This window comes from Chlamydotis macqueenii, chromosome 2 (genome assembly GCF_036417535.1).
Source record: "Chlamydotis macqueenii isolate bChlMac1 chromosome 2, bChlMac1.mat, whole genome shotgun sequence".
Taxonomy (NCBI): Eukaryota; Metazoa; Chordata; class Aves; order Otidiformes; family Otididae; genus Chlamydotis; species Chlamydotis macqueenii.
In genome coordinates, this window is record NC_141557.1 from 115335736 (window position 1) to 115479914 (window position 144179).

The 144179-nt window shown below is 39.7% G+C and overlaps 1 protein-coding gene across 1 annotated transcript; it reads right to left on the reverse strand.

Moving 5' to 3' along the window:
* Nucleotides 1-5800: 5800 nt before the first annotated feature.
* On the reverse strand, nt 5801-98171 carry CHST9 (carbohydrate sulfotransferase 9). Its single transcript, XM_086742274.1, has 6 exons — nt 97998-98171; nt 97190-97237; nt 91860-91919; nt 89589-89797; nt 23047-23084; nt 5801-7327 (listed from the first exon to the last, which is right to left on the reverse strand). Exons 4-6 carry the CDS (start codon nt 89686-89688, stop codon nt 6230-6232), a joined length of 1236 nt encoding a protein of 411 aa, XP_086598400.1. The 5' UTR covers nt 89689-89797; nt 91860-91919; nt 97190-97237; nt 97998-98171; the 3' UTR covers nt 5801-6229.
* Between the last annotated feature and the right edge of the window lie 46008 nt (nt 98172-144179).

Below are 144179 nucleotides of genomic sequence, written 5' to 3' on the forward strand. Positions count from 1 at the left end.
CCGGACTGAGCTGCTTACACTTGACAGCTGAAAGTGAATCGGCGATTGGTTGCACCCATTTGTGCTGACATACTTAAAGAGGGTGGGAAATTGTATGTGAGAAGACAAAGGAAAGGAAGCAACAATTATATATATTAAAAAAAAAAGTTATGATGGTAGCCTTGAGATTTTTCCCTTTCTTCTTTTAAGGACTCTTTTCCCTCTCTCAGGGTTGTTAGTCACATCACTTTCTGAAGGCAGATAGCAGAAAGCAGAATAGACTGTATCAATACAGTCTCCATGTTACCACTAACCTCCACAGAGCCACAGAAAAAGTGGCTGTGGCAGTAGGAGAGAAATCCTGAGGGTGTCTAGCAGCCAGGTAAACTAGAGACTGTCACAAGGGTTGGCAGGACCTCAGGAAGGGCGGAGGGAACGCGGCCCTGGGTACTGGGTTATGCAGCTCTGGTTTTGGGAGAAGGCAGGAGTTTGCAAACATAGACAAGATCCATTGCTTCTGCAGAACCCTCCAGTTGAGCATCACTTTTATTTAGAGCTACTGCACCAAAACAAAATAGCTTCTCTTTATTTGGGCTTAGAATAAAATGAGGCAAGATTCTCACTCTGTCTCTGTCTGCTCGCCTCTGGATAAAAGGAACCGGAGGGGCACTTTCTTCTGGTCAGACAACCTGGCACTGGTTTTATGCTGAGGCAGTGCCTGGGCAGGCTTGACAGATGCCCAGTGTTTTGAAACAGAGCTTGTATTCTTAAGGCTGCCAACTGCCGAGAACAGAGCTAAATGATGCATTTCTCGGCTGGAACAAAACTGGGAAGTCCCAAGCGTCCTCCAAGCCATTGGAAAGAAAACATTAAGAAAGGGCATAATCATCCTATAAGTTAAATTCCATTCTAAGGCATAATTTCTAAACATGGCTATTTATCCACAGAGTTAAATGATTTTAGCAGAAGCCATGTGGCAAAATTACCTTCCATTTACAGGACCACTTTACCAGCAGGGAAATTGAGACAGAGAGCACCTCAAATTTGTCCAACAAGCCCATGAAGTTAGAGAACTTAGAGGAGGATCCAGGTCTCTGAAGTCCAAGTCTGTTACTCCACCCACAAGCAGAGCTACCTCTAACATAGAAGAAATCAGTGGGATTCACTGCAGTTAGCTAAAGGGCCAAGAGTTCAACAGTTCTCCCTCAAAATAGGTATTTTTTATGAATGCCAAATTTAATCTAAGACATTTTCATTAAACTAAATAATATGACTGTTTCCCCCATCCACCCACATATATACATTTCAGAAGGCAAATCAGTCGCAGGCATGGGGTTATGGACAGATTCCCTTTGCTGAGTCAGTCGGTTACACTCCCTGGTACCCCGTTCCTGCCCTGCCCTCCGAACTGTAAATGATACAGGACAAGCGCATCTGTTTTTTTTTTAAGAAGTGTAATAATTCATGGTCTGACTTCAGACATTAGATTCCAAGGCCAGATTCATTTAGTTTTGAAAGCATCACAGCAGGTTACACAGCTGATAAACTGTGTAACATTACAGTTTAACCGATTAACATTACATACTTATGTAAAAATACTTATCTGCTTCATTGTTAGCCTGAAGGCACATACAACAAAGACTTTTATATATAATCTACATATACAGTACAAAGCTCTATTAAAATATTTTCCTCTCAGACTTTTGCAAAGTGTCCTATTGTAATTTTCATTTAAATTCAAACTACATTTAAAATTAAAGTGGTGATCTCCAATGACACACCACCAAGATAAAATAGCCCAAGGCAGGAGCAGCTCCAATAAATTTGGCCTTTTGGGGGAGTTACACCAGAGGACATTTCAAGAGGATGTGCTATGTTTGACTGCACTGTGCCTGCACACCTCTGACTTCCAGCAAGCAACAGTTTACCAGGAGTTTTAGAAGAGATGGGTGTAATGGCTGTGTCTGAGCTTTTCAAGTCAAATCCTACATGGAAAGAGGAAACTGCCTTATGTGGGCAAATATATCAGAATTTGAGAATGCGCACCAGTGCAGTTTATTTTTTATTTTATTTTGTTTAAAAACTATTTATTATTAAAATATTTAACTTTATTATTAAATAAACTATTTTAATTTTATTTAATACTGATTCATTTTAGAAGAAAGGCAAATATGGAATATTATTTTTCTCAAAAATCAAGTTTTTGTTTCAGGGAGAAAACATGACTGATGTTTGGAGGAGAGAAATGAGCCAAGGGAGCGCTCTCCTCCCATGCCCGCCCTCCCAGGGACTTGCTGTAATGCCTTTACAGCACATTTGACTTGCCCTGACAACCAACCTGCATTAGAGGAGTGCTTAGAAATCTTCAAATGAAGAAATGTTCGTAACTAAAAAGCATTTACTGTAATGAAGCCCCTCAAAAGAGGCTCTACATGCTGCAGCTGATCTTTAGTATAAGCGTAATCACACCAAATGTTGTGGAGTGTATTTTCATTCCTCTTCTGCAAACATTCAATATAATTTTCTGCGTAAAACAAACATCTGTGCACAGTTGTGGAGGTGGGATTTTACACTAATTACAGCAGATGACCTTCAGTTTTTGTTTTTGCCTAGCAGTCTTACAAAATATAAGTCAAGTTACAAGCCAACCTCACACTTTGACCTTTTAAAATTTACTTTTAAAAATAGAGGTTATCTTTTATGCTGCAAATTATGCCTCTATCTCTTATAATCCCATAAGTCAGATATAACAGTCCCACTTCAATTATGCTAAACTCTTATGTTAATTTTAAATCATGTAACTTAATTCCTGGCAAAGCAGGCTGGTGATTTTCAAAATGTGGTTAATGAGGCAAAGTACAATCTAGATTCTGCTACTGAGTACATCTGAATCCCTTAGGTCAACTGAAGATGACTATGGAGAGGCTCTTCTTTACAAAAGTCTGAGTTAGATTTTCAAAAAATGAAATTTTAAGTGCAGTTAGGGGCTATGAAATTTGAAGTTGAGCATACAAAGAAGTTTAATGACTTTCGCCAGAGCCATAGAACAACAGTGCGGCTAAATCAATTACGCTCCTGTGCACACACATGCTTAAAGGCCTTAAGTAGTGTCCTCCCCTTTTAAATCACAAATGCAAACTGTACCAGATTTTCAAGATGACAATCCAGGGACCTGATGTCTGTGTCCAAGGATGCATGCAAATCAATGTCATTTTCCCTCTCATTTGAAGAAGCCAAATATTTGCTAATAACTTCTTTCACCTCCCCCTTGAATTCAACAGTAGCTGTATCGAAGACCAGTTAGCAGATGAAATCTTATGAGACTGTACAGCTTTTTCAATACAATTACATCATCCCCCTGAAAAATCTCTTTCATTCCCTGATCAGATGGTGAAAGTTTGTCACTAAAGGAAGCTCAAGGTTAAGCTTAAGTTCTTCAGAAGCTTTGCAATTTACTACTATCTATTACTCTGAATTAAAGAATTCATTTGAAACTTATATATAAATTGACCCCCATTCTTTATCAGCAGGTTAAACTTTTTTTTTTCCTCATTTTTTTTTTTTTGGGGATATATTGGTACATAAGCCTCTTTTTGTCTGTGAATTAACAATTAATTAACACACACCCACAACAGGCAAGACAAAGAAAGTATATAAACATAAAAAGGTTGGTGGACATTTATTTTTTTATTTAACATTTTCAAGGGTCTCCCTACAAGGCAAAAGAGATTCATTCAGGATTTGAGGTGGGAATCAATACTTAGAAGAACAGAGGATCTAGAGAGCTCTCCTGCATCAGCGGAAAATATGCTTTTTACACCAAGGTCAAATCTGAGTGAAATCTCAGGCAGCTTTCACATGAGTTAGGAAGTTGGATGACACAAAACCAAAACTCCGGCTGAAGCTGCTCTTTAAATTCCTAGTGCATAGTGCTACTTGAGAAAAAAAGTCATGAAAGTGCACGGCCAAATTAAAAAAAAATTGTGCTGGCTAAGGACACATGGGAACTCAGTAACAGCCATTAACTGGTGTGGTGCACAACACCGCATGACAGTAGCTGGTTCACCTCTTCAGCACGATGCCTCAGAAGGAGGGATTTCTCCCAGGGAAGGTGGGAGTCAGACATCATCTTGAGTGTAAAGGAGGAGATTTAGGGACACATTGTTCACCTGAGGAAAGGCATGCATCAGGGCATTCACCAGTCGGATATCCCATCCCAGATACTTCTGGTGTTAGCACCTATGGGTCCATCTGTCTAGGCACAGCAACAGCTCGCACAAGTAGCAGTGTGCCTGTTTACCTGTCCAAGGCATCCCTGCATCTCCTTGTCAGTGCTGAACTCCCGCACCTGTCTACACCTCACGGTGATGATGGCTTGTGGGTTTTTTTCCTTCTCCTTCTCTTTGCCTCATGGCCCCAGGGAACAAGCTGGCTGTGGCTTTGGGTGCTGCTAGTCACATACAGCACCACCTCTGACTTGGGCTGCCTAGTATGCTTTTACCTTTCCCTCTTGGAGCAGCTCATCCTGCCACAAGGAGACAGATGTAGAGCCTGGCTCTACACACTGGCATCGCAGAGGCTGGAGGTGGCTTTCTTCCCCTTCTGAGGAGAAAACTGAGGGAGAAACAAGCAGCAAGGGTACATAGGAAATGGTCTCTCCTTTCAGAAAGGACCCCCAATTACCCCTGTGGAAGGACTGAAGCTGTACATTAGCCTGAGGTGAGGGAAAGGACAGCAATAATGCTAGTCATGAGCAGTGGTTGGGTACATAGAAAAAGGACATTTTACTTGCATCAGTTTCCCACCAGGCTGTTTCCTTATTCTACAACTTGCTGTATCAGGATGCTGAAGCAAGATGCCTCAAACCACTCCAGGAAGAAAAGAGTAGGTGTCATCTTTATTTTGGAAGGGCATAGGGATTTCTCCCTATCTATTTTGCAGAGTTTTTCTCCTCCTCCTGGGACACTCTGGCCACCCATCCTACAATGCCACGTGCAACTGCAGGTTGCAGGAACGACCGCATGCATTGGCCAGACAGCACTTGAGGGAGGAAAAAAGGTACCTTTTCCTTTTATAACCAGGACGGTGGGACTCTGGACACAACTGCCTTTAGGATGAATCACCAATACCCATCCCACCCCTGGGTTTTGCTGGCTGCTGAGAAGGCAAGAAGGACAGTAAAACACAGGTGACTTCAGGAAACTCTGGGGACAAAACCAGTCCATGAAGGACAGTAAAACACAGGTGACTTCAGGAAACTCTGGGGACAAAACCAGTCCATGGGTTTGGGAGGCAATGGGCATATACACCTTTTGTGCAACAAATTGCTGAGAACTGGACTAATGATTGGACATTGGCAGACCAAGAGCGGTTACAGCAGTTGCAATCAAGTTGCTTCTCAGTACAGACCTTATAATGTCCCATAGCTACCACTCAGAGGCTTTTCCCTACCACTAAAGATGAAGACTATCTATCTTGAATACTGGGACCACAGTGCACATTATGTGGTTGACTCCACTGTAAATTAAAACGTTAATTTTAACATATCTGGCAGTTCTCTGAAAGGCAGGTCATGTTTGTCAACTCTAGCATATAAATGAAAACGGGGTAGTGGACCATGACTTCAGATTGCAGGCTTACCCAGACTTACTCTGTTCAACAGTTGAGTTACTGTGTTATTCATAGTTTTATGCATTTGTATTCAAGCACGTCCTTCAATAAAAACCAATCAGGTCAAAAAACAGCTACAGTCTAATGGTAATCAAACAACCAAGCCTGGCAACTGAGAACGCTGCAAACATTTTAGAAAATTAGCCAATGCTTCTTTATTAATAAGTGACAGAAAGTAAAAAATACATTCAAAAATAGTTTCAAAACCGATTTCTAAAGCAGACACACCAAAAAAGAATCATGCTCCTCTGAATGCTTTTCTTTCTTAAATCATTAAAAGAAATTAGGTAAGCTAATGCAACAGTTGGCTGCACTACCGTTTCCACAGTACAATCCATAATGGTAAAAGCAGCTTTTTCCAGGCATTTTAGTGCAATTTATGCTGTTTACAGGTCTTTTTTTTCGTGCATTTTCCTATAATTTAATGTCAATTGACGTCACTCTAGCTTATAAAATCCTCACTAAGTCAAGACAACTCCACTTAGCAGTAACTTTGTTTCCTTTCAGGGCTAATATCAAAGTAGTTGTTTTGAATCCCAAAATGATAAATATCTAATAGCAGCCTGAAGCTATTCTGGTGCTATACAATTGGTGATGTATAATTGAACATTAAGTAATCCAAGTAATAGAAGTCGTAGGCCAGCTGTCTCTCCTCCTTAGACAATTCCTTTAAGTATTGCCTCACTACTTCTGCACTTGTTCTCTCATCAGAGGAATGTCTGTCTTTGAATTTAGGAAACTTCAGCTCAGCTGGAGCACCTACTAGCCGCAAAAAGTAATTGGCATCTTCTTCTAGAGTTTCAAACTTTCCTATAAAATCATAGTTGATGAGGCAGGGATAGCAGAGCTTACTGACTTGCTCCCAATGAATGTCCATTCCTACTGGGCGATGGGAATCTAGCAAATATTGGATAAACTCCTTGAACTTAACCCCTGATCCTGTTTTCAATGCCTCTTTATTTGCATTAAGTCTATACTTCTTGATTATTGCCTTCCCAAATACTGGATGGTAATAGCTGTTTGGATGTTCAAACTTATCTCTGAAGGCAGATACCAGTCTTTCCATAGGATCACGTACAAATATAGTCTTGGTGTACGTGTTCAAACGTGTGTATATCCCTTTTAGGTCATAACTGTCCAGTCGCCTTAGGTGCTTTCCATAGTGCACGTCGTCATGGGAAATGTTGTGTGCTGAAGCAGCGAGTCCATTGAGCACCATGAGGACCCTTTTCCAATTGGAGCAGCCGGCTTTCGGCACTTCGCAGTACAGGACCTTGTGCCTGTCCTCCACGTAAATTCTCGACACCAGGTGCACAAGGTGGGTCCGTAGCTTCTTTCTGCTGTTGTATTTCTTACAGAAGTCATGCAGGAAGGACCTGCGCTTTTCCTGGGTGCTATCCACATCCTTCCACTCGCTGCCCTTGACTAATGTCTTATTTAAAGGGTGCGGTCCAGGGGGTAAATACATCCCTCTGAACTGGCTGAGAGGTGACTCGCTTATCTTCTGCTGGCCAGACAGTTGGCTCACCAAGGACGCAGCCACCACACTGAAAGGGTCAGCCTTGCCCTGCCAGTTCCTGCTGCCTGAGACAGCCATCTCGTGCTTACTGAGGCCAGGAGGAGCACTCCCACTCCATGCTTCTCTCCTCGGCATCCCCGGAGGTAGGAGAGTGAAATCCTGCAAACATGGAAAGAAGCAGAGCTTAGAACACAGCAACAGCCCAGCCCAGCCCATTCACATTGCAACAGCAGCAAGAATGGCAGTGCATGCTTGCGGACACATGCGTGCGCAGGCAAGCCACATTTAGTACTACAAAGTCTCTTTCAAACCACTTGATCAATACAGCTAATTTAGCAACAAGCTGGGCTAATTACTGAAATGCATGCTTCTGAAGTTTACCGGTTAGCACAGAGTAGGTCTTCCTACAAAAATAAATAGCTTAAGCCACACCTTTTAAAAAAACAGAAGAGGTCGACGGTTCTTGTAGGGGTGGCCAGGTGCTTTTCTCTATCGAACACATTTCCCCCTATGACAGCACTGGTTGAGTTGCACTGCCGCTAACAGCTTGCTGGAGCACGCTGGCACAGTCGTGGCATCACGATGCTAGCACAGCTGCTGCATCTGCTTCCACCAAGGTGACCTGGAGCAGGCCTTGTCCCCCAGTGGCTGCAAGGCTGGCGCTGGTGGTAAGGGTCAAACCTAGGGCTCCTGAACAGCTGACATCCGCGCGTTTGGGCAGGGCTTAGTGCCAGCTGAAATTCCCCCTCCAAAAAGGTCCTACTCCTGTCCCCGCACAGACAGATCATGGAAGTGGGATGCATTGGACTGTATGCACGTACAGGTGTTTGCAACACAGACGCCTGCACTGGAGCTAGCTGCTTTCACAGCTGGTAAGACAAAATGGGTGCCTTTAGAGCCTACCCTATCTGACTTATTTAAAGATCAACATTAATGACATCAGCTAACTAAACATCAACTAGTGACTCTGCAAGGAATGTGAAAAGATGAGACTTTCCTCTCAAATATCTCTCCTAATATCCCCAGTCACTGTGCAATGCACAACCTGCAGAAATGGCAAAGCTTGAATCTGTGTTTTGCTGTCAAATTCTCCAGGGTCTCCAAGTGTCATACAAGTTGACTGAAGAGTTTCTTGCAGTTTGTGTATTTCTGCTCTCTCATTCCTGGATGTGGATTCTTGTGTGTCTACTAAGGCTTGTAAAATTTTTCTCCTTTCAGTAAGCAAGCCTGCTGCATTGGGATATCTATACAGTTGCCTATTTTCATTATACTTCTGGAGATGGGGGATGCTGGTCAACAGGTTTTTACACATTCTGTGGCAAATACCAGATAGTCAAATGGTCAGATGAACACACATGCCCAGGCTGCTTGATCTCATAAGTCTAACATTTTTTGAAATCTACATAAAAAGACTATTCTGCCATAAACTGATTAAACATTTACTGGAAAGTTGATTTGTGGACTGGCAGACCATAAGTGTGGATTTAGGGGGATGGGAAAGTTCATAGACCAACTCAAATAAGGCTGTTAAAAATTCAGAGGAATAATGTAAGAAATGGTAATGCATGGAACACAATTTGAATTCCAGTTTGAGAATAAGCCTACGGAAAAACAAGCAGTTCCAAGAAAAGCTAGCCTATCTTGCAGTGTAATAATTTCCAATGACAAAATAAAACTGAAGGATCAGGCTATTCTGTATTGCTGCAAACCACTGATGATCAGATTTTTGTTTTCACTGAACTGAGTAAAATGATTTTTGTATTGGTGAAAGCAAGTAAAAGAACAGAGCCCTGCAGGATTTGTACATTTGTGAGAGAGGGCATGTCAGTGTTTTTAGAGATGCAAAATGATACTTGAATTCTTTCAGTTTGGCATGATCAGTTTTTCTAATATCATTTGTTTGTTTTTTTTTTAACTCTGTTGTCTAATATTTCAGTCTTTAAAACAAACAAAAGACATGTGCCTAGAGATTTATCCCTTCTGCCCTAGGATGGAAAGGATTCAGGAGCATAGCTGGTGTGTAATAACAGAAGGTAGTTCTAGGAGTAAAACAAGGGATGACGACGAGCCTAATGGGAATTTCAGCATCACAGTGAATGGTGACTTACAAGTGCTACTGCAGAACCACAGACTTACTAATAAATTAAATGCTTTGACCTTAAAAGGAAAATCTGGACCTTAAAAAGGTGAAAATGAAAAATATGGAATACATAGAAATCAACCACACAATACCACACTCAACGGAAGTAGGAATAAAGTTATATTACAATGCTAAAGTAACCAAAGATTGTAAACTCATCAGTGCTGCCCTAAAGAATTTTATAATTTAGAAGACAGTCTCCAGTGATATGTGACTGTATTGGTGTTCCCCAATGCAGAGAAAATTCAAAAGAGGGTGGCAGTACCTCATGACTTCCTATGGCATATAATCTGAATTTAGCAGTCTATTTCAGAAGATACTTTAATGCAAAGACACTTAAACCATCTGAATTTCAAACTAAAGCCACTAAAATGAGCCCTACGCTTAGAGGAAAGTTCAGCCTTCTGAATTCAGCCTGCCATCCTGAACTAGTGGAAGATGCCTCAGTTCCACCAGGCCAGGAGGGAAAAGGACCGAGGGAAAGGTGTGTGGTCTTGATTTTATTCCATTTTGAACAGTTCACCTGGGATTTAGGACCAACCTCAGGGGATAACCCGAGGAGGTACAAGAAGAGGATTGCATTTCAGTCTCAGAAACTGTGAATGCAGCTGTAGGAACCACTAGTGAAGGATTTTTCATGGGATTAAAGAGAAGGATGGGCAGAACTATTCAGAGAAATCTCAGGTAATGCCCTAAAGGAACAATATATGCACAGTGGGAGTCACTTGAAAGGGGCTCTCTCCAAGCAAGATGAGGCAAAAGAAGAAAGAATCTATCAGGAAAAAAAAAAAAATGAAAGAGAAAAAAAAAAAAAAGACCTACGGGAAAAACAATAACACAGGAAGTTCTGAGGAAAAAAAAACTATCTAAATATGTAAAATACTATTAGCTGCTTCCCTTCTCCACATCCCCTTCTCATTGAGACACATATCCCGTAGTGAATACCACAGTATTGGCTAATGTTATTATAAGCTCCATGAGGGATAGTGTGCTCACAGTAAATGCTGGCTGTAACTTCCTATATATAAGAACGGGAATGGATTGTGATTCTTTTCAAGGGCATTACTACCTCCTTTTAACTGTAAAAACATGTAGAAATATACTTACACATGTATTTGCAAGTATTCTTAAGCCTGCCAAAAGTAGGGATTATCCTTAACTTTTCTTTTTGTGCTATAAAGACTATTTGACTATGATGCTACCTGAGCTAACATGTAAATATGCTCATAACTTTCTCATATCACAGCAGCTGTGTAGTGCAACGCTGGTGAGCCAAACAAATCCCTACAGGAGCTCCCAATGGAGAAACTATCCAAGCTGGCTACAAGTGATAGGAAATAATTGCTGATGAGGTGCTTCACCTTCTGTGCAGCGGAGATAAACCTCTTGATTCATCACTTGTGCTTAAAACAGCTACTCCAGAGACAGGCACCACTAACTCCTCACCTCCCACCGGAGTAATGAATTTTTGGCTTATCTAATTTATTTTGGGCAAATCACCACTGCTACATTCCTCACAAGCCAAAGCTGACATGCATTCCATGCAAACACTGCAAGTCTAGCGGAGGTACTTCTGTCAGAGATACCTTGTGGTTCATACACAATTCCATGATGGAAGAGGAAGAATGAAACAACTGTGCTTTGAACTTTCATAGTTCTTTCTGCCACTAAAGTTCTCAAAAGAACACAAAATAGAAGAGAGCTTATCTTTCCTCTGGATAAAGGTCTAGGAGTATTTTATATGGGGAGCCATCAGCACTGACAGGTAAAACCTTACTATAACAGACACCACGTTTTCCTATGAGATATATGTCCCTAAAACACATGTACTTGTACCTAGCATCTCTAAGATTACTAAATGAGTTGGGGTAAAAATGAGAAAAAAAAAAAAGAAATGAGCATAGGAAGTGTTCAGAGCTTCCTGCAGAGACTGAGAGGCAAACTTTATTGTTTGTAGTGGAAATACAATAAGGTTCAAGGGAGGTACTTGTGAACATGAAGCCAGACACAAATGAGAGCAACAGATCATAGTAAGAAAAACAAATACTGCAGGTAAATTTTAATTAACAGATACCAGACATTTTAAAGGCTGCTTTTCAAAACACAGCTTTGTGAATAAGTGACTATTGCCCCTTGAATCTGTTAGTAGAAAGCTTGGCATCTCACTGCAGGGTGACTCGGAGTCTGTGCAAGGGCACGGACCAAACGAGTGAGGCAGAAATGGACAGGGAAAAGGGAAAGAGATTTTTTTTTTTTTTTAATGTGGTGTAGCCAAGTGTCAGGGAGTGAGTTGGTGTGGAAAAATTTGAAAGAGCAGCACCAAACCAGAGCTGGTTCTGGAGAAGAAGAATCCATGCCCATAGGCAATGGGGAAAGTGGAGAGGCCCAATGGGGTAAGATAAACAATAACATTATCAGAATTGTAGCAGTAGTCCCATCCCCATTTAATGAGGGGACAGAAGGAACCCATTTGTCTTTGCCTGAGACCCTCACAGATACATGGCTGATGGCTTTGCACAGGGGTCCCCTCCTCTCCCTGCCCTCTACAGAAAGCACAGTCACCCATGTTAATGAGGCAAGACAGTCTGCACGAGCCACTTCCACAAGCTGATTCACATGGTCAGCAACTTAGATGAAGGAAACTAATCTCTAATTTTACTTGCCAATTCTTGTTCAAATCTGGAATTAATTCCCTCCTGTTTCTGCCCTTACAGTTCAAACATTTGGTTTCTCCAAAACATGCTCAGAATGGGAAGGATAAGAAAGATCAAGGCATGGTTAATAGAAAAAGCATCAATAAAGATGCTATTGTTATCAGAAACTAAGTAACATGTAAGTTTGCATGACGGATTAAAGATTCACCAAGACAACTGCTACCAAGTATTGAAAATAAAAGCAAGCACTCCATTCCCTTATTACTAATAAAGAAATCATTGTCAAGGTCAATCAATGGTAATGGTAAGTGGGCTTCTCCAGCTTTCTGACAAGATTTTCATGGGGCTGGTTCTTTGCAGTATAACTTACAGACCTGTAAATAAGCACAGAGCCATTGCTGTGCAGGCAGTTTGTGTTTGGACAGAGCCTGCACCCAGTTTGAGCAGAGTGCTTGTCTCTAGATGTGTAGCTAAGTTGTACTCTTAATAAAAGGCATGGTTCAGACCATGGATCACTTAACGCTTGGCTGTATTTAGCTCAACCTCCTTCCTATGCAGTCGCACTGCTTTTGGGTAGAAGTAAACCAGTATGTTCAAATATCATTTAATTCTGAGCTCAATCCTCCTCCTCTGTGTATACTCTGTTAATAAAACCTAAGTCAGCGGGTAGATATCTTCATCAGCACTCACTCTTATTTCTGAACACAACAATGTCATAGCAAAGCAGCTTAAACAACCTGAAATTCAAAATGGACTCAAACTAAACACACAATACTCATTTTATGAAGAATAATATCAGGAAGAGACTCTTGGGTTCCACTGACTGGTAGGTTTACTATATGTATTCAGCAAGTTTCAATCTGAAGATGACACTTGCAGGCAATCTCCATATATTACATATTGGTCTCTTACTTGAGTTTACTAAATAATGTTGATGTGCCTACTTTTCCGTAACTTAAAGCACAGAAGCAAGTCAAATAACCTAAACAGTTCCCTCTGTTGATAAAGGCAATTCTCAAAATCATTACTTCTAAGTACATAGTAATTCATATACACAGCCATTTTATGAAGAAGAAAATAAATAAGACTTCTTGCATGTTCCCAACTCAAGCCAGGTAGGCATTTTGGAGCACATTTTGTATTTTAAATAACATCTATTTTCCTCCCTAAAGACAAGGGCTGGTGCCTGAGGCTGGATGCCAACATCTTTTTATCCAGCAGTATTAGAGACCATGTCCTGGCACTTGCTGATCAAAACTCATCCTGCATAGGTGAGACCCAGTTCTCATTGCCCCGTCTGCATGAGTAGACGTACTTCCCAGAAGGGTGGTCTAACTGCTGGGCATTAACCCTGGGGGTTAACTAACCTTGCAAGCTGGGACTGAAACCCTGGCTCCTCTCTTCCAGGGAGCGTTGTAACCACCAGACATCGTATGAGCCTCTCTCTCTAGTTATATATCCCTCTCTAGGAGGGATATAACATTAGTCTTACAGGCAGCAGGATTTGTAAGCCTGAATCTCCTGGGTGCAGGAAGGAAATTAACCCGGACTTCCCTGTCTCGGGGAATCACTGACTTAGTTTTCAGAGATATCCCAACATCATATTAAGATGACTGCCTGGCATACCTCATGTGGTCCAATCTAGCGTGAGCTTTCCTGAAGAGATGGCCATTTCTGGGTTTCCACCACAGTTAGCTAAGTGCCTGGACTGGATCACTCCTGCCAACACTGGGGCACACCTGTACCCGCAGAGGAACAAGCCGATGAGGCTCAGCTGCCTCCACTGGGAGGTGACGAATGAGCAGATCTAGACTTGAGTTGAATTTAGGAACTTTGGTTTCCTTCCAAACCTGCCCTCTCCGAACTACAATGAAGATATAAATACTTAGTTTCTTAGACGTTTTTTCTGAGTAGCCATATGTGGAGCTTGGATGCCTGTTAGGATATTTGGACTAAAAACAGGGCAAAGAGCATATGGTACATGGGGAAACAATGTGATTCTAAGCCCAAAAGGTTTAAAGTTGGGTACAAAATCCTTTCCTCAATTACTTTAAAGGAATTACTTCAGCTGCAAATGTCCAGCTACAAACAAGCTGTTCAACAAGATGTTCTTACAAGTGGTGAGGTAAGTGGTGGCCTAGTTTTGGAGGAGTTTCGATCACGTTTCCCCATCCTATCTCTCCCTGGTCAGCACGTCCAGTTCCTGCCTGTACCAAAATGTCAGCAGTGGGCAACACAGCAGTTCACCACCCACATTCATGCTCACTGGCCAGCCCTCTGCCCTCTCCCAAAATGGATACGGAGTTAGGATACCACTGACTGCCTTTTCCCCAGCGGGGACAAAACTTCACCTCTGACCAGTCACCACCCTTGACATCTCTGAGCTCTTCTCTTATAACTGTGTCAACGTTGGCTAAAATTGTCCCCAGCTTCAAATGTTACTGCAGGAGGACTGAGAGGAACATGGCCTGAACAGGTCTCCCTAGGGCACTCAGGCCATTTACAACCAGTGAAATGTAAAACTGAAGACGATAAACAACTGTTTTCCTTCCCCACAAAACCTACCATTCCCTTTGACAGGAGAGGTCTGTAACGTGATGCTGTGCATACATGGCAGTATTTCGCACATTAGTGGCTGTGGTAAGATCCACAGGGATTTTTTGCTGGTAAACAGAATCCATTTCTATCTTGTCTGCAGGTAAACACACTTATCTTCCAGCATAAATGAGACATCTTGATCTTTTAGAAATAGTAGGAATAGTTGCAAATCAAACTAGTTTCAGTTGAAGACTATTAATGTATATTCAGGCATGAAGAATTCAATTTTTCCCAAATTGCTTTGGAAGAGACAGTAAGATCTCTAGAGGTCTCAAAGCATTTTCCCCTCAATCACAATTAGCATTTAATTCAAATTAGGTTACTTTATTGGTAAATAAAAAATAAATAGAAATGTATAACACACTCAAGATTGGCAAATTTCTCAAATGTGTGTTTGCCTACATTCATACACTTTTAAATAAATCCATGTGTTCGATTTTACAAAAAAAAAAAAACAACCTTGAAAATTGATTGCAATCATAAATTACCATGGGACAAAATAGGCTGTGAATTTACAAAACAGGCTGTGAATTTACAGTCCAATGTGCACTCCCTCCTCACACAGATGGAAAGGTAGCATACCTTATTTTCACTTAAGGGGCTAACCAATGTTTATCATAGGTAAAAGAAAATGCCCTGCTTTATTCTGTCGCAGATTTTTTTGTATAGCTATCCGGTTCGTATGCATTAATCTGCAAGCTGTGCCACAGATGATCAGTGTGCCACTCAAACACTAACTAGTTCAAATACCATCCTTCCTTGAAGCAGAGGAATAATGAGAAAGAATGGCACCGTGGTTAAGGGTAGGCGCACTGGCCAGAACCACAGTGTTTGGTTTTGTAACTTCAAGCAAGTCCCCTGACCTTCACACTTCATTTTTCCATGTCTGCAAAACAAGGAAAGATAATAATTGCCTACTCCATGTAAATATTGTGATTCCTAATTTCTGATTAACACTGGTAGAAAAACCTTGCCATTTTACAGAGTGAGAAGGGACACTTAGAAATCTAAGAATCAGGATTGCAACTCAACTTCCCAGCCCATACTGCCTTTCATTGCTCAAACCTCACACCATTTCTTTCAGTACTTCTGTTGAACATCCAGTCTTCTTAGTCTGCATACTCTAATGCTTTGCCCCTCCATCCCCTGCCCCTAGGATTCTTCATAAAATTGAATATATTTTTATCTTCACACACTGCATGTATGTTCCTGTCTATACAGCCTGAGAAAAGGTTTCCTCCAAAAGGATACTGAGAAAGTTCTCAAATAAAAGTGCCTGCTGTTTTTATTTGAATAATACTTCCTCCTGCATTTTTCTGAGATATATAATCTCAGTACTATATATTATTTAATCAGTGAAGGACTGTTATGTTATCTGAACCTGAAAGAGGCAGAGGATGGTATCAGAAGCAGCCCTAATCAGCTTCGAAGAAAGAAAACAATATGTGCAGGGCAAACTTGAACAATTTTTCCGGTCCAATTTTCCTACCTGATTAGATATCACATTATGAATAGAAAATGAATTTGAAAAAAAAGAGCAATGTCTGCTTACTGGCAAACAACATGTGCAGGTGGAACAGGAGGGATTTCATAATGAAGCAGACAGGGCTCCAAAGTGTATGCATGCATACCTCAAGTGTATGCATAGATGCAAACAAGTGAATGCCTACAGGACAGCATGATGGGGGAAGCTCTCATACCTTCTCTGGGAAACCAGCATGGCTGAGTGCCTCTTTGCAGTGCCAGCAGACTACTGAATGCTGGTCAGGGAACAAACAGGAGGAATTAGAGGACTATGTGCAGTCTCACTAGGATCAGAGAGATGTAGTGGGACAGCTTACAGGACTGGAGAGCTGCCATGGATGGATACAGGCTCTTCAGGAAGGGAAAGCTGGGACAGGAAGGTGGGGAGTCACCCTTTCAGCCAGAGAGCAGTGGGGACACATGGACACATCTTTGGACAGATGAGTTAGTGGAGGGCTTGTGGGTCCGGACCAGATGGCAGACCAATGTGACTAACACTGTGGTGGATGTCTGTGACAGAGCCTCTGATCAGGAAGAATTAGCAGATGAGGTCTTCTGCAGACAACTGGAAGAAGTCTCACGTTCGCTGACTCTGGTCTTCACAGAGGAATTTAACCACCCTGATATCTGCTGGAGGAGCAGCAGAGCAGGGCACAAGCAATCCAGGTTTGGGGAGTGCATTGATGATGAATTCCTAACAAAAGTGATCAAAGAGCCAACAGTGCGAGGTTAGCTGCTAGACCTTACGCTTACAAACATGGAAGGACTGGCTAGAGATGTGGAGGTCAGGGTGACAGCAGCTTCCATGAGAAGGTGGAGTTCAAGATCCTGAAAAGAGGGAAAAGGCAGGAAAAAAAAAGGATCACAACCCTGGGCTGCAGAAGAGTAGACTTTGGGTGTTCAGGGACCTGCTTAGAGGAAACTCATGGGATATGGTCCTGGCGAGGAGAGGAGTTCAGGACATCGGAGTGCAGTTCAAGGATTACCTCCTCCAAACTCAAGAATGGTTCATTCCTGTGAGCAGGAAATCAAGCAAAGGTAGCAGGGATCTGCATGTGTGAAAAAAGGAGCTTCAGAAAAAAATTAAACATAAAAAGGAAGCATATCAGAGGTGGGAGCTGGGACAGGTGACTTGGGGGAATATAGAGACATTGTCTGATGATGCAGGAATGGAGTTAGGAAAGCCAAAACCCACGTGTGAGGGATGTGAAAAGCAACAAAGAGGCTTCCACAGGTCTGTCTACAGCAAAAGGAAGACTAGGAAAAATGTGGGCCCACTGTGGAATAGGGCAGGGACATGGTGATAGATCACATGGAAAAGTCTGAGATACTTGACGCCTTCATTGACTTGATCTTTACTAATAAGACTGGCCACCAGCAAATCTATGTCCCTGAGACCTATGGGAAAGTCTGGAGCGAGGAAGACTTCCCCTGGTGGAGGAGGACCAGGTGAGTGAATATTTAAACAAACTGGACATAAACAAGTCCATAGCACCTGCTGGGATGCACCTAAAAGTGCTGAGGCAGCTGGAGGAGATCACTGTGAGCTTATTCTTGATTATCTCTGAAAGGTTGTGGTGATGGGGGAGGGCTCCTGAGGACTGGAAGAAAGCGATGTCACTCCTATCTTCAAGAAGGGATAGTAGGAGGATTGAGGAAACTACAGGCTAGTCAGCTTCACCTTGATTCCTGAGAGCATGACGGAGCAGGGATTATTCCTCCCCAGATGCACTTCACTTTGATGAACTTCATGAGGTTTCTGTTTGTTCATTTCTCCACCCTGCTGAGGTCCCTATGAATGGTGGCACACCCATCTGGTGTCTCAACCACTCCTCCCAGTCTTGTATCATCCTCTGACAACTTGCTGAAGGTACACTCTGTCCCATCACCCTGGTATGCAGTGAAGAAGTTAAATAGTATTTTATTCAGCAGTGATCCCTGGGGTACTCCACTGGTGACTGGTCTCCAGCTGGACTTCGTGCTGCATAGATTTATGAAGGGGAAATCATGCCTGACCAGTCTGATCACCTTTTCCAATGAGATGACTGGCTTGGTGGGTGAGGGGAAAGTACTGAATGTTGTTTATCTCAAATTTAGTAAAGCTTTTGGCACTGTCTCCTATAACGTCCTCATGAAGCATAGGCTAGGTAAGCGTTCAGTGAGGTGGACTGAATGCTGGCTAAACTGCTTGGGCTCAAATGGTTGTGTCCAAAATCCAGCTGGAGGCCAATCACTAGTACCCCAAGGTCATTACTGACCTGGATGATGGGACAGAGTCTGCCCTCTCCAAGTTTGCAGACAATACAAAACTGGGAGGAGTGGCTGTTACACCACAGGGTTATGCTGCCATTCAGGGGGACATGAACAGACATGAGAAATGGGTAAACTGCAACTTCATTAAATTTGAAAAGGGGAATGCAAAGTTCTGCACCTGGGGAAGAATAACGCCAGGTACCAGTACAGGCTAGGGGCTGGACAACTGGTAATCAGCTTCGTAGGAAAGGACCTGTGGGTCCTGGGAGAACAAGCTGACTGTGATCCAGCAATGTGCCCTCATGGCAAAGATGGCCAACAGCCTCCTGGGCTGCATTAGGCAGAGCATTTCCAGCAGATCAGGAGAGGTGATCCTTCACCTTTGCTCAGCCTTGGTGAGATGCTCCAGGAGTGCTGTGTCCAGTTCTGGGCTTCCCAGTACAAGAGACATGGACATACAGGAATGAGTCCAGTGTATAAATGGACATGGATATACTTGAGTGAGTCCAGTGAAAGGCCACAAAAATATTTAAGGGGTAGGAGCATCTGACATACAAGGAGTGGCCGAGAGCTGGTATTGTTCAGCCTGGAGAAGAGAAGTCTCAGGGGGATCTTATCATTGTATATAAATACCTGATGGAGGGAGGTGGAAGGAGTAAAGAAAATGGAGCTGGATTCCTCTCGGTGTCCAGTGACAGAAGAAGAGGCAGTGGGCACTGACTGAAATAGAAGGAATTCCATCTAAATATAAGAAGATATTTTTCTACTGTGTGAGGTTGTGGAGCATCAAGCACTTGCCCAGGTTGCCCAGAGGTTGTGGAGTCTCCATTCTTGGAGGTACTCAAAATCCATCTGGACATGATTCTAGGAAACCTGCTCTAGCTGACCCTATTTTGAGTAAGGGGGTTAGTAAGACTAGATGATTTCCAGGGGTGCTTTCCAACCTCAACCATTATGTGATTCTATGAAGCACACAGAAGTGAAATAATAGTTCAGTTTGTTTAGTGGTCTCTTAAAGATTTTCAAACTCCTAATTTTATGGGAACAAAGTAAGTAATACTGAGGAATATGACCCTAAACTGGGAAAACAAGAGCAAGGGACATATCTATTAGATAACCTCAAAGTAGCAGCACTTGGAAGCCAGCTGAACTTTTCCAAGCTAGGCCATCTGAGAGGATGAAAGGGAGAGTACTGAAGTAAACTACAGCAGTGCACAAGGAAAACCAAGAAGTTTGGACTGAACTGTGAAGTTTTTGCTCAATTTGACCTAGGTTTATTATACTATGTGAGTACTTGAAGCATCCTTCAGATCTGTGCAGAAGTCATTCCTCAACACGGTCTGTGCAATAAACTTCCATTGTCATTTAACAGAAGTTTGAGTTTTTTTTTTTCACCTCTTTACTTTGGCAGAAGATGTATACATACTGACAGTACATCAGAGTTCCAGTTATTCCTGGCCAAAGCCTAGCTCTAGCAAGTACGTTGCCTCATCACAGTCCTTTCTGTGTTACTGTTTCCTCAACCTCATGTGCAGAAAGGGAAATGTGCCCTCACAGAGATGTTAAAAGACTAAGAGATGGATATGCCACTGCAAGAGAGTCTGCCTTGAGGAAAGAGCTGCTCAGGGACAAAACAGTGGGACAGATATTCCACAAGTGGGAGTGGAATGCACTCGCACCAGCCTCCTGACCCAACCTGCAGCTTCACTGCAGAAGGGACAGGCTCAAGTCTGACTGTGCAAACAACTTCAGCTTCAAAATGCAAGTGTGCATATTCTCGATAGTCCTTCAGAGCTTCTGAGAGGCACAGGGCAAAAACACATGTAGGGGTATACATTAGGATCATAACATGGACAAATCTGCGTAGTAAGGATGAAACATAAAGGACTGCCCTCACACACATTTTGATTGACAGTCTGTAATGTGTTTTTTAGCCAAAACTGTTACACAGTTAAAAGCACAACGTTTGTTCTTGTTTCCTTGCATTTCCCTGAGCAGTAGTCAACATGCTATAGATAACCAGGCTGTACATTAGTGCCAGGATTTACCCTGAAGTTGCAAGGGTATTTAAAAACAGGTATTGAAAAGTAGAGTGCATATAATTTCTAGATGTCTCTGCTCAGAGTGGTAGATGACCGCTGTTAAATGCACATGCATACCTATATACATAAGTGACAAAACAGAAGCTCCAGGAAAAACAGCAAACACCTTATGATCAAAGGGAACAAGAGCCAGTGAAGATGCTAACTGTAGTCAAAAGTTTTTGGAAGCAGATACTACCTAGGTAGTATGTATCATCTATGTCATATTTCACCAAACTTTGCTTAAGCTTTAGAAAGAGCTAAGAACAACACAGAAACAACAGTGGTCTTCAACGCGTGAGAGGTCCCAGCTTCCCACAGAGAGTTTACCTAGCAGGAGATCTCCAGCACAGCAGTTTTGTCATTTGCCCATCCCCTCTCTGTTTCACACACCTCTCAACAAGACATTTCCTGCCATTTGCCCCTTTGCACTCCTGCTCCTGTCGAGTTGTAACATCATTCATCTTCTGCAGAGCCACTTCTCCCTCACCTAAACTTCTGGCAGCCAGTTTAACTCGGGGTTGTCGCACTGATTTAAAGGGGACTACAGGATCTTATGCCAGATAAGTATCTTATCCTGCATATAAAATTTCAAGTTCAGTACTGAAAATAAACAGAGTCCTTCTATGGGAGATATTCCATTAGGATCACTCCAGTTCAAATCTTTTTGTTGAAGTAATATTACAACAAATCAAATATGCAGTGCCATTGCAATTTTGCCCACAATTATAGACTTCAAAAATTGATTTCTAATTTGAAACGTTCTTCCATTTCTTGGAATTGCAAAGGAAGTTTGTATGGAATGGGACATCACCAGCCTCACTAGTAACCATATAAAAGTGAAAGTCTACCACTGGTCTCCAAATCAACTTTTTACAGCTGTATTCAGATACACCCTCCACATATCAAGGCAATGCAATTTTACTGCAAAATTATATGTTCTTAAGTTAATGACAGAGACAAAGCAGGTGAGCAATTTAAGGAGGTCAAGGTAGTGGCACACAAGAAAAGATCAAGACTGGATACACAAAGTAAGGCATTTAATTCACCTTTTGCAACTGTGACAAATGTCCTTTTTATCACAATATGCTCTTCCGCAAAAAAGGGCAATGTCATCTACAGAGTTGATTTTGTCCCATAGAAAATGTGCTCAATTAGGTCTCCAGTCAGCCATCCACAACCCTGTCAATGTAGCCTCAAGTTGTGTTTTCAAAATACAACTGCCCCCCCTTCTGGACAATAAGGACTCCCAAAAGTGGTTTTGCAAGACATTTCAGGCTATTTTTCAAATGCAGTTTAGTTTATAAAAGTTAATTAGACTTGTTTTAGCATATAAACTCTCAGTCAAAGCACAGAACTTCCATTAAGTTTCAACACATTTCTACACTTATTTAAAAAAAGCAAAGATTTTTCTTTGCTTATGTAATGCCATATATTCTGGGCTAAATATGTTTACCCATCAATTTCTCAAGATAATGGAAAGGTTGTAACAACTCTGGATATTATTTGGTGTCACAGGACCAGGCGTCCCATAAGTTTCCAGATGCACAAGGGCTTATTTGGTCAGGAGCGGTGCTGGCTCAGGCCATTGAAAATGACACAGTGACTCGTGCCATGCTCTGCCACAGCAGGGGAAACCCTGTCAGACCCAAACCAGGCTGCCTTAGGAGGTCAATCACCTGGTGGGTTAGTCCTCCATCTAGATGATCAATTCACAAATAACGGTGATGTAATGACGTCAATGCCTCAATTTATAGCTTGGAAGAATGACTACTTAAAGGAGGATAATTGCTGGAACACAAATATTTTAATGACTGCTTTTTAGGTGACTTTTCAAAATAAATCTCACAAACAATCCAGGTACCCATTTATATGCCATCTGGACAGCAGCACTCAGTAAGAGGACAAGCAGCCAAGAATGAGAAGCAGCACAATGCTTCCGTACAAGTCAGGTCCTTTCGATCCAGAGGAGTGTGTAGTTTAGGAAAGCAAACTCTGAGTTTCCTCCTCTCTTTCTGGTTAGGGGAATTTTTTTTTCAGTATAGTTCCTATATCCTTTTTCCTGATGCTGAAATGCTAAATTGCAATACATAAAGGTTTTTCTTCTAAATAATTACTCCTAACGGATATAGTAATAAAGACAAGACAGAAAACACTTCCACATGCAATGTCACAGTTTACTGAAGCCTCAAAGAAAATTTATGGCAGAAATGAAAACCTAAACAACACTGAAAGACACCACTTAGATGTGCTGTGCATGTTTCTGTTTTTTAAAAGGAATACTAGCAAACAGGAGAAATAGTTGTGGGGTTTTTTTTTTAAGTGTAATTCTGTGCTACAAAATTTGATACCAATGAACAAATTACCTCTAGGCTTTGTCCTCACCACCAACACATTGAGAAGTAGATTAATTAAATTGCTTAAATAGTAAATCTTAGGTTTAAATCAAAATGATAGCTGCTCTTGTGAATTCAGCACACCTGCAGAGCCAGGCAGTTGTCTGATATGTGGTCTCTAGCACACCCATCTAGTTAATATTATCCAGTCCTGTGAAGTTCTCCCCTTTAATTGTTACAATTCTTCTACACAAAAAATTAAGTAACAACAAGTATGAAAGTGTCAAAATACCTGATTAATTATCTGTTGTTGCAATTTTTCTCCAGATTCTGAAAGAGAAAGAAAATAATTAGTTTGTACATATTTTAATGAATATGATAATGTACATACAGAACAGAACCCAGTGACTTTAGCAAAAAAAACCCCTCTAACCTTGTAATTAAGAAACAGAATTTAACATGTACAAATGATTTGAAACTTCAGAATGGAAATCCACCTAACCTAAAAGAAACACAAGCCACTCTTATCAAGATGTGATAAAAAGAAGATTGAGATAGGTAGCCAATCTTGCTAACCTGGAATTCCACAAGAAATTACAACGTTTAAGGTGATGACAACAAATTTAAAATACACACTATGAAGCATCTTAATGTTGTGAGATGTATTGCTGCATGTATACATGCCTGAGAGACTGGCAGCATCCAGCTCAGGATTTGACCATTGGAGGAGAAAAGCTGCTTCTGCCATTTCCCTAAAATAAAATTATGTGCCTGTGTCAAGACTGAGGTTAGGCACCAGCTGGCTCAAGGGAGAAATTCTATCCTGGTAATATTCCCAAAGCGGCAAGTTGAATTACAGTCTTGCTTCCTTATTCTGGCCGCCTTCTGCAGCGTCCTTCAGCGCGCTCCTGAAGATAGGATCAAAGCTTAGGCAGAACACTGCTTTTCTGCAGCCGTCTCAGACCCTAGCAGCAATGACACCTCAAATCTACCCTTTCCTTTTAGGTCAAAAGGGACAGTAATTTTGCCTCATTTACTGTTCTTATGCACTAGTTATCGAAAGGGCAGCTGGTATCAATTACTCTCCCTTTGCTACTGGAGACTGTCCACATGTATTGGGGAAAGTCAGGAATTTCACACTTACCTATCCAGCTAGGCTCCATGTACCCAGAGGGTTTCTTTAAGTAATAACGATAGGACACTGTTTACAACCTGTCAGTATCACTATTAACTATCAGTGTAGTCTGCCTAGCATGGGTGGCTGCCACCTCCAGCACTAGAAATTATATTTAATTTCATTTTTTTTGTATTGATACATGTGGCACAAGATAGAATTTTTAAAATTACATGAAAGTATTTTAAGTGCTAAAATACAGTATAAAGACTCTGTTAACTAAAGTGAAATTATCTTACCTACTCATCCCTGAGAATATTCCACTTCTCAAGGAAAGCATTACAGATAATTCAGATAAAGATGATCACTTTAGGCTATATTATAAGATTGTCTCTTATGATAATTATTTCCTGCATGCTTGTGTTGTGTTTTCATTGGGAAATACAAAAATTTTGTCTAAAAAAAACCCCTCAACTATCATTTAGGGGAGGCTTCTCAAAATGTACTCCTTTGTTCACTGAGTTCATCTTTGGGAGAAATAGAATTTATTCTTGTAACTAATATTTTAACCAAATAGATTGTTGGTAATAGAAGATTAAAAGAGTATGTGTTTTTAGCATTCTCTAATGATATACAAGTTGCTAGGAAAGCAGAGTGTTTGAAATCTCTGGTTAGATCAACACTATTTTGCTCAAAGGTTTGTGGACTTTGAATACTGATGCTTTCCTGTTTCCCAGTACATTTGTTTTTAGGCTATTTTGATTCACTTTAAAGGAATTTTAATAACTTTCTGTTGACAGCATGGACAGCTGGTCTTGAGAATTAGTGAAAATTCACTTGCTGACTGAGGAAGGAAGTGACATCAATGAGTTTCTAAAGTCAGCCCAGGGGGAAAAGTGTGCTCTGCCAGAGTAGCCTTTCATGCCATTGTATTTCCAGTGACGCCTCGAGATGCAAATTACATTATCAATCAAACTTGTGGTTTCTACCTCAGACAAATAGAAAAAAATGAACAGAGAGACTGGGAAAGACCTTTGTGCCATTCCTGACACTGCTAAGGAACAGGTGAAGAAGAATTTATGGTAGCTCATTCACTTTAAGTTATTTCCTTAGGTGATTTAAATACTGTAGCATCAAGGAAAAGGCAGTTGCAGAAGTGTCTGTATGATATACCAGTAATGATGACATGGGTTAAACAGGATAGAGATTGACTAGGCTGTTAAGGATAGAGGAGCGATCAAATTCAAGGTCACCAGCAAATTGAATACTGTGTTCTCCATTTATTCGCTAGATGATCCTTGTCCTCACCAGAGAACACCTATGTGAATTTGGCATAGTCAGCAGTTGTGCTCAGCAGAGGCCAAGGTCTGTAATAACAGGGGTGCTGCAAATTAGGGTGGAAATACGTTGGCACCATTATATTGAGAAACCTACAAAGTCCTGTTGTGTACTGTACTTTGGTTTTAAAGAGAAAAGCTGCAAAAAGCAGTGAAAAAACATGAACACATGAACCAACACCTTCCTTCTTAGCCTGAACATAATAGTCTCTTATTTCCCTCTTTCTCACTGCTAATAAATCATCACTAAGTTAAAATGAGAAATTCTTTCAAAAGCAACTATTATCAAACAAAAATGTCCCTCTAGAATTCATCTTAAAAAAGAAATTGTTTTAAAAGGCACAAGAATGTTACACTGTGACAACACCTACAGTGCTGAAAGGGGGTTCAGGTTCCAGCTGATGGCTAACTGTAGGGAAGTAGAAGGCTTTGTCATTGAAAGTAACCAGCTTTTTAAAAAAAAAAAAAAAATCCCCAGAATTCTTTTACAGTGACTAGTCACTAATCTGTGTTTTCTTTTTGACACCCTCACTTTCGAGAACTATGTTTCCGTTTAGATGCCTTGTGATCACTTGTGGTGACCATCACATAATTCACTAGAGGGATTGAAGAAGCACCGCTAGAGAGAGCACTCCAAATTCAAAGGGCATGTGGCAATAGGACACTGATAAAAACTGTCAGAACATGTCAGCCAGTCCCACAGGCAACACCCATATTAGTCTCACAAAATGCAGGTAACTCTTGAGACTTGCCAGAAGTTTCATTACCAGTAGATCTACACATGCTAAATTCAAAATTTATGACAGCTTTTTCCAGAGCGCCACTGCAATGAGGTAGCAGCTTATGCAAGATGAATGGATGCATGAACACCAAACTAACTGGGAAATTTAACCTGTCATCTGGAAATTTATATGGAATCTGCCCAGCAGGTACCGGATATAGTCCAAGAGACACATCTTCTGCAAATTGAGACTGCATGTGAATGGCTTGTTCTTCTCCTATATTTCTCCTGAAACTTCATTTTTCTACCTGTCATCTGGCAAACTGTTCCTAAATGGGCTCAATAGTGCCATCTGACCACCCCTGAAAACAAGCAAATCAAAAGGCCTTAATCATAGACAACTACGTTTCACTCATACTTTGAGTCAAAGGATGTATTTACCAGTACAAACTATGATTCTTATTTGCTGAGGCTCTGCTCTCCTGCCACTCTAACTGAGGCTAAACTGGGGCAATGGGATTCCAATGATGATTTTGCATCAGGACAGGAGAAATAGACCTCTACTAATTCATTTTTAGTGATTTTCTTTTGTCTCTCCAGATGCAAAAAGTGTAAAACAATACCTTTATGTGATTTTGGATGGTTGAGATAAATGGCCTTCTTGGGTTGACCTCAAGCTATAGCACTTTGGGAAAAAATATTACAGCAAACATTCTTTAAAAGATTGTATTTTCATACACTAATTAGTATACTAATTCCTGTTTCCAGGGCAAGTTGGGTTTTTAATTTTTTTTTTGCTTGCTTGTTCTTACTATAAGGAAGATGACATAACTGAGAGGAAAAATGTATGTTTTCTAATGTAACCAACCACTGCAAGACACAAGAGCATGCCATAATTGATGCTGTCACGAGGAACTGCAACACTGACTTCTCAGCCTTACGCACACAACCTACACAGAGAACAACACGTAATTATGCACACTATGCCCTGCTTACCTCCATACAAAAGAATGTGATATTTGTGCAGGTTTACAGATTAATCTGCTGTAATTCCTTTTAATGTTAAACTACTTCCAGCTCAAATATAATTAAGATCACCAGGTACAAAAGATTCAGATTGGAAATATGAGTACACTCCAACAGAACAAATAACAGCTTGATGCTGTTTCTTACGTTCAAATAGTTGGATACATTAAGGATTTTGACAGCATGTTTGTTCCCTAAGTATGCAGAAAAAACAAAATAAAGGTTTCATTTCAAAAGGCAAAAGACTACTACCGCATTTAATTACAGTGTAAAATCCCTTAAATACACAGATCTGCAAATTTATGTGATGTGACTGTTACAAGTCCTAGCAACAAAGGTTTTTTTTTCTTCCAAAAATCAAATTCTAATTTATACTTCAAGCAACCGTCGTCAACATCAATAAAATGAAGGCTATGGAATAAAAAGTTTATTTCCTTAAGTCTTCAGATAATCCTAGTAATATACGTGGCACGGCAGCAAGGCAAGTGACGAACAGAAATTCTGGATCTGTCTCCCTGTTCCCAAGTGTCTGAGAGTTTCCAAGCAGACTGAGAAAAGTGGGGAGAGTCCCAGGGGGAAAAGAGGACCCTTAGTCTTGCTCTGAAACAGTGTAGTGTGAAACATCCATATTAACTTAACTGCAAGAGGGAACGACACTATCAGGAAATCAGTTTTGAGAAGGGAATTTGATATTCTAATATCAGTTTAATTTTGTTTTTCCAGTTTGTGACAGAAACACTAAAAGCTTTGGATTTTACTTTATTTTTGCAGACCTAAATAAACACCATATGCAACCTATTCAGTTATGATCCACCTCACTTTCGTTACTGATTTCCTAATCTACCAAAGCAGATTCTGAGAAGTGAAAGGAAACCAAAGCACTTGTTCAGGACAAACTTCTGCAGCAATTTCCCATGGCGCCAGAGCCCAAAGAAGAAACATTCAGGTTTGTTTTTCAGACGTATAGTGTGACACCAACAGATTATCTTCTGAGAAAGCCTGTAACTTGACACATAGATTAAAATATTTAGGACAGAACCATATATTTCCTATAAATTATCCACAGAATCTCCAAGATCTGTAAGTAACCCAGCTCTTGCATAGCATTTTCCTCCTTCTTCTAACAAGGAATTCAGAAAACTGAAACTCCTCATTTATAGCATTGCCTTCAAAATCTAGTTTAGCTTACTTTTGCACCTCTGTGATAATTATGCAACTGAATATGCTTACAGTGGCCTAAAATGTATTAATCACATCTTCACAGTATTGCATAATCCTTCTCAGTTGTCACAACGCCAACTCATAAGTTGCCCTGGCAGTAGGAAACACAAAAAGAAACCCAAGTTGATACTGATTGAAGCAAATGAAGGAAAGTTGGCCATCTCAAAACACTGAAACTCTCACAGCATTCCAAGGTCTCCCTAGCTAATTTTTTGTGATTACTTTTGATATGAAAACAGACCTTTAATTGTCAGTCTCTAATAAGGATGCAGAACTGTTCCCTGGGAGCTTCAAAGGACCCTGGGAAACTAAACATTTACGAAAGCTCAAGTAGCCAAATGTCTTGTGTTGATTAACATACACCATTCAGCTTCCACCTAACAAAGTCATAACAAGAAGAAATCCCAAAGGAAAAAAAAACAAAACCAAACAACTGGAAACTGGATTGGCAAAGAAACATTAGTCTTAATAGGACTGAGGGCCCTCATTCATTAGTTCTGTTGTGCGTAGGAAAGGCGGGGGGGGGGGGGCGTGTAAGCCAAATCCATTCCTGGACCAAATTGGGCAGTGCCTAACATTGTGTAACTGTACTTACGGCAAGGAGATGTTAGAATACAAGCTAATTAAAAATTTGAAATTTTACCTGCCCTTTGCCTCATCAGCATTGATACATATTTTCAAATGACACAGAATTGCCAGGATGCCCACTAACAGAACTAGTAGGCTGGCTTGTATGACAGCTTTCTTCTAGAAGATTGTGTTTTATATATCTGGGAAAAGGGAAAGCAAAAATTTGTCACCTTTTTCCATTAAGGATGGAGGATTTAAGATAATGGAAATATGCCAGACAGCATATTTGGTTTTAACATCAACACAATATTGATATCATGGTTTGGATGGCTTCCAGCTGAATGTCGTGTATATTTTCAGTGCCTATTTGGCATTCATCCTATATCCAACAACAAGAATAGTTTGTTTCTATTTTCTTTTACAGTTCACTATGCAACTGCTCTGAAATGCTTTTTCCTTTTACCCAACTACTTCATGACTTTTTCAGATTCCTGCTCTCTTAAGGAACTGAATGGAGCAAATTGTGCATTCCTACTCATCTGCAATTAGGCAGGCAAAAATCAGTTAATTACGGTCTAGTAGATACATTCCCTCAAACTCTAGCACAATGTGATCCAAATCCTACAGGCAGAAACTGCCTCAGTGTTCACACTACAAGAGCCATTGCTTTCTCATTTGAAGTCAATGGACCACCAGCCTCCACTTTCATGTTGCTAGTTACATATGATGCTTCATATTATGATCATCTAGAGGACAGGTCACGTAATCTGTTAAAATGCCTTTTTGACCACACTCCAATGTCGAGCTCAAGTGCTTATGCAGTTATTGTCCACAAAAGTTTCTGGGCTTTGACATAAAAGAATCTGTTCCCACCCATCAGTTGGTCCACTGCAGCTTCCTATATTAAGGTTCTTAGTACGTGTTAAAGGAGGGATGGTTGACTCTGATTTTCTTTTTTTTTTCGCTGAAGGAAAACTATCTGATGTCTACTCTAAGAACAGCACTGTAAGAGCTGTAATGATGGAAAAGACCATGGAGAGCACCTAGAGCTTGAATCTACATACTCAGACCCCCCAAAAAAAATAAAGCCATGGACATATCTCTTTAATACATGCTGTTACAGTCTTAGGCAGCTGAAGCTTTGCATTGCATTCACAGTAGGGCTGAAACATTGCAGTAGTTTGGCTCTGATTTTGGTTCCTGCTTGGTTTCTGTCCATATTAAGAACATATGGTTGCCCCCACCCAGATGAGGAATGTGACTGCAGCTGAAATTTGCAGTCAGATTAACCATATTGAGGCAAAGCCACATGGAGTCATGACCATCCAATCTTGCATCTCCTAAAGAACGTCAGCTGGTTTTTTTCACTTGCAGTGAAGGTGAGTTGATATCCAGCTCTGAAGCACATGATCCACATATAATCTTAATTCAAATACCCTGGAAATGGCATAAGGAGATGAAGGCACCAGTACCAATGGGAAGCAGCACACAAGCTCAGGGTGATGCCCACAGAAGCTTATTTTGACTCACCTGCTAGGACAACTGCACCACAACCAGCTGAGCTACAAAGCTTCTCTGGTGTGAATCGGAAGCAGTGGTGTGTACAAGATGAGCATGCAGCAAGCCCAACCGGGTGGAAAAATCCAGCTTCTTGGCATTAATTACAAAGTAGAGTCCCACAGCAAAATCTCCATGGGAAGCCTTAGTCTACAGTTTCTGTATTTCAGAAATAAAAATGAGATGAATTGTCTATACAACATAAGGCCAGGAAGTGGCCAGTGGTGATGAGAGCAAATAGTCTTTCACTTTACTACTCCTTCTGAGTGATGCCTACTTAAATAAACTGTACTTGTTTGAATCTGCCATGTTTCTTTGTTTAAGGCCTAAATGTGCCACTCTAAGGCATATACTTAGCACACTGGCCTCAAATAATGTCTCTGAAGTTATTCCATTTGGAAGTAAAATATTCCCCAATAAGAACATGACACAGAAAGATACTACTCACATTTACAAGGAAGGTTACATGCAGGAGAATCTGGAATTACAGTAAAGAACAGAGTGGAAAAGACAAGGTGATACAGAAGCCCTTTGAAGTAGGAACTTAACACCTGGAAAACTAAAAAAATTCTCAAAACAGGATAATTTTATAGTGAGAGAGGAGAAAAGCAAAGAGAAACAAACCCAGAACATAACCTTTCCTAATGCATGGCTCTGAATTAAGATTGGTCAGATAAAAACCAAAAACCTACAGCCATCAGTTGCTGCAGGGAGTACAAATTTATCTACATTTTGTATAACTAGAGTATGACCTTTTGTGATCAAGTCTTGTGCTTGAATTCAGTTGTAGTTATTGGAAGTCATTTGTAAAAGGTCATCCATGACTGAGAATATAATATGAATCCAAGATGCACAAGGGTTCAGGTTTCTGCTACTCAAAAGAAACTGGGGAGAGAGAAGGGGGGTGGGAAGCTCAACCACTGCTACAGATTAAGTTCCCAAATGGATTTGGATAGTTTGACAAGAGTATTTAATGTAAGTAGTCAATTTCTGATACGTGAATGTGAATTATTAGAGAATACAGTTTTAATATTTGTCATTGATGACTACATTACTGAAATGTTACCAAAGGAGGTTATATTACCAGATAAGGCTACTTAGTTGCTTATTGTAATTTGAGTCCTTTTTTTTTTTTTATGTCTAGAGTACCGTAAAACCTCTTCTTCCTCCTGTCTCTCCATTATAAGAAAAGATTATTGATGCTCAGCTTTTATTGTTATAAAGAAATAAGGTTTTCGGGTAAAGACAGTTTACAGCCCTATTAAACATCTATACCTGGCTTTCTGCATACACAACTTTAGTACTGTTTGGTTTTTTTTGTTGTTGTTGTTTTGCTGGTTTTTTTTGTTTGTTTGTTTTGGGGGGTTTTGTTTTGTTTTTTTTTCTTTTTCCCCAAAATAGTACTAAATGGGTGATATTTTAAGGATCTCCTTACAAGAAGAGCCTATAATGTTGTACAAGCAATCCTCAAGAAGAAACGTTCAATTGACATATAAAAACATTTTAGTAATTTTCTCTGAAAGTGTTCTTTGAATATCAGAAAATTCAAACTGTATCCTCAATACTGACAAAGTAGTTGACTAGGAAAAAAAAGGATACAATAATTTCTGGGTGGAAGTAAAATAAAATTCATATAAGGGATAACCAACAGTAGTTGTTTAATCAAGATCTTATGAGACTATGTCCCCAAAAACTCAAATCCAATTCTGGAGGCCAGTCTGTAAAGGATTCACCACCACTATATCAGAGCACATGTAAGCTTTTTCCAAAAAAAATCTTGTATGCTTAAAGTCTTTAAAGCCAAACCTGCGGCTCAAGCTTGTAATCTGCCCTCCCACTAACTTTGGCTAGCCGAGCAGCAACTGAGTGTATACTGCACATACTGTAGTTAATTGCAACCGCCTCCTCTCCCGCAGGTGAAACACCCTGATGCTCCAAGCCTCACAAAAAGCACCAGACTCTGCTTTGGCAGGAGCCTTTTGCTTTCTTTTGAAATGCCCATTGTGCCTCCCCCTGCGTCCCATCCCTCCTATGCCAACTTGGATATTGGCACTGCTGAAAAGTGGAAAGCGGTGGGGGTGATGAAGCAAGTTCAGCTGGAGGCATTGTTATGAGAACTGAACTCACATATGTCACTGAAAACATGGTTAAATATTTCCTTTTAATTAAACAGAGACTGAAAGTAGCAGCAGTAAGGTGGTAACCAGTACCCAGAAACTGCAAAGTACCCCAATGCCAAAAGCACAAATGATGCACTGTATCAATTTGATCACTTAGGCAGAGTCTAAGTAGATGTTCTTAGGTAAAGCGCACTATTTTCATGCACAGAGGGTAAATTGTTAAATGGGCTTTAAAACCACACCTGCAGGTTTTGTACATATAAGCATTTTCTGCCCGCAAAATATACTGCTGCTGCTTGCAAAGGACCATATGTACATACCAAAAGCTGGTACCTAGGTACAATTTGCATCCATAAAATGTGCAGGTGCAGTTTTATGAAGACCTGCGAGAAGAACGTGACCATATAGCACACACCTACTATTTACATAGCAGCCTTCAGACAACAACCCAAGTAATCTTCCCATAGGACGTGCCATGCCAGGCACAGCAAGGGAAGGTAGAATTTACAGCTGAAATTGTAGACACATTCATGACTGGCAGACTGATTTAAGAGACAAGTCTACCAAGTCCCAGTTTGCAAACCATGGGTGTGTACTAGTACTGGTAGCATGATAGATGGTAGATGGTACCCCAAACTGAGGGTAAGACTAATGTGTCTTCTGCAAAACGGAAAAAGGGATTCTGAGAGTGTCCTTAGCATCAAGTGATTCAAAATATTTTTAATGACTGAAAAAAATGACCTTGTTTATTCTTCCCCAGTGAACTGTATTCTTTTTCAGGCATTAAAAAATAATCCTGTGTGCCTGTGACAAATCAGCATGTTAATTACTGGCCAAGTTAGCTTCAGCAAGTACTAAGCGACATAGTCATAATATGGTGCCTTTATTCCCATGTAGATTATTAATTTCTATTGAAATGAGCACTCAGGATGAGATATTTCTCTTTTCTTCTGACAGGAGAACACAGTCAATATTGTATCTGATTATCAACAAAACTCATTACTGGCTTCTTGCTAACTGCAGGGGCAAGGTCTTCGCATATTTCCACAGATTAAGGGGAAAAGGCATATTACTATTTAGCTTATTATTACTATTTATTTATAATGGACACAATTCTTTATATGAAATCTAATTAAAGAATGTGAACAGAAACACAAAGGAAATGTTGAAAAATTCTCTTCAGATTGGAACGTATTTTGGACTAAAGCCACACCAATTGCTATTACTTAAATAATTAGTGAAGTGTAAAAAACACAATTTGACAGGACTGAATCTCCTGCCTTCTGAGGAATCTAAAAAAAAAATGTGATAATTAAGCACCCACCCTCCCCACAATTTTTGGGCTTCACTAACATATTGACCTATTCCTATAATTAAAGTGATTTGCGTACTTTGGATTGTTTACAATATAAAGGCTAGGTCAAATTATTGCAAGTATATGAGAAGCAAATCTTCAGAAAATTAATTTTACATCTTGATATTGCTGGAAGGCAGTGAAAGGAGTGGCCAGCATTTTTAAATGGATAGTTAATTAGATGTAAAGCCAGAGACTCTGGCATAGCAGAGCTGCAAACAGCTCAAAGGTTCAGATTTCTTCTGTTTGTACAAATGTATCAGTAATGTCCTTACGCTCAACAATACTTTTTGTCATCTTGGATTACAGGTAACTAGCTCCCAGGATCACATAAGAAAAAAAGAAAATAAAAAAAAAAAAGGAAACACTGCTGGTTGCTACTGTATAGCACCACACTTAAGTTAAACATAGTAACCCACCCACTGGAATAATGGAAGTTAAGCTTACAGATCACAGAAGAAAGTCACACAGACACACATACACACAAAAAGAGTCATAAAGAAATCTCTCAATTTTTAATTCTTGTTTCTGAGAACAGATCACTTCTATTAATTAAGCTACAGACACACAACTTTTTTAGGGTTTGGTTTCATGATTGGCTTAAGCTGCTCAATGCCTGGCGAAAATGGACAGCCCAGCTCCTCCTGCAGTGTAGTGACATGCTCTTCCCTCCTCCTCCCTTGTGTCCATTGAAGCTGCATCACATGGTCAAGACACATCACAGTCCTGATTCAGCTAAAAGTTCTCATCTTGCTTAACAGGCTGATTTTCAATCATATCAGCTCAGATCAGCCACATAGCTGTGCAGATGGAGACATATGTGTGGCTGGGAACAACAGTCGGGGCAAGAAGTTGTCCCCTTCTGGGGAAGATCACGTGGATCAGCATAAAGCTGCTGTAAATCCACATCCTCAAAGCCCTCATCCGCTCAGCTGCTACTGAACCACCAGCACCAGAATCCCAAGATTTGTCACAAATGACTGAATAGTTCAGATGAGCAACAATAACAAGTTTTTTGACATTTTTTATACTCGGCTACCTTGTCTATTTGGCTTTCTAAAAGATATTTGATAACGTCTCTCTCATGAGATTTCTTAAGGAAACTTAACAGGCTCAGAATTAGAGGGAACATCTTTGCATGGATTTATAAGAGAAAATGTTTAAAAGATAGGAAACAGAGTCCAGGAATATGAGAGAGAACAGTCAGTTCCCACGGTGGAAGAAAGTCACCAGTGGAGTCCTGCTCCCTCAGGTTGAGGGACTTTAACATGTTCTAAAAACCACCCGAGAAAGAGACCAAACAAGGAGATGACAATGTTTGCTCATGATATCAATTTATTTGTTTTAGAAATTATGGAGGCTAAAGAACTTTTTACAAGAGTAAGTTGGTAATAAAATGCCATGTGAAGTGCAATTTATGCAAAGTGGTGCAAGGGAACTTTTAGGGGAAAACTTTTAAATTAACTTTTAAACTAAAAAAAAAAACCTTTTAAAAAACTTTTAAACTCAAACACTTTTAAACTTAAAAGTGGTGGACTCTGAACTGAGTTCTCAGCTGATTACTACTCAGGAATGAGATCTCGGGGTGGTAAAACTTCCATGTAAACATCATCTGTGTGCTCAGAAGTTAGAGAAAGCAAATTGAAGACTAGAGGAAAAACAAAAAACCCCATTGTGTTATGCTATGTACACACACTTGTATCTTAAATATTACATGTAATTCCTATCAAGTGCAGAACTGGAGAAGAACAAAGGAGGGTGAGGTGGTGGACTGAACGTACAGACTGGCTTACAAGGAGCAACAGCTAAAAGACCTGGGAAAGAAATGATCCGGAGGAGATATGATAGAGATCTGTAAAATCGTAAGTGACATAGAAGGGGTGAATCAGAACTGACTGTTCTCTGCCTCTTCTAACACAAGGCCGGGGGCGTCAGATGAAGCAGGCAGATGGCAGGTTCAAAACAAACATGAGGAAGCAGCTCTCCATGCAACTGGGAAAGGAAACTTGGGAACTCTTCGCCAGGGGATGTTACGGCTGCTACAACTTTACATGAATTCAGGTCACAACTGAACAAGCTAAGAGACGGGAAATCCTTTGGGGGCTGATAAGCAAACAGAATCTACCTTTGGCACAGGAAGGAGCTGAAACACAAACTGCTGGAGTTTGGGAAAGTCACGTGAGGCGGTTTCACTTTCCTGCTAGGATACTGAGCAAGACGGAGATCTGGCCTCATCCAGTATTGCTGCTGCTGCTATGCACAACATAAGACACTAAAAAAAACCAGTCCCTGGTTTAAAATACTTCAGATTCTGGACACTCTCAATAGGTAGGCCCACCACAGCTTACTGACACAACCCACCGGCAGCAGGCAGGCAAAAAGAGAGGAAAGCTGTGTTCCTCATCTCGCACTGCTCTGAGCAGCAGGGGTACATCACACAAACAGTGAAATCATTCTCAGTTCCTGACCCCTCGGCATGCAAAGTGCTTAGTATGCTGTTTTCCACCATTCAGATCCTCTGTACATGTAAATGTTGTCTTCTGGTCATGCCAAAGACCCTTAAACCCCAGCAGGGCTGAGCAGTGAAGCAGCCTGTTTGTTCATAAGCTTCTCCAGGTGTCATAAATGAAATGGTTCCCCTTTGCCTTTTGTGCTTTCAGGGACCAGGCTAGAGGGAGGTCTCAGAGCAATGCTCTTTTTTGATCTTACAGTTTTGTTGTTAGAGCACACGTGGGAGACCTTAAACACAGAAGGGCATGTTTCCCTCCTTTGCCAAACGGTGATAGTGATGTCCAGCTCTGGGGGGATGCCCTACCTACCAGGCTGTCCTCACATAGGATGTTGTCGACCTCTCCTGTTGAGCTGATACACACACCTCCAACCACAGGAGATTGTCCAGCGCTTAGACACATTTCCAAGGAAGAGGAAGAAGAGATTTGCAGAACATTAGAAGTATTAAGCTCTGCGTGCAACGCTTTGGGACTGCAACGACTACAGTGACTTTCAAAGTTACCTAGAAAGTGTACTGAGAGCAAGGGACTGACCCGCAGTATCCCAAGCCACATGCTAACACCAGATCATTCTTCCACACCACAAGCTGGAAATGCCAAGTGTTTAGGAGGTATTACAGGAATTTTTTACCACCTGTCAATTTGCTGGTTTTCTGTTTTTGCTCCCTTGGAACTGCATAAAAATCACTAGAGCAAAACAAATAAGCCTTTTTGAGAACTGAGCTGTGTTAGATTTTTGTTCATAAAGCAGATATTAATTTAAAGAATACAAATAGCCCAACAGCCATCAAAATGAACTCTTAAGTGCAACTTCTAATTATACTGCATTGATTAAATAAAATTATATTTTAATTAAACTTTGTTCATATAGTAGTCCTCCCATGTTTTTTCTCCTTCTACAGGAGGAAATTAATCTCTTCTTCTAAAGATTAGTTTTCATGGCAAATAATGCCTATCACTTCATTTATTTTAAAAGTGAAAAACAAAATCTGCATAAAACACTTAATATCTCAGTTGTGTTAGGTAAAATCAGCTGTCAGCTTTAAAGTTCACCTACATGGAGAACCCCCAAGTCAATGCCTGCAGTACTTTCACCACTGATTATTAAGATCTATCAAGAGGCCCACTTTTAGCAGCTTAAGATGTTATAACTCCAACTGCTGAGTTGTGTTAACAGATTGTGGAAGCGCTCCTAGTCTATTTCAATCTAAAATCAGGTTATCTGCAATCACGGCTGAAGACCAGCCAAGTGATATGCCCAGTGCCCCTACAATAGAGAGGATATCTTGAATGTTAGCACCTGCTGCCCTCTACCTGCTTCACTTAAAATGCTTAAGAAGCAAAAAAACAGAGAAAACTTAACTTTTCAATTTTTAAAATTCTCAGTCTTATAATTAAGCTGGTCAAAACTACTCAAATATAACTGATTTCTAATCTATTTCTTTTGGATTACAAGAGTAAGAAGTGTTATTCCTCTCTAGATTGCAAGCTACATGAGGGAATGCCATTACGAAATGTGCAGATATTTATTTCTTGCATAATTTTATCCTGTCTTCATAAAACCTGATTTTAAATTTCCCTTAACAACTTCAGTGGGACTGTGAATTCAGATGCCCATCATATCTTTCCAGGAAATGTGGTGGAAGCAGCACTGCAGTGAAGTTCATCATGACAGACAGAGAAAAAAGAATTTAACCTTGTAATCTTTGTCCTGCAATATGATCTGTGCACTGAAACACTTACGCAGGCCATCTGAGTACCTGGCACATACTATAGAAGGGCAGACCCTGATGCCTGCACAGATAAGACCGCACCATAAAGGACAAACTTCCTAGAAGCAGTAACAGATAGCCAGCACCATGAATGGGCAATCAGAAAGTTTGTCTGAATCGCCTGGACCTGCTATCCAGCCTAAGCAATGCTACTATAATCCACAGTTACTATGTCTGACTTGCATTTTAAATTCTAGTTTCGTCCAAGATAATTGTTTAGTTATGGAGAATTGACAGGAAATCTCTTCTCTTGTTTTTTTTTTGTTAGAGTGTACACATATGCACTAACCTCTGGACTTTAATGCTGCTTCCCTCTGAGCTACAGAATAGAAAGTATTGCCACGTCCACGTGGAGGGATAGAAGCCATGCAGAAAGGCACTCAGAGAGCCAGACCTGACCTCAAGTCCACACATGCAAAGGCAAGGCTGTAGCTATGGGAATACATGTCCATTAATCATGAGCAACAGTTCTAAACCAGAAAAGATACAGGAAATCATGGCAATCTAACTGTTACAATTTCATTATCCCACTTGTGGGTCTTCCAAAACGCACCATAGTAGCATTCCCTCCATGTAAGGCAGAAGATACAGGGAAATATAAATGCTCTCTTAGATATTTAGCTACTTGAACCTATGTTTTTGAACCTGTCTACATTTCCACATTTTAATACACTTCCAACAAAGACTTCGTTCGAAGCAACTCAGTTTAAAAATACCCCAACCCATAAGCTTTCAGCATATGAGGTCATTGCCACTGCTGCTTCTTCTTCCTAAGTTCTGTCACCAGTGGTCTGGCAACTACCACCCCTTTCCACTCCCAGACTCGTTCAGGTTCACACCTGGAATATTCACCCCTGGCTCCATCTTCTCACTACAGCTGATTAATTTGACAACTAACCTGCCAGACTTCCCGTAGCAGCTAAAATAAAACCAAATAACACTGGACCGAAGCCTTCTATGGCATGCTTTGGTCAGAAGCTGAGGACAATGCTGACAAACAGACGCACTACAACCGCACGCTATGCTTGCTGAAAGTATGTGTAAACTAATACTTGCATTCTGCGTGCCTCAACATGAAGCTGGCCTGGCAGACACGGTCCCCGAGTGCCTTCTTTACTCCCTGTGATCGGCAGTAACAGCCAGAAAAAACCCCGCAGCAAACCCCACCCGCTTGGGACGCCCCTTGGTTCACTCTCCAGCCCACTGCAATTATTTATCCATCAGAAGGGTATGGAGAAAACAAGTCATGGGCCAAATTCTCACAACCATGGAGTCAGTAGGCAAAATGTATTATTTCTTGACACAAAGACAGCTTTACTGGTGTACCAGGGACTGCCAATATGCCCATGTGTGGCCAAGCTGTCAGTGAACCTTAAGCATCCCACCAGAAGATCACCAGGGTACAGTGTGGTCCGGCAAAACAAACCACCGGAGCATAATGAATCTAGATGATACGCAACAGAGTGTCAACTATTTTAAATGCTTTTATAAAAGTGCACTCCACTTGGTATCTTAGGTGCTTCATGACTGGTATGTGTAAATAAGCGCTTTGTTTTTGCATTTGTAAAATTACAACAGAAAGATTTTGATACTCAAGAAATGTACCTGTGTGTGTGATTATTTTTCCCCTGCTGCTAAATATGATCATTTATTCCACTTCGGGTTTTATTAATTAAATTAACACTCACTGAGCAGCCTTTTGGTATATTTTTAGCCTAAGTGGTTTTTGCACTAAATCCTGTACACTATAGCCTCTCCATAGCCTTCCTCCTTTATCCCCTGATGTTTCACTGCAGATCACTGCTCTGAAACTCTTTTGTGTTTGCAAATATTTATGGCTATACATGCATACTCTTGAATCAATAAAAAAAAAAAAACAAACAAAAACAAAAAACGAACAACCAACAGATATTTTAGAAAATATTTTACAGAAAGAAGCTTTTACAAAAAAAAACCAAACCCACACACGGCTAATTCCGTGTGACTAAGTGCCCTCTAGTGACAAAGCCCAGCTCCAAACAACTTTCACAGCTACTTCCAAGCCTTACAGAGTTTTGCTTCTCAGTATTTCAAACATCTTTTTTTTTTTGTTATTGTTGTTTAAAGAAAATGAAGCAAAACAGTCAACTAAACTCTGTCTCAAAAAAATAAAATACTAATTAAAAAACCCACAGTGTTAGACTAAAATCAGCCTTATTTATTTGAAACATGACTCCAGATGCTTCAGTCATTTCCTGCACAGACTGTATAAAAGTCAAGGTGAATATATTATTCAAGAGAGTTGCAGAGTCAACTTCCTGGTGGGTTGTTTAAATTACACAACATCCAATGAACTGATACACTTCTGTTACTTCTAAGAGCTATCTGCCACTGAGTGGTGATGCTGCAAAAGCAGAAGAGAGAAGTAACTCCGGGCCAGCCCTGCAACCCTTGCCTCTTGCTACAAATCCTTCACCCCACACCGAAGCCTCCCTCCCCCCAAGATCAGTCATTCCTCCCTCAGAACAGCCCACCCACATGCTGGAGCTAAGATGTCTAAAGGGCACGTGTGTAGTTTCATCTACTCAGTTAACTTCTCCAAAGATGTAAGTGCAAAACATGTACTTAGGGAAACTTGGATTACAAATGAGCTCTTAGAAAACAAACGAAAAAAAAATCTCAAAAAGCAAAAATCCTGGGGTTTTTTTTTTGTCCCCTAAACATTTTTAATTTGCAAAATTAGAGAAATTCCAGAAAAGACAGCATCATCTTTACTTTGCACTGCTGCTCACTAAGGTAAAAGCAAAAGATTCACAAACTATTTTTAATACAGAAGAAAATTCTGTGTGTGTATATATATATACATGCACATTCCCCCCACTCCCCTGCAGATCGGTGGATGCCACTTCAAAACTACTCATTGTTCTTCTGTAAATAGGAATTCTCCCATTTTTTTTAGATGCTGTCTTTGGCTTTTTAATGCGGAGAATCTCACACTGACAATTACACTTCAGTCTGTAAAACAGCTCTGAGTCACTTTTCAAAAGACCAACAATGACTAATTCAAGTAATATTGTTGTCTGCCGTGCTTTTCTTTTTTTTAAAGAGGATGTCACTTCAGTGAAAAGATTTGTTTTTGTCTCCACATTTAATGAGCATGAATTAAATTTTCCAGGTTTTCTAATGAAGCAATAACTTTACCACATTAATTTTGTTTACTGCACTCACTGTCTTTCTGCTGTTATCACCAGCAATGTTAGCTAGAAAAGAAGTTCACTTATGTGCTCACAAGTTACCATAAAACTGGAGTTTTAGTCAAAAGTACTCCTATATTCCTCTGGAACATTAAATTGAAGGCTTAAAATACAGATTTTCAGTAAGCAATTTCCTACAGAAGATAAAAAATAGTTCACAAAACAAAAAAGACTTGGCAAGAGAGACAAATTGTTCAACATAAAAATGCACCGAAGTTAAGGAAATTTTGCTTCTTTAAAAACAACAGACACCAATACTAAGAGGTTCTAAATTGCCATATGACCTTTCAAATTACTGTAAAAAAAAAAAAAAAGGTATAGTTTTATCACTGGTACCTGTTCTCAAGGTTTAGCAGAGTATGCTGCAGCATGGCTGTCTCTTTGTCCATATTCAACATTGGCTAATACTGGTTAGAATTGACATATAATACCAAGGACTGCAAATGCAGACTAACTATCTACCCAGGGAAGGAATAAACTGCGCTTTAGTATTTTCTAAATCATGACAGAAAAATCCAGTGCCTCCTTAAGGCTAATAAATGTAGACAAGAAACATGCTACTCTTACACTTTCATGAGACATAAAGCTCTGCAGTTCAGTGTCTGCAGAAATTTCTTCTGAACATATTAAAATGATCTTAGGGCTCTACAGAAACCCTGCTCATAAAACAAAAAAAAGCTAGGATAGTTAAAATTAATATATCATAAATAAAACATGCATTTCAGTGTATATTAAGTGACAAGTCTCAGAAACTTCACGGCCACGTACACGTTCATAAAGCAGCAAGAACACACGCAATTCATTAAAACCACTCAAGTGTGCTAGTTCTTCCTGGCATTATTCATAATTGAAACATTTCAATTTTAGTTAACAGAAGAAAAAACTAATTTAAAAGTAAAACAAGGAAATCAGTTCTGTATTTCTGGATTACAATCCCATAGTGCCTTCAACTAGCCACATTTAGCCTCAGGGGGTTTAATTAAATTTTTTTTTTTTTGTTAAAAAAAAGAGGCAATGTAGCCCACTCAAACAGAAACCTCTGCAGACACAGATCTCTTAAATATTTTTTCCCATATGCCATACAAAGCCAGGCAAAAAAAAAAAAAAAATTAAAAATGTCTCAACTTATATTTTAACTATATACCTTGAAAATGTCATTTGTTAAATGAGAATGCTCTTAAATAGGCATAAGGAATAGACTCTCCCATAGTCGGGCTTCAGATCAGGTCCTCACAGAGGAAAATCCACTCCTTGCAGCAAAAAGCAGAGTAAGAGCATCATATCCTGCAGGACATAGTACTGAGGTGACAGATGACAGGTTGAGAGTGACTGTTCCCACACTTGTTCACCTGCTTTAACCACAACAGCTCCCTGCCAAGCACCTCCACAGCCCCCTACATGGTCAGGACGTCTCATCTGGACAGCCTATACGAAAGGAGACAAAGCACCCAGAATTTAATTGATTTGTTTATTACAATGAAAATTAATGGCTGAGATTTAGATTTTACATCTCAGACTCGATATTCCCAAGCCCGAGGTACGCACATCACAAGCTCTGACCCAGGTCCATTGTTACTTGTTACCTGACATTTCATTTGATTTGATTTTGTTCCCAGCAATGAGCACGAACAAAGTGCGTTTCCCTATTCTTGGTCTGTTTTAGTGGCTCACTGAGACTCCAGACTGCTGTCCTCAGACACAGACGCACTCTCTGAAATGAAAAAATTCACACCAGGGTAGATAAGACTCCATGTGAACCACAGGCATACTCTGCGAGACTAGATATAACGCCCATAAGTCTCATCTCACTGTATTTGTTATACCACTGCCCTGGGCATGGGCACTTTGTAGGCAGAGCTGCCCACACCTTTCCTAAAGCCCTGCTATGTTTCAGTGCCATTCCCAGAAACACCACCAAAGTTCCTTCGCACTTTGCTCTCCAAAGAACAAACAAATATATACATACACACATATATATATTATATATATTTATACATTTTTTTGAAGTTATTCTCAAATCTTGTTAGAGTATTACCTAAGTGGAACCAGGAGAGCCTTGGAGGAAGGGACCACCAATTTTTGCTTTATTCATGTGTTCTTCCCTTGCAACCTGCTTTTGGTTACCTGCTGGAGACCAGGTAACTGTACTCAGCAGATTTTCTGTCTGGTCCCATGCGGCCCGATATCATTGGGCGAACAAGCAACCAAATTATGTCCTGCTTGTATAAAATCATGTGAAAGCTATTCCAGCGCAACACCAGATGCAGGAGAAGACCATTATTCTGGGCTGCTGCTGATGACTTCCCGAAATGTAGCTCTGCGTTATTTCTGTTACCTTTTATTAAGGAATTAAAAAAAAAGGAAGAAAAATCCCATCAAGTTTTTTGCAAAGATCTCAATTTCCCTAAAAGCCTGGTTTAGCTTCTTTACAATCTCTTCTCTGTTTATTAATATTGTCATGATTTGTAGAGTGAGGCAAAAGAGCTGTATGCACCTTTATATTTGCATGATAAAGAATTGATTTTAGCTGAAAGTGGGGTTGCAGTAACACTTGATCTCATCAGTCACATGGGGCCAGAAAACATTCCAGTTACCATGTTAAACAACTCCAGCTTTTCAGTTTCAGAAAATTAATAACAATTATTATCCCTTAATACAGCAATATGAGTTCACCAAAATGTTGACAAGCCTTTTTGATTTTTTTTTTTATTTGGGAGAATAAATTGTTCTGGAAAACAAAACAGCTAAAATACTTATCATGCCATTGTTTAAATAGCTCCCACCACAAATAAATTATGCTGACAAGTCTACACACGTCCAAGGGCCACGCCTGCATAAATCAAAAGTCAGTCTATTCACTTAATTGTCACATGATACAAGGAAAAAAACCTATTCTCTTTTGCTCTGCCTCTCCATAAAATCATCCTCAGGAATTCAAAACCGGGTGAGTATTTAAGTGCCATGAGTCCAACGCACCAGCAAGGGGAGCAGTAACACTTTGAGAACTTCTGTCTTCAGCGATAGTGAACACTAGATCAATGGAATCATGTATAGAATATTGATGTCGGGCTGTATAGACAGCAGAAGGGATGTTTATTCTACTGAAAGACTAAGAAAATAAAAATAAAATTTAAAAAATCAGAGTCTTGCAGCTCTATCTGTTTTTGAAAAGAAGGTGGAAGCACACATAAACAGTCTCAGATCAGCCCAGTGCACCACTCAGCATAAAACGCAAGGCAGCAAGATAAAACCCCCTCAAATCGAGACTGTTATTTCTAATATATTTTCTCCTTTTAAACAGCAATGACTACATAGTCCTACAGGAAGAAGAGACACTTTCTAGCTTCCAAAGAAAATAAACATGTGGCGCTGCTGGGGCTGGTAGGCAGGAGGGCAGAGGCCTTCTCAGCCTGAATTGCGACCTCTCCTAAGGAAAGTAGAAGGTGAAATTTCTTAGAGCAGGTTTTCACTTCTGTGTTTCTTAGTTAGGGGCAGGTAACTGGCACCTGCATAGAAGAGTACATTGTGTATACAACTGCTGGCAAACTGATCTTTCAAATGCTCACGCCCATGGCACTGACACAGGCCTGCCTGTGCGGTGGTACGAAAGGAAGAGCCGGACATCCCCGCAATGGGAGAAGAAGGAGCACCAACACTGCCTCTTCAATGCATCATGCTCACTCTTCCCTTTCAATCCTAGACTACTATAAGGTACAGAGACCTCTGAGCATTGGCATTGCCAACACAAGCACAGCCCAGCCACTGTGGAGCAGAGGAGCTCAGGTCCCAAGTAGGGAAATGCTGCACTGGAGAAATCAAGCTCAGAAGAAAAGTTGCTGCCTTTACCCAGTTTACCACTGCAGTCAAGGTTCCCATATTTCTCCAGCACTGAAAGATTTTTAGGAAGAAACAAGAACCTCTCCCCCTCCAGAATGCTGTAACTTTGCAAGCACTGCTACCAAAGTAGGTAACCAGGCCATTTAATCAACTTGTAAATACGCAAGTGTGAAGACATCCTAAGTACTAATCACAAAATTACTATGCATGACAAAACTCAGAATAGTGTTTTGCTGTAAATGTGCATAACTTAACTCAAAAAAGCAAGAGGAGTTATATTTGGATACAGAAGAAAGTGGTCAATTTGATGAGGGGGAAAATTGCTGTTATTTTTACTAGTTTGATAGATCTTCATGTAGTGTAAGCATTTTAGGATGTTGCTTCTCCAACGTGATCTCAGGGAGACAAGCCATCAACAAGGGGGTATCTAACAGAAGAACTGGTGTTCTAGAGCCACATTTTTAACAAAAGAAATCCACTTCTGTTACCTTAAAGTATACTTATAAACTGCTGTGTGTTTCAGCCATTAGAGGCAGACAGAGACCTGTATCTTGTAATCTCTGAGTATAGCTGTTACAATAAAGCAATATAAAGTTTCCCTTCCTTCTGATAAGAAGGAATAGAAATATTAAATTAAAAACCCCAAATGGGCTCAGCAATTTCCTACTGAATTCCTAAGATTTCTGAACAACAGTCTAGTAAATCTCCTGATTCTGAATTTGTAATGGATGTTGATGGAGTCAAATCCAGGCCTGGCTTAGACAGTTTCTTGGTTTTCTCTGAGGGAAATGATGTGAGACGCAGGGTGGCATCTGTCGATGACACACTGCAATTGAGTCAGGAGAGGCTACATGACCCACCCACAGCCTTCCAGCACAGGTTTTGAGCCACCCAGACAGAGTCTCTTCTGGCCGAGGAGCTGTTTACCTACGCAAGACTGTGAATGAATTGCTAATGCAAATAGTCCTGGTTTCTTCCAAACAGACTCTAGCACTTGACCTTTAACACATACCTTTCCAAGAAAATATTCTTATTAAATCACAATCAAAATTTCTTTAGATTTATTTTAAACATGACAAGTAAATTGCATTAGCATAAATACCTCTCCATCTTAAGAGGCAGATTCCTTGACGGGTAGCTTTCTATGCACATAGACTGCAAAAATATAGGAATGGCTTTAAGGACCAAGCTTGCCTAGATTGCAGCTGGGTTAGTAACTCCTATAAAAATAGTAAAATGGGTGTATATTTCCACTGAAAGTGTACACCTTTTCAGCTTTTGGAAACTAAAAATGTAATTCATTAATTTTTAAGATCTCTGGAAAAATTACCATTTTGGTTTGTTTGGAAAAGGTAGTAACAGGATATCTTTTCAAGAAACAAGTATGTGTAAATGCAAAGTTTTCTGAGCAGGCATGATACGCACCACTGCCCTGCCTAGGGGCTGCAGATGCCACCTGCAGTCTATATAGACTTCGCTCATAATCTAAAACAGATCTCATAATATTCATGTAACCACAAAAGGTTTTTGCTTTTTCCCTGAAAGGATGGTGGCTTTAGACATTGTGCTAAGTGATTTTACCTGCACATCAACAGCTCCATCATAGACAATCCAGTTTCTTTTGCAAATACCAATTTGGACCCCTCTTGCCATGGGCCTTGCTGCGTCCGCACAGCACAGGCAAGCCCAGGCAATCTCACACCCCCAGATGGAAATGCCAGGCATGACTCCAGATCCAAATCTGCTAAACATTCTTTCTGCCCATTTCTATCTTCCCAATTTGCAGCTTCTGTATGACAAACAGGCTCACAGTGACACACTTTTCCCTGTGTTATTCTTCTTCCATATGTAATTATGCTTTCAGGCTTATTTAATTAAAAAAAAAAAAACAAACAAAACCAAATACTCAAACTCATAAAAAAGACAGGACACTGGACAGAAATGCTCTGGGATGAAGCTATAATATGAAAATGAGCAGAACCATGGCTGGCTTTTCATCTTTTCCACCATCATAAGAAGACAGACCTCTCTCTGATCCTCCTAGCACTGGAGTTTGCATATTCATGCCTTATCTTCTTCCTTCCTCTTTAAGATAGCAGAAGATTATGTCTATAATCTCCTTCTCATCTGCTAGACAAAAATCCAGATACAATGTCTCCATTTATTAAAAAAAAAAAAAAAAATCAAGAATTTTCCAAATTATCAGTTACCTTGAGAGTGAAGAAACACTTTTCCTGTCTTGGGAAAGTATTTGGGGTTTCTTCAAAACTTTTCTGCTCCAAATCAGGAAGAAGATTCCAAGATTACAGTAATTTTATAACAACAACAAAAAAAGCACTTTTGACTAGCTGAAACTTCCAAATAATTTCAAAATATTTTGTCCTTTTCTTAGGCTGAAGACTCTGACAAATTCAGAGTAACTAAGAAAGGATTCTTTTATTCAGAAGATGTCAAAACAATAATGTCAACACAGCTCTCCAAAGAAATGAACTTAAATAGAAAATTCATTCGAAACTTTATTTCCCAAACACTGTTTCACAGTTGCACTGGATCAGCATTTCTTTCTGAAAGAGAATATTCTGTCGGAAAGATTCTTGACTTGCTCTAGGGCTTGGTGCTTACTTGTATTTTAGCAACAGGAGAATCAAGGTCTGAAAAGATGTTTTTCTACTATAAGTACTGTAACCCTCCTCCTTAGGGTCCAGCTGCCTGTGATCCCAGGCCCAAGGCTGGTATGGCACAGCTGTGCTACCTTGGCTCAGACTTCTGAGAAAGTGGCTAAGTTGTGAGGCAGAGATGTGAGAAAGCACGTGTGCTAGAGTCCTGCAAGATAAAAACAGCAGAACTGCAGACAGAAGTACGGTTATTGAGCTGGGAATGGATGCCGCAATGGGACTAAAGAGAAAAAACACTGACATGAAAAGGTATAAAGTACTTACGGAGGCACAAGAAAAAATACAGCACCTTACCTGCTTCTTTCTGTTCTCTAATTTCCTCAACTTCTTTCTGTTCTCTAATTTCCTCAACTAATGAGTATTTAAAGAGAAAATTCACAAAACAGAAAACTAAACTGACTGCAGTGAAAGCTCAATTACAATCTAAAGTACTAGTTAATCTGTATAATTTTAACTCATTTCCCATTACTAAAAGAGATACTCACTACATATAAACGTATAAGCCAGTATTTAGTATTACGCTCAAACAATCTTTTGATATTGTATTTAATTTTTTAGCCTCATGCTTCTATGTAGCAAGGGTCTAATCTTACCTGATTATTCTCATTTTACTGTATTATTTATCCTATATCCTTATTTTATAGGTTGGAATGAATTATGGTAAATCTGTACATCTAGTGGCTTCCTGATAAAACACATTTCCCAATATTATTTTTAAGCACTTGCAATACAGTGTGGGTAGGGGCACTATATGACAGATGCTATGGAATCACTGAACATTTGAAGATTACTGCGTTAATTTTATAAGAAGTGTTATACGTATCCACGTGGGCTTGTTAGTGATTGTATTACTGCCTAAGTGGCTAGAAGAGATGAGTTACTGCAGAAGCAAGTGATCAGTGGAGGCTGGGGATATTGATACCAGAAAAGGCAGGTTCTATACAATACCCAGAGTTGTCTACAACAAAAACAGGCATTATTTAGTATGTATGAATTAATTCTTCCACTGTAGAAGACAGGTGACCGGTTCTTCACTAAGCATACACATAGCTTATTTATAACATGTTTTCTCTTTTCTGAATAAACTCTTTTTTTTTTTTTTTTGCTTTAGGAAAGCCCATTGGTCACCACATAAGCCTGTCATTTCCAAACCTGGTTTAACATAAGAGAAGATGGAGGAGGACAGGCAAATGAGTCAATTACCACCACACAATCCAGGTCACGAGACATCTAGATTTACCTGTGAGAGCACAGTTTGTGGGGCTAAATTGGAGAGTCTGTTTCTGGCCAGGGCTCTGCAGCATGTTCTGCAAGGAAGGAGACACTTCAAGGATGTCCAGGGAATAAGGCACCTTCCAGATGACCAAAAGCAGATCAGGTGAAAGATGTACCCTGGAGCCACGACACTCATCAGGGCTGTGGCCCTACATTGGGCTTGGCTCTGCACTAACACAAAAAAAAATATATATGTATTTCATTTGGTCTCATAGTCTTAGTTCAAGAAATAGGATTGCTCTTCTCTTGGATGTTCTGACCTCTCATTTAATAGCCAAGACCAAAATGAATACAGCCAGTTCCTTTAACTTAACACTGAACTGAGAGGACTTTTTCCAAAGCACTTCCAAGAAAACAGGCAGTTCTCATTGACCACTAGCGATCGTACGCCACAACTCCAGCTGATCTCAAATAGCATCTCATTCACAAGCCTCTCTAGCCTTAAAGAAATAAAGAACTAGCCTATGCATTAATGTATACTTCAGTTTCTTCAGAAACTATAAATACTGGACTTCATTTGCTGAACAGCATCATAGACAACACACTGGAGTACCACATTTCTAAGAGACAGTAGCCATTTCCTGCTGAATTCAAAAGGATGCAATGGTTAGATGTAGAGAAGGACCACATCGGCTACACTCTGCTGTTGATATGACAATGGATGATAATTGGCTTAATATCCATGCAAAATAAGGCAAAACGTTCATGCTGATTTATTGGATTAGACACCAAGTTGCCTGCATTATAAAGTCATCGAACAACTGCTTCTAATGGTGCCAATGTAAATTATCACAAAACAAATCATTTGTTTCACAACTGAAATTGTAGAAGTCTATGGTGCTACCAGATACACTTCAAATACAAAACAGTTGTCACTGTCTGACAGTCTTTCAAAGTAATTATTTAGTCTCCTTGTGGCATTATAGTGATGCATAATCAATATGCAATTCACATTTTCTACTATTCTAATGGGATTTTCTTCCTTTTTCTAAATTCAACTTATACACAAAACTAAAGCTATATTTTCACATCTGTTTAACTTCATAATTGTATGTGTTAAGTTTGCTCCAACTCAACCTAAAAGATGTGGAGGAAAATAGTTTTGTTGTTCTTTTAGCTTACACTTAGATTTAAGAAGACAAGCAGCAGCAGTGTGAAACATATAATAGGACTTAATTACATCTCATATAGGCTTAATTACAAGAAGTGGCAGAAAGAACCTGCAATATTTCATCAGTAGAGAAAAGTTATCAATCATGTTTCCCGAACTTTTAGTACAGAAGTGCTATTCATTGCTTACTGCCTGCATACAGGATTCCTGTTTGGTATTCAAGCTGATACGCATATCACAACTGCCACAAGAAATGGATAGCAAAATTAGTTTGATGAATTTTGTAATAATAAACCCAGAATTTCCTTGAGATGCTTAGGGAATTGAAAGCCTGCATTTACAAGCTCAGATTTCTGCAGCAACTGGTTCATCCTTTTTTCTTCTTAAATTCAGGATAAAATATTGCTATTGTTATGTCCTTTGATACCCTTCTCTAATTCCTAATGCATAGACAAGATGTTCTGTATGTCGACTTAAGGAAGACAGTAATTTCAGAACTAGTTGAAATACACCATTTCATCCACAGAGAAAACTTTAAACAAGGTGGTTTCTGGGCATGGAAACTGAGAATAAATAAAAAAAAATATTTCCACAGTATCCCATACAACAATTTAAAGAAAATTTTTATTGCTAACTTCAATTTTCCATTATTTCACGACACATCAATTGCAGTTGTACACATTTATTTAGATGCAAGTGATAACCTTTCATTACAGCCCAGCAGGGACAGATTTAGGTGAAAAAAGCCAGTACTGTGTTGGTTATTGTATCATTAACAGACTCACACAGCTTTTTATCTAGACCACTTGTTAACACACCATTATGTGTTTACCTTATGTTATGCATTATGTGATTTATAAAGGTAATTATTAGCTATTGCCTAATAATATTTTGAAGATACAAACAAGTTCCATAAAAATGGAAATAACTATTTCAACACTCTGTGGCAATCTGTCAAAAAAAACATTTTTCCAGCAGTGCTGATTTTAACAAGAAAAGCACTTTTCACTGAAAATAACCTGACAAAAGAATTCAGAGTAGGCCTAATCCATTCCTGCCTGCTTTGATAGTATTTAGTAGACATTCTGCTGTATTATTGTTGTTAACATCTTTGAGCAACAACTCGCCCAAACTGGTTATTCAGCCTAAGCTATTTCCTGGTCATTCTTCGTAACACAGCTGAACGCTTTTGCTGTGCTGCAGAGCACGTGTATGAAATGATAACTACGTGCTGACATTTTCAGTTTCATTACATATCTTCAAGAAAGAAGGCACAAACACCAGGAGAAGATGACCAAATATCTGGCTCTGCTATAGGATGTCACACCCAGTGGTATCAGAGTCGATACGGAGGACAGGACCGTTTGGAGGTGCGAGTAGCACTTGCTGTATAAGGCACTGTTGGCCAGCTGTCTTAGGGGTTAGACCTATAGACAAAAATTGTAAAGATGGAAGTTATTCACACCATCTTCCTTCATTCAGCACATTTTTTTTTGCTTTTTTTTTCCAGTGCAGAATAGGTTGTCTCAAGAAGCAAAGCTTTAAGTAACTTTCTTTAGAAAGCTGTTCAATAACTTGCAACACATCCCTGACAGAAAACTAAACTGCCTTTAATTTAAGAATTCCTGGAACCCAGCTGAACACTGCTGCTACACCTCTGTCACCCAGTCATTTAATCCACTACTCACTACACCCGTCTATGGGTATCAGCATTAGTAGCAAGTTCAGTCCCTCCTCTTGAAAGAAAACAAAAAAGGAAAAAAAAAGAAAAAAAGTGTTCTTTAGCTTCCTGACTTCTAAAGCCTAAGCACTTCTAATAAATACTTGATTTTGTCTTCTGCCCAGGGCTAATCCCAGTAGGTGCCAATATTTACTCATCTGCCTCACTGGCATCTTGGGGGGGGGCGGGGGGGGGCAGAAATCAACAGCATGTTGAAAAGATGCTGTAATGAAGATATTAAAGAATAAAAACTCAGACTTAACCCTGACTACTGCAGAGCCTCATTAGTACAATTCACCCTGCCTCAGTTCATCACTGCTCATTATTTACAGTCCTTCAACTCATCTACAGTCTATGTGAACATGTATTAGTTATTCATGTATGCTTTGGTGAGATAGTATCAAAAGGTTTACTAAAATGCACATATTATATCAGTTGCCTTTCATCTGCTTATTTTGTAATCTTATCAGAAAGGTAAAAAAGCAATCTGGCTAGAATTTATCCTTTCTAAGCCTATTTGTCTTATTGCTTATGGTTCCATTACTAAAGCAGAGGAAAATAATCTTCTTTACTCTACCTCACAAAGCATTTATCATTTGCCTGCTTTTTATTGTTCTAATTTCCCTAGCTTTTTCAGTTATAGTCACAAAACACTCAAAAATGGACCCTGCCATGGGAAAAGAAGCATCTGCACAATGAGGATAATGTTAGTAGAAAGAAGCCCAGAAATAGAAGCCAAGTTTGACCTTAATAAACTGCATGTGCTAAAACTCAGTTTTGTAGCAAGGAGCACAAATCAACAAGCCAGAGCACTTCAGCACTCCCTTAGCTTTAACCACATGAAAAGTCCCTCTTGACTTCAGGGTCTACTCAAGTGTCACAAGCTCAGCACAAGCTTCACAGAAGGAAAAAGCAACTACAGTAAATCCCAAGCCTCATTTATTAGCTCTGAGGGCCTGCCTCCTGCAGATGGAGGAAGCCAGAATATAAAGCATGGAAGCTGTTGCTGCTGAGGAGCTCTGAGGTCCACACCTGACTCTGCACAAGCCAGTTCTGCTTGTGCCTTTTTCTGTTACGCCTCTTGATCAGCATTTATTTATAGTCCTCATTCTCTTCATTATTCGCGGTTGAGTTCTTGAGCTTTATTTTTGCCATTCCCTGGCAGGACCTGTTGTGTGACCTCCCTGTTACACTCTCCCCTTGCTACTAAGTTGACATGCACACAATCCCCCTCTGCACCTGCAATGGCAGAAATGGTTTGATGCTATCCTGTACACTGCAGACCAAGTAAAGGTTCCTCAGTTACCAAAAAAAAAAAAAGATCAAAAATAAAGGAATTGGAGGCCCCTGTTTAAAACAGACATGTCAATTTTGTCTACAGAACCTTACTCAACCAAAGGGGCTGATAGCTAAGAACTGCTTTATTTTTTTTTTTAATATCATTTTGCAAGTCCCATTAGATGTTGAGAATTACTGAGTACACGTATAACATTTTTCCTTATGTATATTTTCCTTGAGCCAAAATAAGTCTTCCCAGCAAAAAACCCAAGCCACCTTCAAAAAAAAAAAAAAAACCCTGCTAAAATCCCCAACCCCAGCCCAATAGTCCAGGATAACACCAACCCATCACTACCACACTATAGTAATACGATGCCGCTTCTCAAATGGCGAAGGAAAAAATAAATAAAATAAATCAATTATTATAAGCCGAAAGAGTAACAAATTGTCATAGACTACTTACAGAATCTCTGACCAAGAGTGGACTTTCAAAACAAGAGCAAATAATTGGAAGTGTTCAGCAAAAGAAATGTGTGAACGCTTTTGGAGAGGAAAGAGGAGAAAGGAGACTGAAGAGATGAAGTAAAAAAGAGATGTGACTCTTAACATTAAAACATTAAAAAAAATCATTATATTAAAAGAAATCATTTTCTAGAAGAAAATACACCCAAATGAAAAGGAATGCTGTGCAGGAATAGTTGAAATCAAGGAATACTAAAGAAAATGCTGATGAACAAACAGCAACAAAAGAACAGCAGTATTCAGCCTGAACTGGATGCAGAAGCAACTTGAACCACTGTATTTACTTTCTCTCTCTCTCTTCCCGCCCCCCTTTTTCTTTTATTAAATAAACCATTTCTGCTTACTCCAAGGAAAAAATAACTAAACATGTAACTTTTCAGATATCTGTGAAACTGAAAACTCTTCAGGGCCATCCAGGAACACTGTGGATGTGTTGAACAGGATTCAGCGAACAAAATGGATTTGCTCAGACTCCTGTGAATGTCATCGACCTCCACAAGAATGAAAATATTAAGATTAATGATTGCATCATAAGTATTACACCATCAGATAGACCCAGTGGACCCTTGAACAGATATTAAAGAGATGAGCAGCCCTCATTCTGTCTCCTGCTACTTCAGACACATGGAGTGTGGGGTCATGCTTACCAGTAACAAGCAATTTAGGAAGCAGATCTCCTGGCTGGTCCAATATCTTCTCACAGTTTAGGGATCCTGAGAGTATTTTGCAACATAGCAGTTGCCAATTGAAACACAGGGACGCCTGTTTCACTGATGGAAGTACAGAGCACTTCAGTGGTACTCAGAGAGAGATGCTAATGTGTTTTGGCAGCTGAGGTAGAGGGCAGGGAGGGGTAAAACACACACGCATACACTCTGAGAAGGCAAAATATCTCACTCGTAATTCCCTCTACATTTCTCAGTCAAACAAGCCTCCTCATCCTTTTCAGTTCTGTAAAAAAAAAGACCCAGAACTATGATTAACGCAAAAAGGCAGAAAGGATGCAGCTTCACACACTTACCACTTCGCCTCAAAAATTAGGTAAGATTTACAGCACTTTCAAAAAGAGATTCCTATGAAGTGTCGCAGTTGAGTAACAACAGGGGCAGAGACATTCCAGGTCACACATGACTTCTGAAAATTTAGACTAGATACTATCTAATAAGCATGTCATTACTCTTTCATTCGTAATTACTCAGGAGGCATAGAACTTAATCACAGTCTATTTCATTGATGATTATTGCAGCCACCTATTCAAATACATGCGCTGTGGAGAAGAACTGTATAGAAATATTTTCATATCTGGCTTTAGTCAATGTGGAGACATATATTTTTTTAAAAGCATTAGTTATTTTTAATTTCAGAACTGTTTTGCTTGCATAGGCATACTATATTTCAGAGTCACATTATAGAACAAAATCTTACGCATTTGCAAAATTGCAGTGCATAGCTGTTTTGTTACTTGTACTCCATCTTAAAATTGACCAGTTGGAAAATGAAGTTTGTCTGAAAACAATCACTTCTGATCTCATTTAAGTTTACAGAATGCCCTATGAAAGTCTCTTCTTTGAGCTGAAAATGTGATTTACCAGCAAAATAAATGCTGCTCTGAAACCACAGTCCATAAAGAAAGGAGGATTTCAGTTTCATTTTTTTCTTGTTTGGTGATTTTCAACCAAAAACCTACAAATATATCTAAGTGCAGATGACCCAAGCAAATACAGCTGACTCAAATTGGAAGGTCAGTAAAGCTGGGAAACAGCTGCACGAATATCTTGCACTGACCAGAAACTGTAATTCTCAGCAAATAAGTACCTGAGACACAAGTCAAACTAGTTCTGTGAACAGTCTTTGCTAAATGCTGTTTTAAAGACAAAAAAGCATCAAAAGTTGTTTGCATAACCAATTGGTTAGGATAGGTTACAAGCAGAGATCTAAAGAGATTTTATTGAATAATGCTAGAGAAATGAGGGCACAATCTTATCTCAGCTAATTTAGCAGCACAACTTACAGTAATGTTAGAAAGACAAGTCTCAGAACTCAAGAGTAAGGACGGTATGTGTTTCCTAATCAGGAATTCTTCTCTCTCTAATAATACTAGAGATATGTTAGAGACAATGCTAAAGACACCCCTCAAAAATGATGGATTTGATGTTTGTTTAAATGCAGAAAGCAAAACCAAGGACATGCCTATACGTCTTTGTCATCACTGTGCAGTCAGCCCACATTCTCACATACGCTGCACTGAATACCGGGCAACAAAATGAATGCCTGCCATGCAATAGGTAGCTGCAGGTGTCTGATAAAAGGACCAATGGTTTCCAGTTCCATATTCAAGAAGGCACAAAGAGTAATACTAGGCAGCACTTAGTAGTGTTTTGCCCCATCATTTAGTGCTCTCATGTAAATTGACAGTTGCCAGCTGCAAGCCTGATGGTGACAAACCAAAGGCAAACAGACCTACTCTTTCATGATGGTCCTGTCATGGCTCCTGGAGCCCACTCCAGCTGTGATAGCTGAGGAGCTGCAGAGCCACTGAGTGACATGTTCACAGGGGGGTAAGAGGAGATGTAGCAGGTAGTACAGGGGAGACTACTGCTGTCGGTCTCAGCCAAGTGCCAAATGGATTCAGGTGACTACTAAAAGGTGAAAGAGGGAACGTCTGTTAACCAAGGAAGGAGTACAAGATAAGGCCACAGCCTGTTCTGAGGGGGGGCAATGTTACAGAAGGCATTTCCCAGCAGAGAAAATTATCAGCTCTAACAGAAGCCAAATACTGGGGCCCAATATGTTGCAACAGGGCATTTCAGCTAACGAGAAGCAACTCTCTGAGGTAGGAGGCAGAGATCCCCTGCCACACCCCTAAAACACCGTAACACACGTATGCCAATGTCTTTGCACAATAAGTGGAGGTGGCAGCTATTACAGAAAAAAAAGTAACAACTTTCCTTTGAAAAGAATCAAGACTTAAATAGACCTATTTGCTAATTCGGAAGAGCAATCATACTTTGACAGTAGGCTACCAAATATGAACCAAAAAGGAAATTTCCTATTAAATGCAGGAAATCTTCCCTCTCCATTTCAGCAACAGAACCTGGAATCCCACCAGGCACTAAAGAATTAAACTGTAAAGGAAAAATAAGTGGAGACTGAAATGATTGCTAGTGGATGTTCACCCACAAAAAAATGCATCACGACAGTTACAAAGAGCACTATCGACAGTTCACCTTGCACAGCATTTCCCCTGCAACTTCTGCAGTACACTGAAAGGTTCACTTTGTCATTGAGCAGCAAGCACAAATATATACCCTCCGATAAACTGGAAAAAACAACTCTACTGATTTCACACAGAAGACAGGTGCACAATCAGTATAATTAAGTAATTTGAAAATAGAAAAAAAAAGCTGGTTCTGCAGGTTTTGAAGCACAGGACAGAAATCTGTGTTTCTGCATTGTCATAGGCTATTTCTTCTCTAAAGGCAAATGTTTATGATTTTATGCCAGTCCATGGGATTGTCTCAAGATAACTAGATCTTCTACATGCAGCACACAAATACATTACTTCATTTTATTCCTACACAAACAGCAATTTCCCATGATTACAAAATGAGCATACAACGAATCCCATATTCACCCTAGTCCCACAGTGCCTCTTCTTTATACAGAATGAATACAAAATGAGAAAGAATTAAGCTTGTGTGGCCAACTCATATTGTAACATCTTTTGAGTGCTTGATAAGTAAATATCTCCAATCTTTTATAAATACATAAAATTCAAAAATATATAGATAAAATTTAGATTCCTTTTATTTATATAAATATATCCATATACACACAAAAAGTTTTAAGGAAAAGCTAAATAATAGAGTGTCATTCAGGACAGAATGTCCATAGCAACTTCTTCTTTTCTTTGCTAGAAATTACAAACTTAATGCCATATCCAATGTTTTGTATATTTTTTTAAGTACAGTACTCAGTGCAAAAGTCCATTTCAGGCCTAAAACACTGGTATGGTACTATAAAGCCATTAACTGTATATTAAATTATATTACATTTCATTTATACTACATTTTATTTTAGCTGTGATGGCCCAGTAATTACTACTGGTTGTTTCTGATCTCTCACATATGAAAAAGCATGGCTGGCAAATTAGTGATGATAACCAATAATGAGAAGCAAGGGCATTTATACTTTCTCTTATTACACCATTTAATTGTTATTAAAAAATCCATTATGCTCTGTATTTTAGTCCATAAGGCAGATCCAATCCATTAAACATATCTTTTATTTTCTCTCCTTTTTTTAACAAAGATCACAAGATATTATCATATTACCATTTCTCTCTCACTGCACTGCCAGGCTCTGGCCAACCAATTCTGAATTTGCTTTCGCTTTCATACATTTATCTGCATATAGTTAGGTGAAAGGTATTATTAATCATATCCTGTTGCTAGGCTACCTGGAGATGTTCATTTAAGCTTAATGTTTCTCTTTGTTAAAAAGTGCCATGAGGAACACACGGATTTGAGACAAGAAAACTACCTTTCAGAAGCTGCTTTAAAAAAAAAAAAAAAAACAAAAAAACCCCCAAGATTCTCATAATAGAATAGGCATTAACACGAAAAATAATTTTAAAAAACCCAGCATAGTCTACAGTTTGCATAGTACAGCTTCATTTGGAACATGGATCTCTTTGGATAACTGAGATGCACAATAAGAATTAAAATTGAGGTTCAGTGTTCAGCCTGAACATAGCTGCTCGAAGAGCTTTAAAGACATCACTACATCTTTATTAGAAATAGTTCAGCAATGAGAGCATTATCTAATATTCAGTGAAATGAACAGAATCATATTGACTACATATAATTTGAAGAAAAAGACATACATGCCTAAGTAAATTAGCATACTGTTTATAAGTTTATTAGTATAAGCTTATGTGAAGACTTACACCTCTGCATATAAACTCACATTCATTCTATGCCTTTACTACATTGTAACACAAGAGACTCATTTTACAAAGGTGTTTTGTCAAGTAAAACAACTTGATGAAATCCCAGCAGGCATGCCCCAGTCCACATTCACCCACTGAGGGGCACCAGGTAAGTGCAGCCACTCATTCCTGCAGACACCCTACTCACGTATCTGCCACATCTAGGAAGGGTTACCAATGACTTGAAACAGGTTTAAGTTACATGTTACAAGTTCTGTGTAACAAAAGAGGTGAAGGAGCACGGGGATGGGATGTGACTTAAATGGCTCTTTTTTACCTAGTATCAGTCCTGCAGCTGAATTGGAAAACACAAAACAAAATCCTAGCACAGACAAGACCATACATACTCCAAGATAGCAGTTCTCCAGCTCTCTCAAGAGTTTAATACAACCTGCTCCCTCATTTAGAAATCTGCAAAAGTCCTTGTCTTTGTTACCGCTTGAATCACATTAGTGAACTGAAGCAAGACAGACCACATTGTTTCCTTTCCACTCTGCCCCAGCTTGTCTACATAGAAATAAAGGCAAATTAACTTAAACCGTGAAGCTGTTGTAGCTGAAATAGCCAAAATACACCACTTTTACTGAGCAGATTGGCTTAAAAAAAAAACAAAAACAACCAAAAAACAAAACTATTGAACGACTTTCCAAGAATTTTGGAACGTTGATACCCATTGTAATTCAAGTGAATGAGAATAAATCCCATCTCTGTAGGATCCCTTTCCATCACTGAAGACAGACAGAATCAGCTTTGAGAGTATCAATATTTGGTAGATGCGCTCATCTGGAAATTTGAGTTGTAGCTTTTAAAAACATGCAAGCAGCAGCACATACTAAATGCTGTGGGCACTCATAACATCCTAATTCATGCATTCTGCTGAATTGCAAAAATTCTAAATGTCAGCGTAGACCCACAAATCTTTTCTGTTTCTGGGGAAAGTAAGCCTTTGCCTGTGAAGCTTTGCCCTGAAAGCAAACACAGCACTTTGAGAAAGTGACAGTAAGCAGTGGTGCAGAGTTTTCAATACAGATTCCCAGTTTGGATACTGGTATTTACATTATCACAGGGAACAAACATAAGTGCAAACAGTACCATCAACACCAGACTGAAAGTAGTCTTCACCTTTCACATAATTAAGAAACCAAAAATGACCTTCAGAGACCAGCAGTGGCACTGGACCCTTTTTTTTTTTACTCTTGCTATGTAATGTTTTGGTGCCTTGAAAATAACTGCAAGATATCTTCTTGATACTTCATGTGAAAAAATGGACACAGAATACTCCTGGAAGATGTTACTGTAGTGCAATCATCTCCCTTCAAAAAACTGTACAAAAACGTCTGTAGTATGGAAGAATAAGTGATTTTTCAGAGGTTGGGGTTTTTTTTTCCCCTCTCTTTTTTTCTTTTTTTTCTAATTATTTCCTCATTAACTTTCATTTTTACCCTAACACTGTAGGCATAGAGAAATTTGCATTCAACTTTTTCAGAAGGACTAAGCATTGGACACTTAAAAGCTCAAGATCTTTTAGAAGTGCATTCTGTGTCATTTTGGGGGTTTGAAGTGTCCACCAATGAGTTTAAAATGTAGTAGAGTTTGTTTCTATCAATATTCAATTCCATTTATTCTTAATGGAAAGGGCCAAGAAGCAATTGTTGTCCAAAACGAACCTAAAAGACTGCAGGCATGTTTCTGGCACCAATTCTGGCCTAAGAACCCTAATTGCAGTCATATTTTCCTTTGAGGAAGCTGGCATGAAGCCAGGCAATGCTGGGGACTAAGCTAGTGCTGGTGATGTCATCATGAGACTTTTTTAGTTGCTTGACCAAGGACCAGTTACTTTATGCCTTTAGGAGCAGCAAATATGAGGACAAAAGTAAACTGAGAACTCACTTTAATAGAAGCCTTCTCCCACTTGTGTCTGGAGAGGTCCAAAATGTGACTGCAGCTGGTCTCACAGAGTAAGCAGAACCATAGAGAACAGAGGTAGGATGAGAGTGTCCTGGACTTGACAGCATAAGCTCTCCAGTCCAAAGGGAAAAGAGCTTTAGAAATCTTGGCCAGTTCACAGACACTCAAATTCAGCATCAAAAGCATGAGGCTGGTGTCTTGTTTCCAGCACCTCATCCATTGTCTTAGGCTATGTTTAGTGCCTAATATTAGAGAGGTATTCACATCGTTTCAGGGTCAAACTCTCAGATGCAAATAGCATGAAAAACACAGAAAGAGATTATACTTTTTACTTTGGATACTGACATTCAAACATGTTGAGTGGAAACATGCAATGTTTGCACAAAGCTAGGACTGGCTGCCTGACACACATAGTGAGGAACTGCGTCTCTTCCACATTGTAGAAGTGGCTGGAAGAACAGAAGCCATGTCAGTTTAGAGAATGAGACCAAATAATGTCCTGTGAAGTTTTTTTAGGAAAAGATGAAGAGGATGCAGTACAGGCTCAGTAGCTTATGACTGACATGCTGGTTGTCTTCAACAGGGGAAAATATTCTGGCAGCTCAAAAATCCTTCTGCTTGGTATACAGAGAGATGGAGCAGCAATTTCAAAAGACTGAAAGATTACACTAAAGTTGAATCAAGCCTACCACATAGTTAAAGAAGCAGGGTAAGTCATGAGTCCTGAACTATTTCACACTGCAGCAAGACTGCTTCTTTCATGCAAATCACCTAGCTTGAAGCTAGCCCAAGGCATCTCCAACACAGTGAAGTCACTATTTGTAGATGCAATTTAGAGTACAGAGTAGTTGCCAAGTATCTACTTCCAAACAAACTGGTTGTGCTTTGCATACTTCACATGTATTTAAATAAGTTTTGCAGCCTGAAGTAACACAAATATATAAAGCTATATAAGTTACTTTCCTCATGTAAGAACTATTTTACATACAATTCTATAAAGTTATCACTAGTTAGATTTAAAAAAAAATAAGTTAGATTTGGTTTTAATGTGAAACATGTGAACCTCAAAATGCTTTATTGATCAAGCACTTTTACATACATCATCACTGACACTGTACTTAAATTCATATTGATGAAGACCTGTACCTCTGGCATTGTTTTTTATGGTAAGTGTACCAGATGGGCATTCCATCAGTGAAAATCTATTTGGTTTAAAATCTTGCAAATAAATTGTCCTGACACTACCACATTTTTTTTTTGCCATTAATTCAAGGAAGAAGAGATTCAGTTTGATTTAGAAGATTAAGCATTTAATCAGAGAGAAAAACATCTAGAACAAATGTGGCACTGCTTTAAGTTTACAGGACTTGGCTTGGTAGTTCTACTTTAATAATGCTTTGTAGCAGTACTCATGCCACATTGCTACCCAATTTATTTTTCCCATTACTTCAGACTTCAGGTAGAGGGGAGAGAAGAAAAAGAAAAAAAAAAAGTTAATAATACACCATTTCTTCATATGAGATAGAATTAGATAAAAGCCTTGGTTTTAACTTATCACAGTCAGTTTTAACACAGGAAAAATGTACTGAAACATTCCAGTTCTAAGACTCAACAAGGACAGCTCCATATGCATAATGTAGTTCTAGTTTTGAAGCTGGTAATAAATACATCATCGTAATTACATCTCACCAGAAGAGGCAGTCGGGGGAAGAAAAAATTCTTGCTTTGCCTGGTCACCTGATAACCTCAGCTGCCACACTCTGTGGCCACACTGTGAAACATACCTCTCCACATATCCTGATGTCTCAGTCAAGAGCAAAAATGAAGATTATGCTACATCACGGCAAAAGCAGCATTAAGGTTCCAGAGCAAGAAAGTAATGATGGAGTAATGTACTAACATTGGCTGACATCATTCAGGAAAATGAAAAAAGATTTCATGAGACTACCACTAAGAAACATGAGAACTAAGATACTATACCACATTTGGTCTGGTAGCATGTAACAGGAACAAGTATTCCCACACAGGGAAACTCTTACTGTATAGATAACAAATACACTGTTCAGTTTCAGACACTCTTCCTGGGTTTCCACTCCCACTTTGTCTTTAGAAAAAACTGCCTGATAGCTTACCCTTCTTTTTTTTTTGGTCTGTCCTGCCTCTCCTGAATTGCCTTGTCCATTGATTCCACCAGATTGTACTGGGTAGGTGAGCTGAGCTTTAAAAATCCAAAGAACAGTTTGGTCCTCTTTCCAGTAGAGTGGGCAGCTAGTCCGGACCCAGGCTAAAACTTTGTCAATGCTAAGTTTTACAATGCTAAGTTAGTGGCTGCTCTCCCACACTTCAGTAGCATTGTGCTTAACGGGTGAGAAAAGCTACACATGGCTTCTATTGGAAGGGATTTACTGGTTTGGAGAAAGGAATCCTAATATTTTGCATGCAGATTTTTATTTTCATCTTGCTCACTAAAATTTAGGTTTCCTGCTACCCTACTCTCCTATAGCTGTTGGTAGCTGTCTCAGCAATAAGACATTAGATGGCAGAGACAGAGATGACATGAGCAATTCAAAGAGCAGGTGCAGTGATACCCAAATTATTTTCTCAAGAAGCATGAGTTTGTCAAGAGGCAGCACTGTCAAAGGGGCAGGTGATCAGAGGAGACAAGGAACCTGGATCCTGTTCTGTTTAATCGCTGCTCTGTTTTGTTTAATTGCTTAAAAAAAAATCCAAACCAATTCCTTTTTTTTTTCTGCCCTTCTATTATTTGTATGGCAGTATTTAGAACTGTGATAGTATGTTAAATAGGTGGGGTCCCTTACGACAGGATGCTAACTAAAGCATGTAGAGCAAATTAAGTTAAGGAGACATTTGTTGCAGCTTCAGCATCCACAAATGCAATAGAGAAAAAAACAGTGGATAGTTTCCTTCCCAGCCAGAAGACAATTTCCTCCCATCCTGCAGTCCCCGACATGGGGACCACACTAGTGAAGCGCTGTTGTAAACCGCTCAGTTTATGGCCAGAGGCTTCTCAAAAAAGTATCCCTTAATCAGATGCCTGTGAAAGTGATCTAAGCTAACTGAAATTACTTTCTCTCCTAATGAGCAGCCAGTTCCTCAAGAACCTAAACACACTACACCTATTATTTCACATAATGAGATGACTCACTAATGTGATTAATGTTATTTTGAATGACCAGCCTTGAATTTCTATAGACTCAGCTATGTGATATGAACATCCTTACACTATGCTGAGCACGCAGGTTTAGTGCTCACTTCTACAATTTAATGACCTACCTGCAAGTACTCAATTTTATGGTAACACCTAGTGCATTAAGGTTCTCCACTTAAGTAACAATGTTTTATTTTCATGACACACTTCTCATCATACAACTTGTATTCAACTTCTTGCCATTCAGCTAAAAATGCTGACTTGCCCTTTTCCAAGGGCAAAGAACAGCTTTTGTTTCACAGACATCACCAAGACATCCTTCTGACTTTGTTGCTCTTTATACTCCTCATTTAACAATAACCAAAATCTGCTTCTTGTAACAATACATTCAGTGAAGTCCCCTCTTTGTGTTTAGACTTTGTCTAAAGGATTCTCATTTCTCCTGTAGTGCACTTCAGGTCTATTCCCTTCACTATTTCCTCAGATATACAAAAGAGCCTCAACATCTCCTGTCTTGCTAGCTCTGCGCATTCAGCTCACCATCGCAAAAAGTTTCAGGTTCCTGCAACAGAGTAAGATTTCAGCTAATACCACAAGTGTATTTTCCAGAGCAACAGTCTACGCCCATCTTACAGCAACATCCAGATGTCATGGCATGCTCAAAGTCTGAGAAGTGCTTATTTTCTCCTACCTTAACTGAAAATGAGTTCTCTCAAACACAGTTCATCTTTCTCAACCTTTGTTATCTTTATCCCTCATGAAATATGTCTCCTCAACTGGAAAACTCATTCTACATGAATTCTGCTCTGGTTCTACCTGACAGTATCCCTCTGTACTTTCTGTCCAAACAACCCCTGTTCCACAGATCTGGCCTCAAGATACTGCATTTGAGCTCCGATGGCCATGTACTACTGTTCATACCAGAATAACTGCAGTCTGAACTGATGATTATAATTTAAGCCACAAATATTTGTTACTAAGAGGCAGAGGACTGTAACAGATCTCTTCCACATCGTAAAATAAATGCAAAAAGATTTTTATCTCTGGAGTACTCAACAAGCATACAAGTTTTAGGACATGGTTTGAAACACACTTTAGATTAAGTTATTGTTAACTGCAAAACATGAAGGTCAGAGTAGGGACTACACATCTTCAAAACGTTTATTAAAGTAGCACTGATCACTAACTTTGTCATATCTGCAGTGCTATTTTTCTCCTGCTACCTTCCTCCTCTCCATAGCTTTTCAGATTCACAGTGCATTTTTTCAGAATTCCTCTGCAGCAATTCTGTAATTCATTAAGAGAAATGACAATGCAAAAAAAGAGCAAAGGGTTTCAATTTTTCTAGGAAGTACTGGGCTATAACAACATCCAACCATCAATGCACCTATTAAGTGAAAAACATCAAAATAGGACTTGGTCTGGTTAGAAGTACCTTTTTAGGCAAATTTCAAGAATCAATGTCTATGTTGTTAATACCTGCCTTAAGATAACATTTAAAAGTGCTGAAAATCAAATATGCCAGTTGTAGGCAGAAGTTATCATCAAACTCCTATGGTGTCCTACAGATTCTTCCAAGAGTTTTTACTGCTTCTATAGGAAAAACTCAAAGATCTAGAAGAAAAAAAAACAACTCTGAAAAAAAAAAAGTGCTGCAAAAAGACAACTATAAAAAATGGTATATATAAATTACAAGCAAACTTTCCAATGTAGGTAGTCCTCTATAGACTATCAAACTGTGCCAATAAGCAAGATGTGGAGGGGGAAATAAAACAAGAAAAACAACTAACTGAACATCAAGAAAGCCACCTTTTATACCACGGCTTAGCTGTTCCCCAGAAAGGGAAAGGAGTGTGCCACCAACTTCTAAAGGAAAGAAAGGGGGAGACTTAAAACCCCATTTGTATTCTGAAGTTTCAGCATCTAGTGGGGAATTTACCAATCTAACAACTTTACGTTCCACGTATAGGAAAATACAAATATTGTTGTATTTTGCCTCTTCGGTTTCTTTTAAACACAAGGATAATTTTTAAGATGATTTAGATCTCAAACATCATGGAAAGTGTGAATCACTACTAAGATGTTTTACCTAAGTTACATATTTTTAAGATGCCAAAATATTGAATGCATAAACTATTTATGTTTGGAGACACAAAAAGAGTTAGAATAGCATTTTAATTGTTTTTTTTCCGATATACCCTCACACACTCCTATGAAGTTGCAGAGAAGCTCAGTAATCCATGAAGAATGCAGTATAATATAACAAAAGCATCTGTAAATAACTCCATCCCCATTTTTTACTGTTTGGTTTTATAAGGAGTCACAAAAATACTTTACACTTCATTATATGAGCAAAGTGTACCCTATTTATAAACAGTCAGCCAACCAGCTGCTAAACTACCAGAAGTTTAGTCTTTTAATATTCACAGTGTCATCTTACATTCATTCCTCCTGCTCCATACATAACGCAAGGGGGTGGGAGAACAGATCCTGCAATTACTAGCCAGAAGGAACAAAGCATGCTTCTGTCTACCAACCTCTAACTTTTACATCACTTACAATATCTCTTAAGTTCTATTTTTCATAAAGCATTAAAAGCATGGCTGAAGCCATCTAACTGTTGATAAGGAATAAACACTTTCCTTCAATAAGCATGACAAGATAATGAACTATACCTACTTGTATACAAAAATAGTAAAAAAAAAAAAAAAAACCAAAAACATTGTAAAGCTTTAAGCTACAGATGCACCAAAGCAGAGAAAATAAACCACAAACCCATACTGATCTAAAAGGAAAGTCCAAAAAAAGCTAGAAAAGGAAAAAAAGTTATCCATAGCTCATTTACTTACAAAAAGATACTCTCTTACCAACACCCCAAGATCCTACTGCATATACAGGCTAAAGTGACAAGAAACTGTGTAAAATAATGCTGTATATAGATTCAAAATTCCTGGTACCAAATGCAAGAGAAAAACACAGCCCAGAGATTTTTACTTTCTTATGTTTCAAACAGCTAATGGATGACTTCTCCCATCTAGAATTAAATGCTCTTGCTGTTTGCCCATTTTCTGAATCAGGACACTTAGTTTTCCTTCTGTTTCCCATTGTGGACTCAACATGTGCAAGCATTTTGACACATGGTTCCACTTAGTGACCCTGTGTGTGTCTCACTGCATTTCTTTCCAAAATGAGAAGTACAGGGATTACCTGCAGAAAATGCTGAGCTACTGAAGTCTCTTCGAAAAAGCTAAAAAGCTAGTTTTGTAGGAATGACATCTCCACTTCATCCACATGAGATGGAGTTGTTTGCTAGGCTCCTAGTGCCCTTCTGTACTGCTGCTCATTTGTGAGGACAATAGAGGCCTTCAAAATTACAAAACAGCTGTACATCTCTCAGAGACCTTAAGCCATGCATCAAATACCAGCCATGCTGGTATTAGAAAAAGGTAGAACAACATTCAAAGCAAAACCCCACTCTACTTTTAATTAAGGCCTGTGTATGTAAATCCTTGGTATCATTTGATGCTCTGTAAATTAACAAGTAAATTTCTCCTGGTAACATTTTCTAGGTAGAGATTTCTCTGGAACTTCAGTTCCCATGGGTAGTGGGCATTAAAATCCATAATTTCAGCTAGCAGGAAACCAAAAGCCTTAAAGGCCTTCCACCTTGCATCACCAAGCTAACTAAACACTGAACTAGCATCCAAAGCAATAAATAATAGGAAACAAGCTTCAGAGGTCAAATACCATTTATTTTTAATTTAAGGACAGAATCAGTTGCCCTGTTCAAATAAAACTGCTGTTGCAACAAATATGGTCTTTATGATGACAGTACTTTGGACAGCAGAAGAGATGCATAAAAAGAGCCGTGGTATTTTTGACATAGTTTTCCCTCACTCTGATTATTGTTTATACTGGACTCCTTTTTCACTTTAGCTTATATTGTAAACATTTTTTTTAAGTATTTTTGGTACAGAAGAATATCCTACCAATAAAGCGTTACAAGATTTATGTAAACAAGAAGGTACTTTGAGGCTCTTGGGTACAGATAATAAAAGCAAAGGAAGTTAAGGCATTGTCATGGTTTAAGCCCAGTAAGCAATCAAGTACCATGTAGCTGCTTGCTCACCCTCTCTAGGGGAATGGGAGAATCAGGAAGAAAGGAAAACTCATGGGTTGAGATAAAGACAGTTTACTGGGATAGCAAAGGAAAATATTATTTATACATATAAATAATGATAATAATAACAACATATGAATTATATAATTATTATTATATTATGTAGCTATGTCCACTTGCAGTGTTAAACAACACCAATTACCATCTCAACCACTGCAAAGATGCTTTTTCCACCATCTTTGCTCTGCTCTTTGCCCCTTTAGAACAATCCTTCATTCAAGGGAACTGTTTACAGCTGAAGCATGTAGAAAACATGAACAAATTAATACATTTGTCTATATTAGGCTCATAAAAACCCCATCTACTTTGCTTTTGATAATGACAGGCAACAAAAAGGGAACTGGAAGATGGTAAAAAAAATATTACAAGCAGAAATATTGCATCTACCTGATGCAAAATGTTTACATAGTAATATTAACCATGCTCAAAGTAATCTATACAGTTCTATGATACATAAAGAAGAATATATCAGGCTTATGAAACAACTTTTGGTTAGAACACTGTGATCAATATTAATATGTTTAATAAACAGCACTGAAACGTCTTCTACCACCACTCCTTTGGAGAGAGTGGATGCTGAAATACAAGACTGTAACCTTTGTATGTGGTTCTAGTTTAAATGCTTAGTGCACTATAAATTGTATTTTTTCTCTTCTTTTGGCTCTTAAATACGTGAATACTAAAGTTATACACAACTGCCTTACAGATATTGACATAATATTTATGGAAAGTCTAATTGTGAATTTATTAGACTTATATTTTTAATTTAATGTGTTTTATTTATTATTTTAATGAAATATTTAATCTTATTTAATATTTTAAACCAATTATAAACTCAATATATTCATTGATGGTGCTTTTTTTAAAAAAAAGTTTGCTTTGTTGGGCCAAATATAAAACGATATACAAAACCTGAGACAGTGAACAGAATTGGTTTTCTAAATGCAGTAAAGTAACTATTCATATTGACATACCAGTTCCTCACAATTCTTAAACTAAGATAAATATGGAAGTATTTATACAGTTCAGATTTTATGCACCACCTGTCCACTTTGCAATCACAGCTTCTGAGCCGGTATACAGCAGCCATTAACATTTACAAGAATTCATTTTATCTAACTAGATAATACAGTTTGATAAGATAAATGAATTGGCTATAAGAACTTTGTAAGCAATGAAAGCAGAGCATAAATCTTGAGGAATGGCAGAAGTCTATTTCAGGATTCATTTCATAATGACCCAAGTTTTCAGAGTTACTAAGAAAAAACTGAATAAACAGAATTTCATCTTTCTGTGAGGAATGTTCTCCTGCCTTTGTAAGGAAGGGTTTCAAAGCACATCAAACATAAAAAAATAATCCGTTGAACCTAAGATGATATGTCTCTGTTAGTATGGGATCCAAATAACAGAGGAAACCCGTGAAGTAGGACCTGGCATCAACCCTGCTTTGTAGACAGGGAATTGGGGCATAAGAGTATCCTGTATCGTTGAAAGTTTCTTAAGAAATTTATGGCAAGCTCATACAGAACACATGATCTTCCACCTTATCTAGGACCTCAATTAAGAGATCATCCTTCTTCCCACAGGAAAGGGAGGCAAAGGAGTTTGATGCCATAAATCTCTGAATTTGCTGTTTACCAGGTAAGCCCATCACATGTCAAGCAAAAGCCACCTGCCTTCATAAAACAAAGAAGCTTCCTGAATGTTCAGTGACTTAGAGAGGATGCAGCACACTATACAACCCTTCTCTTTGCAGCATTTCATGTTGCAGATCTATTTTGCATTATTTTTCCCCTCCTATATTCACAGAGGAGCACCTGCACTTTGTTGATTAGCACCTGAACTGGTCTTTCCAAAGGATCTGAAAAATGTTAACTTGAACTATACAGCACAGAAAGGGTTAACTAAGCTGAATAACCATGGAAGAACCTGGCGAACCTTTATAGTTTTATATAACTAGCAACATGAAACCCCTTTCTATTCTTGGCTAGTTTTCCTTTTCACACCCTCTTTAAAATGTTTGTAGAGAACACAAACTGTAGTACCTCTAGGGGTATTCACAAGGCTAATTTTAGTCAGAAACTAGCCTCCTTCTAGAGTCTCTCTTAATCCCCTGGAAAGAAAGAAGGTCCATAGGAAATGTTCAGAAAATTATAATTAAACTGGATTTGTAATTGCAACCAGGAAAAAAAAAACAAACCCAAAACAAAAACAAACAAACCAAAACAAAAAAAAAAACCAAACCAACCAAACAAAAAACCCAGAAAGGAAAAAACAACACTGTTATTCTGAAACTTTAAAACAGTAACACCTACATCTGTACCTGCCTCCTCTCAACTCATTTTCTACTTTACCCAGACAAATGTTCCTCTTGCCTCCAGTCTGCCCATGCTCCCAACAACAAGTACTACCAACTCTCTGGCCCAACCTTAGTCCAAACTGGCGTGTAGCACCAATCTCACTGACACTACACTGCAGGAGAGACTGATACCTGAAGTTACCTTGGAGGGCAAAAGGAAGTGTCCCCCTCTCCGCTAACCGTGGTGGTCTGGAAGATTGACTATAACATTTATTTTCCAAATTCCCTCCTCCACATCTTCTCTCTTTTCTCCTATATTTCATGACTCATAGGCATAGGCTTAAGATGCAAATCATGATTTGAAATCTCTTTACATCTTCTGATGTAAAGAGATTCATCATCTGCATACACAATTTACAAAGCCTTCCACAAGTCCCCTTAGACCAATTCAAAACTTCTCATTTACTCATGTGTCACCACCATAGTTTAACAGAGCATGAAAAACCTTGATCTTCCACAATGTAATGGGGGTCAAGTAACTCCACAACCATAATCTACTAATGTCCCAGGCTAAAATACTACAGAAAATCTCCATTTTTATTTTTTTTAACTTAGGACCTGTAAGAGGAGCAGCACATACCCGAGCAGGGGTGGGAGAGCAGCACCATCCACTACAGGACTATTTACGCTCAAGGACATCCAGAGATGCTAATTTTGGGATTCTACAATCAAGGGCTGAAAGCATTCAGGTGTCTTGGTGGCAACAGCCATGTCATGTTCAATACCATGTGGGAAACGTGTTACAACGCTTTACTGCTCAAACCCAAAATACCTCAAATTTTCAGACCAAAAGTGAGCTATGAAAGTGGTCTTATTTGCTTAAAGCATGAAAAGCATAACACTGAAGTAAGCTGACATTACCCTCATTTCCATAAACCACTGCAACTACTGACTGACATTTTGCAACTTAAGTAAGAGAAGAGTCAAATTTATACTGGCATTTCTACTGTCAGGCAAAAAAGTATGAAGCGTGCATAAACCTGCACTCCCATCTACCGCTTGTCACTATATCAACGAAAAGCAAGCGCAGATGTCACTTTCTCCTATCCATTTGCATGACACATATAAAAGGCACGGTGCTCTGTATCTTCTCAAATGCTGGTTTATATTCACAGTAAGCTTTTACTGTTCCAGCATAGTACCCACTAGGACAGGCTGTTTTAATAAATTTTCAGGTTAGAAGTAATCCTCAAACAGTTGCCATGTGCTCAGGCAACGGCTAGACTTTTTTGGGTTTTCCTCTTTAAACTGAACAAAGTGTTTGAACTTCTTCAGCAGAGATTCAGCAATCTGAAATACATATTCTTGCGTGTCTTAACTGGACAGTTACCAAAAATAGACTTCTTGAGGACTTCTTCCCCACAAAAATTTACCCTTCAAGAAGCATGTACTTTATTACAAACATAAGGCTTCTCCAAACAACAAATGCATGAAAGAACGGAAAAATAGAGTGAGAGGGTTTATATTACTTTCTGAAAGCTTTAAAATGTTTGGTCAGCTCTGCTTTGGAGAATATTTAATCTGTGACTGAATGTTGCCTTTTTCTTACTTTCAGGAATTGAATTAAAAAGGAATGCAACCTTTATCTAACAGTTCCAACAAAAGACAGTACAGTTTCTACCAGAAAATGTAACCTAGTAGAATCAAAATTAAATCCCCACAAGTTCAATGAAGGATGGACAAAACTGATGTCTCTGACAGACTCTTCAGCTTGTGCCTCAATACACCGCACAGCAGACTTTGCTCACAAAATTCTGAGGTCTCTTCATCTCAAACCAAAACTCAATCAATTGCTGTTGCAAATTCTCTTTATGACAAATCATTTTGTAGAGGACAGATCGCAAAACATTTGCTAATAGTCTGTGAAGTACTGTACCTAATTAAACAAAGTGCATTTGTCAAATAAATTAAGTGATACATTATCATTTGCCTTCTCACTCTTAAATTCAAATACAGCAATCTATAATGCATTTCCAATATATTAGCATTAGAATTTAAGGGGTCTTTGTTACAGCTAGTAAAAATCCCAATTACTCTTCTGAAGGAAAGTCTGACATTCTAATTTTTTTTCCATTTTTAACAGGGCACTGAATTTAAGCTACACATCATGTATTGCTTTGAATCAAATAGTTCCCCGAAAAGTAACTCAGAGACTAAATAATGTAATTTTTATTTTTATTACATTTTTATTTGAAATAAAAAAGAAAACCTCTATTTTTTATTTCTATTTATTTTTCTACTTTGACAAAATTATATTTTCCTGTAAAAATAATTCTGAAAGATTTTCAGATAAACTGAATCTTAATTTACTTAACTATTATTCTTCTGAGATGCAAAGAAAAACATATCCTTACAGAATCCTAAAAAAGCCCTTACAATTTAATTTTCCAAATTATTATTTTTTTTTCAAAGTGTGAACTCTTGTCAGGAAAATAAGTGAATTTTAAAATGAAATTTAATTTAGTTACATACATCTATTTACTGCTTAAGAATAATTTCTCTTAGAACCTTTCTTTGATCCACCTAGGCTTGTGGAGTTCTTTTTTTTTCTCAAAAATTTATGGTTATTGGTGGTTAGCAAAATTATTTCAAATTAGTAAAGTTACTTTTTTTCCATTCACGCATCTCCCATATCTGAAAATTCCACTCAACAGCGATCATTTGACACTACCGTCATCTTCCTCATTAATTGTCAGCCAAGACAAGAAAACTGAATTGTTGTCTGCTAAGGTTTAGGCAGCAATTTCATAGCTAGAACCCCCTCAGTTGCTGTCAGATGCTAGGTTTCCCTAAGCTGAAGAAGTGAATTGGTGCACCTATACCCACGAATGACAGACAGCTCTTCTGAGATGAAATGGCAGCAGGTCAGTTCCTCTAAGCAGTTGAAAGGGCAATGGCAATAGCTTCACAAACACTGTTTAATCGTATTCTGTTCCCAAAGCTGTTGCAGCTGATTGATACACTAAAATTTCATTCTAGATGGTGATAAAAAAACCCAAGCTATCCTACTATCTTATTTGCTATCCATACCCAGCAAACGTTTTGCCCAACTCAGGCTGTCAGCTCCATTTCTAATCACTGTACAAGCAACATTAAGCAAATGTGGCATTCAGAACACTTGATGTTTTATATAAAAAAAAACCACACAAATCCTCACTTATTTCTCTTCTGCTCAATTTTAGGGCCTAAGAGGTGCATGTTTCGTTGAAAGCATGGAAAAAATATCCATCTAATAAAAAACTAATAATTATTTCAATTATGTTACTGACCTCATTGGCAGAGAAGTGCAGTTCTACTTGTTACTCATTTTTTTAAAAATGCTTGTCTTCCTCTTATGCAGAAAGTGCTTTATACTCAACCACCTCTCCCCTCAAATGTCTATCAAATGTCTGACCACTCTTATCAAAATCTCTCTCCTTGAAAGACAGTTTATTTGCACATGTGGGAAGCCAATCCCAGAACAGTCATGAGTACAGCTAAATAGATATCTCCCTCTCTTTAAAAAAATAATTGGAATACAACATTCTTCAAGTTACTATCAATTCTTTGATAGGTACAAAGCTGAAGTGATTCAATCAATCATTCCTGACTTACCGTTTTTGCTAGAGAAAAGCACAGAAAAGTACCAAGAATGTGAAAAAGTAGCCAGGATGTTCTGCTGAGCCAATCACCTATTAGTCACTTTTTTATTTTATGATCAGTAAATGTCATTCTTACTGGACAGAAGGTGGAAAATCCATTTTAGTGATCCAATAATATCACACTCTGGTGAGTATTTCCATAGAATTAAACAGAATCATAGGAAAAATGCTACTAGGAGTCTCCAGTACACTCAACCTGGGCACTCCTCAACAGAGGAATCCCAGAGAAAAGGCATCAGTCAACACAAAATTGTACAAAAGAATGGAATAAGGAATAACCCAGGGTTACTGAACGCATCTCCATTATAAATCACAAAGAGTAAAGAAAATCCTCTGAATGATTATTATAAACTTGCCTTATTTTCCCATAGTCTGCTGTAGGCACTGTCACTGAGAAAATATGCTAAGCTTGAGACACCTTCGGACCTCATCTGATTTAGTTTTTCTTCTTCTCTGCCAAAGAAAATTGGCTTCAAAAGCCTCTGCTTGAGATACTTGAAATTAGAGGTGATCTGATGTGTCTTACATGGCAAAGGGGGATCACCTCACTACCATACTACTCTCTGCTTAGCTCAAGTAGGGCTTCTCTTCGAAACTTACAGCTTTCAGGTTTGACAGAGTCTGAATGTCTCCCCTCACTGGTATTCACAGTAGTCCAATATTTTAAGACTTAGTCATTATGTCCTATAAATATTCCTCATTTAAAAGACTATATATGATCCACTTAGTTAAACTCTCCTGTTCAGAAAAGAAAACTCATCGGAGTCCGATTTGGTCCTTTTGCTTTTCTTGGACCCACCTAGTTTGTCAGTCTCAGAAATGTTTTTTTTCCCCAATGGCTGAATGTCACGCCACCAAATGTATTCTACTACCCTTTCAGGCTCTACCTTCCCTCCCTTCCACCATTCATCTTTCCCCAGCTCACAGCACCTTTAGAAACCAGTGCCTCCATATACAAATGCTTACCGTTACTTTCCATTAGATGTTTAGACATCAGATTAGGCCTCCTTCACCCACAACAAATATTTTGTTTTATTAGTAGCTGGAAAGCATTCCTAGATAGGTGCAGTTTCAAGCGAACATTTTTGATGATAGAGTATTTGGCAATACACAAAATGCAAACATATTTATTTGCACAGTTTTATTGCTGTTTATTTAAGAACAAAATGTGAATGTCTGTAGCAATATAACTACCAGAAACATTACCTCTACGCCACAAATACTTGTTGTGCAAGTGTATTATCACATCAGAGGAAAATAACAAAAGCCAAAGAAAAAGAATATTTGCAAAGAAAGCTTGAGATTTTGCAGGAACAGGCATTTAAGTACTTTCAATTGGTCAAAATTCAGTGTTATAGAATCATAGAATGGTTAGGGTTGGAAGTGACCTTCAAAGGTCATCTAGTCCAACCCCCCTGCAAGGAGCAGAGACATCCCTGACTAGGTCAGGTTGCTCAGAGCCTCATCCAGCCTGGCCTCGAACGTTTCCAGAGATAGGGCCTCCACCACCTTTCTGGGCAACCTGTTTCAGTGTTCTATAAATCGCATCGTAAAAAATTTTTTTCTAATTTCTAATCTACCCCCCTCTATTTTAAAACCATTACCTCTCGTCCTATCGCAACAGGCCCTACTAAACAGCCTTTCCCCATCTTTCTTGTAGGCCCCCTTGAGGTACTGGAAGACCGCTATCAGGTCTCCCCGGAGCCTCCTCTTCTCCAGGCTGAACAGCCCCAACTCTCTCAGCCTGTCCTCATAAGAGAGGTGCTCCAGCCCTTCTATCATCTTCGTGGCCCTCCTCTGGACCTTCTCCAACTGGTCCATGTCCTTCTTGTGTTGGGGACTCCAGAACTGGACATAATACTCCAGGTGGGGTCTCACGAGGGCAGAGTAGAGGGGGAGAATCACCTCCCTCGACCTGCTGGCCACACTTCTCTTGATGCAGCCCAGGATGCGGTTGGCCTTCTGGGCCGCAAGGGCGCATTGCCTGCTCATGTTAAGCTTCTCATCCACCAGCACTCCCAAGTCCTTCTCCTCAGAGCTGCTCTCAATCCATTCCCCGCCCAGCTTATATTTGTGCCTGGGATTGCCACGACCCAGGTGCAGGACCTTGCACTTGGCCTGGTTGAACTTCATGAGGTTGGCACGGGCCCACCTCTCCAGCCTGTCAAGGTCCCTCTGGATGGCATCCCTCCCTTCCAGCCTGTCGACGGCACCACACAACTTGGTGTCGTCGGCGAACTTGCTGAGGGTGCACTCTATCCCACTGTCCATGTCGCCGACAAAGATGTTGAACAGGGCCGGGCCCAGCACGGACCTCTGAGGGACGCCACTCGTGACCGGCCTCCACATGGACATTGAGCCGTTGACCACCACTCTCTGAGTGCGGCCATCCAGCCAACTCCTTATCCACTGAGTGGTCCGTCCATCAAACCCATGTCTCTCTAGTTTAGAGAGAAGGATGTCGTGCGGGACAGTGTCAAAAGCTTTGCACAAGTCCAGGTAGATGATGTCAGTTGCTCGTCCCTTGTCCACTGATGCCGTCACCCCGTCATAGAAGGCCACCAAATTGGTCAGGCATGATCTGCCCTTGGTGAAGCCATGTTGGCTGTCACCAACCACCTCCTTGCTCTCCATGTGCCTTACCATGGTTTCCAGGAGAATCTGCTCCATGACCTTGCCAGGCACAGAGGTGAGGCTGACCAGCCTGTAGTTGCTCGGGTCCTCCTTGTTCCCCTTTTTAAATATAGGGGTTATGTTCCCTCTCTTCCAGTCATCGGGGACCTCACCAGACCGCCACGACTTCTCAAATACGATAGCCAGTGGCTTGGCAACTTCATCCACCAGTTCCCTCAGGACCCGCGGATGGTTTTCATCAGGCCCCATGGACTTGTGCACCTTCAGGTTCCTTAGATGATCCCGAACCTGCTCTTCGAGTACAATGTGTTCCCCTCACAAAAAAAAAAAAAAAAAAAAAAAAAAAAAAGGCTTTGTTAATTCTGCTGATCACATGAATGATCAGTAGAAGCATCATCATTCTCTGAAGCACAGGCTTTTTTTTTGCCACAGGTTGATCTTAACATGAGGAAAATATTTTTACTTCTCACCATAAAAAAAAGATGATATTCTTACACATTCATCCATTGTAAGCCTTTACAAACTGAAGTCACATTATTTTCTTCCAGATATTTGGAGACAGTGGGAACTGGAGTTCTGGAAAAACCTGAAATATCAGACGTTTTCTAAAGGCAAAAACCACAATTTTGGCCAGGTTAGTTACAATGCAATATTAATTCTGCACTTCCCACCCTTCAGAATGGCTAACTGTGTGATGACAGCCTTCTCTTAACAGTGTCACTGTAGTTTTGTTATATTGTATGATCAAACATAACTTAGAAGGTAGCTATTTGCAGATGAATTCTACCAGAAAGGAATTTCTGCTTAAAGGTTAAATAAGTAATGACGTATTTATACCTCACTGCAACTACCTCAGCCTACATCAGCCCAGTCTCACCTGACTGTTCATCTTCAAAATAGACACATTGACGTGAAAAATTGTAACAGAAAAGTAGGGTGAAATTAAATTTGCCATCTTTAAGAGGATAAAGCAAATTTAAAAAAAAAAAAAATCGGAGAAGTACAATAATCACATCCATGTTACTTCTTATATTTCACACATAATTTGTGTTGCCCTTCCCAATCCAGTGCAACTAATATGAAAGTCAGGGGCAAAACCGGGGAGAGAGGTGGGGTTTGAGACATTTATCATCTCCTATTCTCTGCCACCAGTCCCAAGACTACAATAGCAAAACTTTGACATAAGATCAAACAGAGGAAGAAGAAAAAACATCGAATAGTTCTTGTAAAAATATATTTGTTTTACATTTTGTTGCTTCATTGGATATCATTTAATAAGGGGGCAGTCAGCCAACTCTCACTCTAATGACTGCTCCTTCAAGTAATTTCTTTAGTGACCAGGAGTCTATTCATATCAAATGGAATTTATTACTGCATTAACAATTCAGCATCTCCCACAGGAAAGAGTAAAAAAGAGGAAAAAAAAAAAAACAACAAAACATATCCAAGTAAATTCTAGTCCCTCTACCTAACTTCCTGCCCTGCTTCTTTCCCTACCATCACAGAACGTGATGGATTTGTTTCTTCCCCAGTGTCAGTATTTTACATATTCAATGACCTCTTAGAGGACTACTTGTAGGCAGGGAAGATTAGACATCTTGAGGATTTTACATTCCTAGGGAAATTTCAGTTTTTAAGGAAAATAATTTTCTGTTACCTTTATTAATAACTGTTCAGTAGAGCTACTCAGCTTGAGTGTTTCTAAGTAGCTTATAAATCAAGCCGAAGTTGATGAAAAGTCTCGACTCTTTGGCTCTACATCAAGAACAGAGCTGAGACCTTTTTGGAAAGTGTACCATAATTCTTGACTGCAATTATAGAATTATCTTAAAGCAATGACATTTAATGAATTATGTACATAACATGTTTAAAGTAACAGGCTGCATTTTACACACAATTCTAGTGTCATGACCTCTGTCAACAGATTGTAATCCATTAGTTCTCAGTAGTGGACAAGGCATCCTGTGCTTTAATGAATCTTTAATGAAAGCAAGAAAGAGTCAGAAACAAATTTAAAAAAAATGAAATTAACGCATCTACATGTGTTTTCTTCACTTATCTTCCCATACTTCACTTGAAAAGTGTACTGTAATACTTCAACATACTGTAGTATTTTTTTTTAGAATACAATAACACTATTGCAACACAAATTCCACTGCATTATTTGGCAACTAAATGTTATTCCAAGAATAAAGAAGTAATTTTGCATAGGTTAGCAGAGCAAAAACCAAAGTTATATTGATCCAGCTTTATTAAGCTTTTGCTAACTAAAGACGCTCCTTCAACTGTTGCCATTGCGAGGCCAAAGTCAGGAAGAATTAATTTGAAAAGTAACAGGGCTCCCTGGCATTTGGTGAAGAAACCAAAAGCTTCCATTGCTAGTAGGCATCCTTTAACAAAAGAGCTACAGCTTTTCTTACTGCACTGTTGTCTCCAAGGTCCTCTACAAAGGACAAAGCTGGTGGCCTTTCCTCTGCCAATCTCCATCAATAACAGTTTTTTGGCACTCTACTGACCGTGTCCCTCAAGAGCATGGACTTGATGTTGTGCCCCCTGCACTGGAGCAGCTGACCCTCCCACAGAGTTTGCATAGCACGTACGCTGCTCTATTTTCATTCCCACTGAAACACAGCCAAAAGCATCTGCAGCAGACAGCTTCCCAGGCAAACGAGAATGGTGGGAATCACGCTGCAACTCACAGCTATGCAGAGAAAACACCATTTGCACATGACAGCAAATGGGTCTTTTCACCGGAGAACTTTGACTCCCACTTTAACCCAAGAAAGCAAGACTCTTGTTTACATGAGGGCTTGCACAGATGCACGTTTAGGAACCATCAACTGCTGCGTGAGAGTAGGAACATACTTTTCTTTTTAAACGTAACATTATCTCCTATCTATACCATTCTCTGAAAACACAGTATGGTCATGCAAAGTCAAAAGGAACCTCTCATGGCATACACCTCTGAACAAAACAATGAGGTTTTGGCAACAAAAAGAATAATTCAGGAACAACTGTGCTTTTTTTTCCTCTTCCCGGGGTTTGTCTGCTCTTTTTAAAAGTTTAAGCAAGAATATCAAATATGATCAGAAGTCAGAGAGAAAGTTGCCTTGGTACACAATGTTTACTACATTTATGATTTGATATTAGACATATTTTTTTTTATCAGAACTATTTTGTGGATGAATGGTGAAGCATCAGGCACTGATATTTTCCCTGTTTCTATTTAATACAACTGAGTGCTTTCAGCTGCAGCTACCAGAACTTATGCACCACATCTCCCTAGTTGATCATAATGAAAACCAAAAATCCCCAAACTCTCTTTTACCTTACAAATAATTTACCAAAAGGCAATATACATTTACCTGGGGCACAACTGTATGACTCTAAATAGTCTCAAGTTCACTTGAGATGTTTCTAAGCACATGCTTATATTAAGTCTAGATTATAATATATCTGTAGCAGAACATATCACAAACCTTTAACAGCTTCTTCCTCCACCTATGCCCTTGCACATGTATGAACAGCTGGGCGAGTTCTTCTATTGCTAGATTAGAATTGGTACTGAAATGACCTGCTCCATTCCAATCACATTAAACATAAAATCAATTAGTACCTCCTCTTCTTCCACCTGGCATTTGCTCACAGTGAAATTTAATATTGATTCTGATTATTCTTAACCTTAAGCTGCTGATCTTTAGTTACTTTTCTGGATGTTACCCAGTGCCCATGACATGCAGAAGCTGTTCCCTTTCCCCGAGGTGCATGTTAAATTTTGTGGCAATTAGGCCATCAACCATTACATACTAGGGCAATGAAATTCTTTGCCAGGAGACAAGTATTGCCTTGCTATCTCTGTTTCCCAAGAAACTCAATTTTCAAAAGCCAAATACTTTCTTTGAGTTTTCCCACCCCCAGGTTTTGTGCATGTGAACTGAACTCTTTACAGCCACTGCCTCAGCATCAGATACCCTGTCCCCCGCCCCTGCCATTTGAGGAGCTTCTGTACTGCAGCATCCCTCAGTCAAAAAAAAGCATTATTAGTTTGGAAAGGGCTAGCTTTGACCATGTCCTGCTTTTTTTTTGTGGACTATTACAGAACTGTAAACAGGAAAATTATAACTAAACAGGTGAAGTCTTGAATCTTCCTTCCTTGAAATTCTTAGTCACCTCAAAAAAAAAAAAAAAAAAAAAAAAACAAACCAAAACTTGTATCATTCCTCAGATATTTTCATAAACCGATGTCATCATCCTTTGTAGGTAGTGCTAAGCGTAGCTCCTAGAAGCCAGAGGATTAAGAGACAAAAACTGTGCCTACTCAGCCTGATTTCGCTAGAGCTGTGCACGGTGAATTTCTGCCAGGATCATGTGATAGAAAGCTGTATGGTCAATATAAACAAAATCATTTGAAACAACAAAGCTGTGATGGACAAATTGCATTTGCTAGCAGGTATCACACAGGTTTAATAGAGGTCAATGACAGCCTTGGATGCTATTACCATGGGGAGGCTCTCAACGTGATATGGAAACAATTGGTTTTGGTGGATATAAGTGGGACCAGAAGGAGTGGGAGTTCCTGAGGAACTACTATAGGGTATAATATTTTCGAGGTTGCAAAATACTGTTGCCACTTGCTGCCATCTCTGGCTTTCCAGGCAGTACAGGACGCTGCTGCACATTTTCGCTAAATCAAGATCAAATCAACCAAAATCCAAAGCAAATGGATGTATGTGGGAGGTATTTAGCAGTTGAGATCAAGTGAGGCTCATACATGCCTTGGAACAGTTACAGTTACGTCTATATACAGGGCAATGCTTAAAATACAGTAAATTTTGCAGTTTTCTTGAGTAATGAATATTTACAGTTTTAAAAAAAGAAAAGCATTTAAGCTGCTGTGGTCACTGACCCTGACTTTGAATAGAAATGAACAAACTTTGGAGGGTTTGGTTTTAGTGATATATTTTTTTTTTTTAATTCTGTTGTTAAAACATAGCATTTGACAGTACCCAACTAACTCTCCTTTGTGACTGAAGACAATAACATTTAATTCCACAGATAAAGCCACAAGGCTCAAGGCTGGAGAAGCTGGGAAGGAAAACATGATATGCAAACGTGCCATGAATCTTCTCAGTTTCAAACTGACAGTTATGAAATACCTTCCATGGAAATACTGTTAAAAAAAAAAATGTAGAAACATTCTTTTTCTGTCAATATGCCATTAACATGAATACCATCAAAATAAAAACAAACAAACAAACAACAACAAAAAACAAACAAACAAACAAAAAACCCCAAAAAAGTGAGACAGTTGTCTGAGGCAGCAGGGACCCTAACTTGAAAGCCCTGCCAATCTCCACACTGCCAAGCAATAATGATTATCTTTAAAATAAACAAGAATTAAAAATGAAACCAGATTTTCCATGTTAAGGAAAAAAAAAAAAAAAAGTTAAAGGAAATTTTCTTCTTCCTTGAACCTTGTGCTCCAGGACATTCGTCACGTTTTTTCCAGCAAAGTCATACAGGTCATCTGTAGGACTGTAATCCCTTGCACACCAAAATGGGTCCCATTACTTGTAACCTGTCAGCCTCCTGATCTTCAAATGTTAATTTCACATATGTTGCAAGATGATCGAGAATTATCCCTATTTTATAGCAGTAACCTGTTACAGTAGCACCAAACGAGTAAAATGGAAGCAAAAAGACAGAAACAAAGGCTCTTGTGACTGAACGCCAAAAAAATTCTTCCATATAAACTCATCCACATGTATCCACATATCTGACTGCAGTGAGAAGACACTTTTCTGTCTAAAATATTTATCCCACCAGCAGTCCATGCTCCAAAACAAAGGGAAATTAAAAAAAGATAATAAAAGTAAATATACATGCATATATATATATATATATATGTAAATACACACACTAAAAACAAATATCAGAATTTCTGATTTAATTCTAGTAAGAAACTAAAAGTTTCCTTTGGAATTTTGCAGAGGCCACATCACATGCTCTAACAGGGTTGTTTGTAATCAAGCAACATATCAAAGTACCTCAACATCAGACACAGGAGTAAGCAGCCTTAAATGTACTCCAGCAGCAACCACTTGCTATTCTGAAAATGTGCAGCACACTTAAGGAAAACAGAATAAGTCAGGAAGAGAAAAACTTTTATCTCAAAGTTTTTCTACTATTACTTCTAAATGATGACCTGCCAGGTGCAAATTACCTCTCCAGCCTTCTTTTTTTTTTGTAAGGCTGTATGTAGGTCTTAAATGTTACTGCATCATATAATGAGTGCACTGAAGACAAAACTGCAGAGCTTCATTGCCTGAATGATCAGCTTTTAAGGAAAAAGCTTTCTGGAACTTAAGAGGTGCTATGAACTGTTATTAAAAGCAACAACAATGGTGGACAATAACTGAAAACTGACCACTTGACTCAGTGACAGCACATCTTTTAGAAAATTATACAAAAGTTGAATAGCTCACATTGTGTAAAACCCCGCATAGCTACTTAACAGAAAGAACGACTGCTAAGGGCTCCATGTAAAATCATATTTACAAATGTCATCTAGATGTTCTGCTCCAAGGATCTGAATAACTGGAAAACAGTGTGAAGACTACCTATCCATATTTTGTACCAAATTCAAAAGAGCATTTTGAAGACAGAGTGACTGACATTCACTCTTCCCGGGAAAGAGGACATCTCACTTCATAAGTTCCAAAAAGCCAAAAACCCTCCAGCAGGAGTTAGAATACAAATTCAGTTACATACCTATAGATATAAGAAGTAGTCTCTTTTAAAAGTCCTGTTTAAAAATAGGCAAGAAAGAGTATGTTCAGGTGTCCTCAGTACCATTAAGATATGTGCTACACCTTTCTAGAAGCAGACTATAAAGCTAGAGTCTGTGGTTTAGGTATGAACAATGCTGGAAGTGTTGTCAAAGCTGATACACAATAATAAATGAAACGGCATCAGCTTCTGCTCAAACATGTTATTGAATATATAGCTGAGCGGAGTCCTGAAAAACTCACCTCATTCAGTTTCTTTCATACCACTGGTACGTGGGAAGTAAATACCAAAGGATTAAAACATATCACCAGCTCAGAAACACTCTTCCACAATAGCCTCAAGAAAACAGCATGGCAGGAATTTAGTTTGTCATAGGAATGATAAAACTCAAACAAATGAGATGCAAGATTGAGGGGTACTAAACATCAAGACCTAGGAAGAACTTCCTCACAAACAGATAAATACAGCCTTAAATGTTATGTGCAGCAATATGAAATTTTAACTTCTTTCTTTTAAAGCTTCTGGGTTTTGTGACTGGTGAAGATAGGACGAGACTCCACAATCACTAACTCTGAAAACCATCATTTCTTATAGTTAGCTTTTACTTGTGGTTTTAGATTATTATGGTTAACAAAGTAACAGTCTCTACCTGTTTCTTAACATAATTTTTTTTTTGTGCAAAGACAACTATTCTCTCTGTGCAGCTTGCATCCACTTAAAGGGGGCGGAGGGGGAAAGGGAATCCATTCTATGTTATATGGTGAAATTCACCTAATAAAATCTTGTAGTATTTCCAGAACTTCAACAGCTCTATAACTTCTCATCAAGCAGCATTTACTGATCCTCCTAAATTCTCTTTCTTTTGCACTTCAAACCAATAACAAGGCAGATTTTTTTTTAAAAAAAAAACAAACCACAAAATCAAAAAACCAAAGAAACAAAACCACTTTACACGGAGAAAACCACATATTCTGACCAGAAGGGTGAAACCTGAACACACCCAGCCTCATTAGAACAGCCCAACAGTAATAGTTAGGCATTGTAAACCAGGAAAATTTGCTTTGCCATACCAGTGGCATTCTCCAGCCAAATTCACAAGACTCCCATAAGCTACTCAAGATTTCTACAACAGAAATATTTCAAAGTTCCTAGAAGAACTAAAGTATTCATGATTAATAACCATTATTGAGTAGTGCCATTTTTTCCCTGTATTTACAAACCTGGTTTCTAGAAATGTATTGGTTTATTGTATTTAATGAAGACTGTCTGGAAAAACTATGACTTCTGTGTAAACAATTGCCTTGTGATTAATTGCATGTGAACATGAATGTTGCTCTATTTAGGCAAGGTTTAATAAAAATCAACCCACACAAAGAGCAAAGACTAAATATTACCATGTGTATGCATGCATTCATTTCCTACTTAGAGTGTGAAGATAAGGAAGAAGGCTCCACGGACTCAAAATATCTCACCAGGTTACCAAAGGACCCAAGAGATCTACTTGGATTACCAAGTGTGGCAAAGCAGGGAAAAAAGCCCACCTGCTTATGTCAAGTAGTATGGATACAGCCTGGATGGCTACAGCAACAGTAGACTAAATTGATAAAGCTCATGCCAGTTTATAGAACTTCAAACTTTTCTTAAAATGAGACTTTTAACTGAATTTTTATTCTGATTATTCACAAAAAAAACCAAGACCTGTGGCCCGAGGAATGGGTATGAGATCTGTGTGATGAAGCTATTCAGGAGCTGGATGCACAAACCTGCAGGAAAGCACACAGGCTGCAGAAGGATGCCTGGGCACCCACAGGCTACTACAAAACTGGTACCCGGCAAAAGGAGGAGAAAGCATGCAGAAAAACCCCAGTATCCTGAAAGTGAGATACAAAGCTGCTGGGAGAGAGAAGAGGCAGACTCTCCCACCCTCAGGTATCTATGGGAGGACAGAGGCAGTGCAGCCTTCTCCACATTAATTAGTGATCATAGTGCACTCCATGAAACACTGAAGTAGTCCTTGATAATCATGAATTTACTAGGCATACTTCACAAAAAAAAAGGACTTTTAAGAGAAGAAAACCGACAAAAAACAAAGAGCCACAACAAAACCCCACCAAAAAAAAAGCCCAGCATACAGATCTATTCACAAAGATATTCTCAGATTATTTTGTAGTAATGAGTCACACTAAATCATATCAGCCCCTCCCCAAAAAGAAGAGTTATAAAGCACAAAATTAGAATCCCTAACTTAAAACTCCAATTCACACCTATATCACAGCAGGATTAAAATGCAAGTGTCCCTTACACCCCACACTCCCCTAATTCAGGTGATTCATGGTATAAAACCTAACATCAACTCTGAAACACCCAGCAGTTTGCTTCCCTTGTATAAGATTAACAGTGCTGGAAATTACTAAGCATGTAATGAGTAGTAATTTGTTTTTAATCGGTGCCACAATATTTGATGCTTTCACTGAAGAACACAAGACTAGACAGAGAACTGTCAAGTAAAGGTGCAGGATTTAGTTAAATTCACATCGACCTTCATCTACGTATACATATTTATACATAAAGTGATTATATTTACATATGGAGAACTTGAAGTGCTCCATATACAGTTCACTACCAATGCTGATGTCAATGAAGTTTTCAGCCAGATAAAGTCTGTATGCATTGACACCCATGTCAGACTGTTCGACAAGTCTGTTCCTCACTACTCCACTGAGGTGAACTGAAGTCACCCAACAGAAGGGTTCTGCTACATCTGTGTAAGAATACATCATCCTGTCTTTATACACTCCATGCACAGAGCCAAACCAAGAAACTCGCCTGTTCTCCGAGTCTGCTAATGTCTCTGAAAAGCCGTCAGAAAGGACCACCATGTAGCTAGCAGCTGTTCCTTAGACATCTCTAGGTGAAAGATTTTTATCTTTTTTTTAAGGTATAGGGATGATGAGCACGACAAGAAATAATCTGAAGAGTGCAAGCACAGTGGGAGGGAGCAGAATACACGGCAATGCTGAGAGACACATCCAGCTGCTGAGCCTGCGGGTGCATCTGAAGTAGATGGACAGGATGAAAGATTAGTGAAAGTGTTGCTGTGCTGGATACATTTGAGTGATGAGGGAAGTTTGCAAAAGTAAATCAGAAAAAAAAAAAAAACATGCTTAGAGAAGATCAAGTCTAGAGGAAAAGAAGACAAACAGAGGAATCAATTCACAGTAGACATCTCAGAGATGTGAAGAGCAAGTAGAAAGAAGAGAAAAACAGAGAAAGAAGTCAAACTATGAAGGAAAAGTGGCATTAGGTCTAGCATGAAAAGTTATGAACAGTGAGAGAGAGAAATGGTGAGTATCAAAATAAATAGTCTGATTTTGATACAGTAGTACAGACAAACAGAATAAGGAACAGGGTATTACCATACAATTCTCCAATTCTCCACATAATCTACATCTGATTGGGAATCATTCACACCACAGCTAGGAGAGCCTAAGAAATCAGTGTGAACATTCTGAACAACAATCTAGTAAAACACAGTATCTCTTCCAGTGATTGTGATTTATAAAGGCTCCAAGTCAGATATTCAGCAGAATAGAGTGGTAAGCAGCAGCACCTCACTGGTGCGAAACAGATACTTCCCTAAACTCAAACACAGCCAACTTTCCATCCTTCAGCGACTAAACGCAAACATGAATGTTGTAGGTCTCAAGCAGGGCACCGTGGAAGATAAAAATAGTTCTGCCTACAACAAACACTTGTCTCTACTTGGCTCATAGCATGGTGGTTGAGAAGCACGAGGCACGCTTTCCATTTCTTAATAGAACATTAAATCACATGCTCAGCCACTTGCAGATTAAACGTAGCTGTCTTACAGCCGTGGAACTAGTGATACAATTAAAGGAGCACATACAATCCTTGTAAAGATACTTGTCAGTCTGGGATTCTCCAGACACAGCTCATGCCCCAAAAAGCCACAGTGCACAACACATGGCAACATGAAAAACAGCAGAAGAGAAAAGAAGAGTGCAAAATGCCTGTAACTAAACTAAAGTATATTGTGAATATGCAAATATGTTTTATTCTGTATCGACTCTTAAGCAGGGGGAGAAAATTAGAAAACTGAGCTGCAGAAGGTTTAGAGGAAATACAGGTGTTTGAAATAAAAAGAAAAAAAAAGAACGGCTCTCTACATCTTAAATTGGAATGAGAGGCAAGAGCAGACACCAAAGAACTATTTTCTCCATGCTCTTCCTGACATGCATAACCTAATGACTGTAGAGAATGCCAAAATTCATTTTTGTGGATCTTGTGCTGTCACAACAGCGGTCCAGTGAGATAAAAGGGCACTCAAAACTGCAGTCACACTTTAAGCTCACTAACCATTCTGTTATTCTCCGATAGCTTCCATTTTATTATGGAAATTACTTATGTGTACAAGGGAAAGTCTCTCTCCTGAAGAAGATTATAGCAATACATCAAAGAGAAAACCCCAAAGAAAGCATCTGCGTGCCCAAAAGAACACAGTATGTTCTAATTCCCTTTTTAATATATTTTTCCTGTTTCTTTTTAATGGTAGATACATACAGACAAAAGAAAAGAATGGAAAAAAAAACCACAGTGAGAAATAGCAACAAGGAGCACTGCAAGGAAAGAAAGGTTAATTAAAGCACAAGAAAAGATGCCAGGCATGTGAAGAATGTCAGCAAGTAAACAAATCAATAATCTACAGTCATCATCTACATTCCTGAACTACCTTGAAAGCAAGGGTATCTGCCCTTAACATTCCTGACAACAGCAGGGATTTTCAGGGAAGGCTGCCCCCACAGCGCTCTGCTTCTGCCAGCACCCTTGTGTCAACAGTTGATTACAAGGGAACCTTTCCAGAGGTAGTCTGTACTACCTCTTTCAACAATTTTGTTAATACAAGCTTGTAAATACCTTGGACCAGCTGAAATTAATGCTGTGATCATTGCACTTAGTTGGGGGAAAAAAAAAAAACCAAACCAAAACAACCAAAAAAAAAAAACAACCAAAAAAAAAACCCCAACCAAACCAACCTCAAGGTCAGTGTCAACAAATTGCAGGAATAATGCACTAGATTCCCTCTCACCACCACCACTTCTGCTCTTTAAAACATCTGCGCCTAGCAGCTCATATAGAATAAAAGCACAGATCAATACAGCGGAAGATTTATGAGGTTTTACAGATGTATTTCTTCACAATGGTACCAGCATACTATAAAATAAGAGTCTTACAGAGGAAATGGAAGCCAAGCAATAGAGACAAGAGGACATAAAAATCAGGACTTCCTAACAGGTTGGGAACATTCCATATTGTTAATGGGGAAAAAAAAACCTAAAAAACAAGGAAACCTAAAAAACTAAGAAAATAAAAAACTCCCAAAACAAGTATACAACTAACATCAAGGATATGCCATCAAGTAACACAGCACAACTGAAGTGGATCTACAGAACAAAATAGTGGGCGTTGAGGACCTTACCAACATCCACCCTACACACATTTCAGGGGGAGTTTACTTCAGACTGACTCTAGAATGGTCTTGTGAACTAAGCGCCCACCAGAGGTTGGGGTAAATAGCCTGCTTTAGTTTAATCCATAAAGGAATCTAGATCAACTCGTGATGCAAATCAAAATATGGCAAACGGGGAACAACAGAATTCAACTCAGAAGTGTAATCCCAAGACAACGTTAACACAGAATTACGCGAAGTTGCAATATGACTCTGATGCTATATATGAAAAAGTCTTGTAAGTCCAATATCTAACTGTCTCAAACAAACAACAAAAAATGGGATAGGACGATTCCACTTAAGCATTGTTGCTTAGACAACCACTTTTGTGTACAAGACACAAAATAAGATGTGCAAAACCCACAGAAAATCAGCATACAGAATGATTTCTAAATTGGACTTGCTTGGCTTCACACATGCACAATATGCTTTTGCAACACTTGCTTTTGCAAATGAAGCTGATCCAATAAGATTAGGTAACTGGGGGCATCTTTTCCTGTGGCTCAAGAAATTTCTTAATGCTTAAATGAAGTATAGCAATTAAAACAAATCTGGTTTCAATGCCATTCTACTGCCAAACAGAGGGACTCCCCTCAGCTGTCCACATGTATTTTGACTTCACAATCATGTTTTAAGTAATGGATGCAATTACACTTAAAAGAGAAGAGAGAAAGCCTACTGTACCTGTATGTTGTTCTTCAATCCAAGCTTGCAGATACATGAAGAGGAGTAGACCAGCTACTCCAAACATCAGTAGAGACACAAAGACTTGTCTTAGGTTCATGACCCTATCAGAGGGCTACTTTTCAGCTTTCAGAAGGACACATGGCTCACTTTTCTGAAGTTTTCAGTGTGCCTGCATCTTCTTCAGTATCCTCCCCTGAGACACCAACCTGGAATAACAAGAGAGATGGAGCTAGTTCTTATGTTACATTTTTATTCTTCACCAGAGACTGTGTAAACAGCATATTATAAACAAACCCGAGCTCTTACAAGCTATTTATTTCAATGCTTAGATTTGTGTTCATGATCTCGATAATCTTTCCAGCCCTGGATGAGTTTCAAGCAGAAGCATTTCTCAAAGTGGCTGCAGAGATCATTTCACCTCCACACTGCTGAACATCGCCAGCGGCCATAATGGAGGGAGGTGACACTCCAACCAAGATGCCCAGCTGTCACACCAGTACACCACTGTCCACCAGCCATCACAGGTGAGAAGCTACAGCGGCAGATGGAGGCCCCTCTCCAGGTGGCCAGGTTGCACCCCAGTGCTGCCACCCACCCTGTGATGGGCAACCCAGCGCCTCTGCCTCTGGACTGCGTGACCGAGGAATGATGCCTCCAGTCACCCCCACAATACAACTCCTCTCCCAGTGCCTCCGCATCTGTTTACCCTACACTTTGGGGAGTCATACGCTGAAGTTTACCCTCCAACATGAATCAAAGTTGAGTTTTGCGGGGTTAGAGAACATCAGCATAACACAGTATCAGTAATGCAGCAGAAAGGGAATTAATGGCTCATCTTTTTTCTGAACCATTTTGCAGCATGGAAGAACTCGTCAAGAACCCAGTTCTTGCCAGTAAGTTCAATGGAAATGAGATAAAATGTAAAACCTTATCAAAAAGATTACTTTCTTACACAGCAGAGGGCCCAGAAAAAGGAAGTAATTTCCCTGATACTCTGCATCTGCCACAAAGGGGCCATAAAATTAAGTTTATTATAACAGAACATAGAAGATACTGTGGATCATGAAAAAACCCCAACTCCTCAACCTGAATCAGAACACGTTCACTTAGAAAGTGCATTACTAGAAGCTGAAGAGCAGCTGTTGAAAATGGCCTGCACAGCAAAAGAAAAAAAAAAAAAGTGTTGACATTCAACACAATGGACAGCCTTGTAAGTGAGCATCTGATAGAAATGTCTGGTAAACTACCACAAAGAACGCAAAGAAAAACTCAAGCTTTTAAAGGAAGACAGCCTACTGAAAAATATTTGAAAGAGAAATCTGTTAGAAGAACAGAGCTAAAGTACATGTGCATCCAAATAAACAGAAAAAGAAAATGCAGGCATTTAACAGTTATTCTGAAACGTAAAAGTACTGCATGTTCCACAAGTGTGTATTTTTAAATAACTCAAGACTGTTACATTTATAATTGCTGAATTTCTAAAAATACACATACACATAAGAGTTAGCAGGAACTCCCATTAAAACTAGCTGTTGAATGAAAAAAGTAACAACAAAGCTGTGCTCAGAACTTTAAGAATTTTTTTCTACAATTCTGTGACATTAAAATTATACAGTTCTCTGTGAGGCACAAACTTGCCTGCAGAAAATGTAAATCAGAGTTTAAATATTAACCATTTTATACGTAATTGTCCTGTAGAAGACAGATAGCTAGACATTAACAGAATGTAAATGTTCTGTCTGAAGTCTTTTTGTATGAGTCACGAAGTATCTGGTTTGAACCTGGAACACGGAAGGGGGGTGAGTAGGTGCTTTACTCCATCTAGTTTTTTTCTGCCTTGATCCTGCAGAGATGGAATCTCCTACACGTTATACACATGTACCTGTTTGCAGCTACTGTGATGATGGACAGGACTGGAAGGAAGCAGTGAAAACTGGGCAAAAGCAAGGAAAATGCGTGAGGAATTCTCTGCTAAATGCCTTTTTCACGGGTGTGGGTAGGGGAGCCTCCTTTGAGCCAGCTTTTCTTTAGCTGTTATCGCCTGCTCCTTTTTCTACAGTGCCCTCAGCGTTCTCAGATTTGCAGTCTTCCTTATCTACCCTAAAAGGTTTACTTAGGTCTTTGCTCCCAGTCTTTGCACCTAACTTCAGTCCCGCAGCAAATGCACTGTTTGCATGTCTGCAGAAATCACTCTGCTGCTGAGGCAGAAGCTTCCCAGCATAAGCAATGCTTCAAGAACCATCAGTCAAAGGACCAATGAATACAAACCTCTTCTGTTTTCCCCCAGACAAAAGCTGTGTTGTTCATGTAACAGGACATTGACAGCATCTGGATTAGGAAAAAAAAAAAAAAAAAAAAAATCCAGAATAAGACATGCAAGTCTGAATGAGTATCTTTGAAAGAAACAAATTAAATTGCAGGTATGAGAAAGCAGGAACCAGTTTCTTTTGGAAAAGCTGTTTTGGATTCATAACTTTTTCTCTTATAATAAAAACCAAGCAATCCAGACACACACGCAGTGCATGCTCGCATGTTTCCACATAACACCACTTCTGTTGTTTTATCACCTGTTTCCGTCTCTGACTACAGGCAACTGTCCTGTTTTCAGCCCTTCTTTCTGAAAATAAATATCCTTAGGTGGGCAAAAAATGCTTTCTTGGGCCACACGGGCAATACTTTGCTTTCAGCATCTCACACCACATCTCCATTAACATGTCCAACACGCGTAGGCTGGTGCTGCTGCTCTTGCCAGCCACTTGTTCTCACCATCCCTGACTGCCCTGCCCCTGCCATCACTCCAAGGCCTCACCTACGTGCACAGCAACATTCAGAAAGCTAAAAACTGATCCAGAAATAAAGGAATCAGAACCCTACTGCCAAAGGAAGTGGGCAAACACTGATTTAATCAAACTACAACCTACAAAGGATCTACCCAAGGAACAGCGCCAATGGTTTTTCCCCTTCAGCAATACCAGCCATCGCATGAAACCGTGACACACGATGGCACAGGTCACACAGCTGCCCTTGCCCAAACACCGCCACAGTTGTGTGCAGCACCATCTACAAGCCCTGCATCATCATCATGTTGGATGCACAGTCACATCAGGAGCACTTCCAAGCAATTTAATCCTGTGAATAAGAGAACAGATGTTTTTCTGCTCGGGCAGTTTCAGTTTTAAGTGGATCAAAGTTCCTAAAAGAAAACAGCAGTTCAAGGTGCATTTTTTTTTTAAAACTAACAAACACACCCTAAAGCAAATTTACTCCACCATCACAGTCACTACAACTATCTCTGTATCAAGAGTTTTCATGCTGCTTGCAATTAGTTTAATTTATTTAAATTTCATTTATATGAAACTGTATTCTTTGTTTATGTGTTGCCTAAGTTTTAAGATTATTTTTAAACAAGAGTAACATTAGTTTTAATTAAGACTACTTACTTTAGAACAGGTGAGACTCTAAATACATCAAACCAATCCAAAATCTGAAGCTATTCTGCTACCTTGTAAGATTTTTAAAGGCTTTTCAGCTTGAAAAAGTATTTTAATTTATTTAACATAGTGATTTGTAACCTACATATGAAAAAATGATAGTGTCATTTAAAAAAGTCTGTGTCTACGAGTTTTCCAGTATAACTTGAAAAATGGCTGCACAACACTGACAAATTTGCTCTTTTAGTATTAAAAAGCAATGGTCATGGTTAACACCCACTCATCCTGGCAAAGAGGAAATACCTGCAAATATTCTTTAATCAAGATGAATGTTCTCTTGTGGCTGTGAAGGAAGAGCCAAGAAGCAATTACTTTAAACCTAAGTGTTTTCAAAAGAGATCAGCCGTACCCAGACAGAGGTTCAGCATCCCTATTAAGCTTTCTTTGCTGCCAGTTCTGGGCAACGTGGCTCAACTGGGTGACAGTTTGACCATCCTGCTGAATAGGAGGCTTGCTACAGGAAACTAATGTAGCCTAAGAAACTGCTGTGTCCCTCTCACCTATCCCGAATGAGATTCTTTCTTTAGACCAACCTCCCCCTCATCTCTTTTGGAAGTAACAACCCCAATGCCCCATCCATTTCAACTCAAGTCTTCACAGAAAATGTCATAGTGACCCATGCACCCCAAAATTTTAAGTCCTTTCAAGTATTGGAGAGAGATTACTACATATTGTTCTTATTCACCATGCAGAAACAGTTAATTCGGCAGACAAAAACACTACATGCCTTGGATTACAACATAGACTCCTTTGCAGTAAAAACTTAGAAACTTGACAAGTTTATAATCACTCACTTCTGAAGCCAAATTGTTTAATTCCATTGTCAAATTTAAGAGTTTCAGGAATCCACATTCCATTAATGTAAAATCCTTGCATTTTTCCCCATTGTGTTTTGAGTTCAGTTGAAAGAAGCACATTCCTGTATAAGGCCAACAAAAGCAACTGAAATAGCACAGCCACTCAAAAATGGGGAAGAGTGCATCTCCTGCTTTTGGCATGATTCCTCACTTCAGTACCTCATCCACCTTTCTCTTCCTGGCAAGCAAATACACCTGTGGCTGAGGAGAGGCACCTCCTGCCCTCAGGTACCATTCCTGGCTGCTTCTTATTCCAGACCACAGAAAACCAATGGCATCTGGTTGCAGGATGTTTAGCTAACTTCAGATTTCATCGCCACTATTACCCTCACCATCACCTAGTTCCAAAATCAAAAACCTACAAAAGCAAAATATTAGATTGTCTCAAACTATTTAGAAACATTTCTTTTTAATTCCTTTCCACCTTTTTTTTTTGTCACCTGAAAAAAAAAAGATTATCAAGATGAGTGGTTAGCCAGCAGAATACTGATGAAAAAAAAACAGATGGTTTTTATAATGGTCAAAGCATTCATATTACTGTGGGTTACCACAAATTCCCACCTGCTCAACATCTCCTTAGACAAAACGGAATTAATGAAAGCAAAACGAGAAAAAGGGCACAGAAGGCTACTGCAACTCCATACACCTTTTGTTCTTCCTTCCTTACCCAAGAAGCAATACATTTTCTGATGCCTCCACTGGAGTATCATGGCAAGAAAATTTTGCACCAAGGAATGTCCTGCTGGATGCTGGCCCAGGCTACTTTCAGCTCAGTCATCGGAAGGAGGTAAGGGTATCTTCTCACTTTAAGGTAAGGATATCTTCTCACTTCCCCCTCCTTCCTCACTTCTCATGTGTGAGCTTGTGTTCTACTTCACGCATAGGTGATTTTCCAGGATCACCTTTCTACTGTCCATGTCTCAACTTTCTAGCTTCACAACAACTACTGCAAGGCACAGCTCCTTATATTAGGCAGTGCTACTCTTCATTCTGGTTTATTCCAATGGTTTCTAGGAATAAATATACAATATTTGCTATTTTCTCTCTCCAGCGTGTTATGCTGAGTATTACGGCTGGGTGAAGTCAAAGTCCGTACAGAAATTTGAATTAAGTATATAACCAGATCAAGATAAACTGCTGAGCGAAAAAAAACACCCAAACTGCAATTCCCATGATGTAGCCCTTCTGTCCATAGGAATCTACTGCTGGGGCTGGGGGGAACAGTTAACGATCTGGCAGGACTCACTATAGGGGCTGACTACAGGGCAGCACAGTGATGAGTTTCTCTCTCACACCATGACAGACAGTATTTTACTACGTGGTGCCAAAGAAGATGGCATGCCCAGCATCCAGGCCCACTGGTATTACATGACATAAATGTTGAAAATTAAATATCAATATGAGGTGATTCTTGCTAACTGTAGAACTGTAGCCACATAGGTTACATTTTATATGAAACTGATTTGTCCTTAGAGGGAACGAGGAGTCTTAGACTATTATAACATCTCGTTTGTTAGAAGTTAGCCTAGCATGTCTGAGGTAATTAAGAAAGGTGGTAGAACAAAGGTAGGCCTCAAACACCAGCTGTGGAAATAGGCCCTGAGGCATCATTTTGGAGCCAGAAAATCAAGGAGCAATGCAACCTGTTCTCAAGACCATATATGGAGATTTTAAAGAGGGGTTCCACCAGCAAATTTGAGGAGGGGGCACTCCAACGACCCCCAAGACCACCAGAAGACCCTCGACTCAAAAGACTGAGCATGCACAAGTGGGTGGGGAATATTATAATGATTTCTAGGAAAACTAATGATTATGTATTAGCATTCTGGGAATTATTAATGATTATGCATGAAATCACTAAATATATTCTGTTCAGATTTCCAGACCGGTGTGCACGCTAGGAGGAGCGATCCCCCATGCGCCCAGCGCTGCAATAAAGGAGTACCTGCTTCTTAACTTCTCATTGCTTTTAAGGAGTTTTATTCCAGATTTCAGTAATACTGGCACCTCAGCAGGACTCAGCTGACACCTCCTTCACCTGAACAGTCGCTTATACAAAGGTTGTGTTGAAGTGTGACTGAAGACACCATCTGGCCTGCACAACTTTTATCACTGGCAATAACAGAAGATTACTACCTACCAACTTTGCAAATCAAGTTAAGAGAATTTTGTTAGAGTTCTGTAAGACAAAAATAATGAAATATTTTGTATGAAATACCTAGGGACTTCTTTTCAAAGGAGAGAGCTGTTTAAACAAAGTGAGCATCCTTCCCTCACCCACTGAAAATTCTGAAACAATAAAGCCCCTTTAAAAAAAAACAGAGCTTAAGAATTTTAAATTTCAAGAGCAATCAGGAAATTCCGAACATCAAGATCTCCGAAACAACTTCCCACCCAGCCAAGTTGCACATATTTAACATTTTTCTACTTCACTCTCCCTTGTTACATAGCAGACCACAACATTGTTATAGCAATTATGTTTTGTTATTAATGCACTTAATAGCATACAACATCCTATAGAAAATTAATAGTGTGGCAAAGAAAATACATTTTCCATTTGATTTGGACATTTTTATCTATTAAAGTCACTAGCTCCTCATTATCCTCTCAATATATTTCCAAAGAAAAAAATTCCTCTTAATGAAGCAATGGATGTAAACAAGACTCATTTTACTAGTGACGCATATATTGGTTTCTGATGCCATTAAGTCTTTCCATAGGAATTGTGCCAGATGACTTAAAGCAGTCCATAGCACCTGCATTGCTTCTGAGAACACGCACAAATACAACCACTTACCTGGTCCTGCTCCTCAACCATAAATCCTATTGAACTTCAGACCGTATTAGTTTAATCCACCCAGCAACCCTCAGCCACTTGTAGGTTAATTTAAAGCTGCAGTTCTAATATTTATTCTTTATAAGAAAACAAACAAAAGTTATGTTTGTGTTAACAACAGATAAAGGCAGAGTTGTCCTACCCATGAGTACATAAGCTAACACATCAGCCTCATGAAAAGTTTTGCTTGCTTAAAGAGAACAGAGAAGGCAGTCCAGTACTGGAAGTGTTGGGTTTGAATCTTCACCAGTTTACCAGAATATTCAATACCGAGGGTTTCATTATACATCAGCAGGACATCTTGCTTCAAAAAGGAAAAAGCATTATTATTCTTCTTAACAGTTCCCAGTTAGGACTGGGGGACCCCATCGCCCCTTAGCAGACAAGGACAGGTTCAGCATGCTTAGCCCTTACCTGGACGAAGCACGTCCTGAAGTCAGAAAGCAGTCCCGTGGAAGTCACCTGGGTTTTGGGAAGCGGAACAGAAACAGGGATCAGGAGACAGCAACCTGATGGCTCTCAGTCTTCTAGCAGAAGTGGAGGTAGACTTTCTTCCCCCTCTTAGGATGGGGGAGATCAGCAAAAGGTCTGTGTCAGAGCAAGACCTCGCCTTTTTTTTTAAACTGGAGAAATTACACGATCTTGTTTATTGACTGCAGCGAACCGAGGTGCTATCGGCATGCCAAGCAGACTTGCAGTCTGCCCCAGGCATTCACCCTGCCGCTCGAAAACGCACCGGCAACACGAGCCGATTTTTTATTTATTTATTTATTTATTTATTTTAATCTTGGAGACGTGCCCGATGCCCGTTGTGTGGCGATCGTCGGGCGGGGGGGGCGGGGGTGTTGTGAGGAGTCAACAGAAAAGTTGGTCCCCTCTGGGAAGCCCTGCACGGGAGGCTCACCGCTCCCCTCAACTTCTGAGGCCCCCCCCCCCACTTCCCGCTCCCCTAGCAGAGACGACCCTCGGCGGCCGAGCGCAGAGGCTCAGAGCCCATTGCTGCTCCCGCGCCGGGGCAAAGCAGAACAGAGGAAGCGAGGTCTCCCCCCCAGGCCCACCCCCCTCTCCTCGGGGCGCTCCGCCCTCCACCTACCGCCTCCCCGGCCGCGCCGCCTCCGCCCGCTCCTCCCGCCGGTGAAACTCCCGGAGGTGGGCGGTGATGAGGGGGAAATCCCGCAGCAAGCCCACCCACCCGCGGATGGGGGACACCGCAACCCCTTACCTACCCCGCCGCTCTCGTGAGGCTCCCACACGCAAAGTTTCACCGCAAAACTTTAGGACCGGGCGGGTTGAGGAGGGAGGGGTCCACGCCTAGACGGGACACCCGTCCCCCTCCGCAACCACCCACGCAGTGCCAGGCGAGTGGATCCTCGCGGGAGCAAGTGCGTGCAGCCTTTTCTCGCCCGCCCCGCCGATGTCGTTGCGGGGGGAGCCCTGCTCCCCTCCCGGCTCTTGGGGCTGAGCTCTGCTGGCAGGTTTTGTTTGCGGTTACACATCCAGAGACAGGCTCGCCCGGCGCTAGCAAACAAAGGTATCCGGGCTGCCAGGTGGAGAGGCGAGTCGTAGCTGTCATCAGCTGCTACAACCGGTAGCGTCAAAAACTTTATTGCCGTCTGTGGGAAACGGGGTGAGAGCGAAAAATATTTAATTAGCGCCTATTAGCACTTCCTACGTGCCTTGTGAACATGAGCAGCTTATTGTGACAATAGACCAGCTATGGAGATAAATGACATTACCTCACTTTAACGGGCACATTGCTTCGCTTATGTTTCTTCAAGGAAGACCTTGCAAAGATGAGGTGAGCATAGAGGAGTCCTGACTTTCCAGAGCCGTGCTCAAACCACTTCTATCCGTCTCTCTCCCCTTTAGGCACTTTGCAGCAGTGCTACGTCACTAGAATTACCCCAGCTCTTACTTCTGTAATGCTCGCTGAGTCACTGCCCCATCACTCAGTTAGGGATAAGGCCTTTCTCGGAATAACAGTGATATAACGCTCCATGTCTGTACATCTTTTACCCTAACAGGTCTCAAATCATCTCACACGCCATTACAGACAGCTCACAGGGATCACTTCTCCAGCCGGTGAAGCGCAGCCACCGAACATCGCCAAACAGCTCAAGACAGTGTTTCAGACCAGGCAGTAGAGAGTTAAGTGCTGCTCTGATTTCCAGGGCAGCTTAACTAAGCAGAGTTTAGACATTGGGGATAACATGTGTTCATTGAAAAGGGCTCCAGGATCCACAGAAGCCATAGGCAGCCAAGACCTGTACACTGGGATATTCCCTATGGATTTCCAATCCAAGCACTAAGCCATCCTGCTCCTGCTAAATTTGGGTTGTGTGAGTACACATACCATCACAGTGGTGCTATACATTTTGTCTCTTTTATCTCACTTTAGGATCTCCCTCATCACAGTTTGTTATAGAGGCCAGCAGCTTAGAGCAGACCCAGGGAGCAAAGACTTTTTCCTTCTTTACCATTACAGCCAACCATGGATCCACTTTTAAAGTTCTGGTGAGGAAAGACTATCCCTCACACCTGTAGCTTGTCTGGCTCCCTGGTAGAAATAAAAGGGGAGGAAGGAGGCAGTGAAATAGGTTTACCAGCAGAATATGCTGATTGCTTACTATTTCACAAGAGTTCAGCATGTTTCCCCTTTCAGACAACCTGGCAGGCATGTGATACTGTGATAACCATATGCCCTAATAAAAAAAAGCAACCTCGGGTTTAAATTACAGATCTAGGAGTCCACGATGGCCAGTGAGATTTTACAGAGAGATCTAGGAGTCCACGATGGCCAGTGAGATTTTACAGAGAAACAACATACCTACTGAATTTTAGTTTCCTGAGGTAATATGCTTGGAAGACTGTAATGAAGGTCACTGAAGCTTCTAATAAGGGTATACAGATTAATCTTCTGAGTGTTGTAGATTTAATTTCACTCAATAAGTACATGCTGCAAACATATTTCTTCAGATTGATCTACTCAGGCTGTACTCATCAACTGATTAAAGTTATATATAACAATGAAAAGATCAAATATCTTGGGTTTTTTGGTTTTGTTTGGGTTTTTTGGGTTTTTTTTTTTTGTTGGTTTTGCTTTTTTTTTAGTAAAAGGAATAACTTAATTGCTTTGGGATAAAGCCAAGTCTTGGTTTACAACTTAATAAAAAAAACCTGCCATGCATTCAGCTTATATAATTCTTTTTCTACCACAGGTTCTTCCAGTGCAGAGGGCATATTCCAGCTATTGGTTTAAGAATCTTTACAAGATTAAAAATTCAACATGCAGGTGAAATTAGACACTGGATTAGGAAGCTCATCAGCTACGTAAATGTACTCAGCACCTTCTGAAGCCTGACATGTAGCAAAAAAAAAAAAACAAATTACAAAAGAGTGGCGGCAGTCTGTCTGTGTCAGTGGAGTGGGTACAGAGCCAGCGCCTGCATCACAGAAACCCTATTCTTGGCAAGTTTCTGCATGTTTCCTATGACTTCTAGTAGACAAGCAGCTCAATGGTTAAAGTAGCAGAGTCATCTTCTGAGAGCGGTGAGGCAAGGCTGGGTGGCGGTGCCTCCTCAGAGTGACAGTAGGGAGTGCAGGTAGGGAAGCAAGACAACTGAAGCTGAAACCTACCAAAAATTAGAGGTCAATTTGCTGAACTAAAACCACCTTCACTCCAAAGTAAGACTAAGTTCGGCTCTTTAAGCATGTTTTCTGTGTAGATTTTAGGCTTGGCTTAGCAGCGGCAGCTGTGGAGGAAAGTTTGGTGTGGAGGGTAGGTCACAGTTCGCCACATTCACACCTGCTTCTCTGTGGACTGCTAGTGCAGAGTGTGTAAGCCCCCTCAATCCCCTGTCCGTGAGGGCTCGGGACTGTTCCCCGACGAGAGGTGGGACAGAAATAGTGTGCGCCATTACTGTGAGTTGTTCAGAAACCTCTCACTCTTGTTGAACTTTCCACACAGCCCAGGTTTCTGCTTGACATTTTTTGAAGTTTTTGTTGAAGCTGGCTCAGCCACCTACACAGATACACACAGTTCAAGGAGTCAGAAGTTGGGATTCTTATGTTTAAAGAAAAACTCCATATAAAAACTATGACTCAAGTAGCAGCTGTGGTAAAATTGTGGCTGTTTGGCCTGCTCCTTTTCCAAAGAAGAAATATGAGACTTTCAGAGGGTTTTTTAGTTTAGGCAAATTCATTCCAAGTGCCATTATAGTTTACTGCAGTGAATTTTGTGATGGGCTATGCTGGCATGTTTTCAGTGCTTTCTGTTGTATATCAGTGTAGAAACGATTAGACAAACTTTTGGTGATTAAAAGCATTTTATTGTTATGAAGGTGTCTTTTGCTCTAGGGCATAAACCATTCAGCAAGTAGTTTCATTTTATTTCCTTGAGCTTTTTTAATTTTCAGCTAATTAGCTAGAAATATACCACCTACAACATGCTCCTTTTCTCAGTTAGAAGGCTAAAATTTGCCTCTGCTAAGCATTGCTATGGGGCATTTGCTTGTTTCTTTAAAAAAATTGCTAGCAACTTGTAAAATTCATTCCCTCAGTAGCTGACATGCTGGGGTAATTATCAAAGCCTTTTAAAGCAAGTTTTGTGCTCATTCAAAAATATTAGGCATCTCAAAGTGTCTGTTGTTCTTCAGCTCTTACAAAGTTTCATTTTTAAGGAGTCTCTAGAAACAAACCCAAGTTCTCTTAAACACTTCAATGAGTTAACTGTGAAGCTATTTTATTGTAATGGGCTCCTGTCTCAAAAGACAGCCAAAAGAAAACAGTAGCTGCAATATTTTTTTCTGAAGGTTACTGTGTTATCTTACTCTAGTTCTAAAATGCTCTTCAAATGGCAGCTACTACCCTGTCAAATGCAAAAAGGCTGGAAAATGCCTCAGGATGTCCTGAAAATTGATTTTCTGAAGAAGTGAATTCATTCTGTATTTAAAATGCTGGTGAGGGCTTCCAGCCACAGGTGTAAATGGGAAGGTTGAGATTCTCCCCCCTTCTTTTACTCTCTCTGCCATAGCACTGGGCGAGCTGGGTGTATGTATGTTCTCATGCTATTATATGATACATTTACATCTTAGATTGAAGTATTTCCAGTTTTGCAGGCTCCATATGTGGAAGTTTTCAAGACAAGACAGGATAAAGCCTGGAGCAACCTGGCCTCACCCCATGGCTGACCCAGTCACGTGCTGGAGTTTGGACGACAGGCTTCCTGTGATCCCAATCCTATGTGAGTTGTCCTATGCTGTCTTCCTGGATAGCCACTCTAAAAATCAGAAGGTTACACTTTAACGAAAAATGTCTCATCTCACTTAAAAAATGAGGTTTGAAGACTGCTACCCTACCACAGAATCACAGACCACAAATACATGAACGAGGTCCTCAACTAGCATCAGAAGCCTTTCTGCTGAAATGCGGTTTGTAAAGCAAGGAGGAAGTTCCTCTGAAAGCGTTCATCACTTTCATGAGAAAATTCCAAAAGAGCTCTGTTTTTCCAGTGCTTTTGAACTGTGTTTGTAAAAGCTATGTAACATTGTAATTTCTAGTTCATCTGGTTCTAGAGAAGGAGAAACATTTATCTTTGTTCTGCCAAATAATGCTTGATTATGGTACCTCCTGGAAAATAATAGCCTATTGTATTAGAGTGCCTAGCTAGGAGACAGTTTCTTTGGTGTTTCAGTTATCAGTATCATGGCATTCAGCACAATTTTTTTTTAACTGTTTGATTTAAATGCCTTAGAGGCATTCATAAAGATCTTGAAAGATATGTTCCTCATGCTTGTCTTTCAGTTTTGACTGAAGGGATATTAGCAAATCATCTCCATCCCTACTGTGGAGCCTGTATTTATCAGCTATGACTGACTGCTCTTATGCATTACACAAACTGAAAAAAAACCCCACCAAAACCCTTCTTAGAGCAATTTTACTATCTTTTACATGACTACTAAATGTCAGAGAAGTTAAATCTGGATATTGTGCTTTGGTGTCTGTGCATCCCCTGAATGTGAGATGAACAAAAATCTCTTACTCCCAACAGCATTCTTGATAGTGGAAGGTTCTGCACTGATTCAACATCTGTTGACAAGCTGTCTATATAAATCGACAGAGAAACAAACTGATGTGTGAAACTGAGTGTGCCTCCAAAATGATTCACAATCTGTTGAAACAAGACACCATACCATTAAACATGTAATTCCAGTGTTCTGGTTCCTCTTCCATCCTAGAGTACCTGGAATAAAAAGCAGAAATACAGTGACATGACAGTTTGGCAGCTGCCCTGAAGCACAGACAAGGGAGGACTGAATGAAATGAAACAGTACAGAGTTCTCTTAGCCAGTGTCAGCATTGTACTACATGATGAATGTTTGCATTGCTTATTAGGACCAATAGATGTATTTTGAACCCATTCTGACAGCCTAGATTCAAACACTGAGCAAATTATGACATTATGGTATTCATATGTACCACGAAAAAAAAAGTTACTGAGAAGTGACTAGGGCAAATGAGAGTGGAAAATAAAGACTAGGCAGACTGAAAACCGGACACTATCTAGTAGGAAGGAGACAGAAAGAGAACTACAGATAAAAAAAAAAAAATCTAATGTGAGCATTAGTCCCAAGTGTTTGGTCATGGTGTAATGATTCACATAGGGCCAAGTGTCAGTACTGTCCTATGCTTTTGCACCTCCACAAGGTATCTAAGGAAAATGTGGTCAAATGTTCTATACTGGATGTGGGATGCATGCTGACTAGCTTAAGACTTGGAAGCAATTTCACTGCTCATCACACACTTCCCTTTAGCTAGAAGTTGGGATACATATAAAACAAAAGATAGCTTTTGAGGGGGCATAACCAAGAGGGGCCTGTTATTGCCTGTTTTCTGCCAAAAATACTCTCACAGCTGGTTTTTTAGATGAAGATATTGCACTGAGACAAAGCTGATTGCTCTGGTGGGCTGTCTTCTTTTAGCTATAAACTTTTAGTCTAATTACTATGCTAATGTAGCTGGATCTGTTGGCAGTATTTGATGGAGTTGACCATCATGTGGTGCTGTTTTGCGTGAGACCTAGTAGGGCAGATAAAGCTGCACATCTCAGTCTCTTATCTCTCCTTCTAGCTGGACCATTGTTTGGAATTATGTGTGCTCCTAGTTCTGGGAACATCCTCATATATTAAAAGCTCTTAGTTAAGATTGGGAGACAAGATGGATTTGAGAGTCAGCAGCGTGCATAGGCAATTAAACTCTGTGTCTTCATAATAGCATAATCAAGCTTTACAAACACTAAAGTGCATAACTTTACACACCAAAAGGAAAAGTAGCCTGGGAAAACGAAATATGCCTGTAATGTTGGACTGTTCAAAGAGGAGGAGATCTGGAAGAACTGTTTCAGGTCATGCTGGGAACTAGGCTTGGAACTATTGTGGAAACGGGGGTACGGCAGAAAGCTCTCTAGCCAAGGGGATTTCCCTCCTGTCACATACCCACAGCCATTTTTCCTGCCTTCAGGCTCCGCTGTGGCAAAATGCTGTAGAAGAAAGTGCAAGTGAATGCCATGATGGAGCCCCTGGATCATAAAATCCTAACACATCTCATGGGTTTCCTGCTAATTTCCCTTGGCTGAGCTCAGCTCAGGTGTATATAAACCATGCTCTCCAGGATTGGATTACTTTCTCTCTAGTAATTAGGTTTCTCAGGAAGATTTTTCTTTATTTTTAGGAAACTTTTCCTCATAACCAAAGGAGTTTTCCCTCGTTGATTTCATGCCCTTTTCTTCTTATTCTTTTCCCAAAGGACACAGAATAGCTCACTGCCTTCTTTGTGGTGACCTGTTACATGGTAAATCATTGCTTCCTACTAAGGCAACTGTGACCCAGAGCAGATTGTTTCTTTAATAGGAAGCAATCATCCTTTACCCTGTGTTTGAATTCTGCAATGAATTTATCTCACTCATGAATTCAGTGCAGGTCACCTTCTTTCTGTCTCTGTCTCATTGTAACTTGCTGAACAAAGGTGGTTTTCTCAAGGATGCTTTAAATGACCCATTTTCCTGGCCGAGGTTTTCTTTAGGTATGTGACTACTGAACTCACCTTTTCCAGATGGTATCCCGTCTCTCTGTCTTTGGAATCAAATTTAAGAGTGCTTGATAAGTAACTTGGGACAGATTATGAACTTCCACAAATGCACTCGTGCAGTGTTTTCACTGCTAGAGACTGTTATCCCACATCTGGAGAGGGGAATATGATCTATTCCCCTATCTATGAGAGAATCTAAAATAATTTTAGTGTTCGTCTTTATGTAGGAAAACATCTATGTGTGCAATGAGGCATTTGCTAACAAACAGTGGAACTGTAGCATATTCTCAAGTGCCTTCCCTAGTATATACCTGATCTGGGCTTCACAAATGGAATTATTGTTTATACATATTTTTCAGTGTTTTTTTTTTTTTTTAATGTGTGCTTGGGAACTGAAACAAGTTTTAGAAATTGAAAAGCTTAAATATTTTTGTAGTTTTGTAATTTTGTGGATTATCCTAATTACTATGGGAAAACAGCTAAAGAATAAATGAAGTAGCCTGCTATTTTTTTGTTTGCTTTGCAAATAATTGCTCTACTTTGTAATTACCCCTTTAAAGCTAAATGCTTAGGTACAAAATATATTGTTTAGGAAAGCTTTACAGTCATCATGGCAAATATTTGACAGTACTTGCACAACTGAAGCACAGATAAAACTGTTTATTGTGTTGTTTATAAAATGCAAAGTTCTTGGTCAGTAGAGATTTAAGTTTTTTAATTTGAATGTTTGAAAGGAGAAGAAACTGCAAGAAATGTGGGGCCAGTATACACTTAGCATCCTTAACCTAACATTTGTGGGTTGTCATTGACCACATTTGCTAACTACAGCTCTCTTAAACTATGTTTTGATCATATATATTGAGGTCAACACCTACGAGAGTCTAGACACAGGCATGATGTTATATACTCTTTTGATTTATAAATATAGCCGTATGTTCTTTTGTTTCAAATTTGCAGGTCATCTAAAAAGAGCTGAGGTTATGAAACTGATCGAAACTTACAGCGGTGAATTAGAGTAGCAGGAATTTTTGTTTATTTTCCTTAATCTCTTTCACAGACATCTAATTGGTGTTAGGTACAGAGTTGCTGCTTGTGTCAGTGTAATAACACTGACTGCCAAGCTATGTTTTCAAAAGCTAATAAATTGAAATAGTCAGGATTTTCAGGATTGCTTGCTGTTAAAAAATCCCATATGTTAGGCAGCTCACAGGGAAACCATTGTTAGCAAATCCCATTGACACTCTCCTCTCAGAGGTCCATGCCTCACACAGAACCAAATACATTCTCTCACTGCGTTTCGGATTTATTAACCTAGAAGTCCTGAGCTCCACAACACAAAACTTGGTTCCTATTGTATCTGCAGCCTGGGCCACTCCAGAGTTTTGTCCTGTGGTTGCTCTTCTCATACCCCAGGACCTGCAGAAAATTGCTGCCACATCCTTTCTTCCAGGTGGAGTAACTAGCCAGCTGATAGCTGCCAGCTATGAAACAACAGATTTTATGGAGGACTGCCCCAAAGCCATCAGCAGGGGCTAACAAGATGGAAAAATTCAGGCTCCCACGGAATCACCAGTCTTACTATCACCAACTGCCAATTTACATGATGGAGAGGGAGGGGGAGAGAAGAGAAGTTTTACTAAAGGAATGAAGTGATATTTAGCAAATGAGATAGTGGACGGTTTTTCTTCAGATCACCTTTTCTTTCCAAGTGTCTGCAAACATGCTTTTAGAGTATTTTTTAAATATAAAGGCAAGGTATCCTGTATAGAAGGTCAGAGTGAATGAGTTAGCAGTATTTACTCAGTTCTCTTTGTCCCCAACAAGTGTATGTGTGCATGGTACTGTAATACTATTCTGGGGCTGCAGGCTATAGATACGATTTCCATTCTGCCGCCCTACCAGCAAAATGAGGTCTCTCATTTAGCTACACCAGATCATGGTTTGCGATTGATGGATCAGCTTCAAGTAGAATGTATGAAATTCACCTTATGACATAAATGTATCTTGTATTCAGCACTTGCCCTCACTATGCTGCATTCGCTACCAGCTGCCTGTAAAGATTACATTATATAGAAAAAGAGGCTTCTAAGCTATCAAAGAGGACTGAATGCAATCCTTTAAGCAGATGATGGTAGCATGAAACCTGGTCATTTTCAATAAATGAGTTACAACACCTTTCAGCTATTACACTTGCCCCTGAGCATCGTTTTTCATTTCTGCATTGTTACAATCACGCTTTCTGCTTCAGTGAGGTCTTTTTTTTCCCATCCTAGTGTTAGAAAGCCAGAACCACCACCATTACCTCTGTCAACACCACCACCAAAAGATGGGATAATTTGACAGGAAAGCTGCAATATCAACTATATGCAATTTAATATCTTGAGGTGTACAGATAAAATGAGTTCTCCATCCTTTTAATGCATAGTAGCTTTCGCTGTGTGGGTAGGTTGAATATTCAGGCAGAATGGCTTTCTTCTGGTCAACATGCCACAAATACTGATGGGGCTATATTCATTTATTTCAAAGCTATATTCATTTTGTAACACAAAATTTTTCTCTAAATGAGGTAATGAAATGTCTTGTATTCCAGGAATGCACACTTTTTCATTTGAGATTATATTAATCACTGATCAGAGCAGGTCAACATTTCTGATTTCCACTGTATACAGCGATCTTGTAAATCAGTGTAAATATTTGCAAGCATTTACACAGCTCTTGCAAAACCTACAGGGAACACACATCACAGCAGAAATAGCAGTTTACGGTGCCGGGAGATTCAGATCCAGTTGCCAACTAACAGCTTCTGATGGGCACAGGTAATGCATTTTGTTCTGGCGTGTCCTTATTCTCCTGCATGAGCATGAGTTACCACCATGTTAATGCTGCCAAAAACTTTGGGTTGAGCATTCTGAAGATAATGGTGGCTGTGGCTCACTCTCATCACCCAAGCCAGCACCTTCCTTCACATTCATAGAGGCTGAGTCACATTATTTCCACAAAAAATCTGACAGCCATTGCAATTCCTTGCTTCTTCCTCTTTGAGAACATCTAGATCTTTATCTGTTTCTTCCAGGACTGTTTCTCAGAGAAGGTGTAAGTCCAGGTGATGCTATGATTAGTTAGAAATTCCCTTTAGCTGTTGTCAGTCCCTTGCTCCAGCAGCAAAAGAGCAGCTCCTCAGGCTCTCTCCAATGGGACAGTGGCCAGCCAGGAAACTGGTGCAAAAAGCCTACAGTTTCCTGCTGCACATAGCAATCAAATGCTATGTGCTTGGAGAAACTTCAAGGGAAAAGGTATTTTATCCATAAATAACTAACCCCACATTTAGCTGTAAATCTGCAGGGACTCTTCTGAGGCTGGTGGGGCAGTGGTAGAGTTACCTCGTTTAGCAGAGCCCCTCGCAAGAAACGGGTGCATGCTTAGGAGAACAGCGGCTCTATCCAAAGGTTAAGGTACATACAAACATTTCAGGAGCTTAAGGAAGAAAATTAGTGTGTGACCATGAAAACCTGAGGAAGGAATGAAGAAATTAATTATCAGACCAAGGGAAAAACAAAGAAGCATGAAGAAAAACAATTAGTAGTTGAAAATACTCTTGAGTCCAGTAACCTTGGAGAATGCATTGAGCTAGTACTGGTGGTTGCTGTCACTTAAGGCAATTATTGGATATCATATAAACCTTTTTTCAAACCAAGACAGAATTGTTTATGTTTTAGGAAGCAGCCATCAATAGTGAAATTAAATATCTGAATGAATGCAGGAACACGTTCTAATAAAACGTGAAGGAAGTAATCAGGGAAGATTATCAGTCTTGTCAGCCTGATATTTAGCAGTGGTAAAAAAAGAAAGCCTGGTGCCAATGTACTTTCCTTTTTTGCAAGCTGAGCCTATCTAGCATAATACTAAATGGCAGACTCATAAAGAGTTTAAGAGCTTCTCTGCAGGATGGAGCTGAAGACACGCACAAAACCGAGATTTATACTAGATTATTAGAATGGTTTTCTCTTACTGCCAAACCAGGGCATCCCAGGATCAGCAATAACTTCCCATGATTGCACAGACCAGCCTCTAGTCAGGCAGACAACCTGAATAGGAGATTGATGAGTTCCGAAGAAGTGAGGCTTTATATTTTGGCCTAAAGGAAAGTGAGACTTGACCAGCCCAGGACAGAAACGCAGGACCCACTTGCAACCCACTGATCTCTTTTCCCCTGTCCCCAGGGAACAAGTGAATGAGGGCGGCAGCCAGCTACAAAATGTTGTCTCAGTCTGGAGGTGCCCGATACAAATCCCCACGCAGGCAGCCAGAAAGGAGGTCACTTGCAATCACAAGCTTACCCTGTACCCTGGATACAAATAACACCCAGCAACAGAGAACGGCCTCTGCCTGCTATTGTAGCTCAACAGATGGAGTAGCTGCTAAGCTTAGCTTGCGGGATTGAGAAATAGATTTTTTTTTTGTTCTGTAAGCAAGACTGTGTGCAGATGAACTGAGGATCACCTACAGATCACAGAAATAAAATCTATTACTTAGCATTTTTTTAGGTCAACATACCGCACGTCACTCTCTTCTCTCATCTCTTCCCTGCTTATTTTATTCCAGAAAGTTGTTTGCTTGCTTTTCTCTCATACTCCAGAGCGGAACTTCAGCAGCTGAAATTGGTGAGCCTTGCTCAGAAAGCCTCCTAAAATTGTTAGTGCTCATCTTTAATGAGATGGCCTAACACAGCTAGCACAATATATTTGCACATGATTTCACTTTTTTTCCTATTTTATTATAATTGTTAATGCTTCTCTTTGAAGAGGTGGCTCAAACCAGGTGGTAAAATACTTTTGTGTATAATTTCACATTGTTTTTCTGTGCCTTTATTATAAGTGGGATTTGTATTAAAAAATAAAAATAAATCAGAGACTCTTATGTCAAGGTTTGTGTCAAAGCTTCAGTCTGAACTTCAGCAGCTGAAGCTTCAGTCTGAAGCTTTGACACAAACATCTACTTCTCAACAGATTCTCCCTGAAATCTCAGAAGCTATTTTAACAGATTCAGAAGCTGCACACTTCGTACTTGAACATTAAAATTGCTTATCATGAGTCAAATTTCCATGATTAAGGAAAAAAAATGTACGTTTGGCTAGAGAGAGCTCTGTGTGTGCTGCGTATAGAGCCACAGAGGGAACGCAAGTGAAACAGATAACTAATTGGTAATCTTAAAAGTATAAAACAGATTGCCTTCTGAATGTTGCCATTACAAGTTATGATTTCTGTCAAACTATATATTGATCTCTCTGTATTAAGAATCAGCAGCTTTCCCTGTTGATTGAATTCTAATTACTCACTCCATAGTTACATTGATTTTAACAGACTTCTGGACAATTTTGTACCAGGCTGGTTTCAAATTATGCTTAATGAATTCGTCATGACTATTGATATAAAAACTTCCATTCTACAACAACTTGAAAAAGAAAGACTGATTTTCCTCTCTTCTGCACAGGCCAAACTTGCCCTCATTTTGTACCTCACTCACCCAGAGAGATCATCTGGCCTTAGGCTGCATTTCATGATGTCTCTGGGGAAAAAAGGCAGAAAAGAACAGTTGGTTTTGTTGAACCCAATTTCTCTGAACCCAATGATGAGTATGTCTACAACAAACTGTGATTAGATTCATTGTACCCGTTAGTATTTTCAAACAAAAAATCCGTCACTTTCTGTATATTATACCAAGATCAAGAAAATCTTCCATCTGCACTCTCCAAAATATGAATAATACAAGTTAAGGATGGAGAAGTCATATTGGTTTGTGTATGGGGCAAAGTCCTCCACTAACAAGCAGGTGATGTATGAAGCATAATAAAGACTAACAGCAAAAAGTTTAATTTTAGCTTTTTGATCTGTGCACTTTGGAAATACTTGGCCACAGCTCATGTGTGCATGTGCATCTTTGGGGAGAGACAGGGATTACATATCCAGGCACCGCTTGGGCACTGTGGGTCCACCTTTTTAACCTGAAGCCACGGAGCAGGGGTGATGGGCAGCAGGGTGCTTGGTTCGGCCACCTGGTTCAGTCCCCAGACCTCCCTGCCTGCTTCCAGGGTCACTCCCTCGATGATCGGTTCCCCTGCCTTCCTGCCGCGCATCCAAGCACAGGCATTTGCATGAATCAATACCGCAGCCCAACTGCTTGACAATTAACTTGAGGGAATCCTTTTCAGCCTTATGGTTTTATTTCCATTTACCTTGGGCAATGGCTCTCTACTCTTTTGAGTTATTGCTATATAAAGGAAAATTCAATATTCAGTCAGGCTGAAAGCTGCTGATTACATTCATCAGCTTTAATAAGATATGTTATTAGATCTTATTTTCTTGAATTATCTATAGATCAAAGATATGATCAATGGCAGCCTTTAAATATTTCCAAGTCAATATTTCCACAGATGTGTTCCTTCAAAAAGACCAAGAAATATTTTATAGCTGAAGGCCCAAACCCTACTTGCAGACCTTCTTTAGGCATCGTTTTCTTCACTGTGAAGTTTGTTATTTTGGGTGCAGCATGTCTGATGCTAAATGTGGTTAAAGCAGAGGGATATCTACAGGTCCAGATTGCATCTGACCTTTTCATTACTAGGATTATATCTAAACTACTGGACATAGATATCTTGGAGTCCTCTTCATGGATGCATCTCCCCTGTGTTTTCAGCCCATATTGGGGTGAGGCATGGACATGGCCCCGTCTGCTCCCACCACCATAATTTCCATGGGAGGGAAGCAGGGTGTGCAGAGCCCATCTGCAATGTGCCCCCACGGCTCTGCCCTTGCCTCGCACCCGAAAGGGACCCGGCTTCTGCCCTGCGCTTGCTGCTGGAATATGATGGACTTTCACCTGCTCTCTGATGGAAGAAGTGGGACTTCAGAGTATAATTTTCAGTGTAAATGCTAGAATTGTGAGTGTGTTAGAGCAAAAAGAAAGCAATTGAAAAAAACAATTAATTTAAAATCAGGAAAAGATTTCACCACACATGCCTGTTGTGCATTCAGAATCATCCACTTAACACACATAACCATTCTGGAAGTGACACACAGAAGTTTCACTGCAATGACAAGGTGTTTTCTTTTCTAATGAGGAAATGAACGATGAGTTATCCTCCTTTAATTCTGCATGTAAAGAACAATTCCAGTAGGCAGGAGAGTTCTACAATTTTAGATGTTATTTTCTAAATTATAAAGCTTCCTGTGGAGATGAACTTTCTTACAGTCTCTGGCACACTATCTGGTGATTACTCTGCTAAGAGTAGCAAATGATCTAAAAATACCCACATCAGCTTTTGAAGAAGAAAACAAATTAAGAGAGTTCTTTAAACCTGAAAGCTGAGTGGTTTGCTCTCTGTTAGGATAAACACATCAAGTTAGGGTTTGCTCTGAACACCCTAACAGAAAACAATCTGCATAAATAGATGAAATTTTATCAGATAAAGAATAAAAGAAACAGAAAATTCTTTTTCTTTAGTTTCTATGAGGACTAAAAAGACCAAAATTACCAGGCTATTTCTTTCCCTTTAAAATCTTTTTATAGATAATGGTGAACAGATGATTCCTTCAAACTTCACTTGCAATGAATTCAAGACAAGATAATGTCATCCGTCTTCCTGATGAACCTCGTCATCTTATCTTCGGTCTAAATCCAGGTGAAAAGCTGAACAAGCCATGCATCTACACATCTCTTCATTTAAAAATTACAGCTGAAGGTTAGGAAATGTTTAAGGTCAAACATCTAAGCTACCATCTGGAGCTCATTTAACAATTGCCAAGAACATCTGCCACTTCCGCACGTGCCTAAAACAAAACTTAGCCAACATCACCTTTTCTTTTAAGGATAAAATCCAAGAGTCACGTGAGCATAGGCTGAGATGCTTTGCTATCAGCAGTCAGAATTTAGTGCAAATTTAGTGCAGTTTGGCAACCAGTGGAGCTGTTAATAGATAAAGACAGTTTTGTAGTTCTTAACACAGTGCTCACTGTTTAAAAGCCTCATCTCACAAATAGTAGTGTCATTTACAACTTTGCAAGGCACATCAAAAACATTGTGGGCAGGGAATATCTCCTGATGATGAGGACTGAAATGCAGTTGTGGGGTAGCCAAAGCCAAGTCCCATTGCTGCTGTTGGAGCCGCCCCTCTGCTGTGGCTGCAAGGTGGCTTCAGCTTCCAGATTGCTGAAGGCAATAATTTTCAAAAGTGCTGTAAGGGAAATATGAAAGCAGATACTTAAAAGCTAAACAAAACATGTCCTCAGAGATGGGTATAATATCCTCTAAACTTTTATGACAAAACTGAAGGATATAAAAATCAGAGAAACACATGACTTACAAGGTCTAATTCCTCATATAGAGCTCCGTGTCTTTATTCATATTTTAAGATACAGCAAATCCCACTGACTGTTAATTCCTTACTTTGGGGAAGACATTTAGAGTTTTAGAAATACTGTAGGGTTGCTATTCTTTACTCACATGCATGAATTTCTAGTAGCAAGAAGTAGACAATCTGAGATCTGTATTACTAAATGCAGGAGTAATTTTTTTTTTCCATGGCCTGTATGGAAATTATCCCCTCTAAATGAGGGACATGACACATAAAATGTCTATTAAGATATGATGAAAATTTTAAGTAGAAGGAGATGTTTTACATGATTGCATCATTAATTTAGTGATTTGATCAGATGGGACAGAAGCTTTCAGATATGCTTAGTGTGTCAGATTTCTGTGGTTTGATAAATGTCATGCATTGGGTTATTTTACATAGGTGAAAAAATTATACAATATAATAAGTATTTAGCGATTCATCTGTACTATTTAATAACCAATATGGACAATTCAAGATAATGCGTATGTTTATTAATGGGTATAATAAATAATTTGATTCTGTTTACAGAACAGTGAATCTGTATTTTAATGGTGTCTGGAAAGCAGAGAAAATTGAAATGACTGCTTTCATTCAATTCAAAAGCTGTGAATGTGGCTAAAAACTCTACATTTATTATAGATCCATTTACCTTTGAAACTGAAAAACAGGAGTTACGCTCCATGTCTTGTTCTTTATGAGGTTTTAAACTACATTACATTTTGTATTTTAACAGATGGCAGAATTTAGTCCTCATCAGAAGGACAGGAGTTATGTAGAAGCTGGTACTTGTATCACAGTGTGGAGAAGACTCATGAGAAGTATTGTTTTGTTTTTCTTTATTATACCTAAACATAGATCTACTAAAAGGTTATAGTCAAATTGTGGTTTTTTTTTACAGAGTCTTTGTGTCTGTATGAAAATGAAGAGCAAGGTGCTTGCAGCCAAACCTCCAATCGAGCAACTATTTGTTTTCCCAAATTCAGAGGTCCGTTATCAAATCCATGACACAGAAGACATTGAAAGGGATCTCCACTTGGGCTTATCTTTCCAGTTCTGTTCAAGAACCTTAACTAGCAGAGGTATCTGTTCCTTTGAATGTATTGTAACATTATTTCTTGAAGTCTAGAAATTATATATCTTCAGTAGGATCTAAATATTTTCTTCGCTTTTGAATTACTGTTAGTCTAAAAAGTCAGCTCACAGCTGAAACAGATTTTGTAAGCAGGCTGGCTGTCATGGTGTAACTCTGAAAAAAACACTCCTTACCTGATCCAGATTAATTTAGACTCTCACTGAGTCCTCAGCCTGCTGGATCTTCCTGGTGTAACTTTTCTACATCATGAAAATTTAAAAATATCTTCTGCTTTTGAGAATGAATTGACAAGTGAAAAAGTGCTAGCTCTTCACAGGATAACCTGCAGATGTAAAGCAAGATGTCTCCAAAACTTTAATTACAGTAAAAGGATAGAAAATGCTGAGATTAATGGTAAACCAGATTTATGGGATCAAACATTTAGAAGTTAGAAAAGCCTAGAAGTTAAGGTTGACAGACAAAGTTTACAAGATTGTATTGCACATTTTGCATACATTCAAATAGGAAAGAAAAATAATATTTTATGTTTAGCATGGAGCAGGGGAAAGACAAGTCTGAGCAGAAACCTACATGGAAGTTGTATGTAAGAATTTGGTCATAGCCTTTTCCATAGAATTGGAGGTTTTGCTGGGTTATTTTAATTATTTTTTTTTGTCTTGCAAATAAAGCCATAACTCTAAGAAAGCTATAGGAATAGCTAAAGCTATGCTTTGTTTAGTTGTTTGTAGTTGGTAAGCATGTGTTTTTGCTGCCCATGTTTGCTAGGCTGTATTTTTTGTATTGTTGAAGATATGTGAAAAATAGTTACAATTTATTGCGTTAATGCATGTCTAATATCAGCCAGTGTCACCAGCTACTGCACAATACCTTCTTTGTCCCTGGCAAAATAGGGATGATAATACTGTTTACATTTACTTTATCTCAATGCAGTATTGTGCTCCTTAATCATGTCCTACCAAGCAAGCACGTTTAAGCATTGGAAGTCCTTGAGGAAGTGGGGAAAAAAAAGAAAAGTGAAAGCAGGACAATTTGAAATCAAATTATATTGGAGGGAGAAGGAATCTTAAACCTAGGGCAAACTAGTATCAGTTGGATGTTTTTGAAAGAAAAATGTCATGTGGTCAGTATTTTCCCTTTACTTTTATTGAAGATATTTATAGATTTTAATAACTGCTAATACTCACAGTCAGTATCTAATGTTGCATGCTCTGTTGTGGTTAAAATGCTGATAATGCCATAAATACAACGATTATGATACTGGAGTGGAAACGGATTTTTGTATGCTGCATGTCACTCACTCAAGTGATGCCCATGTCCTACATCCCTGGCTCTGCCTCTCTGTCACCCTCCCTCTCCCCATGGGCCTTCCTGGGCTGCCTGGCAGTGGTTTGGAGCTACTCAACAAAAATCATGACAAAATCATGACGAAAATCATCTTATTTTTTTTTCATTCTGCCTCTTGCTAGCCCAGCTACATCTCTTGGTACCACAAAAGGCAGACAGACATTTGGAGAAGAATGATGCAAATCAGGGAGGAGATGAAAAGTTATGTCACGCATATAGCCTCCTGACTTCCAGCTGCAGAAAGCTGATGTTTCAGGGTATTCCTCTCCATCATTAGGCAGAAGGTATTGCAGAGATCACCTGGTTTCTGATGAAGTTTGTTCAGTTCCGCTGAGAGGGAGTTGGAAAAAAAAAAAAGCATGGAAAAATGACCAAGGAGAAAAGGGCAAGGAGGGAAAGGTTAGAAGTTGGATATTGTAAAAAATAGGGAAAAATAGAAAATCAAGAGATTAAAAAGTAGGTTAAAGTGGCTGAGAAAAGGAGTTAGGAGGGAGAAGAAAGAAAGGAAAGGAAGTACTGAAGGTTAGTTTGAAAAGTGTGCTGACACTGTTAAAAAATGTGTAGTATCAGGAATTCCCCAGAACTCCCCAACTCTACAAACAGGAGAAGACAGAGAATGGCTGAAAGAGCTGGTCTTATTTTAATTAAGTGTTTATTTAAGTCTAACATATTTGAAAATTATAATTGGTTTCCCCCAGCAATGCCCTTAACCAAGCCCCTTTCACAGAAAGCTTTGAAAAGCAGACAACTCATGAAAAATCCCAGTTGGCAACTCTTTTTCCCTGAAAAAGAAGTTTACTAAAATCTTCAAAGGCCAGAGTCTGGCATAGTTTCCTCTTGAGTAAAGTTAACTCTGCAAGTTGAAGCCCTGCCAGGAAGCATGATGTGCTCCAGCTAGCTGCAAGCGTGGTCACTGTGTGCCCAGGCCCACGAGCCAGAGTGATCAACCTTCCTCCCTCTCTGCCTGTCCAGCCATCGATGCCTCAGCTCATGCCACCTGCCCCTGTTGATGGAGCCCATTTTCGTCAGCAGGCCAGGTGGCAAACTGTAGCCATTCAGCAGCTGTTTAGTGAGCAGCTGAACTATCTCTTCACCGAGGCCAGGATGGATGGTGGAGGGTGATACCAGCGCAGCTGTTTGGTGTAATCCGTCCCTGCTCATGGACTGTTAGGTGTCCAGCTGTGACACTACAGCATGTGGTCTATGAACAGGAGCATAATCTCACAGTAAGAACAGAATAAATGAATTTGCATGGAGTTTCATTCTGCAACAGCTAATTTGCTCCTGCTGCCCTTCAGTGTCAGTGGAGATCTCCTGCTCTGGCAGATGAAAGACAAGATGCAATAACTGTACACTTGAGCAGATTGTTGTCATCCAGAGATCACAGAGATAAGGCCTGGTTTAAATACTCATTTCTTGGATAAGACTTCTGCTGACTGCGATCAATTTTAATGTGTGAGAATAAATCTTTCAGAAGAAAGCGTATCACATTCCTACTACTGTGCAATTAAAATCCACAGGGATATTTAGAGAAAATTAAAAATCATGTCCTCGATGCAACAGATGTAAAAAGTCATGGAGGTACTAGTTGCCTAAAAGCTCAAATGGATTGTAAAACTTCTAAATATGGCTGATGTTGTCAATGTTCCTGATGTTCTGAAAATCAGATTCTTTTAATGTGTTCTAGATAGGATACTTGAATATTCACATAACATAGTCTTTGTAGTACTGATATTGGAACAGACACAGAATAAAGGTCAACAGAAAGAAAAACTCAATAATATTGAAGCAAAAATGCATATGTATTCATGTCTTTAGCAAATATACAAAGGAGCTTGCTGGGCATATTTACAGGAAGCCATTTTTCAGACAGAAAAATCAATTTGTGAAAGAAATCTCTCAACAATACTTTATATACAGTTTCAATGTGGAAAGAATTTCTGACCACGGTACACGTACAACACATTATCCACTGGCTACAGCCCCCACTGGGGAGGAGTCATAGAAAGACTCAAGTCCTTACTATAACTCATTTCTTCAAGGGACCTCTGACTCAGAGAGGAGTGCCCAGGCTCCTCGGTGGCAGTGGGAAGCACTTTGAGGGGGACGCTCAGAGTTGGACAGTACCTTCCAGTACCTCAAGGGGGCCTACAAGAAAGATGGGGAGAGACTGTTCAGAAGGGCCTGTTGTGATAGGATGAGGGGTGATGGTTTTAAAATAGAGGGAGGTAGATTTAGATTGGGTATTAGGAAAAAATTTTTTACAATGAGAGTTGTAGAACACTGGAACAGGTTGCTCAGAGATGTGGTTGATGCCCCATCCCTGGAAACGTTCAAGGCCAGGTTGGATGAGGCTCTGAGCAACCTGATCTAGTTGGGGATGTCCCTGCTCCTTGCAGGGGGATTGGACTAGATGACCTTTGAATGTCCCTTCCAACCCTAACCGTTTCATGATTCTATGATTCCTCCAGCTCCTCTGCCACATACTACCTTCTCACCCCCAGCCCAGCCCAAACAACTCCTGGTGATGTGTGTGGGAATGTAAAATTGGATGTCCCCCATGCTGTTGGCTGCTGCCAAAGAACTGGAAAAATTCAGTTCCCTGCCCCCGCAACAAGCCTCTCAGTTAGAAGCAGCCTCTCTATCACTCTTGGTGGTTGTTAACGGTTGAGGAGTTCACAAGAGGAAATCTAGTCTTCCATTTCTGAAGAAAAATCAAATTACTTACTTTTGAGTTTGAGACCTAGACAGACGCAAATATACCGAGTGTAATTTTGTGACAGCAATTTAATCACATGTTTCTTTCAAACTATATGACCACCTGGATGCAGTCACAACAATACAACAGCAAATCAATGTTTGTGAGGAAATGCAGTTAAGTATTAATATCTAATAATATGCTCTCTTGGAAGCAGCTGTAAAATTCTTTGCTTCCTTTTGCAAACAGAGTGTTAAGAATGCCAAGAATCAACAAGTGTCTAGTATTATTCTTCCCTAGATGAAATGAAAAGATATTGATTTCTTAAAAATAGATCCCCTAATATGTAAACACATTATTCTAAGGCTTGGAAGAACCATATACTTTTATTTTTAGTCTCTTCTGAAAACACTTGAAAGAAATATTTTACCAAAAGAATAAAATAAAGTGTTATATCTGTTTTCTGAGAAAAGCCACCCAATATATAAAGCACCTTTTCTAATACTGGGCATATACCTTCCTAACTTTACCTTATATTTACTTGAATAAAAGGCATCTCTGAATACTGAAAAACACGGGTCTGCAAGATTACTTCAGTGTGATTACATCATGTCATGAGGCTGGATTTCAGAAGAGGATCTCCTTCTTACCTCTTGCAAAGACCACTCATGTGTTACCTATTTGAAATGATGATTCCACTGCTTTACACCAGCACAAATGACCACAGAAGAGGTAAGGAGCAGGGATGAATCAGGTACAAAGTACCTCCTTTTACTGGAGTGGTTTTGCAACCGACCCTTAGAGGTTATTCATTTAAGTTAATCATCCCTTTAATTTCCTTGAAAAGGGAAACCTTTACAAAGATTTTAGAATTTTATTAGCAGTCTGTTATTCATCTCTGAGGTCGTTCATCTCAGTTAATGGGACAAGAAGTAGAAAAGCCTCAAATACCACAGAAGAAGGATGATAATGGCATGTTTCAGGCCTTGCCCGGTGGAGAAACTGTCAAACCATGGAAAACATTCTGAAACATTTTTTCCAAGTGCAATCAGCCATTTGAGCCCTTGGACACCTTTTTAGAGGCATTTGTCCATTATGATAAGTATATCAGAAAATCTATGACTGTATCTAGCTATTTCTATATACACAGGCTGAGAAAAACTTTTCAGATGTAAGCGTCTTAGCTTTTAGAAATATCCTTTACTCCTCTGTTTTTTCTTCAGTCTTTTCCTCAGTATGGACTGCCATCTTTCAGAGGCACACGCTATTCTAACTCATCAGCTGAAGTACCCTTCTTCAAGAGGCTTGGCGAGGGAAACTACAGTTTCATAAATATCTTCCATTTCCCAGCAGCTTCGCCTTGTCTCAAGTACATGCGTAATGGAAAAGGAAAGGGCCAGACGTTACCAACTACTCAATAAAGCACAAAGAACATTCTGTGTCTGTCATGGAACAATGCAGAAAAGCAAAGAAGAGAAGCCTGTGTTATATTCATGGTTACCAGGATAGCAAAAGGAGGAGGCTGCCCTGAGATTAACAGAAAAAAAAAATGATCTGATTTGTGATGGTCACAATAACTAGATGGAAAAAAAACCCCATATATTACAATTCAAGTTAAATAAAAGCTTGTTTCTACCTAATACTTTTGAGAATTTGTCCATGAGCACTTCATTATTTAAACAGCGTTCCTGTGGTACAGCCAAGTTTACAGAGGAGTTATTTAAGATGCCATTACAGCAATTAGCCCCAGGGAAAGTTCAGCTTGCATACCCAGCTTCTAAATATGTCTTAAGTTTGTATGTATGAACTGAGTTTCCTTTCCCCCCCCTTACTGAGTATAAACTTTCCCTTTTTCCTCACCTCACAGCTCCTATGGGCCTTTCAACCTGAGCTCTTTTCTGAGCACCCAGCATGCTGGAGTCCTATTCCAGAGGGCCCCCTTACACCTTTCTTCCTGAGGACACCAACACAATGTCCATCCTCAGTAAGATACGTCTGTCAGGTCTGATGTCTCAGTTTTGGTCATTGTTGCAGGAATAAGTAGATGATGTTGCTGCAAGACAGAATGTCTAAGACACGGAAACAAGATTCAGGACATTAAAGTTCAATTTTTAACTCTGATGTGACTTGAGGCAAGTCATTTAGTCATTACCTGTGTCTCAGCTCTCCAAGTCTGCATGTTTGTCTCCAGCTTGCTTATTCAGTCCATAGTGGATGAACTATCACTTGCAATGTTTATTTACAGTATGTAGCACATCTAGGGTCCAATCTCACTTTAGGCTTCCAGACAAAAACACTCTTCAAATCCTATTACTTTGATGAGACCTTCAGAACAAAGTAAGAGTGACACTCCACAGGGTGGAGGAAATGAGTTCTGGTGCCTGAAAAATTCTGGGTTTGAGCTTGCCAGGATATCGTCTTAAAAAAAGGAAATTACAGTTTTAAACACTTTATTTTTATTCTTCAGATTTTGGCTGCATGTCAGAAACATAAAGAAAGTCATAAACATTCTAGGTTTACATGAGTGCGGATGTGGCAGTTGCCGCTGTGCACTGAATGCCAGGAAACTTAGGGGAAGTTGTATCTCGAATTGTTCATCTCCCAGATCTAAGACATGGCTTCTGTTGACTGTACCCCTTTCTGGGTGACAAGAAGCAGAAGCAGCACTGGTCTCCCTCATCACAAATAACTCTGGGCCTCTTGTCTTCATTTGTGCTTTTCCATTGCCTCCATCCATGGCAGTGTCTCTCCATGTTCCCTAGAGAACAGGAAAGGAATACATTTCTTACAGCTTTCAATTGAATGCAGCACGTGTCACCAACATCCTGATGCAATAATTCCGCTTTCATCTTCCATTGGCTGATATGCATCTTGCAGTGCATGTGGCAAGAGCTTGCACTCTATGCCCTGGGTGCTGTCTCCAACATAGTGTGGGACCAGTTTCTGTTACCTTTTTGTTAGGATTTCCTGCTATATTCAATGCAAGGAACAGACCTGCAAGGACGCAGAATTAAGGTTGTCTGAGTGACTCCAAATCTACTGGTTTTTAACTCTACCACTGAAATTAGTTTCTTTTAACATTTTTTGATGAGTATGTATTTTATAGTTGTAATGAATTGTGAGTGTTGCAAAAGAAAAATGAAGTTTCAGAGCCTCTGCTTGCTGTACATATTAGCAGTGAGAGGCTTAGGGAGTGTCACTGCCTGGATTAAAAGAGTAATGTTGCTTTGGTTTTGCAACATACATGAAAAATCTACCTTTTTCACTGTGCATACTCTTTCTGCATACCACGCTGAATATACATTCATTATACACCAGCTCTGAACAAAGCCCACTGAAGTCATTGTACAGAGATACTAATGGAACTTTTTTTTTTCTCAAGCATCAACAGGATTGGCCAAACTCTAATTTGTTGAAGGCAAAAAACCCGATTTAGTTTCATTTTCTACCACTTCACTCTCTGTGTCATAAAAATGAACCAAAATGCAATATTACTTCTAACAAATGACTCAATCTACAAACCCACAATTATTCTCTGACAGTTTCAAACATTAGACTTTTTTTTTAGCAGTATTTTGACCCTTTTGCTGCAATAGTCTCAATACATTAAAAACTGAATATTTCCCAATCTATTTTCCAGCATTATTTCCTTTGCGTTACATCTGAACTGTTCAGGATGAATGGCTATGGCAAGAAAAAGTAAGAGGAATTTCAAGGGCTCCATGAGCACTACCTAATGTATTGCTGCAGTTTAAGATTAACTGACATCAGTTTGACCCACTACCTGCCTAAAGGAAAATGGTCAGATAGCATTTTGTAAAGTTTTGAGATGCTGGTTCCCACTGTGGTGTATGCAGACTTTAATTTGCTGTAATTTATGTCTGGAAAGCTCCCTAGGCAGACTACTTTGTCACGAAAGTGACAGAGAATCAAACTTAAAGTCAGTGATCTTTTTTTAACTGTTCCCCAGTATCCTTTGGAATGAAAGGAATGTGATACAGAGAGAACAGTGCAAATGTGATGAAGAGTCTTCATGGCACAATCATGAATAAAATAGGAATTAGTTACATAAGCATTTGGAGAGAAAATATATGCAACTTCTCTCAACTACTTGCTTAGTTGCACAGAGCTTAGTAGGACACATTATTTAATTTCATTTTAAAATCCTTTTTAATTTAATTCTATTATTTTTAAAAGAAAAATACTTCTGTGAAATCTAGTTTGGGAGAAACAAAAATTCTGCTCCCTGATTGTAAATCTATGCCACATTCGAAGCATTCTTTTCAACAAATGTAGCGGAGAAATATAGAAAAAAAATTATCCTGGAAAAATAAATGAACACAAGCTTTTGAACCCCAACTAGCTTTGATCAAGAGCAAAGTTCTATGTAATGTTAGGAAACCACTCATATATTTTAGTGGCAAAAGCTGTCTGGTTATAAAGAAAAACAATCACAATCACATCTGTTTTTCCCTCACTGAATTCCTGAAATTAATAGGGAATGGCGTGGTGGCTGTAAGCATTTGGCAGTTGCTGTGGTGAAGAAGGGACTCTTTCTCACTGATTTCTACTGACCCCTTGTGGTAAACGAAACTGAATAGCATTGCTGAAGAAGACTGGCTTCCTGATGGAAGGGACAGTGTCCACCATGGGCAGGAAAAGTCTTAAGAGCTGACTCTGACCACCTCAATGACCTCCTAAGAGCATGACATCTTAGGTCATCAAGAGCCCAGAAGATGGTCAAAATTCAAAAGTTGGTCTTAGTCCATGAAGGGAAGATACCAGACTATGCGCAACAGTACACCCTTTTTGGTATACAACAGGGCTCTGACACTGTAAGACATGTTGTAGTGACATCCTAAACCATAAGGCTGAAATTCAAGTCATTTACTACAGTTACCAAAACCAGAAGTTGAAATTAGAAGCTAATTTATGTAACTTTTGGTTTGCACTAGTAGGGAATACAGTTGTCTATATAAATGTCTTTCAAAAAACAAAAGTTTGTCGCTAAGGTGGACAGTTATTCAAAGAAAGGCATTGCCAGTATGTTGGGTAATTTAGTTTAGATTTCAACCAGAAGGGAGACCAGACAAGCTATAAAACAGATGTATTCCAACTTTTAGCTTTTCTAAAATACATGTTAAATCCTGCAATAAGACAAGAAGTTTTAAAAAGGTCTAATGGCAATAAAATTTATTATAATATATGCTCACTCTCCAGTAGTTATAAATGCTTTATAAATTGCATACTCACTACACAAACATTCCTTCATTTGGGAACAACCCAAGGTTCTCGCTACTTCTGTTTGTCCTAGCAATAGAGCCACTTGCAGAAGGAAAAAGAGCTAATGGGAATATTAAAGAGTGGCAGCAGAGGGTACAATTTGATTTTTACATAGAGAATGTACATCTGAATCTCACACAATCCATATACCTAGGAATTGTATGTTGCAGATTTTGTCACCTGTCAAAACACAAAATGAATAGCTGAAGTATAGGTATTGTTTACTGAAGAGAGAAAAAAAACCAAACACATAACCAGTTCCAAACCTCATGTCATGTTTCTCTAGTCTTGGCAAAAATTTGAGGGCTGCTTCCTTATCTGATATGCCTTCACTGGAGTCGGTGGTTAGGTATATTAGCTGGGAATCTGTTCCAGATTATTTAGCACACATGGTACAAATTCAAACGACTTAGTATAGCTGTCATTGTTCCCTGTCTTAAGAAAAAAAATATAAATAAATAGTTGGAACTAGGAGTAAATATTATGTATGTTGGCTAAGCATACAAGGTACTATATGCATAAACTCCTTTCTCCATGTGTTTTTACTTGTTTTATGTACTTCCTCTAAAATTGCTTTAGATTGTCCTTGACAAGTAGGGGGGAAAAATTTCCATGAATATTATGGGCCTCTTAAAACTGAACAAAAAACCCAACAAAATTACCTTAGATAAAAAAAAAAGTTAGTTGTAAAATTTAGGAGCTGGAAAATGGAGATTCTAAGCTTCAAACAAAGTAATTGGGCAGCTGAAGCAGCTGGGAAAACAAGTTTACTTTAGACCTAAATGAATCTGCCCCAAACTAAATCTCCCTGTCTTTCCATATTAAGGAATGTGCTCTTGAGAAGTGTCTTTCAGCTTAAATTTTGGACATGGGAATAATACACTATAGTCATGCCTGATGGGCCACCCACAGCATGCAGCATGGAATTTTGATAGTGAAAGAAGGATGGAAATTAGGCAAGCCTAATTCTTACCCCTCAGTTGCAGCAGAAATAAGATTAAAAGTCTAAGAAAATAATCCTGAACAAAGTTTAATCAATCTTGGGATGTTGCCCTGAAAAATTGCAGTTTTGATTTTTCCGATTGGAAAAAAAAAAAAAAAATCATTGGAAATTTCCCAGTGGTTCCACGGATTCAGCAAAACAACAAAGCCATTCAAAAGGTAGATGAGCGATAAGCTTGGGATCTAATATTTTCCTATTTCAGGCAGGCTTTAAAACCAGTCAATAAATACATTTATTGAAAGAATAAAATCTACAGTCACAATCTCTACATTTTCATAAGTTTATCTTTAAAATATTTCTCTAATGTATACAATGAAATTTGTTATCCACTTTTTTTTTTATGTGTTTCATATACCACTGCCACTTTAATACGCTTTGGGGCATTTTTGGAAGGGATGAGTTTTCTTTTCAGAACGGTTTAAATATCTGAACAGATGTAAAATTAGTACAACTGCACAGTACAACCAGTTGTATACTGCAGACACACTTGTCAGAAAATTCTAATATGATGGTTATCAGCTTTTAAATGAGAACACAACTATCAGCTTTGACTCAGTCTAGAATAATGTAATGTTTACAGCTGAAGAATGACTGAATGCTTATACTTACAGACGCGCCTGCTTTTAATGGCCACATTTTCTAGTCCCATGATACAACAGTATGAAAAAAATCTTTCTTTCTTCCATATATGCTAGGTTATAACAACAATTATTATGATTTTTATATCTATACGATGCTGCCTTCAAAATATTTAATACCTAAGCAGCTGGTGTACTGTGGCTGATGCTTGGTAAATGAATAAATGTTTTGTCTTGTGTTTCCCCCGTGTACTTGCATCCATCTGTTGTCTTGTGTCATTTTTGATTGAGGCCTAGAGGCACTACCGCGAAACAAATAACATCAATTTTGTTTTCATTATTGCAGGGCCGAGAACCCTACTTCCAGCCTGAGAACACATTGGCACTCGGTGCTGCACAAACACACATGCAAAGAGATGTTTTCCATGTAGACACAAAAAAGCCATGCAGTAGGACGTGTTTACGGTACGAAAGTTTGCATGAGAAGTTTACATTGGTATTAACTACAGGACAAGTAACTTTATCAAGCGTGCAATCTGAGTGAAAGCAGATTTACCAAGCCGGCAGAGGAAACTGTAGTTCCCCCTAATGAGTACTGTAAAGTGAAACCTGTTCTCCCGGTCAAATGACAGGCGAGCATCTGTTTCACTTCACAGCCTCCCTGTCCCCGCTATGCCTGCAACCTGCCCTCTCTTCCAAGAGAAGAGCATGCCAGTTCTGACCCAGAGGCACCGGGTCAGTAATGTTGCATTGGCTGCTCTTCCTCACTGTTGGGGGTATTCCGTCTCTGTTACTCCAACACAGGCCCATACAGCTCATCTCCATGAGTCCTTTTTAATGCAGACAAGGTAATGTAGTGATAGTTCTTGTCTGCAAGGCTGTTGCAAACAGCCATGTTAGGGATGGGGATGCCTTCTCATGGGGACGGCTTCTCATTGTCATCAACTACAGAGGAGACTATCTGGTTAACTGAGTCAGTTAATTCAGGTACTTGAAGCTGGCAACCTGAAACTCTTTAAATATTTCAAGATGGCTATTCGGTCAGGATTAAAACACAAATTTTGATGGCTTGCCTGCTCAGCCCTGGTGTTACATGAGTACCCATACAGAAATATGCACATACAGTTATCTATACAGTTTTTCCATTTTTGTTTAATTCATGAAAATATATCAGTGAGGGTTTGCTGGCAGGAAGAGAGAATTTCTGCAGACTGTGTAACATCCAGAACTATTCAGCAACCTGAACCTCTGAAATCTGACCTGTCTGAAAGCAAACACTCCTCTTTTGTGGCACAGAATGAGATAAAGTTGCAACAAGAGTGAGAATGAAAATGACAGAGAAGCACGACTGGTGATTACAAGTACACGTGAGCCTCTGTTCCCATGAGTTTGGATAGTGAACTCCATCTGCAAGAGCAATCCAGCATGGGCACTCCATTTGGGCAATATCTTCCGGGTCTAAACCTTGCTCCCATTAGCTATTTAAGTCCAAAAAATGATTCATGTAGAGGTGAGCAGGGTTTCATCCCAAATGTGAGTGCTCTAGGACAGGTCTGTTGCCAATCTCCTAGTCTGTGAGCTCAATTTTCTTGAGAAACATCTTGGAGTTGTCTGCCTCTGCTGAGCAAACAGCTTCAGGGACAAAGAGCTGAATCCTGAATTGAGTGAAGTAGATTGTCCCTGACATCTCTGTCAGGATGAGTTTTTCTCAAGAGAAGGACATGATCTCTTTCTCTCAGAACCACATAAGAAATCATTTGGTGTGGTCATGTTTGACAACTAAACCAAATAAAACTGTCCTCGAGAACTTGAGTTAAGAAACTCAGTATCATGGAAAATTTTAGGAATGAGGTTAGAGCTGATAACCCGTTTTCCTTTTTCTTAAATCTCAAATAAAGCATATTAAATATTCATTTTCTATCTGTTTGAGAGTGTATCTCGGAACTTTGAAGACCATTCCTCTTGGGGAGGAGAAAAAGGAGAAAGGAGAATTCCCTCACATACTCAGAAGATTTATTCTGTTTCGTATGGTTGCTGGCATGGGAGCAAATCCTTCCCCTCAGAAATGGCTGCATGTCATGTGTAGCCAAGTGGTATATAATACTAAATTCGATTAAGCAAGACAGATACAGTCCAGGCATGGAAATTTTGTTGGAGAAACTGATGAAGCATCCGCTTAGTCACCTCTGTCCCCTTCTTTCTTACATGTCATGAAGCCATGCAACGGATGTCACGTTAGGCTAACCCTGGTTATTGGGATAGAACTATCTCTGAAGAGATTTTGTTTTTCCTTGGTTCTGTTTTTACTGGGGTGGTGGAAGAAACATTGACTCCTGATCACTACTTTGCTGCTAATTAAATCCTAGAGTAATGGATTTCTCTTCTCTTCTCTTCTCTTCTCTTCTCTTCTCTTCTCTTCTCTTCTCTTCTCTTCTCTTCTCTTCTCTTCTCTTCTCTTCTCTTCTCTTCTCTTCTCTTCTCTTCTCTTCTCTTCTCTTCTCTTTTCTCTTCTCTTCTCTTCTCTTCTCTTCTCTTCTCTTCTCTTCTCTTCTCTTCTCTTTTTTCTTTGTCTAAGTAAATGAATGCATAAATGCTTGATTAGTCCATATAGCAGGGGAGGTCCTCTGAGCTCTTCCTGCATCATTCAACTGAGCCAAAGCCGGAAGGTAAGGCCAGATCTCAATTCCTGAGATTATTATTATTATTACTCCAGTAGTATCTACCCCAGTTAGGATCAGAGTCCCCTCGTTCCACGCACTGCACACTACACAGTAAGAGACATTTGCTATCCCCTAAAGCCTTTAGCCTAATATGAATAACAAACGAAGCCAAAGGCTATTCTGCCGCTCATCAGGGAGGCAGACTGAGCAGTTGTGCTCTGTGGATTTTGTGTGAGAAGAGTCTGCGACTGCCTGTATTGCTGGCCTTTCTCTGATCCCCAGAGCATGACTAAGAAAAGGCAAAAAAAGGTAGGAAGATGAAGGTAAAGTCAGTTACAAAGTTGTATATTTGATAGAAAGCTACACGGGGAGTAAAAACAAAATCATAAAATGACAGGACACAAATGCAGTGGGACTTAGGGAAAGATGAAAGAAGGAAGGAAATTGGATAACAATAGTGATCAGAAAGAATAAAGGCAAAGACAAATAATGATAAGCAAGAAAGAGAGAGGATTAGAGGTGAATGATGAAAGCTATGGAAATAAGGATGGTAGCAGCTATCAGAATTACAGGAAGTTGTTTTATTTGAGATGTCATTGTTAAGAGTCAGAAAATGTGGTTGTTTTTTTTTTTTAAACCTAGACAATCCTGAGAAGAGGAAGATTTCAAGGCAGAAGGGACTTTGGGGAGATGTACAAAAGCAACTGACAGTATGTTTACAGGGCACTAGCTTCTGCTAGAGTTAGCTGAGGATGGCCTAGTTTGGTGTGCCAGCAATGGTACAGCTTGCGCTAGAATAGACTTTGACACAGCCTGAGCAGTCCTGTTAAAATGTAGGGAGCTATAAAGTGCTATTTGAAAACACTCTCAGATGTTTTTGAAAATTTCATCTGAGCGGGATCCACCATCACGAGTTCTTGTAGTTATTTTCTTTTTAATTATTCAATAACGACAATTTTTTTTTTTTGTACAGAATAAAAATGTCACACAACATTGTCTAGAATCTCAGCAAACTTCCTTATGAATAGCTGATTCTTGTAGAATAGCATAGGGGTTTGAGTTTGTTTTGCAGGCACAATTCTACCTGATTCCTAGAGAGTCCAAGCCTGAATGAATGCAAGGGGTTACAGGCAGAGTGCCAGGACCTCAACCTGAGAAATCTCTCTTTCTCTTTCACTCTCAATACTCTCTGCCCGGCCCATATCCTAAATGGACGTCTGAGATGCTCTCAACAATAGCTTACCCTTACATCAGCACCGAATGAGTTGTTTAGGAAACAAGCACCTGAAAATCTGCTTGCCACATGAGTACAGCTGTGAACACTTTCATCGTCCTCTGGCAGCCAAGACTCTTCCCTGTATCTCAGCGGAAGCTCCTCATGATGGGCACAGCACTGAGACCCAGTAATTCCCAGAAAGAGACTGTCAGCCCAATCTTTTTTTTTCTTTTGACAAATGATGGGTGGGATGAGGCGAGAGAGGAGAAAGAGCCAAACAGGGCAGCGGGGCCCCTGCCAGGGCAGGAGCACTGGAGCCTTAGGGCATTGTTGGGATGGAGCCCCACCATGACTGAACGATTTCCAGTGTATCTGTGTTGGGAGGGCGGCAAATGTTTGAGATTCCAGTGCTATTCTGTATCTGCTTCCGGCTGCCTGTTCCTAACAGCAGCCTCGAGGCAAGTTTTGCAGCACTTTGGTTCTGTGGCTTCTCCAGAATATCTCCAAAGTCACCACCAGAAAGGATTAATTAAAGAGGTAAAAATGACAGTTGATGCATCAATCATACTAATTTAGAGAAGTTCCATCAAATGTTATTTTTATATCCCACTACTGAGTTCAGGAAAAACACTTGTTCTTTGTGCTTTGTTGTCCTCAGAGAAGAATCCTCCTTAACTTAACAGCAGTACATGTGTAGTTAATAGCTGGAGCTTGTAAAGCTTTTAACACCTTGCTCTGCTTTCCCAAATGCCAAGGTACACTGAGTTTCTAAGTGGGATTGGTTTACCACAATACTTTGTAGTCTCTCTGGTTAAAATTAGATTAGTTTCTCTGGGGCTTACATTTCACTGGATTCCTCACCATTCAGGCTATTTGAGTGCCATCAATTTATTATGAAGGTGAAATTCTGAAGACCTAGCTCATCTAAAAGTGATGTTAGGGATTTGGTAATTCACAGGGACTTATGGGGCTGGAGAGCCATACATTTCTGTGGCTGAAATGACACAATAGCAGAGATGATATTGGCAAATTTATTCAGCCAAAGCTCTTGCCTAGATCACTTCACAGAATGAGGGATATCTGGCTGCAAAGGGATCCATAAACAGTAATTATCAGAGCTGGGTAAAAAAAAAAGATAATTCCAGCTCCGGGAAGATTTCAATATTTGATGACTGCTTTTGTGACAATTTAAAATCAAAGCTCAAAATGTCAAAGTTCTGCTTAACCAGGCTCCAAGCTCAGTTTAAAGTCCTGGGCAGATGCAAACTGTTCCTGAAGCACCAAAAATTCTGAAATATAAGCCCTGCTGATTAATTAATCTTTCATGTGAAAGGTTTTTCCATCAGGAAGGACAGGATTTCTGAGGCCGGGCTCTTTGAAGCACAGAGCTGGCAGCTTGGCGTGCACAGCTGGTGGCCAGCGGTGAAGACTCTACTCTCATAACAATATGTCTCAGTGAACTCCAAGCCTCCTTAAACTGGCTTGAGGATGATCCTGCCTCCAATGAAAGAAGCCTCTATGAGCCCTCACTATTCAGAACTATCTAGAAAATGTGTTCCTTTCCATTTAGAATCCAGAAAGGGTACAGAGAGTGCCATGTTTCATCAGCATAAATAATTAACTGCAGAAGGGCATGTAATATTCATAGCTGAAAACCATTAAACAAAATAGGCTGGCAAAAAAAAAAATATCTTAAACATGAAGCGATATTAATCATTTAGCCACAGATTCAGCTTGGAGCTTCTCTTTTGTTTAATTTAATTATTACTTTTAAAAATCTATTCACGGGCAGCTGTTGCTCTGCAAACCCACACAACTAATTCACACGTGTGAGGCAGTCAGCCTGAGGTTTAGCCGCTTGCAGTGTTAATTAACATCATGAGGCATCGTTAATGGTAGTGGACAAAGTGAAAATGGAGAATTTTCTGCGCTTGGTAAAACGGGGATGAAAATGGGTAAAAAGAACAATGCTTTTCAAACAGCATTATCTTCTCAGCTGTACTGTATTCTCCCACATGTTTTAGTTTATGTAAGGTGAAAAAAAACCACCTCTCTAAGTTTTCCGTATCTCCAAGCATGCACAACAGGAGCCTCTCAAAACAGAGGTGTTTAAAAGCAAGGAGGACCCCAGAAGCTTAATGAGGATTTCCTAGCTGGAAGACAAGAAAATCCTTCCATGTGAGAGCTAAATCCGTCTCGGTGAGCAGAGACAGCCAGAGCTATGCTGTTCCTCTCACTGAGGAGGTGATGCCAGAGCAAACCCCACAAGCTGGCATCGTTCAGCTGATGGCCCGGAGAGCAAACACACAAAAATTAATTGTGTCAGATCTCACAGAAGGTCTCGTTGTCCTCCTGCCTTTCTGATTTCCCTTCTCTCTTTCCTCTCCTTTTCCCTAGAAAACAGAGCTCAACCTGAAACTGGACTGTCTGTGAGATGACTAAGGTTCTGACAAGTAGGAACATAATCTATAAAATAAGAGTAAAATGTGCAAAGATGGACTGGTTGGAAAAATCTCTGCTGGCTGGAGATAAGAATGTCTGAATATTTGCTCCTACAGGGTCTGTGGCTTACTATCCATCAGCAAGCTACCACAGCCTCAGCTTAAAGAAGATGTTTCTTCTTCTGTTTTTTTTATGGTTACCTTGTGTTTCTGGAATAACTGCAGCAATTCTTAACTGTGACCTCTCATGCCTTTTGTGTTGCAATATGTTCTGAGCCTGTTCTGTAAGGCTTCATTCACGCAACTGGTTCCTGCAATGCCGAAGAGCCTGCACAGAGGGAGAAGACACTGTACACTTGAGTTTTGAAGTGTAACCTACTTGAGGAAGAAGACGTTATTCTCTTAAGTGTTCATTGAGTGCTGCAGCCCTTTTAAGTACAAACTTTCAGTGCTTCTGAGCTGTACGTGTATTACTGTATTACTATATATACTTCACAAGTTTAGACTGGAGCCACAGATAGATTTTGGACCTTACAGAAGCCCCTTCATGCAGCTACAAATACAGAAAAAGTGACTTCAATCTACTCTGCTGGCCAAGACGATCATTTCCCTGAGCCTTGAATGTGGTCAAATATTTGTCAAACATGCCAAGGACTTAGGGTATCTTACAGTCCCTTGTCTTTTAGCACACATATGCTTTGGAAAGCAGGTATAAAATCTACACAGTTGAGATTCTCCATTCTCTCCCACTTTATGATTATGTTTATGTACAGACACTTGGAAAGATTGAAGGGGATTGCACGAGAGCAAAACAGAATAAGGGTTTATGCACTTGCAGGTCATATACAGCTCTTCCATGAAATGTACAAGCATATGAAACACCTACAGTTAGTATTTCTTCTAGCAAATTGTCTCTGACAGTGAAGTGAGATATTTTTCTTCATTAGCTAGCTAAACATCGTGTTCTCATGCTGAATATTTTATACTTCTATAAGGGAGTTTCAGGCACATATGCTTTTCTGTCTCATCTGCAAGGTTATTCAATCTTTAAAAATAAACAAAAAAATCTTGATTATCCTGTGGTGATTTACTGTACTATTTTGGGGCATCACCACTATTGCATGGAAAAGGATTTTTTTGCTCTGTTTTAAATAAAACTCATAACACAGCCTGAGTTACATAGTGGTCACCAGTATCTCCATGGCAATTCTCAAATGTGTAAGCAGGTAGTCAACAAGAATTTCCAGTGAAATAATTTTGCTGTGAGTTTATAATTTTCTTTCCCTGTTTATTCATTTGTTTGTCCAGCCTACTCTGTTGGGCTGCACACTCACCTGAGCTGTGAGGTCTCTAGGGCAGACTGCATGTGTGCACGATGCCTAGTGCGGTGCCCACTTACCAATATCCTTAGGTCTCACTTAGAATAAACAGGTCAGCTAGTATGTTATGTGCATACCAGGATGGTGACCACTGAAACCGCAGTGTTAGTTTACTACTATAATATGTTTTTTAGGGCAATATTCCTACCAGCAAGTGATATTGAATGTGAGAGAAAAATATTTTTCCTCATTGGAAGGAAAGGCAGCAAGGAGGATGGGGTAGAGCTCTGGGTGGCACTGTGTTTTGTAGGCAGAACAAGTTGGCAGAAAAGGATGCATCAAAATTACTTGTACTAAAACCTCAATTATTCTGACATGAACTGGGGCTCTATTTCTACTATGAAGATCTGAGGGCATAGTTACATGAACCACAGCACTTGTAAGGATGTTCAACCCAGTCATGAACTTATTAGAAAACGGGGCAAACACATTTGCATTCTGAATTCATATTTCTAGAGGAAGAAATCTATGCACTGTGCCAAAATAAAAATTTAAATGATCTAATATGAAATTGTGAAATATAATGAATGATTTAATAACATCATCGGCATTAGCACAGATGGCTCACCATGCTGATGCTTCACTCTGCTTTGTGTAATGGGGATGGTTGGGAAATCCCACACATCTCTATTACACAGTATTATCCTGGGTGCCAGCATAGTGTACCACTAAAGAAGTTCTAGCGCCAGAGCATGAAAGTTATTACTCACATTTCAGCTGAGGAGGAAAAGCCTTGTTGATTTATAACAACTACTGAGTGATTTAGAACAGGACAGAGTGATCTTTGATCTTCTCTGGGGGTCATATGTTGCCCTAAAATCATATGAAGCAAAGCAGAGGTTCCTACTGAGCATCACTACTAAAAATATTTCTTTCTGAGAAGGGGGAAAATTATCAATGAAATCTGAAGCTACTGAGTTGGACAGTAGCCTAACCCTAAAAAGTGAAGAGTGTTCAGGTACATTGCTACCTTTAGTCAGACTTTGAAGGAAACAAGTTTTTCGAAAGTTGACTAGATGTTTTGTGACATTTCTGAGATTTGAAATTGCTAGCAGTTCATGAGATGAGCAAGGATGTGTATTTAAAAAGAAAAAGCCGCCCAAAATGCTATGCTGATTTGTTTAACCATGCAGTCTTACAAACCAGCGTAACTTGTGCTTTCCACAAAACTTAGAAGCATGCAGTTGACCTTTCTTTTTCAACCGGCATTGCAGATTTTCTAAACAAGAAGATAATTATTCTTATTTTAATATTTTATTCAATACTACTTCTTCTGATTTCATTAAAACAGGGAATTATCATAAAAAGCAGGAGAACAAGGAAAAAACTCTGATTCTCCTTAAGTTCTTGACAAAATTGTCAGTGATCTCAAGAGGAAAGAGATTTGATCTTTTTCTGCAGTGCTTATCTAAATCCTTGCAAAAGAGAAGTTTTAAAATTTTGCACTAGGACACATCTAGGACTAGCAAGCCTCCTTCGAAACAGCGACGTTTCAGCTGCTGTTACTTTTAGCAAAGGAAATTACAGGTTTGCTTCTGATATGTGTGTTTATTTTAAGGTTGAACTAAAGTGGATCATGGTTATACCCCATTGGTAGCTATAGGGTTACCTCACAGGCAACAGCTATCGCCTCCACTTTCATCTCCCACTGAGAGTGTCCTCTGATGGCTTTCAGTAGAATGATTTATCCCAGCACCTGTTGCACAGTGAACTCCAGAGCAGTAAAGGAGAGGGCAAATTTGCTTTCTGTAAGAGTTTTCTTCTGTCGGACAGCACTGCTGGCAAAATCTGAGACTGTGGGTCAGAGGAAGCTACTTCCATCTTTAAAGCACTGTTTCTTGGTAGGGGCTTACGACTATTTTGACAAGGATAGATAAGGCATTCAGGTAGCAAATTAACTGTTAGAAGACGTACTTTAACATAATTTAAAGACAGTATTTGACCTACCTTCAAAGGTAGTAACTGTTGTCTTTTAGCACTCAGGGCCTGTGGAAGTCAGACTGTTTTTATCCTGGTGTCATGGATGGTGGTGAAATGTGTTGTCTCCACCTGACAAATGTAAAAAGCAGTAACAGACTAGTGAGGAATTCTCTGTGAAGTCTAATGATCTGTTATTCATCACTGTTTATAAATGCCCCTACTGTATATTTGCTCTGCTGTCATGGCAACAGCCATTCAGCCAACCAATTAAGAGCAAATTAAAATGATGCTGTCAAGATAAGCATATGTTAGAAATCAATTTCTTACCTGTTTCACAATAAAATAATTCCCCAAATATTTTTAATTCTTGAGAATCCTATTTGCATTTGTCTTTCTGGTGAAAATAAAGACAGAAGCTATCCTCTTCTCTGCCCTGGTGAGACCCCACCTGGAGTACTGTGTCCAGTTCTGGAGCCCCCAACACAAGAAGGACATGGACCAGTTGGAGAAGGTCCAGAGGAGGGCCACAAAGATGATAAAAGGGCTGGAGCACCTCTCTTATGAGGACAGGCTGAGACAGTTGGGGCTGTTCAGCCTGCAGAAGAGGAGGCTCCAGGGAGACCTGATAGCGGTCTTCCAGTACCTCAAGGGGGCCTACAAGAAAGATGGGGAAAGGCTGTTTAGTAGGGCCTGTTGCGATAGGACGAGAGGTAATGGTTTTAAAATAGAGGGGGGTAGATTTAGATTAGAAATTAGGAAAAAATTTTTTACGATGCGAGTTATAGAACACTGGAACAGGTTGCCCAGAAAGGTGGTGGAGGCCCCATCTCTGGAAACGTTCAAGGCCAGGCTGGATGAGGCTCTGAGCAACCTGACCTAGTCAGGGATGTCCCTGCTCCTTGCAGGGGGGTTGGACTAGATGACCTTTGAAGGTCCCTTCCAACCCTAACCATTCTATGATTCTATGATTCTATTTCGTAAATACACAATCCAAGAATAAGCTATGTGGAGTCTGTGCCTTCATACAACCCGTATACAATGGACCATGAGTGACTTTACAAATGTATTTAGTAGGACTACTTCATTATACTTGCCTTTGATTGTTTTCCATTCCTCACATAGGAGCAGTAGACTCCACCTAGGTTTGGATACCGACTTTTTTTTAAATGGCAAAAAAGCACAGTAGTGCCATTATGGCACATTATGCCATACTGGCTCTACAGTATGCCACAAATAGTCATGAGACTTCTCAGTAGCTTCTCCAAGTGTGCAGTTTCACAGCAGCATTGGAAGTGCTATTGCCCTGCCTTCCTCTCTCTTCCCATCCCCTCTCCAGTTGCATCCCTGCTTGCTCCCTTGCACTGGTATAGGTACGCATTTGATCTCCCCACAATGTGAAGGTGCAACACCAGCTGGGTTCATTTTCTTCCTGAACCTGCTCAGATGAGCACCAGTCCCAGTGCATAGCAAATGGGGAGAACACACTACTTGGAACAGCATCCTCCACTTAGGATGTGGCTTCACAACATAAGTGCAAGGACAAGAAAGCCTCCAGGATAAAGTCTGATGCAGTTTATGCTCTCTCAGTTATCTAATTCTTAAAAATTGTATTATTCCTTTTACTGGAAAATTGTTCTATTCTTTTACCCTCAGTGGAGTTCCTTAAGAGAAGCAGTCTTCTCTGCCACATCTTCAGTGTGTCCTCTCCTGCCATTGAAGTGTATTCCCTCCCCTCCTCACGTGGAAGCAGGCAGATATGCAGTGGTAGAGTCAAGCTGTGCAGTTTCACGTCCTTAGGGATTCTCTGCCAGCACTTTGTGGCCCTATTAGAGCTTCTTGTTGCTGCCTTAGCAGTGCAAAAAGCTGTGCTGCACAAGGGAATCTACCCAACAGACCCTTACTAAAATGTCACTCGCATGAAGGCAATGCAAAAGCCATCCCCAAAGTCACTAGAGTCAAACTCTAAAACTACACAGAAAATAAAAGGAAATCAAAGCCTGGATGGATATCTCTTCTTCCTGTACTATTCTTATATTCAAATGAAGAATGTGAAACAATAAATCAGTGCTAATACGTGTGGAGATCTGGAATGTGCTGCATCTTTCTCCAGTGAGAAAATGGCTGATGAAAGTAATTTTTTATAGCAAGCATAAAAACAGTGCTAGTTAGAACTCAATAGCTGTCACCATCACTCTAACAAAAGCTTGTGAGAGTTATACCAATTTGATAGTGTCTTAAAGTGAGCTGAACTCACTAGAGAACCACAGTTTTCTTTTGGATATCAAGAAAATAATCAGAGTAACAGCAATAATTGCAATAAATGACCCCTACAGAAATATAACAACTATAGAGCTGTTGGCATCTTTTTCCCTTCTGCCCCGGTTGATCCCAAATAAAAGAGTACTGAATAAGAATCTGCTACAACTATCAAGCATGGTACAGTCCATGTGAGGCTTTCTGCTTGTTCTAGTTCTTGCACTCACCTGGGAGTACCTAACTTTATCGATAGAATACAGAGGCATTAAAAAATAATATTTTAAAAAATTATTACTTGGTTTTATGACCTGGATTTATGGATGTATTTTGATTTTCCTTATACTGGTGCCAAAGCCCAAGGTGTAACACTTAGCCACACCAAGTGTCCTCACCCATTCAGAATAGACGATGTTGGCTTAATTATGTCTTCATACTATATGTGAATTCCTGCAGTGGCTTGGTTTCCTCTCTATCTGCATGAATACAGTATTGCTGAAATGTATTTTACTTATGCCCTCTTAAAATTTCAAGCACACTCTTGCATTCGACTTGCCTTAACTCATGATGAACGGTTTTTCAGCAGTAGTCTAAACTAAAATATTACAGTGATACAGCAGCATCGCTTTACTTCAAGAACAGAATAGCGCAAATTATGCCCCTGCAACAAAGTTCTCCTCTGGTCCCAGTGTACCTCTTGGAATCACCTTAGTCTTTTCCTGTTGTGTCCCACAGTCTTCTTCAAATGACCTCCACTGATTCTTACTGCCTTCAGAAGCTTCAGACATTTGTGTCACAATTTTATCAAAGAACACAGATGCTGAATTTATTCCAAAAGGTAATTCAGAAAGTCTCTAGTGATTTTATATGGCTTTCAAAGCACTAAACATATTAGACACATCTAATGTAAGACACCAGACCTACAGCTTGCCTCTGATTCAGAAATACTTTGTGTCTTTGAAGCCTTGAAATAATCTAATCATATATGGATGTGTGCAAGTCTGCAGGAGCCACAACAATCTTAGACTTTGGTCTGGATTCTTCGTAATGAATCAGCTGGTGAGCTTATCCATTTTGATATTTCTACAGTAACTTTTTCACTTGATCTAATTTTATTACCACCTTTTTTTTTTTGGATATGGTAAATATCAAAAGATATGAAAAAGTCATACATCTGTATATAGTTCAAGCTGATATTCTATTTCTACTAGCAAGATTATAGTATTTTTACATTAATCATGTCTTGTGATACTTGCGATGGTAATTAGTTATTCATATGCTAACTTCTTTAACTGTGTTGTACAACATGAGGCATACATCTGTTTTTATACGGTTTATGATCTCACAACCCCTTTTATCCTTATTTTTAGAAACAGGAATTTTAACAAACCGAACATTAAAAAAGCTGCAAGAGCTGCTTGACTGTCAGCGTTACTTGTAGGAACATTGAATTCATCAACTTATAGCTGTTGTTGCTATGTGATATCAAATGTCCTTGAAATATTCTTCTCCTTTGCCTTGAAACTGGCAGTGTGTCACTAGCTTTGAGCTCCCTGCTGTGCTGGAATTTTAGTTCAGAATTTATTGCAATCCTGTTTGGAGATACTCTCTTTTCTTCCTTGTTAAAATTAGATGATAGCACGCTACCTTCCCTACCACTCCCACTGCAATTTTGTATGTGCACAGATAGCGTACCAGTGACCAGACTGCATTCCAGCAGTACAAATCGGTGCATTCTATTGTACAAAATAGTATGAAGGCAAAATATTCTGCCAGTTTATTAGATGGGGAGGTGCTTGTTGCATAGAAGAACGTGGAGGATGTAAAGGGCTGACTGTCGCCTTGTGAGCACCCTAGCCATGTTACTTGTTTGCTGTCGAGGGAGATTTGTTATTGAATGCAGTGCTTGAGAAGATGGGCTGGAGAAGATGCACTTGGCTGCAGGGTGACAGCCCCGGGTCCCCTTACGCCTGGCCAAGGCTGTCTGTGGCCCTGCCGCATTGGCCCTGGGTGGGGCACTTCAACAGCACCCCGCCTCGCCAGCTGCCTGAAGCGGCTTTAAATATCAAATCCACCAGATTTTGTAGCATTTTTTTTTGTTATACACTAGGTGTCACTAGCATACTCTTAACGCAGTCTGTTGAAATTGGCTGTGTGATGCTTGTTCAGCCCGGTGCCCAAATGCTGCAGGCTTTCTTCGGTGCTTGCGCCTTGCTGGCTGTCGTAGTTCAGCCCTGATCAGGACCAGACTACGCAGTCTGTCTCTCGCTCCCCCCACCCTCTGAGAGAATAGGAGGAGATGATATAAGAAAAAAAAAACAGCTCAAGGTTTGAGATAAGGACGGGGAGAAATCCTTAAAGTTACCGTCACGGGCAAAACAGACTCGACTTGGGGAAAACTATTAATTTATTTCTAAAATTAGCAGGAGAATGAGACAGGGAACAAGATAACCTCCCCCCACCCCTCCCTCTTCCCAAGCTTAACATTATCTCTACTACCTTCCCCTCCCGAGCGGCACGGGGGGGGGGGGGGGGGGGGGGGAAGGGAATGGGGGTCGTGGTCAGTTCATCACGCGTTGTTTTACGCCGCTGTATCATCGTCAGGGGAAGAACTCCTTGCATTCCTCCTCTGCTCCAGCGTGGGGTCCCTCCCACGGGCCACAGTCCTTCGTGAAACTGCTCCGGCGTGGGTCATCTCTTCCACAGGGTGCAGTCCCTCTAGAACAGCTGTCCCAGCGGGCCCTCCACGGGCCACAGCCTCCTTTAGGCCTCCACCTGCTCCGGCGTGGGGTCCTCCACGGGCTGCAGGTGGATCTCTGCCCCTCCGTGGACCTCCATGGGCTGCAGGGGGACAACCTGCTCCACCATGGTCTTCACCACGAGTTGCAGAGGAATCTTGGCCAGAAGCCGTATTACTCCTCCCCCTCCTTCTGAACTGACCTTGGCGTCTGCAGCCGTTCCTCACAACAGGCTGGCAGACGCCTCTCAGGATCCTTTTTACATCTTATTCACTTCTCATCTCCTCTCCACTTCTTGCAGCCAGGCCGGGCCAAGTTGGGCCCAGTCGGCTGCCCGGCGGGAGGCCAGAGGGTGAGGCCTGCAAGGCCCCCTCTCTGCCCCCCGCTCAGCTGCTTCACATCTTCTCCTTTTTTTTCTGTTTTCCCCTACTTAAATACGTTATCGCAGAGGCGTTATCACGGGACATTCTGCTACCAATTGGCTTGGCCTTGGCCAGCAGCGGGTCCGCCCTAGGCCCGGCCGAATCCACTGAACAAAAGGGGAGCGACTTCTAGCAGTTTCCTACAGAAGCTACCACCTTAGGCCCCCCCTCACTAACAAAACCAGAACACTCAGATAACCATATGAGTACAGAAAAAAAAAAAAAAGTATTATTTACCCCAGGAAGAAGAGTTAATTACCCTGTTACCACACCATTAGGGAAAAGACTAATCCACGTGGTCCTCTCCCTTCTCTGCAGGAGAATGGCTGTCCAGCAGAGTGATCAGGTCACACCTCTTTATTTGTCCTGTGGAGAGCATAAAGCAGAGTTTTGCTTTGGAAGAGCCATAAACAAGGCTCTCGTGTAATCACATTCAAATATTGCCTGAGGTTTAAAAAGAAATGACCTTGATAATGAAATAAGGTCTGAATAAATGATCTTGGTTATTTTTCTGCCCTTTGGGTATATTTTAACAAGGTCTTTGTACCAAGGTTTATACAAAATGCTCCTGTGTCTTGATGCAAATTCCACTTCTGCACAGACTTTTTCCCCTCGCTTCAGCAAGTAACAGCAGCAAGATGTCCTGGCATGGGTGAGGTAAACACAAACATTGCCTGATGGCACACTAGAAGGTACCTTTCAGCTTTTATGATAGCCTTTGGAAAGAAGTGAGGCATCATCCTCTTCTCAGGACCTACTGCCAGACACTGGAAAATGTGCATGGTGAAGTACAGACTGGCAATGGACAGCCCAGCAGCTGCTCCTCAGCCCAAAAGTCAAGGAGAGTTTATAGTGGCCTGGCATGGATGGCAATCTATCTAAGAACTGGCAAGAGACTTTCCCTGCTTGTTTATTTTTTTTCGTGACTGGGCAGATGGAGAGTTGCCCCCAGTTTTTCAAAGTATACAAAAGGATATGCAAATGTCTGAATGACTCTATGTCAGTTAGGTATCTTATACTGTACTAAAGATAAACTCATTTAATGGCCTCAGAAAGTCTGAAAAGCAATTATAAATGCTAAGGTTATCACTCAGGTGCTCTTTATGCCTATACAGAGCTGATCATACTTGTCTTTGATTCAAGACATGTTCAGTGTTCATTTCTGCAAGCTACATCGACTCAGACAGGAAGCCCCAAGGCTCCTCTCCATCCTCACACAAGTAATCTAGTGGAGGTTTCCTGATCATTTAGGATAATTTTGGGCATCTAATCTGGGGCAGGAAATAAATTATTTTAATCTCATCTTTTAAAACATCACCAACTGCTTTATCTTAAGGAGCACATATAGAATCTCATCAAGAATGAGACACAAGGATTCTAGATGGCAATGATTAAAAACTTAAGCATTACTTCTTTCCAAAAATAAAAATACACCTAAGTCTCCTGTTTCCTCTTTCTCCACCTCCTTCCCTGCACTTCACATGCTGAGTAAGTAACTGGTTTTCATACTGTGCTCTAAGGACCCACCACCTCTGGCCCCATCATAAACACTAGCTACCCAGGGACCAGCAGTTTCTATGCTGCTGGCTTGGGGCTGTCAGTAAAAGCATAAAGGCAGAGCTCAAGCTGTCTTATTCTGGCTAGGCATGAAATGAAAATGAGTAGAAAACAAATGATGCTGTTCAAGATAAAGCCATCGAAGGATGAAATCTGTAATAAAGCCTTTATTTCTGAGTTGTTCACTTTTCCTTTATCCTTTCATTGTGAATAAAGATTCCATATAAAAAGCAGAGTTGATTTACATAGAAATCAACCAAGTAAAATTGTATATTTAAAATATATTACAAACTTATATAGTAGATTAGTATAGATGATTTTTTTTTACAAATTCAATCAATTTTATGTATTTAAATATGTGTTCCATATTGAAAGCAAACTAAGCTTTGTTTTTTCCCCAGAATTAACCCATCTTTCTGATCAAAGGGAATACGCTGATATTCAAAATTTTGCCAATCTCTTTGTTCCCCATTCCTAATGTAGAGATTCTCAGTAACGCCTTCTTCAGACTGCCAAGCACTGATATAGCTAACAAAGTCAGACATTTGAAAATCTAATGCAACTTCCAAGGATGATAACGCTCATATGTGCATACTTCAGAAAACCATTTACTTGTCTTGAAGAGCTTATCTGGTCCTCATGGCACTGTACCACACACACTCAGCAACACTGATGTCCTTCTGTCTTTCTTACGCAAGAAAGAGATATTAGCCTAAATCGGTGGAGAGAAAATTTCCATTAAAATCCCAATGGCAAAGAAGTTTCAAAGTATGAATAACTTTGCTAATCCCACCTCCCCACATTGCCTTAAAATTGTTTCAACAACTTTCAAATGTTCAGTTTCAGAAGTAGTAAAATTAGAAGGGTATTGTTAGCACTGTATTTATATTAACTTCAATAAGCACATACTTATTTTTGTCCCAAATATTTCAACTTTTATGTCTCAAGTGAAGTGCTGATTCACCAATGGTGCATATTACTCAAGGTTTAACTTGCATGTAAATTTTATCTACTTACTCAGAAGCTTAAGACAAATTATGAAGAACAATTAACTATTACTTTATTTGATGTATTTCAACATTATCCATGAAATTCTGATTCCACTGAAATCACTAGGAACTCTACAACTAATTTTAACAAAACCAGCATTTAACCTCTCTCTCTTTCCCTCTGTGGGCCAAGGATGAAGTTACTCGTTTAATAAATGTCTTTAAGGAAAAGTTTTCTTTGATTTCTTCTGGAGAGAAACGTACCCAAAATGTGTGATTCATGAAGTAACTAACCTACATACCTAACAGTAAATAAACACTTGCTATTTTTGCATCGGACAGCTTCAGCTCTGCGTTCGATAGCAATACTAGTAATTCGGGATGCGCTGAGAAATCCACAGAGCAATCAGTAATGTGTTTGTGACAATTACTGGGCACCATCTCCAGAGTGCTACAGCACTGATGGAGGATGCAAAAGGTTGGGTACCTCCTCCTGCTCCCTCCAGGCGCAGTCTGTTATTCAGAGGAAAAAAGGGTGGAAGTTTAACTTTCAAGCCTGTTCAGTCATTCCTCTATTTTTTATTTCTTTCCACACCTTAGGGCTATGTTGGTTCTCTGGAAGGTATTGCAGCTTCTTTTGTCCTTCCCATCACCTCTGCACAATAATCCTTTTAGCCTTCACCTTCATAAACAGTTTAGATGATTTAGCTTCTTTGCCATGCAAACTATTAGACATAGCCTTCTATTATTTCCAGTTAACAAACTACAAAACTTATTTCATCCTTCCTTACAGCCTGGGTTATAGCAGACCCATCTGTGTGGTGTGCCAGCCTGTGTGACTAATACATCCAATCTGCTTCAAATCTGTAGATTACCTGTAGATCCAAGTCCTACGTAACTATGGCCATTAACACCTTTTAGCACAAGAATATAATTCAAAATACACTTTTGCTAAGAATTTCTTTTTTTTTTTTAATGCTAAGAATCTGTTTCAGATGACCATTTTCTTGAAGAAAGTCCCAGTGCTTAAATGCTCTTGGGAAGCGAGTAAAAAAAAGGGTTGCGGTGCAATAGGATCTGGGCTGCTTATTCAAGTCTTCCAAGAAACAAAAAAACCTGGCAGAATTTCACAGTTATCTTGTATATCAGCTCCAACGTCTTGGGCACAAACAGTATTTTCCTTGCATGAAATATCTTGTGCTCCAAAGCCACGTCCATTTTTCAGTGCCTTTCAGGACTTTGTGAAAGCTGAGCTTCCCTGCTTATTAAATGTGACAAAATGCCGCTTTTCTCACAACAGTAAAGTATTCACATTGGCTGTTGGCTTCCACAGTTTTAGTTTGGAAATTATGT

Coding starts and splice junctions, on each gene's coding strand:
- CHST9 (XM_086742274.1), bottom strand. CDS start 89,688: ATGAACCTAAGACAAGTCTTTGTGTCTCTACTGATGTTTGGAGTAGCT. Junction 23,085..89,588: donor GATTGAAGAACAACATACAG/GTACAGTAGGCT, acceptor TTTCTCTTTCAG/AATCTGGAGAAAAATTGCAA. Junction 7,328..23,046: donor AACAACAGATAATTAATCAG/GTATTTTGACAC, acceptor CCATGTTTGCAG/GATTTCACTCTCCTACCTCC.